General features: G+C 41.0%; 7 protein-coding genes across 9 annotated transcripts; 3 read left to right on the top strand and 4 right to left on the bottom strand.

The window, feature by feature from the left end:
* Window positions 1-23223: 23223 nt before the first annotated feature.
* On the bottom strand, window positions 23224-40699 carry txndc16 (thioredoxin domain containing 16). The gene is made up of 21 exons (XM_036128132.1): window positions 40609-40699; window positions 37692-37780; window positions 36871-37048; window positions 36252-36334; window positions 36064-36137; window positions 35443-35517; window positions 33110-33231; window positions 32874-32964; window positions 32604-32781; window positions 32150-32319; window positions 31967-32027; window positions 31112-31232; window positions 30871-31017; window positions 30730-30789; window positions 30089-30287; window positions 28933-29069; window positions 28566-28650; window positions 28192-28336; window positions 27072-27259; window positions 26736-26926; window positions 23224-23869 (listed from the first exon to the last, which is right to left on the bottom strand). The coding sequence occupies exons 3-21, from the start codon at window positions 37022-37024 to the stop codon at window positions 23667-23669; spliced, it is 2484 nt and encodes an 827-aa protein (XP_035984025.1). The 5' UTR covers window positions 37025-37048; window positions 37692-37780; window positions 40609-40699; the 3' UTR covers window positions 23224-23666.
* On the top strand, window positions 38286-39848 carry LOC105916161 (zinc finger and SCAN domain-containing protein 20). Of its 2 annotated transcripts, none has more exons than XM_021309512.2 (2): window positions 38286-38949; window positions 39130-39848. In XM_021309512.2, the coding sequence occupies exons 1-2, from the start codon at window positions 38529-38531 to the stop codon at window positions 39666-39668; spliced, it is 960 nt and encodes a 319-aa protein (XP_021165187.2). In that variant the 5' UTR covers window positions 38286-38528; the 3' UTR covers window positions 39669-39848. The 2 variants fall into 2 exon arrangements, with proteins under 2 accessions (XP_021165187.2, XP_012705968.2); XM_012850514.3 differs by having other exon boundaries at window positions 38293-38952.
* On the bottom strand, window positions 40585-41448 carry LOC110366724 (protein ANTAGONIST OF LIKE HETEROCHROMATIN PROTEIN 1-like). The gene has a single exon (XM_021309523.2). It carries the CDS (start codon window positions 41446-41448, stop codon window positions 40585-40587), a length of 864 nt encoding a protein of 287 aa, XP_021165198.2.
* A 1485-nt stretch (window positions 41449-42933) lies between these two features.
* Window positions 42934-59920, top strand: gpr137c (G protein-coupled receptor 137c). The gene is made up of 8 exons (XM_012850513.3): window positions 42934-43744; window positions 51572-51621; window positions 51788-51895; window positions 52021-52159; window positions 53345-53494; window positions 55316-55441; window positions 55542-55666; window positions 56822-59920. The coding sequence occupies exons 1-8, from the start codon at window positions 43370-43372 to the stop codon at window positions 57105-57107; spliced, it is 1359 nt and encodes a 452-aa protein (XP_012705967.2). The 5' UTR covers window positions 42934-43369; the 3' UTR covers window positions 57108-59920.
* Window positions 59921-61189: 1269 nt separating this feature from the next.
* acp2 (acid phosphatase 2, lysosomal) lies at window positions 61190-71681 on the bottom strand. Its single transcript, XM_036127819.1, has 13 exons — window positions 71503-71681; window positions 67817-67912; window positions 67108-67194; window positions 66964-67024; window positions 66783-66874; window positions 66595-66693; window positions 66413-66502; window positions 64375-64458; window positions 64229-64277; window positions 62147-62235; window positions 61949-62055; window positions 61624-61799; window positions 61190-61535 (listed from the first exon to the last, which is right to left on the bottom strand). Exons 1-13 carry the CDS (start codon window positions 71590-71592, stop codon window positions 61399-61401), a joined length of 1257 nt encoding a protein of 418 aa, XP_035983712.1. The 5' UTR covers window positions 71593-71681; the 3' UTR covers window positions 61190-61398.
* Window positions 71682-75923: 4242 nt separating this feature from the next.
* On the bottom strand, window positions 75924-87594 carry LOC105916163 (lysosomal acid phosphatase-like). Its single transcript, XM_036127818.1, has 13 exons — window positions 87462-87594; window positions 82258-82353; window positions 81633-81719; window positions 81489-81549; window positions 81308-81399; window positions 81122-81220; window positions 80871-80960; window positions 78539-78622; window positions 78398-78446; window positions 77224-77312; window positions 77027-77133; window positions 76697-76872; window positions 75924-76607 (listed from the first exon to the last, which is right to left on the bottom strand). Exons 1-13 carry the CDS (start codon window positions 87567-87569, stop codon window positions 76477-76479), a joined length of 1269 nt encoding a protein of 422 aa, XP_035983711.1. The 5' UTR covers window positions 87570-87594; the 3' UTR covers window positions 75924-76476.
* Window positions 87595-103445: 15851 nt separating this feature from the next.
* Window positions 103446-117974, top strand: LOC105916164 (insulin receptor substrate 2). 2 transcript variants are annotated; one of them, XM_036127864.1, is made up of 3 exons: window positions 103446-106295; window positions 106578-107074; window positions 114641-117974. In XM_036127864.1, exons 1-3 carry the CDS (start codon window positions 103612-103614, stop codon window positions 114643-114645), a joined length of 3186 nt encoding a protein of 1061 aa, XP_035983757.1. In that variant the 5' UTR covers window positions 103446-103611; the 3' UTR covers window positions 114646-117974. The 2 variants fall into 2 exon arrangements, with proteins under 2 accessions (XP_035983757.1, XP_012705972.2); XM_012850518.3 differs by having other exon boundaries at window positions 103447-106295; window positions 106575-107074.
* The last annotated feature ends 3922 nt before the right edge of the window (window positions 117975-121896 follow it).

Below are 121896 nucleotides of genomic sequence, written 5' to 3'. Positions count from 1 at the left end.
AAGAAGATTGTTGTCAGATGGGAAACAGAGCCATCGCTGGAAATCCCTGCTGCTCCTTCCGTGTTGTTGTCAGCCTCTTGGCAGCCCCGTTGATTGGATTTAGTAAAGGTTGAAGTCATTTCCAGTTCTTGTAAAGTGAGTTTTTTTTTTTGCCATGTTTGCTTCCAATTCGCGATGACGGCTATCACTGTGTGTATATAATACCGTAGATCATTTTCACCCTCTGTAGCCTCTCTGCATGCAAAGCAACAAATGTTTTCATTCAATAAATCTATTTGTTCGTGGCTTGAATTGTACAAAATATCTGTTACAGGACATGTGGAAACAGTTCCGGGAGGATTTATCAAGTCTCATTTTCCAGATGACGTTTACCTGGCAGTTCAACAGGGGCGCGCACACTTTTCAGAGCCGCCGTTGGCTGTAGAGCAGCATGCCGCGCTCGCAGCCACCCAGACGACACTGGTGTAAATTGTTTATGAGAAAATATCAGAGCCGCTGATCCGCTTGTTAGACCTTCCGTTTCTTGTTTTTAGAGGATCAAGCTATTTTTTTCCCCGCTTGCCTCACTCACTTTGCAAGATAAATACGACCTCTGATCAGATTCCTTCCTCCTCCACGCCATGCTCCCACTGGATAACGATACTCCCTCAATGTTAACATCCTACAGTCTGATTGGTTTTACACAAACATCTAGAGATATATAAAGCAAATAAACATGCATTTGAGTTAATGGTGCAATTTTTGGATTGCCTACAGCGGATACAAAAGGTGCAAACTAAGAGAAGCCATGTTAACCTGACGTTATATATTCAGAAAGCATTGCAGATGGTTTACAGAACAAACGTAAGTCTCCTAAATCTCCTTGGAAGGTTACAAATCTCTCAATTTCCTTTCCCCCGCACCAAAAAAGAATTAGTTTTTTTTTTTCAGTGTCTAAAAACCAGTTACCAGGACAAAGCACCGGCAGAGAAAACTCTTCACACACTGACGGATACAAACAACGCGGTTCCTCTGGATGCTTTAACTCGGATGGTGTCGTTTGTTTTTTGGCCTCAGACAGTTCCACACATCGAACAAAAGCAGCAAAAACAAAGCAACTAATCTAAAACGTCACCGTGTGCTCTGTGGATGGGTGATAAGAGTGTGGAGCAGCTGCATTTACGCCAGGTTACACCTCCTCTGTGTGGATTTCATCTTTGGCCAACCAGCGCTGGTGGCTTTTTGCAGATTAAACTTTTTATTTTTAATTAGAGTAAATCTATTAAATACACGTTAAAATGTTACAATTTAATGTTTAATTCAATGTTTGGTACATCATAAAAAAATATTGTCTTTTAATAAGCACAGTTTTTTACATTCGCTTTAATTGCATAGTAAATAGGGCAACTTTCACTCAAATGCAGACTTTAGTGCATTGAAATCTGATTGTAATTAATTGAATAAAATAGGCTAAATACAGTTTAATATCTTTTCTTAAAATGTGTGAGCAGTGTTAGAATTTTTGGTTATGCTATTTATTTTAATGCTTTTGATCTATCAATTTTGGCCCAATAGTCGAAACGTTTGGACGCCGCTGATCTAATGCAATAACCCTTGCACCTCAATTAATGACTGGCTGGTTACGTCTAACAAAGAGATGCTTTGATCTGAACCACTCCATTGGTTTAGGGTTACTGTCCTTCTGGAAGGTGAACCTCCACCCCAGCACCCAGGCCGATTTTGGCCTCATCTGACCAGAACGCCTGGTTTTAGACTTGACTTCCTTTCAGCAGTGCCTTTCTCCCTGCTAGTATTCAATGTAGACCAGAGAGTGTACAACAAATCGTTGTCTTTTACCTGGGCTACGGATCTCAACAAGGTTTTATTTAATTTTTTTAAAGTTGCAAATCTGCTGTTTAGTTGTAGTTTCCTAAAGACTTCCCCGCCTCGCCATCCCTCGGTATTTCATTCATATTTACAGGTATAGAGAGAAGAATGCATAATAACTAGCAAACATTTATTGCACTCCCAGTACTCTTTTTGAACCGTATATATTGCGTACAGCGATAATGCGATGATTATAAATATGTGATACATTGTGGGATCTCACCAGCTCCTCCAGAGTTACCCCTAAGCTGCTTCTCTTCCTTTTCCAGCCTCTCAGTTTTTATGTCGGGAACATCGGAGGTGATTCAGTTACACACTGACCCTATTTGCTAATTACAGGAATGTTATAGGCACCGTCGAACAACAAGGCTCTGGCTGATTTTGATTGAACACTCATCGGTTATGAACGTTCCTTAGCATGAAACTGTGCTGAAACAGACCTCATACCTTTATTTTCCAACCCTGCAGTCTGACTAGAAATGCTCACATCACCATGGAGCTGCCAATATCAACACACGGCCAAAACAATCATTTACACTTATCGCACATCTTCGACAGAAATGGAGGCACAGAAAAACGGTTTAAACCACAGATCCAAGCTTTCATCGAGGTGAGAGCGGTCGTGGATTTAACGCGGCTCGGGTTCTCTTATCAGAAGCAGCAGACCCGCTCTCATTTGAATTGAAGACCATAAACACAGTGGGACATTCCTGAAGAACAGAGACAGAGGAGGATGTTTACCTTGCTGTACATGTGGAGGCACAGAGGCGGGGCAAAAAAAAAGAGGAGGATGTTTTCCCAACAGCAGGTTCACATGGGGCAGGACAATTCTACGTGAAGCCGAGCGGGACCTGAACACATCCAAACATGCAGGCAGCAGAACATTACCGCTTCTTTCCTGCGTCGAAGCATGCTAGAGTGATGCCGTCCTGAAATGGGCCTTGTTTCTCTTAACAGAACTTGTGAGGGCACATTCTCTTTTTTTTTTTACAGCACTGTATAGTGTGCTATTTTATTTCTCTACATGTCACTGATTTTGATAAAGTATCTACAAGGATCAATGTCAGGTCCAACAAAATGCTCATCAGGACATAAGTAGTTTTAACATTTTAAGACCTCTGTGAATCTCCTAAATGTTGCCACATTGCTGGTAAATTGACCCGAAGCCTGTTTTCACTCTGAGACAACGACACACAAACCCTTCACTGCAAAAGGAGAACTAAAAATAAGTAGAATTGTCTTGAAATGGATGTATTTGTCCTTGATTTGAGCCGGTAAATAAGATTATCTGCCAATGGAATGAGTATTTTTACCCCTAAAATAAGATAATTACATATACACCGCTTGAAATAAGATGATGGAGATGAATTGTCCCTATTTTAAGTGCAAAAATCTTATTCCATTGGCAAATGATCTTATTTACTTGCTCAAATCGAGGAAAAATACACTCATTTCAAGAAGGTTTTTCTGATTTTTAGTTCTATTTTTGCAGCGTTGTTTTTAAAACGACTTCCAGCATACGCAGAAATCCTTCATTATTCCTTAAAACACACACCATTTGTTTGTAACTCATTCATCACCTTGTCTACTGGAGTTTAGTTTGGACTGGGGGGACATTAGCTTTTTAAAGACAACATGCCTGAAAAGATTAAAATGACTCAGGTTTCTGGCAGAGTATTCTTTTCAATGGAAATATCGGCAGCTCCATGCTACGTACCTGCAGATCAAACTTCATTAAGCTCAAAGTAACATAACTACAGGATGATGGCCCATTGCCCCCTAGTCTAAAGTATCTAATGCACATTTGTCCACAGAATCAGGTCTTCACAAGGCTGGGTGGGTTAGAACATGAAAACCATCGGAGAAGTTATTTGAAAATGGAAGAAGAACAAAGCAATCACTAAGAGCCCCTTTTCGTCTAGATCTTCATGCTCAGTGGGATGAACCGGATCAGCCAGATGCCCTGCTGGAGGCCAGACCAGTGGTAACAGACCGCAGGTCATAACAAATGGATATACTAATCAGTTTCCTGTTATAGAGACGCTGCTGGTGCCGGTCTGCCTTAGGGTTGTCAGTGAACGTCACACATGATGGAGGACTTGGGCGAAAGTGCTCAAAGAAGTCAAGTCAGATCAAAATCCAGCTCTTTGGTATCAACTGGGCCCAAAACATTCCATTCATGCAGCAAAAAAATGTTTTTAGCGTTACTAACATTTAAAAATAACTCATCATTGCTTATACAAAGTAAAAAGCTTGATTTAAATGTAAGTAATTATAACAGCAAATATATAATACCCTCCAAAGTGCCTTTTTTACAGTGCAGTGGCCGCCGCTATGACGACCACTAGCACACATGGATGAGCTATTTTTGCACCAACTTCCTTTTCTCTGATAATTCTAATGGAGACCATGGCACACATTTATCACTGTACTCTAATAACGCGATAAAAGAGAACCAAAACAGTTTCCTGAGTGCTGGGTAATCTCGAGCCGTCAGCTGAGCAGCAGGGACGTCTGCGAGGCCCGACCTCTGACCTCTGCCTGCTTCTCGCTGTGTTAGGACACCGTGTGCTCTCCGCTGCTTCATGATGCCTGCTTCTCAGTCTGCAGTTTTTCCCCCCGGTCCCCGAGGACCCGCAAGGAATGCTGACCTCTGCTCTTCCTCGTTCTGGTCGTCCTGCTCTCCTCTTTCCAATTAGTTTGCAATAATAACATGCTCTTTTTAATCCTCTGCTTTATTTGGATAGCTTTGTGTAAACCAGATCCTAATCTGCCGACCCTCCGGTTTTAATACCGAATCTTAGGGAGCAACATCCGTCGTGGGGAAAACAAACTCCTCAAGAATCACAGCACTTTTACCATTGGGGTTTTTGGGCGACTGTGCGGAATGGGTTTTCCACAGGAAGCTGAGATAAGAAGCAATAAAATCAGGATCGAGTTTCATCCAATCTCCTGACAGGCTGCAGCTCGGACTCTCGACGCTGAACGCAGCAACAGCTCAGCGGAGCTGGCAGTGGTGAAGGTCCATGTTTGAAATCTTAAGAGGCTCTACTTTACAGAAGCAAGGACCTACCAGACAGGACTAGTAGCATTTTGAACAATCAGCATTTAAATGAAGGAGCCATTTACAAAGAAGCATGAGCAGGAGTCATGAGATGAAAGAAGGGCTCGCATTAAAATTCCAATAAAAGTCATTCATGCGTTGCAAAAGCAAAGGTTTCACACACTTCACCTTTAGCTCATGGTAAGAGACGCTGATGGATGTCTGATAAATGCCTCTCTGCCTCAAGGCAAAATTACCTTCATACAAACCTTTCCAACACCAACTAATTTGTAGCAAATAACAAGGAGTAAAATATTTATTTTAAATGTAAAACAAAAGATCATTTTTACCGGCGCCACATTTGTGTCAAAAGTGAAAATGAAGGCGTAGCTTGTAACGTTGAATTTATGACTCGCAGCAGCAGATTTGTGCAGTTGTAAATTATTTATTTGTACTTGTGTAGAGGAAAAAATAAATTTTGAACAGGTGTAAAAAAAAATTGTACTTGTCATTTTTTTTTTATTCTACAAATACAAAACTTAGAATTTAACTCCCTCTACAACTTCAAATTCACGCTTACAATGCACAAATCGTATTGGAACAAAATTACCTTCATACAAACCTTTCTAACACCAACTAATTTGTAGCAAATAACAAGGAGTAAAATATTTATTTTAAATGTAAAAAAAAAAGATCATTTTTACCGGCGCCACGTTTGTGTCAAAAGTGAAAATGAAGGCGTGACGTTGAATTTATGACTCACAGCAGCAGATTTGTGCAGTTGTAAATTATTGATTTGTATTTGTGTAGAGGGAAAAAATAAATTTTGAACAGGTGTAAAAAAAAATTGTACTTGTAATTTTTTTTTTTTTATTCTACAAATCCAAAACTTAGAATTTAACTCCCTCTACAACTTCAAATTCACGCTTACAATGCACAAATCGTATTGGAACAAAATTACCTTCATACAAACCTTTCCAACACCAACTAATTTGTAGCAAATAACAAGGAGTAAAATATTTATTTTAAATATAAAAAAGTTATTGTGCAGAGCTTTGCAAAATTATACAGATTTAGCTAATTTTGTTGTTTTGATAAACCATAATAATAATAATAATAATAATAATTAGAGAAGCAGTCCAGAGGCCCCTGGTGTCTCTGGAGGAGCTGTAAAGATCCATTACTCAGGTAGGAGGATGTGTTTCTTAACCCTATTAAAACCAACTGGACGTCCTGATTGTAGTTTGCCACGTGACACACGCCCACGGAGTCAGCAAACATGTGAAAGAAGCTGCTCTGGTCAAATGAAACCACACTTAAACTTTCTGCAAAATAACATTTGAAGGGGAAAAGTAGCACTGACAGTATAAAATATGACTGGACAAAATAAATAAACAAATAAATCAACAGCTACATGGTTGAAATTTTAAGACAACTGTGTCCTCCAGCATAACGACCTCAACCCTTAAACTCGCTGAATATTGCTTAGGGTTTTGTCTGGAAACCAAGCAATTTAAATCAAAACTGGACATTTTGGTCGTATATCCAGCCAGGACTATCCCAGAAGCCTGTTGATGGATAATTAAAAAAATAAATGGCATAAGTAAGGCATAGGTCTAATTTTGACCCTACAAATGGCACTCATACCCATTCAGTGACCATATATGAGAGAACAATGGAGAGAACCTTTTAGTTTTCAGTTTGGTAAACTGAGATCTTTCTCTCAGGCCAGTGAGTGTTGGTCATGAACATAATCTGCAATTATCTCACCCTGCCAGATCTGATTTTGAATGAGTCTTTAGATCTTTTTCAAAGAAGCGTTTGAATAGCGTCCCACAACTGACCAGCAAGTGAACCCGCAGCTGTAGACCACTCAGCTGAGCTTCTGAGTATCAGCCAGAGGTCTGAGGTGAGGATGAAGAGACGTGGTGAGGGATCCGTTCGTGCTTCGTCGCCGCTTGACCAACAGCTCAGACGCTCGGCTCCTTCACTGTGTTTTTATTGCTAATCGCTTCATTACTTAAGTGGTGCAATAGCAGCCACTGTTATGGGAAAGTGGTAAAACTGGTCTACGGTCGTAAAGAGCGGAGGGATTGGATTTTTGTTCTTTTTATTTGATGAACAGTAGAATTTAATGCAGATGCTCTGAGGCTTTCTTCACAGGCTGGCAACATCTGGCCCGGCAGCCTCAGAGAGGTGAGGTAAGGCATCTGTTTGTCCAGAGTCAATGTGAGGTCAGTGTGGCTTGTTAAAAACACGCACACTGGTTCCCTCCAGACTATTTTCTGTCTTTTCCTTTTTTTTAAACATTAAATCGTCCAGTTATTCCTTCCTTATATTTGATCTGTACGCCTCTCAGCTCTATTTTGGCTTCATTGGAGTCCTCTGGTTGCTGATGATCTAGTCTTACAGGGGAACAATTAATTTATATAAATATGATTTAAGGGTGTGTTTTATCTGTATACCTGGAAAGCAGCAGATCGGTCATTGGATAGATTGAAGCAAGGCTGGGCAACACCTGACAGACCTCTGTTAAATCCATCATCCAGAAACAGATTACAGTATAACTGCAGACCGACCAGACTCTATATGTACAAAACTCGTTTAAGCCCAAAAGATTTTGCAGTTGTAATTATACAAGAAGGTAGTTCTAAAAAGTATTCACTCGGGGAGCTTCAAAGAATTGCACTTAACACTTTTCGGGGTTATAACGATTAAAAATCATGTATTCTTTTCCTTCTGTCTGAAATTATACACTTTTCTGTATTGGTCTATCCCACAAAACCCAATACATTACAGTGAAGTATTGCTCGTAATTGACAAAAGGGGAAAAAAGTTCAAGCTGTATGAATCCTCTGGCAGCACTGAAGTCTGAACCACAGGGTCCATATCTTAGTTCTGACAGCGATGTCTTTCTTGACGCATGATCATGGCGTTGGGAAGACAACTTCCTCTGCCTTAAACAGGAATCTTGCCTTTTAAGATGGATCGCCAAATCCCAAAAGAAGTCCAAAACACCAGTAATCCCGGATGGATTACGGAGTATTACCCACTCACATACACATAGGGTTGTTTGCCATCTGAGCGCGGTTTAAAATGCTCTCCGCTGGCTGAACAGCCCAAGAGTCACAGCAAAGAACATTGAAAAGTAAAAAAAACTTTACTGATATGTTCAAGCTACAACACTAATTAGAGCAGCTGAAATGCTTCGTCTTAAATTCCAGTTCCTGAGGGCTGGTGTCCTGCAACTTTCAGATGTGTGTCTTCTTCATAACACCTGAATCCAATATGAGCTCATTGGCAGAGCTCTGCAGAGCTTGACTGTCTGCCGGGGAGGTAGTTTAGCCGTTTCATTCAGGCGTGCTGGCCGAGGGACGCATTAAAGGGGGCTGGGCACATTATGAGACCACATAATCCAACAAACACAACACACAAATTACCTTAAAAGACGTAGCTGTGACCCTAATCCAGATCCGAAAAATTAATTAGGAGTGGACTACTAAACTCCTATAACGCCCCTTTACAGTTCTAGAGTAAATATCTGTTCCACTGTTCAGTACCCAGGAAAAACACAACCCGGCTCCAGTTTGGAGGTTGGAAAATGGGTCAGACCCTCCTACAGCAAAACTCTCCAAGAGAGCCTCCTCCTCCTCCATAGTTGGAATGCACTCCTGGGCTCCTTTACAACAAAGTAAGGCCACCACAGATGTTATTCAAGTCCTCTAAAGGCGAGTGAACTACGACAGCCCCACAAAGTCCAGGGTCTTTAGGATCGGAAAGACCTCTCCATTGCTACCACCAGATAACTTCTGACTGCATCACTCACTACATCACCCACTTGAGTAGAGTTCACTCTACTCAAGTGGGTGAGTAGAGTGAACTCCTACTCCCACCCTTCAAACCACCCTAAAACATCTCCTTCATCTCGGTCTGCACGTCCTGTCCTGAAACCAACCACAGCCTGGGATAGCGCCTATTTTCCATTTCTGAGTCACTTTAGGTTCTCCATAGACTCTCCGAATTCAACCCATCCTCCAACCACAGAAAGCACAGCCCTGGGACCTGCTGTCTCAGGCTCACAGATGCCTCCTTCAGCTGGACGGCTTCCATCACCGCTGATGCTCGTGAGCTGCTCCTTATCCCAAATTTTCCTTCGTCTCCTCCAGGACACGAAAGAAACTCTCCTGGGGGTGCGAGTTTAAGGGCCTCCCAAACATTATCCTCTGCCAGAGATTTTCAGGTCACCCGAACAACTAGTTTAGGTTTATGAGTTCTGTTCAGCATCCTCAACAAGAACAACATCCACGAGGGGGTTGAGATTTGGCACAGGTTGTGTAATAGGACCTATGTGAGCTGACATCTCTGGGGCAATGAGATCACTGTGTCCCTGAAAAATTGTCTGACCCAACAAACACGCAGTTGAAAAGGGGTTTTATTTTCCGAGCCAACAGGTGCTGAAAGGTGCCGCTGGAGTGTCATGACGTTGCTTTGTATCATGACAAACAAAAAGCCTCACAAAAGATTTTTATCCCCAGTGTTATTATCTACCAGCGGACACAAGGCATCGCTCTGTCTCAGACCAAACCTGACCACTATGGAGATTCAAAACCGATTTTTCTCGCATCCCACGAAACTTTGTATCCGCAAATGTAGTTCTGTTTATATGTTTAAGGTCATCGTCCTGCTGGAAGGTGAACATCTACCACAGTTTCAAGTCTTTTGCAGGTTTTCTTCACAGATTTTCCTGTATTTAGCTCCATCTGGCTTCCCTGTCCTCCTCAGCCTGATGCTGCCACCGCCGTTACTCATTGGAGAGGCATTCTGGGCTAACATCATTATACAAGATGAAACAAACACAAAGAGCCTAATAAACCTTCTAAAAATCATAGAACCGCTATCCCAAGACATTCTTAGAAACCAGTGGCGATAGAGGACTTGTCCGAAGCTGTACCATCGTCCATCATTGACTCCTGCTCCCACCCTTCTTTTGAAAACACTCCATTTCCTGACTTTTGGGTTTCTCCAAGCGCAAAATTGTCGGACAAACCTAATAAAAGCCTATCAGATGACCCGTTCTCACTTTCTCCGCCTCATGCAGACAAACAAACACGGTTTATCGATCAGAGCAACTTAGCTAAAATGACAACAAGCATTATTCCACGTTTTCAGCTTCATTAAAACACAGAATTGCCCGTCTCATCTGTGCTACTTGTATTTCATCATGCAGCCATGACAAAGTAAAATGAGTACTGAAAAAAATTGCTCTTAAAAAATAAGTTTCTGTCCTTTAGTTGAAATAGGAACAAACCTAGTTTTTTTTAAACTATGACCATGTCGGTGCAAGAACCATAGGATAGCTTTTAAAATACTGCTGGCTCCCCCTTTTGGCAGACAAGCCGCTGTTAAAATATCTCCAACTTAATAATAGCTCTTAGCATTGTTCCTAGAAATTTTAAGAATATAGATTATGACTTTTGCCAGAGTTAGACTGGCCTCACAAAATGTAAAAATGCATACAAATCGGCCCTGCTAAAATTATTGTAATCTCCAAACGATTACAAGAAAGTATTTAAATATGGTCCAAAATAAAAAAAAAAAAACGTTTTACATGTTCATAGTCAATGATAATTTACAGAAAGTAGCTATGTAAAGAACACCAAATGTGGAAAAAGTCAGGAATTTAAAACAGGGCCAGGCTTTGGAAGTAAAGCGGCCTGAGAAGAAATTCAAATTTAAACTCTTTTTTTTTAACAATTAAAGGTTTCATGTCATGCAAAAATCCACCTTTTTAACCCTTAAAACATTTAGTTGTGTACTTGGAGTCTCTAGGAGTGCCGAAAAATAGAATGTAGCTCCCCTAGGAGCTGCTTGTGTCATATTTTTCAAGCCGTTCAGTTTCCTCTGTTCTCTATTACGTTTTATGAAGAATAACATCACAGTATTTGCTGCAGAGCTGTTAATCAAGGTCATGGACTTCTGGCTAACCAATTACGTGAATCAGCCATTTTTATCATTTCTGCTGTGTTAATGTAGTCCAAGGCCAATCCGAATACATCTTTTTGGTAAGGCTCTTTAGCCATGGCTGAAGTGCGTCACGCAGCAGTCGCCATGATAAGTGCTGTCTGAATAGTGCAGTCAGTAAGGAAGGAGGTAGGAAAAGTAGCCTGTATGCTTCCTCTCACAGCCCCTTTTGCATAAAAACCTTGCGATGTTCCTAATAGCTGACAAGCTATAAGGAATCCCACAATCCTTTGCATGATGTAACGTATAAGCGCATCGCATCTCACGGAAATTAACGACAATGTCCAGAGGGAAGAGAGCGAGAACTTTGTAGTTCATTTTCAGAAGGCTGTTGGCCCGGATATGACTCGCATCGTCCGTGTCACGTTATGACGTCCGAAATCAGCACAGCAGTCCGAAGCTGTTTTTGATAGAGTTCTTACTGTTGAGCCCATGAAAGGTCAAGGAACAGCAGCTAGGAGCTATAATCATATGTATTCGGATGTAGCCCAAACTCAAGGATGCCGAAGATACAAATGGATAAGGGAAAATGTTCAGTTATTAGGTGTATTAACCCACAAAATTCATCACACCGTCCCCTAGCATACTACAAAACTGGCTGAATGGGGTGATGTTGCATTTAAAGAGACAGCACCGATGAACCTCAGAGCAGCAGCAAAAGATGGGTTATGGGGCAACAACAAGGAGGAACTCAGACCAAAGCATTGCAGGGCCACTTTATATAGATCACAACTGAATGATTTGAATGTGAAAAAGAAGGCATTAAAACACACGATATGTCCCCTGAAATATGTATTTCAAGTTATGGGGGAGATTTTATGTGACAGACCACCACAAAGTAGCAGTGAGGTGGAAGGAAATTAAAAAAAATATCTGAAACATTAGTGCTCTACTCCCATTCAACAGCTACCCTGAAAATAAAATTATGTAACAAGTTGCCTAATTAATAAATAGTGAACATTAATGAACCAACAGAATTACAATGTTTTAATTTGTGGTGACGTTGGACTCTAGACAGAATGAATAAAACAGGACAAGGACCCACAAAAACCAAAATCTCTAAACAGCAACAGAGAAAGCCGCATGACCCGACATGGCAATGGAACAAACTGGGAGAACGTTAAAATCTGGAAAACAAAAAGGTGGTATAGAGAAAAAAAACATACAAAAAGAAAAGACGTTGGATAAAGGAGTGGAGATAGTGCAAACTGGGGCTCTATGTTTGCTGCTCTATGATACAGAGGTGAGTTGTGTTTTTTTTTCTCTGGGTTTCCATCACCTCGCTTACTGATTGGCTACACGTCACATTCAACAGGCAACCAGCTCGTTTGTCCTCAGGGAACACCGCACACACACTAGGATTTTGGGCCTAGACAATCCAACATGTTCAATATCCCCAATTTCATTTCAGGTCGAAGCGGTCCCGACATGCTTCTGAGCGTATCAGATCACTCTTAACACACCAAACATGGCCGGAATATCTCTAAAGATTATTTTAAGAGCAATCCCGATAATCGGGGCGTCCATAAGATTGATCCTCTTTCATATAAACAAACAGTTTAGTTGGGATTATCGTGATCAGTGGAACTTCAGGAGTGACTTTTGTCATAAGTGGATTGTTGATTTGGGCAAACTAAAAAAAAAAAACAATATACAGATTTGAAAATCAACTCAAAACAAACCAGGATAAAATTCTCAACTCAAATCAAACAATACAAAAAATACTCATTCTTTAACAGAGAGGAAAAAACACTTTCTATTACTGTCACTACAGTCATGAGAAAGACGTACCAGCAACGTGCAACATTAACTTTTAGCGCTCTGGCTTTATCAGTCTCCTACATCATCGAGAGGGGAAATACAATCCGCTGTTCTTTACAACATTGACTCAGCTGAGGCTGGTTGACGTTTGTGTCTGCACGGTTCTCTTGTGGCCCTTTTCTATCGGTTTCTACTTGACTCTATATGCGGTTCGGGTTGTTTTCCCGTCACAGCTAGGGTAGATCGTCTTAGCAGGGTAACGTGAAATGTTTGTATGCAACAAAAACGCAGCCAAGAAGGTACTAAAAAATGGAGCTGGTACAATGGCACTGCTACTAATGGAAAAATTTTATAACTGGGTACATTGTACTTATGGATAAGGGCCATTAAAGTCCCACCACAGGCCTTTAATTTGTTTTGAGAATACAGAAGAGTTTATGATTACTACAAAAATAGTAGACAAACTAGGTGTTGTGGCTGCAAGGTAAGTCCAAATCTCTACTTTGGTTTTATTGGTCTGCTGTATTTATGCTTATTTCAAATACAACTTTACAAGCCTAGGTCTGCCATGTACTTTAAAAAGACTCTTGTCCTTCAACCCCTTCACGGAGGTCGTACTTGTTCTCTCTTTTTCTCATTGGACTGTCATAAACTCAAACATTGAATACTCTACGTGAGGCTTGGTGAGTGTGAGAAGCAGCTTTTAGTTTTTTTTTTTAAGTTTGACGTTTGGGATGCCCACTCCTGGGAAGACAGCCAGCTGATGCGAAAGTTTTAAACTTACAAGTTATCTTTGTCAAGGTACAATGATTTACCTCAGATTGTTTGGAAATATCCTAGTAATGCTTCCCAGATTGAATAGAAGCAACCAACAGTTGCTTTTCTAAGATCCTTTCTTCCTTGACTTTGTGTTAGTTAATACCTGTATGCTGGGTATGAGGGGTCAAACTACCTGATGATTTAATTATCAAGTGCATTTGATTGCCGGCAACTGGTTACTAAACCCAGTGGAACAACAAGGGTGCACTTAATTTTCAACATGACTGTATTCATGTTTGACCGTAAAGATGGTAAAGATATTGCATCGAGAGGAGAAGTGGGTTAGCAACTCATTATTTGAAAATCGCCTCTTCACTTTCCAGTCAGTGCATCATCACTGTTACCTTTTTGCAAACTACAGGGATAAAATAATATACCCTTATGAACATTTAGTCAATGAAGCCAAAAAAAAAGCATTTTTTTTCTTATTGAGCAAGAGATGATGTAACACAAGTTATCCTGTTTTTCTTTTATAGGATACGTCAGGTGAAAATACCCCAGCCAAAACCATGGGATGACTGGACTCCTCTCAACAATAACACCAGCCCCTTTGACAGGCTGTGAAGCAAAAATAGCATCTTGCGATTCCCATGGACCCCGAGGCCCTTAAATCTGGCAGGTGTTCATATATTTATTGCAGATCAGAAATGAATAACAGCATGAAAAGTACAAATTGTGGCCTGCAGACCTAAAAGCTTCTCATCAGCTCACTGCTGGATGAAAACAATATGAAAAACTGACAAAGTAGAAAAAAACAGATGTTTGCATAATCTAATGTCTCATCTGACATTTAATCACGCTAAGCTAACTTTTTTCCATCACTCAGGAACATCTAATCATTTGCTAATATTAGCCTAAAGCAACAAATATGAGCTAGAATTTTATTTATTTTTTTAAATAAAGAAGTTGACACACATCCTTCCTTAATATGTGGTAGAATGGCCTTTTATCTGGTTCCTACAAATGTCAGAAAAAATCACACTTTTCCAGACTCAACTTTCAACATGTCCTTTATGTTCATTTTAGTACATAAAACACTTAAGTTAACTGGGAAGTAGTGGCTGATATTTGTTAAGCTTTCTTCGGGTTTTAAATGTTGAACTGGGAAAACTGGAAGATAGGAAGGCCACGAGGGAGGAAGGAAGGACTCAAGGGAACAAGGAAGGGAGAAATGAAATGAAAGAAGATTCTAAGGGAGTTAAGAAGAAAGAAAACAAGGGTTGAAGGAAAAGATACAAGGAAGGAAGGAGGGTAGGTCACAAGAAAAGACATTAGGGAGAGAGGTGTGACACAAGGACAAAGAAAGAAAAAGAATGATTAAAGGTGGGAAAGAAAGGAACTGTACAGTGATAAGGTTTCATCCGAGCAGAGAGAAAACATTTCAATCTTCTACTTTCGTATTCTGCGATCAGCAAGACCTTTGGATGCTGATTGCATTTTTTTTTCTTCCAAACTGTCTAAGAATTTTCTTTCGAACTTCTTTACTTGCTTTGTATGATTCATACTTGCAAAGCAATGTCTAATCTAGTATTTTTATGCTCAATGAAAGCGTCTGTGCTCTGTTTAGGATTTTCCCCCCTCGTCGTATCCATCAGAAAAGTTCTGCATGGACACATTCCCGAAAACACTTTCTTTTCCACCATCATGGGAAAGAAAATAGGATTAGTTTAGCAGAGGGATGTTTAATGCATTTGTGTTTGTGAGAACCCAGATTAACCGGCCTCCCGTAGGAAGTTTTTTTTTTTTTCTTTTTCTGTATGATTAGGGTTGAGAGTCCAATACTCCCCAATGTTGGAGTCTATATTCCCACACACAGCCTATGAAGTATTCCCAATAGGATTTCTTATCTTATTAACCCCGCTCCAGGAAGGTTAGGATAATTTATTATGCCAAACACACGCATAAAACAGAGCCATCAAACGGACTAATATCATTAACTCTTGGCTGAAATAAGCAGACTTACTATATTGGATGTATGACATTTTGTCACAAAAGCACTCAAAAATAATTGCGTAATAAATCCTGGAGACGGAGAACGTTTTCAAACAAACGTGCAAAAACAGAAAAGTCGTTTCTCCAGCTGTTCAGCTTTCCACCGCAGCATCGCGTTTTTCCTGCTCGCATCTGCGTGCCATTATCCCTCCAAGCATATCTGATTGCATAAACCAGCTTTGTAATCAGGCCGGATTCCTCCTCCGAGTGCCTCGTCGTCTGCTCACTCGCTCCCGTGTTTGAGCTGAAGCCCCACGAAGTGAGTTGAGACACTTCCTGTGCTCAACGTTTAGGTATCTTTAAGTCTGTTTAAAGGTAAAGTTCGTGACCTTTACTCTGCATCATTTATCGGTGAACAACGGCGCAGCTGATAAAACCTAAAAAGTCTGACATCTTTCATGCATGTCCCCGGTAATAAACAGAATTTTCTGAAGAATGTGCAGAGAATTGAATCCAGATTTTCTCACCAAGCGGCACGGAGAATTCACTGCTCATAACGTGCCGCTCGCTTTAACCGGGACTCTTCCAGAGTGGCACCTCACTCCGGCAGCAGGAGGCCTCGCGTGGATCCTGAAAGATTGCTGCAGGCATCTGTTTTGTTTACGGTGCATCAGTATATAGGCTGACGACACGCCTTTCACGACGGCGCTCAAAATCGCATTTAAGATGACCGGAGTGAAAATAGTTACACATGCTGTTGTTATAACGCCGTAATTACAATATTTGATATTTTGAATACAAATTTAGATAAATGTCTCCGCGAAACAAATGTAGCCACATTTTCAACTCACAATAAACAGGACTGTGTGATGTAGACTGCACTAAAAAAATGCATTTGGGAGGGTGTTAAAAAATTGCCCATTACTACATACCTACTTGCTTTTATTCTGTTTTATTTTGCTATATTTTAATCATGTAAAGCACTTTGCATTGTCACTGTACTGAATTGTGCTATATAAATACATTTGCCTTGCCTTGCCTTGCCATTACAGCTATTTATATTCAAATCACTTGCTAAATGTGCTCAACAAACATTAACTTAAACAAGTAATACATCCTGGTTAGCCCATAAGCAGCGCAACTTCAGAATCAGAGAAGAATCAAGTTTAATTAGCAAGTTTCTTCACAAAGCTAAAAAGTGGACTTCGGTTCCACTTTGCTCTCTAGTACAATACACAAAAAAAGGTAAATATTAATACTTTTTCTTGTAAATACGAATATATACATTTCAACAAAAGACTGGATTGATGCAAATGAGCATGATATTGATCCGTATTCTCTTTGCTGGACCTTCTTCTGAGCAGTACCTATGCCTGAGGACCAGCTGAGGTCCAGAGACGGTAGAAATGATCCACAGCAGACAGTGTTGTTGATAATGGTGAGGAGAGGCAGTGTGGGGACTGTTCTCCAGATGTCTACCATCATCTCCGCTCTCTCGACAGGGTAAAGCTCCGGTTGCACCAGTGCACTAGAAGATCCACCTGGTGTCTAAATGCCGAGATGTAAAAAAAAAATAAAAAAAATAAAAAATCAGTGTTAAAGTGGATATGGTCGGCATCCCTAACTGTCCTCCCAATTCTCCAAACAACCATCTCACCATTTTCATTAACGGGCCATACAGTTATAGTGCAAGTCCTCTTTGTCGCCACATTTTAACTACACTACAGTGACGTGGCACTCAGAACGTTACTTGGAGGACGCCGTCTGGCACGCAACCCAAACTCTTCAATCCATCTACTGTTATTTTGTCTGAAAAACATATCATTTGGCCCTGAAAGTAGCCAATGCCACATATGCGGTGTTTTAAATGGGAATTTTAAAAAAATGTGCAGTCCATACTTTTAAGATTTTTAAGGCTTTCTGGCAACAAAACATGATTGGACATTTATCCACTTCCTGCTTCTAACTTCACTTATTTGATTTAATAATCATTTTAAGTTTCAAGTGAACCAAAAAACACAAAACAAAAAGAATCAATGGTAGCTTTAAATAAATTATATTTTAAATTGTGATCTCATATAGACGGTTAATTCAGTTAATCTCATCAGATTCATAAGCAAACGTAACAAGGGATGTTCTCCTGACAGTTACAACTGAACTTCCTTTTTTTAATAACTGTACACGGGTTGCGAAATGTGCTCCTCCGTTTCTGTTTCCCATCATGACTGAAAATGTCTGTTGTGGTCATTTCCTGACTGAACTGTTGAGCTGTCCAGAGTCCTGTTCTCAAACAGCTCCCTGAGAATGTCCAAACACGCCACCGCGTGCGTTTCATCTGCTTCTTAGCTCCTCTGCCAGGAATAAGGAAAGCAGGACGTTAGGATGCAGCGTCAGCGATGAATTCCCACTCCCAAGCTGGTGCTGGCACTCGCCTGGCAGCTGGATGAGACCAGTAAATCCTTTCTGCTCAGATCTCTGGGAAAAAAAACAAATCTTCCACATCAAATCTTGGGTTTTCAGAAGTGATTAACCAGGACGGCACCTGCTGATTTAATCTGTGGAAAAACCCAAACAGTTGCAGCAGGGGGAAATGTGCTCGGACTTTTTCAGGTGTTTGCCGCCTACTGACTGTGAATTTGATGCTGATAGACGTTGAAAAGCTCACAGAAGCCTGAACGCAGAAAACATTTACTGCCTTCTAAAAACGACTTCTCTTGCAATGAGTTTCCAACCCCTAGAAGCATGATGCACTATCAAAATAAGTTATTTCATGGAAAGATTTTTACAAATAAAAACAGCAATGTATTTTCTATTCTAAACCATGATAGCAGTCTACTTCAAGCCAGCTAAGGTCTGTTTCAAGTTGTGTTTTTTTTTATTTCAAATAAAAAAGCAGAATGTATTGACTTTGATAAAATTCCTCATCCTGAGTAAGCACAAGGCAAGAGTGGAGATGAGCAACTTTTAACAGAAGAAACCTCCACCAAACCATACTCTGGATAAATGTACAATTTTAGAAAATCTAAAAGCCACACGTAACCCAGGGAGTATTACAAAAAAATATATTGGAAAACAAGTCACTTATGTTTGGTGACAAAAAATGTAGGAGGGTAAAACAGGGGAAAATAATATTTTTTAGTATTTGACCTAATGTTTAATAGATTGGCTGATGGACCCAAACTAATAAAGTGCATGGACCACATTTTCTTCATCACTTTGGGTCAGGAAATGTCAGATTTTGGCAATGAAATGGAAGAAAGTGGCAGCAGAAAATGAACAGGAATGTAGGAAACATACCAGTAAAGTGTTCTGACACAGTTACTGGAAAGCCATGCTAACCAGGGAAAATATTGCACCTGTGGATTCCAGGTTCAAAGCTCCAACTTTGCTCCACTTTGTTCGGTTAAGAGCTTTTGCGCCTTGCACAGCATTGAAAATAATGGATTCCTATGCGGACGGGCCTTTAACGGTCTAAAGGTACAATCACGGCAAAAACAATCCAGCCAGATTATTTGAGTCCTGGTGCTGTGTATGTAATGTGGAAAGCCAAACAAAGGCGTCGCCGTCCATGGGTCCACCAGATTCTCCAGAGATGCACATGGTTCAGCGAGTTCCACCACCTGTAGCTGGGTTGCTGGATGACGGCCTCTTCCAGCGGTACTTCCGTCTGTCCAGCATCCAGTAGGACCAGCTGCTGCCCGTCGAGAACAGATCTCCCTCCGGGACACGAACTACAGGCGTCTTCGGTCAATAAATCCATCATTGTTTAAAAGAAATGCCGCCTAATTCTACTGTCTAAATATGTAACACATAAACATTTGTGTTTTAATAAATGGATGAGGAGGACCCTTTATGTGACGCAAACTGACAGAAAATTTCAGATTTTTGAACTCGAGCGAAATTTCACTTTGCTCTATTCGAAGTTTTGCTTCGCTCTGTCCACCCTTTTCATGCCGTTCGACCGTGAACACGCTTCTGAACATGCCTTTATAAAAGGATAACACGTGAATCAATCACTCAACCCGTCTCAGGCCTGTTCGGTGTGAACGCATTTTAAGATTCCTCCAGGCAGGGTCCCAAATTAACACTCGCCAGATGGCAAACGCGAGAAAATTTCAGAGGGCTAGCTGCCACATGGCAAGTAAATGATAACTGAAAAAAAAAACACAATAAATTGTATTTTTTCAGTTATCATTTGGGTGTATGTTTCTTTATGTTCCTCTGCTCTCAGCTCGTATGACAACAAACGCACATGTACGCAAACACTCCCGCCTGTGACGCCAGAGCGACAGCAACTACATCATCACGTCCGTTTGCTAACAACTAGCGTTTAGCTCCGGCCAATCACGCAGCGGGATTATGTGGAGATGTTTAGCAGGAGTCAGTCAGAATTCATATTTTGGCCGGTAAATAAATATGCTTGGCCGGTCGATTTTTACATCTACCAGCCAACTTGGCTGGTGATTCAGGAAGTTGATTTTGGACACTGCCTTCTGGCCTTTACACCCTTTAAGCAAACCTGCAGTGTCTTGCAGTAACTGATTCGGTTATCTTAATGGATAAAGATACGCATCTTTGGCAAATAACTGTAAATGTATTCAGTGCTGTCTGACTAAAATGCAAACATATATCAAGTAAAGAAATGTGATCCAAGCATAACATCTTGTGGTACTCCATACCTGATGCTGGTGAGCAAGACAGAGTTATTATTTTGGATAAAATGAATCTGTCAGGCATATACAGACCATCATAATGCTGTTCCTTTGTTTCACACGGCACGTTCAAATCTCTGTAAAATGCTGTCATTCTGATTTAATACACAGGGGTTGAGATTGCACAACATGGCAGACTCAGACCCTTTAAAGATTACTTTTAATTTTAACGTACACAGTAATTTAACAACTGGATTAAACAATCATGGTTCATCTGATCGGTCAGTATATTGTATGTTTGAGATGAAAATGTACTCATCATAAAAAGGGGGCCTTCTACAAGGTCAAGCATTTAAACTTCAACCAGCTAAAGGTTAGATGTATGTGTCAAGATATATTTGACTAGTTCATTTTTTTTTCTACTTAACCTTGAAGGTCAGCCCACACAGTAGGACTGCCAGCTGTCCTTCTGGGATACATGATGAATACTATCCTTGCAAGGGAGTTTTGTGCTTTAAAGTTTCAAGCAGCAGTTATTTGACAGAGGCAGGAAAAAGTAATGTCTGATAAGAAAAGTGGTGGTTGAACCTACTGGGGAGAAAAGGTGCAACATGTAAAGAAAACCAATAACAGGATATATAAAGGCCTTAACACTTCCACAAACGTGCTGTACTGTAAGTTTCTTTGTAGTTTTGGTAAACGCTACACTTAGTCTGGGATTGATTGGCGATCCAAGGCCCATATTTTGGGATTTCACAGATGAACCTGTGCCTCAGCTCTTCAGCAGCCTCTAACGGGACTTCTTGCAAATAAATGCCTGATCCAAAGCCCCTATGATTAGAAACGATTTGCAAGGCATTCCTGTTATTCATTATGGTGTTTACGTTTCATTCAAATTACTGTACAGAATTGTCAGAACCCAACCATGACTGAGTTTGTCACTGTAATCATGGTTGCTCCCATCAAAACTGGATAGATAATCTATAATCTCTCCTTGGGTGAAAACACTACTTTTCCTACCCATTTCCTGTGAGACACACACGTCAAACAATCATTCACACAGTTTGAACTATGGGAGGAAGCTGGAGTATTCTGAGAGAACCTACGTATGAACAGCAGGGATTTAAACCCAGGAACGTCTTGCTGCAAGGCAAGAGTGCTAACAACTGCTCCGCCGTGCAGCCTCGACCAGGCCTTGAATGTGGCTTTCCTCTGGAAAATAGTATTCTTTGCGTTATTGTGTTTGTCATCACAAAATGCATCCAGATGCTTTAGCTTTTTTCTCATACTCCTATCTCATGCTAACCTGACTCTAGCCATATGGATTTCGCTCCGCCTAGTGGAGCTAGGCGGAGCGAAATCCATATGGCTAGAGTCAGGTTAATCTCATGCAGCCTTAAATCTTGAAAAAAATAAAAATAATGTTTTGTACATTTTGAAGAAATGTATCTTGTATGTGGTTCTACATTCAGTTTGACTTTATTTTCACACATACATCACAGCGCAGTGGAAATGATCCTGTTCTTTCCTGCTCTACCTGACAGCAATTGGTTCTTGCTCTATTATCTTCTTCTTCCCAAGGGAGAAACCTTTGATATATTGAGATCCATTTATTCATTATATAGACTATTTATTTCCTTTTCACCACAAACCTCTTCCGGCAAGTCCTAGGAAAATAAATAAATTATTCGGTTAGTTAAAGAGGTTAAAGTACATGAATTAAAGAGGTGTGTGACTGTAGGTTCTGGATTTGACATTTCTTGCCCTTTTATCTCTCTGCCTCTTTCTTGCCATTTAGTCATTAAAGCAATTTCATTTGTTGAAACTTCACATCCTCTTCATAAATTGTATTTGCTCCTAATATTCCGTAGGAATTCTACATTTTAGTCAGAGAGGAGGCAAACAAACAAGAATATCATAAAACAAAGCTGCCATGGCAACGCTGTCAGAATGTAATCACGAGCAGCCAATCAGCTAATAGCAGCAGCTTATTCTCGGAGTATGCGGATATTTGACGTCACCACGTGTATTTTCCGGCTTTAGCAATCAGTTTTTAGCTATTAACAAATTTTACTCACATAAACGCAAAATTTAAAAAAAATAATCTAATAGTTAAATTCCCCGTGTATACGCCGTTTTATGTAATACCGTTAAACGGTGCCGCTCTCACCGTGGCTCAGTCACGCGCTCCGCTAGGGTTGAATTTTTTGATGCGTTCACTTGTACTTGGAAATTTGAAAGTTACACAAAGAAGCAAATAAAATGGATCTAACATTTTTTTTATGAAGACACTGCCCTGCTTTTTCACAGAAGATAATTTGCTATAACAGAAATCTCACAAAATAATTGTCATTTAGTTACATAAGTGGTAAGTATTTTGTGGTTAAATTACGTAACCAAACCCTTGACCCATCTCAGAGGAAGCTTCGATTCAGATAAAATAGGCGACATAGAAAGATCTATTAATCACAGAGTAATATTAAATGTGAATTTTGCTTTACATCGGTTCAAACTTGGCTGTGGCTGTTCAGTTCTGATATTTCTGTCAAGAAACCATCTACAGGGTTTCAAAAGTACAGCGCAGGAACTGGTGTCTGCTATCTGCAACAATTTTGTCTGCGTTTTTCTAGTGAGCATTTACGTAGATAATGTAAAAAAAAAATTTATATATATATATATATATATATATATATATATATATATATATATATATATATATATATATGGAGACCGGGGACAGTTGCAACACTTTTTGCATTTGACTATTACTTAGAGATGGTTTAGATTAGACAACACTTCAGTTGAAGTACAAGGAGCAGAGTTTATTAGCAGGCCAACATGTTTCAGCTTGTGGCCTTCTTCAGGGTCATGACAAATCACCACATCAGTTATCTTTAAAGATAACTTGATTTCACAGTTAAATGCGTTCATAGCGGGGGTGAATGAAGAGGGTCAACGAACTGGTAGATGAAAACTCTAGCAACACTTGAAAGATAAGGAGCAGACTTTATTAACAGAACAACGCATTTCGGCTGACCCTGAAGAACACTGGTAATAGAGCTGAAAGTGGTGACAGGAGAAATACCTTGAATGTTGCAAAAACAAAAAAAAATCAATACCACAACAAACTGTATTTATAAAGACAGCATCTATTTTTTATTATTAAAAACAATAATACATCAAATGTAACTCGGTGCTAAAGTGTCTTTCAGTCAGACAAATGGTTTGTTTGCTCAGCAGGTTTCACAAAAGCAGTTGAGGTAAACCATAGGGAATATATCTGACACCTAATAGTGACTCAAGTAAGTGGCAAATAAAGAGAAAAACATCAGCAAATCTGATGAAACCCTAATCGTCACTCAGACGCAAAACCACCGAAACCAGGAAATGAAACAGTTACAATAAACACCCCCTTAAGAATATGCCTACAAGTGCAATAAGGCAAACACAACGAAAAACTTGGTATTTAACTCAACAGCAGCTTTAACTACCAACTTATAAAACGTTAGAAATATATTTAAAGTAATAAAAGAAAAAAAAAAATCAGAAAAAAAACGTAGGTCATTCACATGTCAAAGTTCAGAGTGAAATTTAGTATTCATATCAAGATGATCATCTGGCCTCTTTTTAGTCACCAAATGTTCCTCAACATTAACTTCCTCTGCCTCCGCTTCCTCCCCGTCTGTGGGACTGGGCTCAGCTTCCTGCGTGTCCATGATCTTCAGGAAGTCATAGAACTCTGAAGCAGGAGGCCAGCTGTCGCCGCCCAGCACCCCTGTGGAGACGCAACGAAGCCGTGTGGAATGGGTGACAATAGTGGAATAAACTTTTGACTCTCAAAGGCCAAAATAGTGCAACATTGGTGAAATTATAACATGTATAATAGTAGTGCAACAGTAAGAGAGTAAAATTACATAAATAATTTAATAATCTCTTTTAAACCATGAGTTTTGGCTCTCAAATGTCAAAATAGTGCAACTTTCATGAACTTATATAACATGTATAATACTAGTCGGGAGAGAGAAGGCTGCGTTCAAGTGACATGCAGACATCAAAATGGTATCGGTGCCCTATTTGTTGGTACTCGCCGATACCGATACCACCATTTTAGAACTGGATCGGGTCCCCATCCCATACTGGTATCGGTGCAACACTAATTAGAACCAACCGTCACTCACTTAACTCCAGGAGAGACTAATGTCAAAACATGAGACATTTACTGCTGTTAACGAGTATTTTGCCCCAGCAATTCTGTGTGTGCTACCCTCGTGAAATAAGAACGTGTAATTTGAGCTCAGATCTTAACTTGGATGGAAGCTGTAAGGCTAAAAAAAAAATACACTTAAGAATAATGGCATGTTGAATTCACATGACCTTCACCGTCTACAGCGGGTTGCCATAATGACTCAAAAAAAGATTGAGCAGCTGCTTAAAACATGCTCGGTGGTTTATTTGCATTTCCATTTACGTGTTTTTGTACGCAGGCACCGCAATTGCTGACACATAATGAAAGTGATATTTTACTGGCACTAGTTCCGACACTACATTAAAAGTCATATATATATATATATATATATATATATATATATATATATTTTTTTTTTTTTTTTTTTTTTTTTTTTTCTTAAATGTAGATTTGATTTGATCATCGCTTCTTCACTGCCTAAAATACAGACTGCAGTTAATTATGTCCAGGGCTTCTGTGGGACTAAACAGCGGTTCTTAAAATAGTAAATTTGTTCATGAAATTAAGGAAAAAAAGTAGTAATTCATTTAATTAACAAAATATGCTAGTAGGGAAGGTGGCAGAAATAGACCTCTCCAATAGGCCCATTAAAGAAAAGACTGCCATCATTATATTACAGGTGCTTGCAAAATAATTTATACCCTTTGAACCTTTCCACATATAGTCATATAAATACATTATTTGCACTGTTTTGTGCATTATCATTATCACTACTTTTTATATCTCATATATATATATCTCATATATATATATATATATATATCTCATATATATATATATATATATATATATATATATATATATATATATATATGATATATATATATATATATATATATATATATATATATATATATATATATATATATATATATATATATATATATATATATATATATATATAGTTTGTAAATCTGGAGCGTGCAACAAAAATTATTTCCCTCTAGGATTATTAAGGTATTTCCGATTCTGATTATATTGGAACTTTATGTGAAAGACCAACATAAATTGGTATACAATTGTGAAGTAGAAAGACAATTCTACATGATTTTTCTTCTTTTTTTTAACAATTAAAAAACTGAAAAGCACATTTTGCAAAAGTATTCAGCCCCCCTGAGTTAATACTTTGTGGAACCATCTTTTGCGGCAATTCCAGCTGCAAGTCCTTTAGGGTATGTCTCTACCAGCTCTGCACATCTAGTGACTGACATTTTTGCACATTCTTCTTTGCAAAACAGCTCAAGCTCAGTCAGATCAGACGAAGAGCGTTTGTGAACTGCAGTTTTCAGATCTTGCCACAGATTCAGGACTGAGTTTAAGTCTGAACTTTGACTGGGCCGTTCTAACACATGAATATCTTTTGTTTTAAACCATTCCATTGTAGCCCTCCAGCATTACTTAGCATTATAATGACCCTAAATTAGGTTTAGGGTCGTTGTCCTGCTGGAAGGTGAACCTCTGTCTCAGTCTCTCAGTCTTCTTTTGCAGACTCTTCCAAGCTTGCCCTGTATTTGGCTCCATCCATCAACTCTGACCATCTTCCCTGTCCCTGCTGAAGAGATGCACCCCCAAAGCATGATGCTGCCACCACCATATTTGAAAGTCGGGATGCTGTGTTCAGGGTGATGGGCAGTGTTTTTGACCAAAAAGTTCAACTTTGGTCACGTCTGACCAAAGCACCTTCTTCCACATGTTTGCAGTGTCCCCAACATGATTTCTGGCAAACTGCAAATGATTAAACAGCGTGTAAGGATCCCAACCAAGTTGTTTAAGGACATATTCCCTTTGATCAGTGACACTATTTTAGACATGATTAATCTATCCTTAGTAAATGGATATGTACCACAGGTTTTTAAAGTAGCTCTTATTAAACCTTTACTTAAGAAACCTTCTCTTGATCAAGATGAGTTAGTAAACTACAGACCTATATCTAATCTTCTTTTCTTATCTAAAATTCTTGAGAAAGTAGTTGGATCCGTGAGATATTCAAAGCTTGGGAAATCTTTTTATAGCCTAAACCAGCTTTAAACTTCTCCACAACTTTATCCCTGACCAGTCTTGTGTGTTCCTTGGACTACATGATGCTGTTTGCTCCACAATACTCTTTTAACCCGCCTCTGAGGTTGTCACAGAGCAGCTGTATTTGTACTGAGATTTCAATACACAATACTCTTTTCAGACATTAGCAATCATCAGGTAACTTCTGAAGGCAATTAGTTGCACTCAGAGCAAAGAGGGCTGAATACTTTAGCACACCGCACTTTTCAGTTTATTTGTAAAAGTTCTGCTTCACAGATTCCAATCACATATATTTGTGGTTGTAATATGGCAGTATGTGGAAAAAGCTCACGGGGTGTGAATACTTTTGCGAGCCACCGCATCCTCCTCACGGTACCTGCAGGTGGCTCCATCCCATCCTCAACCCGCTGCAGCCAGTGCAGCACAGAGGAGGCCAGCACAGGAGTGTTGGCTGGGTACTGGTAGACTTCATCTCCAGTGGGTAAATGTGCGACCACCAACGCAGGAAGGGGGGGCATAGAGCCCAGGTATGACCCCAGAACCGACATACCGGCTGGAGTGCGGCCGCTGAAACAAGGACAGAGTAAATCTGTGTATTATTTTCTACTTTGATAGGAAATAATCACCATAAGTTTTATATATATATATATATATATATATATATATATATATATATATATATATATATATATATGTATATATATATTTGTACAGGTGGATCCAGCAGGCTAGGTATCGCTCCATCCTCACGCCTCCCTGCTCCACCACTGCTGCCATCTCGTCCACCAGCGCCTGGTTGTGCCTTTGCCCGATCTCGTCCTCTTCCTCGCCCACAAAGAGGAGGAGGAGCGCTTTACCCAGGGAGAGCAAAGACGGCAGGTTCTCCACAGTCAGCTCCGGCTGGGAAGAAAACGGGAATGAAATGTCAGTCAGGTGGAATCTGCAGCAAATGTCATACGCATCGTAGCGGGGGTGGGCGGAGATATTCTGAAGACAACCGTTGTAAAAAATCAGCACAAAGCCCAATTTTCTGCCAGGTCTCTGTTTTTTACATGCGAGTGATTTTGCAGATTCAGGCAGCTGTTATATCAAGCTGTTAGGACATAAAGCTGCTGGAGCGGCAAATAGAAAGCCTCAAACGGCAATTATTTCTCCGAAGGACGCAAAAGTAACGCTTGGAGAGAAATGGTGGAGCGTGGACCTGTTGAGGAGAAAACAGCAGCGGACAAAGAAAATCGATGTTAGGCACTTAATTGACAGAGTTGTAAAAAAAAAAAAAAAAAAAAAAAACACTTCTCCCCTCACAGATGTCTTTCAGACTACACTATAATCTTGAGCTAAAGAGCCTCCATTTTCCTCGCAGCTCTAGCGAACAAACGAGGCTAATCCGACGCTCACCCAAACCCTACCCAGTCACCCTAAATGGTGGTCCGCCACATTAGGACCACACTGCAAAAAATGGAACTAAAAATAAGTAAAATTTTCTTAAAATGAGTGTATCTGTCCTTGATTTGAGTGGGTAAATAAGATTATCTGCCAATGGAATAAGATTTTTGCACTTAAAATAGGAATAATCCATCTCCATCTTATTTCAAGTGCAGGATATCTAATTATCTTATTTTAGGGGTCAAAATACTCATTCCATTGGCAGATAATCTTATTTACCTGCTCAAATCAAGGACAAAAACACAAATTTTAAGAACATTTTACTCATTTTTAGGTCTGTTTTTGCAGTGCAGTCCCTACAAAGACTGTTATTTGGCCTTTGAAAGCTAAGCGGTTATACAGGAAAAGGTCCTGAAGAGAGGCAACACAGACAAGTACCCACATACCACTGGGGGGAGCAGGGCAGAGTAGATGTTGGCGAGCAGCTCCTTAGACGATGAGTCCACAGGCAGCAATGAAGGGCGCGCAGTGGGCTTCCTCCAAGAAGGAAACAGCAACACTGCAGGAGGGTCCGCAGCATACTCTGCAGCCCTAAGGCACAAACGAATGCAAAACTGACACTGGTATCAAGTCCTGAGTCACTTACTGGAACCCTTTTTGACACCATGAGCAAAAAATATTCTCCTTTTATAATTTGTTCATTTCATTTGCACCATTGCATGAAACCTTCATGAAAACCAACTCGTGACTCAAATAGCAACTAAAGAGAACCAATCAAGACGAAGCAGCTAAACACGGGGAGCGGGTTTAAAGTCGGTACCACTTCTCCACCAGTCCGTCTGTCAGCAGTCCAGTCAGAACCTCTCCTCTTAATGACTTTGCTGCTTCAGTGAACACGGACAGACCTGGGAGAGGCAGAGAGACACCAGAAGCAGCTTTTATTAGGATTCTGCTTAACTGAGCGAATAAAACGCTAAAGAATTAAAAACACCGATAATTCTTCATTAACTTCTAAAGAACAGGTCTGGTCTTACCACTGCACATGATCTAAATTGCATGGGTAAAAAAAAAATAAAAAAAGATTATGGCTGCTGGTTGCATTTTAAAACATTGTCATCTTTAAATAACAGCCACCGCTATGTTGCGATTGTTCTGTCACACCAAACCTTCTCGTTACAGGCTCCCACCTGGTTGGCTCGCTGTCCTTATCAATCCCAGGATTCTATCAGGCCTGTAAGTGGCTAGATCAGGGTGAGGCGCCTCTTGGAGGAAAGATGTCACTTCCTCTTCGGTGGACAGCAGCACAGGAGAGGCCATGCGGCTCCTGGTTTACACCAGAAAAAGTCAAACAAATACTCATGTATGTTTAAGGGTGAGGCTTACTATCAATTCCTATGGCTTTCGTTCTAAAAGGCAAAAAAAGTCTACTGCTTTTACTTGAACAGCTGCACAAAAGAAATTATCAGAAATTTGGTTCAGTCTAATTTTCAAAAGGTGAAGGAAGGAAGGAATGAAGGAGGGAGGGAAGGAAGGAAGGAAGGAAGGCCATTTCTCTACAGCTGTATAAAGACAGAATATATTATTTGTTGCTGCAAAGCCTTTCTTTCTCATACTTAATAGTCACATGACCATCTTGGGGTGAAAGCTCAGAGTTCTATACACATCCTGTGAGTGCCCCCAAGTGGTCAAGTAATTATTAGTAGGATTATCAAAAAAGAAAACTTGACTGCTTGGAGTTTGAGTCGCATTAAGGGTTCAACAAGCTGAAAAGAGTGAATCTTCATTTCTGCAGACAGAACGTATGCATAGCTTAGCATAGCTTTGTGTCGTATTTACATAGACTTTGAAGCAGAGATTCTCTTAAAACAAAATATTTCTAAATTTCCAAGAAATATGTGACAACCTGCCTTAGATGGAGATCAAATTAAAGATGCTCTGGTATTAGAAGCTAAGTAATGCTGGAGCTTTATTTACATATCACTGCATTTCTTGGTACCCCATTGAAATGTAAGGCAAATAAGCAATTGGGGTAGTTGTGTTATTAATACACAACCAGCGTTTTAATGAGCTCGATCACAATCTCATTAAATTTCACCATAATTACTATTTCACTGATAATGCCTCGGTCAATTTAGCATCTCTTGGTATACTTCAAGTTAGATTAAATGGACAGAATAGCAGATCGTGACTTGGCTCAATCCTGGATGAGTTAAATCAATAAATCTCCACTGGCTAACTTGAAAAATGTACAATACATTTCCTGATGGATTCATATGATCTACTCGGATCAGATTGTTTCAAAGGGAGAAAATAAAGTTTTCTAAAGGTTTTCTGTGTTCTTACAACATGATAAAGCGATGCAACGCCTCTCCTGTCAGCATTCCTCTGTAGTGTTGGGCCGACTGCTGAGGGCGGATTAGCAGAACGCTGGGGAAGGCCGCGATTGGCCGGAACGGGACCGCTGAGCCAGGCTGGGCAGCACAGAGGTCGGTCCACTCTCCACAGTCAACCACACACATACGAACGTCATCAACCTGGGAATCTTCAAAACAATATTATTGGAAAGAAATTCTACTTTTTACAGTGCCTTGAAAATTTATTTATAACCCATAAACTTTTTTCAGCGTAGCAGCCCCAAGATCCAGTGTTTTGTTTTTTTTGTTGGAGAATATCATGAGATAGGCCACCCAAAGTAGTGCATAATTGTGAAAAGAGTGGAAAATTCAAGTGTGGCATGCACTTGTCAGCGCTTTGTAAAAGACCTTTTAGCTCCAATTAGCACGGAAAGTCTTTTTGGAGTGGAAGATTCCCCTTTCATTATTTAAAAATAAGTAATAGGTGCTGTGCAGTTCTTTTGCAAGGCACGTATTGAGGAAACTTCATTAATAAAGGCATCTCATTCAAATCTTATTCTTGCCTTTAAATGCTTAAAGTATCACTTCTAAGCATGCATGGGAAAATAAAGCTCACTCATGGCTGATTACCTTCCAGTCTCTCTGCAACTTCAATGAAGGAGCTGAGGAAATCCATCGAAACAGCGTCCCCTGGTGGTCAAAATACCAGCGTCGTCAAAGTGCAGCGCAACAAACTGTCAAGTAGACGCAAACAGTGTGCACAAGTCTTACATTTGAGGTAGAACAGCGCCACCGTGAGGCTGCTTTGAGCAACTTCAGCGTGGAAGTTGTCAGAGGTCAGCTGGGTGACTGAGTCCATGTCCTGGAAGTGGGCTCGGTTTTTATGTACCGCCGCCGCGACTTCGTCGTCCAGCTCTCCTGGTGACACACACACACACATTCACACAGGTGCTCTCTTCTCTTCTCATGCTTCCGTCTCACGCTGGATTTCTCCAGGTAAAAATCTGCTAACCTAAATGTGAATCTTCCTCTTCATCCACATGATCCTCCTCCTCATCCTCCTCCTCCTGCTTTGTGAAGAGCTCCAACACATCGTCGAGGCTGTGTACGGTCAAATATTTCACCTCTATACTCTGCAAACCCACAGAATGTAATGTTAATTTGGGTCTTTTAGAGAAAAATGATGGACTGTGCATGAAGGGCGAAGGAAACCAGCCAATTTAAATGAGCTCTGCCAAGAAAAATATCTAACAATAGCTGCGTCAGAAGCTTACTGACGACAACAAACAGATTTGGGTTGAATTGTGACTTGCTAAAGGACATTTTCACAAATATTAGCAGTTATATGTATATAGCTGAGCTTGCATGTGCGTGCAAATAATAGAAAATGTGCAAAAAGGAACTTGGTTGGCAACTCCTGGTTAAACAACAATGAAATTGTTTGTTTTGTAATTATTCTAGCCAGGGAAAAGAACTGCACACTGCAAAAAGGGAACTAAAAGTAAGTAAAATTTTCTTAAAATATGTATATTTTTCCTTGATTTCAACAGCTAAATAACACTATTTGCCAATGAAATGAGAATTTCTACCCCTAAAATAAGGTAATTAGACATCCTGTACTTGAAATAAGATGATGGAGATGAATTGTTCTCATTTTAAGTGCAAAAATCGTATTCCATTGGCAAATAGTCTGATTTACCAGCTCAAACCAATGAAAAATACACTAATTTCAAGAGGATTTTACCTTCTTTTAGTTTCCTTTTTGCAGTGCATCAATAAATCCCTTAAAAACGTGTAATTATTACACCATTTTGCTGAAGATGAACCGATGTAAACCTCTGACTGCGACTGTAAGTGAGAATCCTACCTTCTCGGGGAGCCGGTAGGCAGCGTTGTACTTCTCAGGGGTTTTCACCGCTGGGCTCTGCCTGGTGAACACAACCACACACACCAGACGCAGGAAACAAGACCTTATTTGATTAATCCCCATGATATATGTGAAGGATTTTTTATTTATTTTTTTAAATCCATGCTCGTGGGTGTTGCACACCTGTGCACCAGCAGCAACATGGCAAGGCCTCGCAGCCTCCAGGCCAGGGCGGTGGCCGTGTCCAGGTCCAGGTGCTCGGTGGCAGGGTGGGAAAAGAGGAAGACCTGCGGCGTCAGCTGGTAGGGGGACTGTGGGGGCGGGACTGAGGAGGGGTCCACGTACACTTCGGACTGACAAGGAGAGACACATTAAAATGTAAAAACCCGGTGTAAAAATGCCTCCTTTCCTCCGTTTGTGTGTACACACATATATATACATATATATATACATACATATATATATATATATATATATATATATATATATACATATATATGTGTGTACACACATATATATATATATATATATATATATATATATATATATATATATATATATATATATATATATATATATATATATATATATATATATATATATATACATCAATCATCTAAATCTGGGTTGTGTTCACCACAAGTGGGGCCTCCAAAAGCTGCAAGAAGGTGTGCAGGTTCAGGGTGGACAGGGCCTTCCTCATTTGCGTCAACGGGCAGCGCTCAGAGGTCACCGGGGTCACCGGGGTCATGGAAGTGCTGTGGACTCTGCAGTGGAGGAACCACACCCTGGACAGCTGGGGCGATTCGTTTACTCTGAAAAAATAATTTTTGATGCTTATGCTTTAGCTTCAGATGGTGATTCCCATGACGCAAAAAAAAAAAAAAAAAAAAGGAAAAGGACGCACCTTAGCTGCTTTAATACCGGACCTCCCGTTATGAGGATGAACTGGTATTTGGATCCGTAGACGTACGCCGTCTCCATCAGCGCTCTATGCTCTGACAAACAGGTCAAAGGTACGCTGCGGTTTATTTCTATCTCGTTTTCGTCGTTTAGGAAAGCCCACCGGGCAGGAGCACGTGTTACAGAACAAAATCCCACCAAATCTGTCTGCTACAGTCGTGTCGCTGCTTTAATCCCCACCTTCTGTTCCCAGGCTGCGCACGTAACTGAGAACGATATCCTTCTTCCCTTTGGCTGCCTTCTCCATGGCCAGCAGGTCAGCGTCCGTATGGACGTACCTCACCTCATCGCCCAGGATGGCGCTGCAGGACAAAGAGACATGACAGACATGGCCCACAAATTCCCAAGTGTACGTGGATTCGTAAAGCCAGTTAGTTGCACCGATTTTATTTAGTAAAACTCGAAGGAAGACGGAGTATTACATATATGTATGTTTTGAATGCTCTGACTGGGACATGTTCAAAGCTGCATCAACATATGACAATAAGATCAACATTGATGAGTACGCCATGACTGTGTCAGCCTACATCAACAAATGCATTGAGGACGTCAGCACCACAAAGACCATCATCATCACCCGAGCAAACCAACGACCCTGGATGACCGAGGAGGTTCGCAACAGAACTCCAGCAGTGAAAGCTGTTCCCCATCGGGAAGAGGAGGTCCTCTGCCTTGACACAGCCGACGTGTGGAAGACTTTGAGAAGAGTCAACCCACGGAAGGCCCCAGGTCCAGACAACATATCTGGGCGGGTGCTCAAAGAGTGTGCAGGTCAGCTGGCTGGTGTCCTCACAGACATTTTCAACACCTCGCTGGACCAAGCCACAGTGCCAGCATGCTTCAAGTCTGCCTCCATCATTCCGGTGCCAAAGAAACCTCAAGTCACCTGTTTTAACAACTACCGGCCTGTTGCACTGACTCCCATCATGATGAAGAGCTTTGAAAGGCTGGTAAAGGAACACATCGTCTCCAGTCTCCCCTCAACACTCGACCCGTTCCAGTTTGCCTACCGACGGAACCGCTCCACTGAGGACGCCATCTCTTCTGCTCTACACCTGAGCCAGACACACATGGAGGAGAAGAACACACACGTGCGGATGCTGTTCCTGGACTTCAGTTCAGCGTTCAACACCATCATCCCACAACATCTGGTGGTAAAACTGGAACATCTGGGCTTCGGCACCCCTTCGCAACTGGCTGCTAGACTTCCTCACCAACAGACCTCAGTCAGTCCGGGTCGGACAGAACACCTCTGATGTCATCACCCTCAGCACGGGCTCCCCTCAGGGCTGCGTCCTGAGCCCCCTGGTGTTCACCCTGATGACACACGACTGCGTCCCCAGGTTCACCACCAATCACATCGTGAAGTTTGCTGACGACACAACGGTGGTGGGCCTGATCAGAGACGACAACGACCAGGACTACAGAGAGGAGGTGGGCTGGTGCAGAGACAACAGCCTGATCCTGAACGTGGAGAAGATGAAGGAGATCATCGTCGACTTCAGGAAGAACCGGCCCCACCACGCTCCACTGCTCATCATCATCATCAGCTGTGGAGGTGGTCAGCAGCACCAAGTTCCTGGGGGTGCACATCATGGACAACCTCAGCTAGTCTGTGAACACCACATCACTGGTCAAGAGGGCACAGAAGCGCTTGTACTTCCTGCGGAGCATGAGGAGAGCCCGCCTGCCCCCGCCCATCCTCACGACCTTTTACAGAAGCACCATAGAGAGCATTGTGACTAGCTGTCTCTCTGTGTGGTGTGGAGGCTGCAGTGCCACCGACTGGAAGAACGTGAGGAGAGTGGTGAGGACAGCAGAAGGGATCATCGGGGCTCCTCTTCCCTCCATCAAGGACATTTCATCTGAGCGCTGTGTGTCCCGAGCCCGTAACATCATCAGGGACCCCACACACCCCCACAATGGACTGTTCTCCCTGCTGCCCTCTGGGAAGAGGTTCCGCAGCATCCGCTGCAGGTCCACCAGGTTCTGCAGTAGCTTTTTACCCGTTGCCATAAGACTGCTGAACTGTTGACTCTGACCTGAACTCTGCACCACACTTGCATCATTATTTTGCACTACAAATATGCTGAACTCTCATTATCCATCTGCCATGCACCATTATTGCCTTTTTGCACAATTATTTTTTTATACATAAACAATGGCTGAACATTCTTCTGTATACTGTTTTTGCACACTCATTTTTTATATTCTCCTGCAGTGTTACATTCTGATCACTGCTGCACTTTATATTGTAATGCTGCCTATTCCACCTGCAATCCCTTACACTGTCGTATGCTGTATGCAACGGAATTTCTTTCTGCATGCACTCTGTGCATACAAAATGACAATAAAGTTGTCTAAGTCTAAGTTTAAGTCATATAAACCGAACTTTTTAATTATTCGTACTTTTATTTGTATACTTAAGGGGTATGAATACTTTTCTACTGTTGATTCTATGGGTGTCTCTCTCAAAGGACACATTTGTCCCCCACGGAATGGCGCTTACTCACAATAGGACCTCAGCCACGATGGAGTTGACGTCGAAGACGGTGTCCAGGCTGAAACTCGTGAACTCCCTGCCGCCCCTACCAACACAAAGATGCGCCACTCTATTAGACAGAGATTATACTTCTTTACATGAATGCAATGATAGGCAAGCTTGCTGTAGCAGCTTTGGAGAGCTTTTAACTAGTTTATTGCCATTTTGGACACATTAGTTTGCGGTTGTGTTCGATCATAATGAACTAGAGTGATTTTAATGACTTGAATTCATAGAAATCTTGGAAGTGTGACTGAGAGGAGACGAGGGAACGTGGTAAAAAGGGAAAATTTCAGTCATAATTTGGCAAATTGACTTTTACCGTCCAGCAATAAGCAGCACGATAATGTCTCCATCAAAATCTGGACTTTTGAATCAAAACAATTCTCCGTTGCTTCCACTCAAAACTTAGCTCCACAAAACGATTCTGCTCTCGGATTTAATGTGAGTTCCACTGAATCTGGATCTCGTTCTTCTCCTTCTGCTGAGCTCAGCAGTGCGGCCCGCACACTCTTTGCCTCTCAGATATCTTTCGTTTTCTTCAGCCATTTTCTGAGAAGCCGCTGCTAACAGTTTTTTCTACACAACCTACCTGAAAAGAAAAGCTGTGTGCTGTTGCTTCGCCTCCGTACAGTACGTCTGAATCGGCTCTTTCTGACAGCTGACCTAAAAACAAAAACGGGATTTAGGTTCGCCATGTCGGTCTCTCCTGGTTTTTGTGCTTTTTATGCCGACATTTACAACAGGTTGAGCACACATCAGGACGTAAACCACTGTCACCTTGCCGACTAGTACTCCATAATCCTGCAGAGCTTCGGCCGACTTCTCTAACTCCACCAGGAACAGAGAGATGGTGGGAGAGACTGGAGAGGACGGAGGAGAAAGGAGACTTAAGTTAACAAGTAGAATGAGTGTTTCCTTCTTATTCACGTCGTCATTACCTAGCTCTCTGTGTGTAAATAAAATAAAAAGTAAATATGTAGCAAACTGGAAAAAAATTTTTTTTATCTTTGGACATTTCATGTCCACATTACATGGTGTTCCAGAATCAAATGTCCTTTTTCAACCAATAGATTAAGAGTATAAATGCAAAAGTTCACTATTAATTCATGATAATTCATACGAAATGTTTTTTAGTGTTCAAGACTTAAATATAGAACCTTCAAAACCCCAGGAAGTATGGATGGACGCATGTACGGATAGCACATGAATGGATGGACGGATGAGAAAGATAATTTCCAAACTTTTCTTTTTCTCTAAATCAGATCTGATGAATATTTAACTCAAATTTTTTTATTTTTTCCTGCTATGTAGAACCCTGATGGAAAACAGCTGTATTCTATGTATTACAAGATATTTAAATAATATTTGGCCTAAAAAAAAACACCAGCATGTTTACCTTGTTGCTCAAAATAGAGGAACATCATCTTCCCAGACAGCAGCCTTTCGTAGAAGTCTGCAGCCGTGTATTCAATACGCTTCGACATATTGGCCTTTTCTGTGCACCCCGCTGACCTGATCCACAGCAGGACAAAGGCAACACAAGCCCACATCCTGAACACACTGTGTTGTCCTCCCTAAGAGAGAAAATTTAAAGAGTGGCCAACATATAAAAAGGATCACTGCGTCACAGGAAGAATAAATAGCAGAAATCACTAGACTACACAAGAAAGTACGTCAAGCACGGTAATGGCAGGATAATGTTTTGCGGCCACAACCAAAACACAGCAGTAAATCCGCAACAGGATGGCCGAAATAGAAAAGAAAAGAATCTGTCCGTTGTATTTAGCTCCATGCATCAGCCTAGTAGAAAAGAATCATCCCTCAAAGCATGATACTGCCACCACCATGTTTCACAGTGGGAATCTGTTTTAGGTTTATGTTGAGTGATAGTTTTTCACCACACAAAGCTTTTTGCATGCAGGTAAAAAAAAAAAAAAACATAAATTTTGATTGACTGTAAAAAAACAAACAAAAAAAAAAAAACACTTTGAACACTTTATTCCTCTTCAAAATTGTGCACAGATTTTTAGACTGATCGGATAAAATCCATGAACATGTGCTTGTACGGTGAGAAAATGTGAGACACTTTATTAAACGCCAATCAAAGTTTTACATATATCCAAGAAATGTTCAAAACATACAATGATACATTAGTAAATATACCCGAGCTTCACTTTATTAGACATAGGAAGAAAGGAAAGAACACCTGACGTTTACCTGAGAAGGGTGAGTTAGGGGAGGTCAGGGCTCACTTTGTGGCACACTTTAAAAGTCGCTGAGAAGTCTGAAGAGGCCATTCTATCTATCTTGAAAGAAAAAAAAAGCCATAAAGTAGTTCCACACATTAGAAACTCAGCCTGGACGGTCACGACCAGATATGCTGTTGTATCATTGTCTATTAGTATTAGCAGTCACTATGCTCGTCCGTGGCTACTTCGTGGTCATTGTAGACATTGTATGTTTCTGCTATAAGCAGTATAGAACATAACTAACTGGAAATAGTAATCTTGGAAAGCCTGCTTGGTTAATGCTGAAAAGAAACGTACTGAAAGCGAGATGCTGAATGCTCTGCAGAGAGAGCGCTGAGCTAACAGTAAACACAGCGTTTCCGTCGGTTCTTTCAAAATAAAAGTAGCACCTTAAATGTTTGTAGCTGAAAACCACCCAGTAGGAGTTTATATTTCGTTATTATGCATTATTATATACAAATAACATTATTTTAGTTGATTTTGTGTTTCGTATGTTACTTTATTTATTTATTCATTTTAAGAATAGAAATACCGTAGACTCTTATTTTGAACTTTTAAGACACTTTGGCAATATTTTACTTTATGATTTCAAAAATCATCTTCTTACAAATTGTTCTGACGCTTGGTTAACAGAAGAAACGTCCACTCGCTTTTGATAATAAATGTTGTAGTCGGTGATCCGGGGGGGGGGGACTAAGCGCGGAAATGGTCCGCTCCAAAACCAGGAAGCGTACTACAGCGTAGGGCATTCTGGGTAAACACAAACAAAACAAACGTGCGTGGCTAGCGGTAGTAGCGGGCAAACATGTCTCGCGGCCAAACGTGGAGTTACGAGGAGATAAAAGCCCTAATAGACGAGTGGTCAGACGACAATATAGCGGAGTTGCTCGTAACCACTCACAAAAACACCGAGGTCTTCAAGCTGATTAGTGGGAAAATGGGGGCGCTGGGGTTCACCCGCAACTTCGCGCAGTGCCGCAACAAGTTGAAAAAACTTCGCTACCAATACATAAAAATACGCGACATGATCGTGAAAAATGGCAGGTCGGGGGTGGAGAAGCACAGGTTCCCTTGGTACGATGAACTGGACGCCATTCTCGGCGCTCGACCCACGTGCAACCCACAACATATTGTGGAGTCCGAGGAAAAAGAAAGTCCCCCGTCGCCATTCTCCTCGGGGCCCAGCGACTCTGACTCCACTGAGGATGAGCAACAGTCTGAAAAAGGTGGTAAGTGGGGGTCTATATTATTACCTGACAATGTTTTAGGAGACAATGTTGACATGTGTCCTGTATTGTATAAGAAACATTTAAAGTTCAATAATGCCACTTAGTTTTCTTATCAAAAAATAAGGCATTCCACTGTATAACTATAGTGATTATATTTTATTAATTTTATTCCAACAGACAAAATTGCCCCTTGCATTAAAGTTGAAGAGACGCCCACCACAAGCTCACCGCTGGATGAAGACAGGGGCGAACCCGCGGTGGCCACACCTGGAGCTCAGATTAGAAAGGAAGGGACAAAGACTGACAGGTTTGAGAGAATGTTCGAAAGCTACCTGGAAGCGAAGAAGAAAATGGACGAGGACGAAAGCCAGAGGACGAAGCAGGAGTTCGCCGCTTTTGAAAACTTTTTAACGATGCAGCGGCAGGCCGAAGAAAGACATTTCCAGCTACTGCAGGAGCAGCAGAGGGTCAGCAGCCAGATGTTTTTACAGATGATGGGGAATATTCTTCGCGCCGCAGTGGCCCAACCAGCGTCACAGCCTGCCACGGGCCAGCAGTGGCCCCCGGTGTGTCCCACCAACTCAGCTCCCCACCGTTCCTCACAACCCACTCACCACACTGATCCTTCACCTTCGTTCACGGCCCACCAGGATAGCGCACAGGAGCCTTGCACACCTCAGCTCTCGACATCTCCTGTTCTAGACGACGTCGACTGACGCTTTGTGGATTTCCTAGTTCATAAAAGACTTGCGTCGTTTATAAACACAATATATTTTAGAATAGTTTTTATGAACGACCAATATGGTGCTTATTATTAAAAGGATATGTTCAGATGTGTACAAAAATGAAGCATTAATGTTCTTTGCTACAATAAATACATAAATCCAAAATATTAAGTGTCTGTTGTGAACGCTTGGTCAAATGCTAAGATTCTAATCCAAACTATGTTCTAACTTTACATTTGGGGATGTAATGGCACAAGATTCTGTGTTAAAATCAGGGCTTTGAACCGGTTCAAGGAACGAAAACGAAAACCGGGAACTTTTTGTATTTTACAGGGAACAGAAACGAAACCGGAAACGTTCTTATTTTTTATGTTTTGGAACAGGAACACTTATTTAAAAATAATAGTAACCGGTTGATACCGGTTTTATTTCGTTCCTCAAAGTTTTCGTTGCCTAATTAACTAAAAAAATCGTTTTCCTGCGCACGTTACCATGACGGCTGAGGTTCACTTCCTGTGTGACATCACATCACACATTCGCTGACTGAATGGAGAGAGAGAGCGGTGTCTCCACTAGAGCTACACATCTTAAATAAGAGGTAAATTACGATCCATCGTTAAGCAAAAACGCTCATTCCAAACACAATATCATTAGCTGGTTTAAGCTGGATGAGAAAGATGTGACATAATTCTATAGCATTAAACAGCGGACAGGAACGAAATTAACCAATCCGGGAACAGTATTTTTTTTGTTCTAACCGGTTCGGGAACGTCAATTTATTGGTGGAACTCATAACCGGAAACGTTATAATTCCGTTTCTGTTCGGAACGAACCGATTGGGAAAAAAAAAAAAATCGGTTCAAAGCCCTGGTTAAAATACAAAGCAAACCCCTCATTTATGAATGCGTTACTGTGCAAGGTATGCACATACAGCATCCCTGATTTTCCTCCCCCGATTGGCTTGATGGCCGATCTCTGGATCCGCAAAATCCTCCACCTCATCTCCGGCCTCTTCGTCTTCCCACTCCTCGTTAGCTGTTTCGCAATAGTTGTGCAGCACACAACAGGCGGCTATGATGTGGCTGACAAAGGAGATGTGGGCGTCACACCTGTGGAGTAGGCATCTCCAGCGGCCTTTTAGCCGTCCAAAGGCCTTCGCCACGGTCGTTCTGGCCTGGCTCAGTTGACGGTTGAAGTGCACCTGCGCTCCTGTCAAACCGCTCCCCTCCGGAAACGGCTTCAGCAGCCAAGGCAGCAGCGGGTAAGCGGCGTCACCGAGAAGGTGCAGCGGGACGTCCGCGTCGTTCAGCCTCTCCGTCCAGCGCGGGAACAGCGTGCCGCTCTCGCTCCTGCTGTACAGGGAAGAGTTGACCAAAACCCTGGCGGCGTGAACTTTACCCGGCCAGCCCACGTTTATGTCCCAGAATTTCATTCTGTGGTCCACCACGCCCTGCAGGATAACGGAGTGGAACTTTTTCCTGTTATAATAGTCGGTGGGGTCGTCAGCTGGTGCAATGATGCCTATGTGGGTCCCGTCAATTGCGCCTGCGACCTGGGGCAGCCTCCATCGATCCCTGAAGCCCTGGACAATTCCCATCAGCTCTGCCTCAGAGGGGGTCTTTATATACAGAGTTTTCATCGCCCTGTTAATAGCCAGAACTACCTGCTGTGTGACACTACAGGCGGTGGAGATGCCCACACCGAACAGCTGGGAGATGGAGCTGTACTCTAAGTTTGTCGCGAGCCTCCACAGACATATTGCCACGCGCATGTCAACGGGTACTGGGCGTCGATGTCTAGTGCGTCGCCGTGTCAGTCGAGGTCGCAGGATGTCACATAGACGCAGGAAGGAGGTTCTGGTCATCCTGAAGTTTTTTTGCCAATCCTTTTCCTCCCAGGAGGTGTTGGCCAGTTCCCACCAGGTTGATTGACGTGGTTGAGCCCACACGTTCCTATGTGGGGGGGATAAAAAAAAAATAAATAGTAATAGATAGGGGTGGAAATCACCAGCTTTGTCACGATATGATGTTATATTGTGTTTATTTGGATGGCGATACGTTATTCGCCGATATAAGAACGTTTTACGACTTCTTATGACGCGTTACCTGCCCCACCTAACACTATCATTAATGTTGATGTCAGCTCACAAAAAAAGAAAAACAAATATGATTTGATAATCTTATTTCTAGGCTCTTATAGTTATCAGGAAGTTAAATGACAAAAACAGCATTCTTCTCCATTTTAAAACACATAATAATAGCTCACCTGTTCGCCATAGTATCATGCCTAAACCTCAGAATAAAGGCGTATGATCGAGATTTTCATTTTGTATCGATGTAATTGGATCGTTAATCATTTAATCAATATAGTAATAGCCTATAGGTTTTGAACAGTACTAGTATTACCCCACCCATATAGCAGAATGACCGAAAATCAGGTGTAAAATATTCACTATTACTGAAGATTTTTTAAAAAAAACAATATTATTTTGACACTGACAAGTTGTGTGTTCCTATTTAATGTTTTATTAAATAGTGAATTTAAATTTAAGTTGAGTAATACCGCTAATGAAGTTCCTTATATGTCTTGTAAATACCTTGCTCGTCTGAGTATCGACATCAATGCAATGACGTCGCACGCGTCCCTACTCGCGCGCCGCCGCCTCGTCATACGCAGCCGTCTCACGAGCCTTGTGTATAATATAATATTCTCCGTGGTCCTCTGCCTCTCACGCTGAGCCCACTGTTGAATAATGTTCGTCTGCCACATATGCCATAGAAAGCATAGCAACAACACCGCTGAAATCTGTTGCCATTCCATTTTTCACATTTCGCGGCAGAGGAAGTCGCGCGGCCTCGTTGGCCAACCTGTTTCCTTCAGTGGTTTTTTGGTGGAGCGCCACCGCAGGCGGGGAGGGGAACATGTTTGGTCAAAAGCTTCGGTTTGTTTGGCTCGTGCTGAGTGAAAGCAAATAGCGTCCGCTGAAAATAGTAACACGTTGCAGTTCTGGTCCCCAATCGAATCGAGTCTACCAGACTATCAGGCGTAAATGTCTTATAAAGGGGCGTCGTGCACGTTCACAGCTGACATCATTACAAGCCAATGGGGTGGGTATGTTGTGGAGGCTGGTTGCAGGATTAGCCAATAGAATTGCAGAATGAAAACGGGGGCGTGGTCTGTGTTTTGCTCAATCAGGAAATGTTGCTCGGAAACTAGCTCGAGGCTGCGGCTCAACGCGCAGCTGTCTCTCGACGGAGTTAATGGACACCCTGAGCCAAAATGGCGACCGGAGAGAGCCAGTTTCCTCTCTCGTTCGTACCAAGGGGTTGGTCTAGAAACTGCATCACAGCTGATCGGGAGGTTTCCCCCCCCCCTCAAGTTGTTTTTTTGCAGAGAGCAGCTTTGCAGACAATCACAGAGGCACCTCTCTTGTTTTCTTTCGCTCCTTCTTGTTGTTGTTTTTGTACTTAGCGCCCTTTAAATGTCGAATCCTTTAGTTATTCACTAGCCTATTCCAATCCGAAGCCCCGTTCTCAGGTTAATGATGTCGCTTCTTTTTAAAAGAAACTGTTTTTATCTCATTTTTGCGCTCGAATATCGTCGCCCTTTTGCCATCCACGGTGAATGTAACCCCGATCCGACCCACTTTTAGCCCCCTTTTTTTTTTCGCATCTCGGGTCGCATGAGCGGAGATGTTTTCGCCAGGAGAGGAGGTCGATTCCGATTTGTTTACCTCGCTGACGGAGTCACCCGGAGATGCGATCTCCCCAACGCTGGAGCTCAGTTTGACCGCCGTCTACACCGTCCTCTACTCTTTCCTCTTTGTTTTCGTCTACCTGCAGCTCTGGCTCATCCTGCATTACGGCCACAAGCGCTTCAGCTACCAGAGCGTGTTTTTGTTCCTGTGCCTGCTGTGGGCAGCGCTGCGGACGACCCTCTTCTCTTTCTACTTTAAAAATGTGGTGCAGGCCAACCAGCTGCAGCCTCTGGCCTACTGGCTGCTCTACTGCTGCCCCGTCTGCCTGCAGTTCTTCACACTCTGTCTGCTCAACCTCTACTTCACACAGGTATGTGCGTTTCTGTGCACCACGATCTCATCAAAGCAGCTGAGCACGCAGTTTTCTGCCCATTGTGCATAGTCAGATTTCGCATTTCATGACCCGCTGTCCTGCGGGGGGGAAAAAAAACGGTTAAATTTGCTGTAACAATGGCTAATGCTTTAGTTGTGTGTGGCATTTGGACTTAATTTAAATTACAAAGACCCACATTAAATTGAAAAGAGCATTGCAGGAGGGCATTGAGCAGAGATGAAGCCAAGAGGCACGTTGTGACTCTGGAGGAGCTGTAGAGATCCACAGGTCATGCCGGAGGATCTGCTGACAGGGTGAATATATGAGTCGGACATTCCACAAATCTGGCCTTTTTAAGGAACAGTGCCAAGAAGAAGAAGATGTAACGCGAGCAATCCAGCAGACGCAGCAAAACACGTGGAAGACGGAGCTCTGGCCAAAATTGAGCTTTATGGCCTGTATGTGGTGGGAAACTAAAGCACACAACATCACCCCCGTGATGAAACATGGTGACGATCACCATGTTGGTTGATGGATGCAGAGCAATCCTGCAAGGAAACCCGATAGAGGTCCACACTTTTTAGACTATTATTTGTACGGTAGTTGGCAGCCATTTATCGTTTCCTACCAATGGTTATGGACTACTTTTGTGTTGGCCTACCGCATAAAATCCCCCACGAATAGACCGCAGCTTGTGGTTGTAACCAGTGTGCGAAATACCTGTCAATATTTGGTGGGGGTCCCCATCTCCCGATTGTTGCGCAATAACGATGTAAATTTTCTCAATATGCAGTAGGCCTATAACATTATAATGTCAAAGTCAAAGTTAGCTTTAATGTCAATTCTTCACATTCACCAGACATACAAGGACTAGAGAGGACGTTTCTCATTCACCAACAGTGAAACAGATAAAGTGCACAGGCACAACAGATAAGATCAGTCCCTAATACTAAAACTTAAACATTTTTAGTATTAATTGTTGTCAACGTTACGTTATTCTTCTGTTTGGTGCGCACATGCCTAATTTGCATCCGCGAATAGGATTGGCTGGCTCCACATGGCATAAAAAAGAACATATTTCCCCCTGGGATCATTAAAGTATGTCTGATTCTAATTCTGATATTTGTCAATAAATGTTTTGAATTTTAAATACTTGACATGTTGAGCTTAAAAAATTTTAGTGACCATTAGTGACAAAAAAATATTTCATTTTTAGATTTTTTTGATACAATTTAAGACCCCCTTTAAATTTAGCTTTTGAGGCTTTGAGGGGGTCTCATAGGTTAATCGGGGGGGGGGTCGAGCCCCCCCCGGACCCCCCCGTATTTCGCACTCTGGTTGTAACATTAAAAAAAAGTGAAAAAGGTCAAGAAGTGAAGGTTACAGCTAACCTTGGCGTCAACATTCCTCACCGATCGCCCCCGTTTCCCACCATTTTGGACCAGTCGTGCTGTTTTGCACCTGAGTTGTCAAGCTGGATCAGCTAACCTAACGCTGAACCCTTGGTGCAGTCAAATCCAGCCTTGTTCTTCTTAAAGGTCTCCCAGCAGGCACCATCAAATCTCTGCAGATAGACCAGAATGCAGTGGTTGGTACATCTGCACATCACTGATGCTTATGACCGCTAAGTAGACTCTACTCAAGCAAATGTTCAAGTATACAATGTGTAGTTGCTAAAATGTATGTAAAAAGGGGGGGGATGGGAACCCGGTGTGCAGCTCAACACCTGCACACTTCAAATGTCAAAGACTGATTTGTCTGAGGAGCACCTTCTTCTGGAGAAGCGTGGTCAAAATGCACGTTCAGGGTGAAAAGGAAGGGAAGCTTGCCTCACTGGCTGACTGGTGATTTGCAAATGCAACTCACGGTGTCACATGACTGCTGAACAAACACCGTCGCCCATCTGCTGACCTCGGGCCAATATTTGCATCCATACTAAAAATTAAAAAGTCAGTAGATTGAAGATAGAATTCAAATTTCTGCTTTGCATGAAAACAGTCTCTTTCTTTTCCTATCGTATAATGTCAGTCCAGCATGGCTGCTCATTGCTGTCATTATGTCTGTTAAAGCGTGTTTATCTCAGTGTCAGGGGAGCATGTGACCAGGCCAGCTCAGAGAAGAAACCCTTCCTGGTTCTGGTTTTATACGTCTGGCTACATCAGGTCTGACTAATGTGTCAGATTCCCATTTTGTTCCGCAGCTCAGACTGGAGGCTGTTGTTGAACTCTTAAACACGCTGTGGTTTTTATGACGGCGGCTGCTCAGATTCGCACAAGAAAGTCGAGTTTTCTGGCTGATTACCGATCTCCAGTTTTTGTAAAGCTTTGATCAGCTGATACCCATTTTGGGTCCATTCCAGTTAGAACATAAAATTATATTAGAACAAAATTCTAGTAATTACTGTAAACCGTGGTTTTAACATATTTTAAAATAAAGAAAAACTGAGTTGAGTTTGCAACTTTACCGATTAGTGATCAGGTTAAAAAATTGGGGGATTAAAAAATATTCTTAAATATCATCAGCATACATTTTGATTTTTAGAGCTAGCTACATAGCTACAAGTTGTAGCTATGTCCTTTAAACCTCTGTCACAGTCACACATCGGGGATTGCATTACCTGTAATTAGCTGTATAAGTAGCGTAACAATATAATCCTAGAAGACAAAAGAAATATTGATGAATGGAGACAAACAAAGTGTGTTTGTCTCACTTATTCTGTGAGGAAGTTTGTGCGTTATGAGGAAGCCGCAAGCTGGAGCAGAAGATCTTTGAGTGAGCATCATTAAATCTGACAGCAGAGTAAGAAAACGTGGCGCGTGTTTCATTCAAGCTTTGCAGAATTTAAACACTAACATGGTCTGCATTAACTCTGCTCTCAGATTGAATTAAACTCATGTTAAATTTAAGGCAGAAAGAGGGTTTTTTTAAAAAAAAATTTAGAGCAAACGGGGCAGGACTTTTCCTTCTTAAAATCAGGGGTTTGATGGACACCAATACTTTGTATTTACTTTCAAAGTAATTTGAAATAATACATTTGCCATACAGCAAAACTAAAAAAAAAAAAATACAAGGCTACTTTACCTTTTGGCCTTCTTGTTATCTGGTAAAAGTCCTGCTTTTTCGCAGCCTGAATGAACTACAAGCACGTCTCATGATGTAAACATGCCGTTTCCTTTTATAAAGCTTTTAACACTGTTTGGACTGCCCTGTTTTCAATTTAGGCACTTACTGGCACAGAAAAAAAAAAAACAACGAGCCTTTTTCGCTCAGCAACTTCAAATCTGAAATGTTGATGTTTGCTTTCATATGGTGCATTCACTGATTGGAAGAAGATTATTTTTTTATTTTTTTTACTTCCAACCAGCTGGTCACTGGTCAGGGCTAATGAGGCTTACAGTCAAAATGCAGTCAACACACAATTTCTGCTCATGTGTGACCTTCCATTTAAAGCATAGCCGGGTTGAGATTCTCAGAAAAGACAGAAATAGAGCAGTTCCTTCAAATTTTCTGCTGAAAGCTTCCTTTCCGGAAGCAAAAAATTCAGTAATATGCTTCTTTGCCGTGCAGCCGCTCTCGTTCAGATCGGTCGGTTTTCTGCAGTATCCTCCACTTAAATTTTCAGCCTTTTTTTTCCCATAAGAAAAAGAACCTATTGCTTCTTAGGATAAATTGAATACAGTGTGAGTGTAGCAAATATCTGTATTTTTGTCACCCCAAAATGGGTCAAAACCCCTTTAAGAACTAATAGTAATAGCATTTATTTTAATTTATTCTGGTAACTAAAAACTTCGAAAGATATTTGACTGGCATGGTTTATTACTGTATTAAAAAATATGGCTAGACGTTCTTCTTTTGGCTTTGTAGATGATGTTCTGATATGCCATAAAGTATTCCAATTTGCAAACTTTTAATAAGATTAAAATCAAATGGTACAACGTTTAAAAGCAGCAGCCACCACATACAGTGCTATACTATTCCGCAGGCTTGGATATCTTTGCTTAACGGCTGATGCAGACACTGTTTCTTCAGGGGACTTTGGCTCGTTAACTAACTGGTTAGGTGTGGAAAAGCTCATGATTTTTCTAAAAATACCACACACTATTTCTGCTCCGGTCTCCGCATCCCACTCACCTACGACGACATACAGAGGATTCCCTGCATCAACGCATTTTCGTAAAGTGGGTGGAAAATTGATGAGCTTTTGCAGAATTTAATGGGAAGACATCGATGATCCGTTAAAGGCTCCGCGTTGGAACGGGAAACGTATCTAAAGCATGCAGGATGCCACAAAGGACTACCTCTACCTAACATGAATGCACTTGTCAACATTTCTACATAAACAAACAATATATTTCCTTCTTTTTGAAAAAAGAAAACAGCTTAATAGATCTCGGCTATGACAGCATCATCATAAAGATAATCTAAGAAGTCCTACCATGTCCTAATTTAATTTTTATTAATTTGGTAATTAAAGGATTTACAGTTTATTGTTCTCAACTCAATTCTTTGCGCTCTGAATGCATTTGATCTCAAGATATAGTTTGCATTTTGCACCATAATATAACCATAAACGAATCTAGGCCTGGGCTGGTATGAGATTCATGCTGTATTATGACTTCGCGTTTTTTCTGTATTTCCACAAAAATCGAAAGCAAAATTATACAGCATGTTCTCATTTAAAAACACAAAAAGGATAATTATTCCTACTGTTATTAAAATAACTTTGAAAATTTCTAGAGAACTTAGTAATTTTCCAGTGCTTATAGGGCAGACTATGACACATTCTTGCTGTTCAGACCCTTGTAAAGGTACCAAAGAAAACCCCCGCTGATGTAAGGCTCCTTTCAACCAGTTGACTGTCAGAGTGCATCAACGTCTTTGATTTATTATCATTAAAATTATTAACAACAGCAGGAACAAAAGCGTTAGCAGTTTTGAAGCCAACTTTTTGAAAACCTTGATAATTGTAACTAGGGCTGAACAATTAATTGCATTTTCAATGTAATCGCGATTTTAAAAAAAAATGCAATTTCCAAATCGCAGTCTGCAATTTTTGGCTATTAACAATCAGTGAATTAGACACGTCCATTAGGTGTCCTTAAAATGTTTAAAGTGGATTTGCTCCACATGGAAGGGAAGACAGTTGCAGCAGTGAGATAATCTAATTATTTTACTTGTATTAGAGTTTATATAATCATAAGTTCTGGTCAATCAGTTTAATATAATGACTGGCTACACTTTATGTTCAAGGCTTGATGTCCAAATCAATTAAAAGCTGTTCTCTTGAATAATATTCTGATTAATAGAAACATTAAAAGTTCTTGTTTTAAATAGTCCTTCTTTACAAACATCTTTTTTTAGAGAACATTTTTCTTGCTTGTGGTTAATGCAGACAAAAGTCAAAATTGCAATTTTGGTTGAAATATATTGTAGGCAGAACGCAATTATTTCTGCTCCGAGTTTAGATGCTGCGGGTCTTTTAGAAACTAATCCGCACGGCGAGGAAACAGACTGATTTGTTGTTTGTATATGTTTGAAAAGACGTGATAAATTAAACTGGGGAAAAAATCGCATTAAATCGCAATATTAAATAAAAAAAATCACAATTAGATTATTTTGCTAAATCGTTCAGCCCTAATTGTAACCAGCACGTGGCTAAAATAACCAATGCTTCCAATAGTTTTTGTTAATTATGCTCCTCTTTGCTCAATGATGACAATAAGTCATCGTAAATTTGAGCTACCTGTAATCAGCTCATTAACGCTAACTGGTGATGAAGGATTTGAGCTAAATGTTGTGTTGATCAGACAAAGGCACTAAGGTTTACCCTCAAAGTCACTGAGGGCATTGAAGGGGGGTTGAAAGCTGACGAACACTGTGCCACAGCTGCCTAACACACGTGCATCTGTGGAAATACTGCTTTTCTGATGAGTCAGTTCCAAGTCTTGACCTGTGAGCTACTTCTCTTTGTTTTAGTCGACCTTTTACTAAAGGAGCAGATGGTCTAGTTCGTAATTGGTTGCATTTGCTGAGATAAGACCCAGACATTCTTTGCGCGCTAAAAGGATACATACGTAACGTGAAGTGCGTTCACACATATAACGCACAGAAAGTATACAACCCTTGCTGAATTGCCTTGTTGGTTGCTTGCTTCATCTCTTGGTTACAAATTACCCCACTGTGGCCTACTTTCAGCATGCTGCCTGATCATGTGAGTGGGTGTTGGTTTGTTTAAACTAAATGTTGCTGATGTATTTTAAGGATATTTAAGGATGTGATCAGCATAAAATGTGTTTCAGAAATCTCTCTCTCTTTTTTTTTTTTAAATCAACTAAAATGCTTGTACTCTCCAAAAAGATGATAAATGTCACCCGTGTGTGCTTTCCAAGCGCTGAATAAACAATTTAAGGGAACCTCTTTCAAAATCAAGTTGTTACAAAACAAGAGCAAACTGGATTGGACATTGGACTTATGAACAGTTTTGCGTCTGAACATTTGAGTCACTAGTAACCTGTCCTGTCAATTCCTTTATTTCAGAGTATTATAATTGAAGGACTGAATATTGCATATAATTTTTACGCTGATGACGGTCTACTTTTGAGACTTTACCAGCAAACTCTTTTGACGTGAAACCATGGTTTGCACGAGATGTTCTTCACACGATAGCTTCACGCATTTGCTGCAGATTTGTCTGGGTTGCAACCATGATGTGAATTTGCCATTACATAGCCCAAAGGTGTGATATTTATTTGTAATATGGCGATTATGCAGGTTTTTGGAGTGCAGTGAGCCCAGTGTCTTGTTGAAAAAAAAAACAAGTTGGACATGATTCGAGCCTTGTTACATAGTGCAGTGTCCTGCTGGAAGTAGGTGTCTCAACATGGCTTTTCATAAAGAGGTCATAAAGGGATGGACATGGTCGGCAACATAACTCAATAGTAGTGCTGTGGTCTTAAAACAATGCTCAATCGATACTAAAATAGCCCCCACACCATTGAGTATTTTTGACACGATTCAATAAACATGAAGGCAAAAAATTTAAAACCTGTGTGTGAGGTGAAACAGTTCAGATGAATCAGCTCATTTAGGTCTGAGGCTATGGATCTCATCTGCAAAAAAAGTGGAACTTCTTCCCAAACAAAGAAATTTGGGTGTCTCGTTTATTAGTACTAGTAGGATAGAGCAGAAGCACAACAGACCGATCTCCAATAATAAGGCTTTTGCTCTGGTCTGCCACATTGGAGGAGGAGCTAAACTAAGACGAACCTCTTGATTTACGGTGTGAATGCTTTATCTCTGGCCGTAAGATTAAGATTATGAACAAAGAATAAGATTCCTAAGTGATTCATAGAGTGGCTTGGCTTTAGTTTAATGCTACAGTCGTCCAGACGAAGCTGAGATTTGAGCCCATGCTTCTCCACATTAAGAGGAGTCGGCTATGGTGGTTATCTGATCTTATTAGGATGCCCCCTGAGCTCCTCAGGATGGATTTGAGGGTATGTGGAGCATATTTGTAAGCAACTGTTTTTTTTTCTTCTTCTCAACAGAGTTTGTAGTGAGAGCAGTAAAATCTCAGAAACAGAATATGGGATCCTCTTATTTTAAAAATTTCATTCGGGACCACTTATTTCTGAAATAATTCAGCCTTTTTACTGTATGCGAGTGTTTGCTTATTTCAGTGACCTCCAGGAATCTCCTCGAGCTTTGTTAACTCACACCCTCGTTCTAAAACCGCCCCCCCCCCCTGCTTTCTGTACTCGTCTAACATTCAGTGGGACTTGTGTACTCTGTGTAATTTTTTTTTCCACATTTTTCTTTCTCCAGGTGATGTTTAAAGCTAAAGCCAAGTATTCACCTGAGCTCACCAAATACAAGTAAGTCCTCTAATTGTTTAGGAATGAAAAAACAGGGCATTCTTGAATAATTTTGATAATTGATCACAATCATCACCCTTTATACTGCGTTCTTCTGTGGATATAGGGTCATTTGTACTTGCGGATATAGTCGTTTCTTATTTTTACCCAACTTTTCTCTCCTTAGGGTTCCTCTGCGTTTGTTCTTCCTGTGTCTCAGTATATTTTTCCTGGTGGTGAATCTAACGTGCGCGTTGCTAGTTCAAGGAGCTCTGATGCGCTCTGAACCACCAAGGTAGGCAAACATTTTTAGTCATTTCATATCCGAGCTTACACAACACAGGTTTTCTCTTGCATCTTGAGTAAAAAGAAATTCCCGCGCATACTCGAATGTGTCATTGTAAACTCTTTGTCGTACAGTGACGGGAGGATCAGACATGCCGTCCTGGCTCGGGTCCTGATCAACGACAGTCTCTTTGTCCTGTGTGCCATATCTCTTGCTGTGTGCATCTTCAAGATCGCCAAGATGTCTTCTGCCAACGTTTACCTCGAGTCTAAGGTAGATAGAAAGGCATGATTTTCTTTTGCTTTTTGTTTTTTAGGAAAATTCTTGTAAAACTGCATTTTTAGACATTGGATAAAGCGCTTTTTCAAAGTTATGTTCTGTTGGACAACATTTGACTCTTCTCTAAGTTAGCGGAACTTGGCAATATAACACTAAGAACAGGAGAATTAAAAAATTATTAAGGAACTGACCCTGGGACCAATCAGTTTTTCATTTGGAAGTGGGAATTTCCAAATGGGAAGTCAGAGAATTAACCAGAACGCCCCCAATAGTCAGAACTCTTAATTTAGAAACATGGAGATTTTTTTTGCCTACCCCAAGTTGAAAATCAAAATGGCTGCTGTATTTTAAAAGTCAGACATTTAAAGTCCCAATCTGGAAAATTAACTGGAATGCTATCAGAAGTCAGAACTCTGATTTGGAATGGCAAAAGTTTGTCTCCAACTTCATTATCTAAAATGGCTCTGTCGCGTTTGAATGGCATTGATAGTTACGGTAATACAGTAAGCAGTAGCATATTCACTTTGACTCTGACAACATGCTGCTGCATTGTTTGAATGTACAAAATGCAAAGAAATAAATCATTAGCTTGTACCGCTAACTTTGTTAGCCTGGTTGTTGAGCACAGCTACTAGCAAATCCCACAAGTTTTTTGACTTGTATCTGGAACAAATGGACATAATTGTAAGGTCTGAGATCCAACTTCCAAGACAAATGAAAAGTGCCAAATTTTGTTCACCATTTTAAATATAATTTACATATTTTGTGTGTTCTTTTTTCAACTGTTTTGGAGCCAGCCACAACGAGGCAGTTGATTTTATTCTGCTGCAGCTGTCATTTCTATCTACCTTTCAAGTCCAAATACTGTGGGTGAAAATTCATTGCCTGGTTCAAATGTCATATATACAGGAAGCAGCTTGTAAACCAAGCTAACAGCCTGACAGTCCTAATTCTCACTAAATCCGTGCTTACTATTAGCCGCTAGCCAGAGCGTCTTGACGTTTCTCATTGAAATGTATTGGAGAAAATGTATTAGCACTCACATGTATAAGCCCTCCCAAAACATGGTAATATGCTTAATTTGTGTTTCTGTCTTATAATCAGTCAGTAATGCTTGTTGGCCAAGATGAAGTGTTTTGGAGCTGTAGCTTGTCCTGACGCAACGTATCTCCCTGCCAGGGAACATCAGTGTGCCAAGCGACTGCCGTAGGGGCTGTGGTGATTCTCCTCTACACTTCCAGGGCCTGTTACAACCTAGTGGTGGTGACCCTGTCGCCACAGGACAGACCCAACCCCTTTAGTTATGGCTGGTACAGCGTCTCGGATCAGGTGATGCCACATCTGTGTTCAGTTTTCACAGTGCCTCGCAAAACTGTTCATACTGCTTGAACTTTTCCACATTTGGGTCACACGACAGCCAGACATTTTAAACGCGTTTCATTGGGATTTCAAGCGGCAAACCAAGACAAAGTAGTGCATAACTGGAAAATGTTATTGATGGACATCGTTGCAGGGGGGCTGAATACAAATGCACACCACACACATTTCTATTTGTAAAAACATTCGGAAACCATGCATTTCCTTCCTCCTCACTCTGATGCACTCACTACCTTGTGTTGATCTGTAATATGAAATTCCAGTAAAATACATTGAGGTTAGTGAGAAATATGGAACAGCAAATATTTTATGTAGCTGGGGTGTTTTGAGTGCAGATACGACCTATGTTTGGAGAATTAGTGAAGGAGTGCTTAGCAGCGTAAAGGGCTTTGTCTGGCTATAAATAACCATGTCTGTGTATCCTGACCTACATCAGAGAGGGTGCAGGCCTTGAGACAGACAACGCATTTTGAAGGATTTCCTTCTGCATACTTGTGGCTGTGTGTCGTACAATATAGACCTAAACTATCATTCAATAATCTGGCTTTAAACACGATGACTTTATTCTCTACAAATCAGCTGTCATCCCAACAAGGTAGCATGATTTTACTTATTTTCATGTCAATTGTTGAACATTGGTGTGTCTCTGATTGATGTTATGAGTCCTGTATTTGATTTAGGCAAATTTTCTGTGAGATGTTGGATGAGTTTTAGCAGTATGAGAAATATATATTCACGTGCCACTTATCATGTCTGTGTTGTACATTTTGAGTCAGTATATAAATATCAGACTGTATAAAAAAAGTATCCTGATCTATCCAAAAAAGCAGCCACAGTGAAGTGGTATAATGGCCAGCAGGGAGAGAGACTAGTAATTGCACAAACAAGTTCACTTTTTAAGAACTTGAAGAAATAAAAACAGTCTGGATTTTTTTTTCTAGAAAACTTCATAAAAAGATCATGTCTGTTTTTTTTTTTGTTTGTTTTTTTAATATTCAACTACCCTTAGGTAAAATGCAGCAATTAGGGCTTTTTGTGTGATGGACCAACACAAATTAGAAGTAATTGGTAAATGGAATAGAAAAGACACACGGTGCTCAAAGACTCTTGCAGATAAAAACGTTGTGTGGCGGGAATCTTAACACTGCACATGACCCTGAACACACCATGCCCACAGTGAAAAAAGCTGGTGCCAGCATTATGCTTTAGGGAGGCTTAAATTAGAAATGTAAGAAAACATTTGAAGTGCGTTGCTCATTTATATTTAGTCTTCCTGAGTTACTATTTTGCACGTCTTTTGGGGTATGTCTCTACCAGCTTTGCCCAAATATGGATTTAGGTCAGATTGGACGGAGAGCACCTGTGAATATCAACTTTCAACACTTGCCACAGATTCCCAACAGGATTTAGATGACTTTAACTGAGCCATTCTAACATATGAATATACTTTGATCTAAACCATTCGCTTCTCTTCTTTTCTATTCAGAATAAGGGGAACTGAGTATGAATTAATGCGTCTCTTTTCACATCACTATTTTAGTTGACAAATAGTGTCATACTACTTCCCAGTTATGAACTACTTTGTGTTAGTCTAAATCTCAGTAAAATACTTTGCAGCTTGTGGTTGTAGCTTGAAAAATATGACAGATGAATCCTTTTACAAGGCATTGTAATTCCACTCTCAGAACAATGTTTTTTTTTTTTTTTGTTTCTCTCTGTTTGCTCGGTTCAGTATTCATAGTGCAAAATGTGTGTGTGTTTGTGTTTTCAAAGGCCGACATACAGAAGATCAGCGGTGAAGCCTACATTGTGTTTGGGATTATTTTGTTCTTCTGGGAGCTGCTGCCCACCAGCTTAGTGGTGGTTTTCTTTAGAGTCCAAAGACCCCACCAAAACCTGGTAAACTGATCAACTCGGAGACAAGTCATGGTGTAGACCTTCCTCACAGCTTGAACCGATGTCCAAAGTGGACTAAATTCCTCTGCGGTGTGTCTTTCAGGCCCCGGGTGGCATGATCAACAGCCACAGTTTCAGCTCCAGAGCGTATTTCTTTGACAACCCCCGACGGTACGATAGTGATGATGACCTGTCCAGGAGCATCAATAGCAGATCTGATCGGGCGAGGTGAGCACACACACAATGTCCGTAATTACCAGAACAGAAAGAACCAAAACCAATAAAAGCTTAATATGTAAAAGTCAACATGCACCAAAAGACAGTTTCCTGTGGTTCAGTATGTCTGTTGGTGATATACACCATACAGACAAGAACAGCATTGTTATGGAGGAAGTATTTCATGTTTTCACATTTTGTCTACAAACACTAAATATTGAAAAGGGAAGTAATGTTAAAAACAAACTGACTTTTTAAAACTATAATAACTAATTTGATCTGTAGAGAGGATGATCAGGGCTGGCCTTTGTTTCAGGAACTGTAGCTAACATCTCTGCAGACCTCACGCACCCTGAACACAAACTGTTTGGACTTTTACCGTTGGGTTGGCGCTACAGAGTGCTAATTACATAATTTATGTGAATTGTGAGGACTAATTCGCCCAACAACCGAACATTTTTATTTATTCACTTGTAGCTTCAGCATCCTTGAGCTTGGACTACAAAGTCGCAAAGTGAAATAAAAATGTGGCTTCGCAAAATTGGTTAGATGGACATCCATGACCTTGTTTAGCAGCTCAGCATCAAATACTTTGACGTTATTGTGCAGAATACGTAACAGGGAATTGAGAAAACGAACAGATTGAAAAATATGACCCAAACAGAATATAGAGATATCTACGCAGCACCTTGAGAGACTGAATTCAGTTTTTCTGCGCTCCCAGAGACTCCAAGTACACAGAAAAATGATTTAAGGGCTAAAAAGGTGGATGCTGCATGATATGTTCCCTTTTAACAGTCAAAGTTCCTGCTGCCATGCATACCTGCACCAATCCAACTATGAGTTCCTCTTTTATAAAAACAATGTATAGATACATATTTTTAAAAAATCTATTTATATTTCTCTTTTTATATAGATTTACACTTTAAATCTCTTCTTTGGGGTCAAAGTGGAACTAAAGTCAAATTCCTTGTTTGTGCACACAAACCTGGCTATTAAAGCTTATTCTGATTCTGCCCTCTCACAATAGGACATCGTCAATACACTCTACACTGTGTTTAATTACATCGCATTACTGCGCAGTTTTGTTCTTTGGCCAACTTGTTTTTTTCAATAACCTCATGAATAATTGACTTTTGATAACCTTTTTATCACTCTCATTCCCAGTCTCCTATCCACCACGCCTCAGTTGGCAACATCCAGCTGGTACGGCTCCATCCAGCGCAACGGGAGTTTAGCACCAGGGGTGGCCTCCGCACAGCAGCCACCACCTTCCACGGCGCCGCTCCTGTTTGCCCAAGAAAACATTCAGAGTCATCATCATCACCATCACAATTACTACTCGACCCCACAGAACAACAACTACCAGCATCATCAACACAGTAACTATTATTCCACGCCGCAGAATTATTACTGCGGATCGCAGACGTATTTCTGCACCCCACAAAATTGAACAGGAACCATTGTAGACTTTGGACGAGACAGATTACAAATGATTTCCTTCTTTTGTCCCACTTTCCTTATCCTGCTGCATCAAACTTAGTATTTTTCAATTAAAAGTCCTGCCCACACAACTGCTTCAACAGCTGTGTAAAAATGTGGCGACATATTAAGCAGGAAAGTCGGAACAACAAGACCACCAGCTTTTTTGAGAACATCAGCACAGATGAGTAGCATTTACCAACCCCAAATGGATGGAAAGCATGAAAACTGAAAACATTTCTCTCAAAATCTTTGGTAAGGGTAAAATCGAGACTGGAATTATTAGTGACCAGGAAATCATTCCACTTTTAACTTTCAATGGTTTGGAAACATGAAAGCTGCGTAGCAGCCACTTGTTTGAGACTCATTTGCTATTCCTAAAGCTGTCAGTCAACAGTTCAGGCCAGAGCGACACTGTTCTCAAACAAAATGTTTTAGTCCTGTTTGAGCTTTTTTAACTCAAACCAATATGAAACTAAAATCAAAATCTCAAAATCAAGTATAATATTGTAATGTTGAACCCAATGTATTGCTTTTATTAAACTGTGATTGAGTTCTGTTGCTACACAGAAAAAATGGGGAAAGTTTTTGTTAGGAATTAGCTCATGCTAACTTGCTGATAGCTGCTGAAGCAGGGAGTTAGCATTGCTACCAGTTAGCCAAATTAAAAAAAATTGAAAACAAAAGAAATTACTGACCTTGTGTCACTAAAGTCAGTTCATTTCTTTTCTCAAACTGAGACTGAACTCTGGTGACACAAAGTAAAAATTGTTAAAAGCATTGTTAGGGATTAGACAAGTTCACAGCGAGAAAATTTGAAAAAATGTCATAAGCTATTAGCCAGTGCTAATTTGCAATTGACTGCTAAAGTCAGGAGTGTTAGCACGGTTAGCAGTTAGCCATTACAAAAAAAAACTATGAAAATCTAAAATGGACAAAAAGTTAACATTGTATCGCTGAAGCCAATTTATTATTCTCATCAAACTAGGATGAAGTTCTGATCTAATACAAGCGCTAATTTGCCGGTGTTAAAAGAAAAAAAAAGTTTAAAAAAGAGATTTGTAGAATTGTGTTGTTGCATGCATATTACTGTTATCAACTTGACCTGAATTATTTTACAACACAAAAACCAAAGTGTAAATAAAAAAAAGTAAGGAACTAGCCAGAGCCAGCTGGCTTGATAACGGCTGTTGAAGCTGGGATTATTAGCCCTGTTAAATTAGCGAAAAGGGAAAAAATATTAATTTAAAACTAAAACAATTGGTAATACTGTGTCATTGAAGTCAATGCAATCATTGTAATCAAATTTGAAGAGAATTCTGTTGCAACACACAAAGTGTTAAAAAAAATATGAAAAAATGAGCAAGCACATTACAGAGGCTAAATCAGACCCTCCGCAGAATTGCTCTGTGTGACATATAAGCTCTCCTGTTATCAATGTGTACTTCTTAAAGCCCATAGATCTGTGTAACATTTATATCTAGCTAGCTGCCAGGTGTGATTTGGTGTTTGCTCTCATAGCCTGGTTTCCTCTGTTGACTGACTAAACCATATCTTCAGTTTTCTTGGTCAATTATAACCAGGATTCCTTAATCATAATTACACAGTATATGAAGACTGGAGTTTGCAAATCATTTCAAGTTGGTGAATGTTTGGGTTTAAACATACAGCTTTGTCTGTTTTCAGAAAACATACCCGCATTCAGCTACAAAGTATGAGACGGAGGGATCCTTGAAGCTTATTTGTGACCAAAAGAACCTTTGTAATCAGATTTTTGTGAGCTGTGAGGCAGAAATTTGCACTTAGTGGAAGATCACCTTCAGAGAAAAAGGCTTTTGAGCCTGGAATGTAGGTTTTTCTTCTCATATCTTTATATTTTCATCTGTAATTGTATGTACTCTGTTTTATTTATCCTACGAGGAAGGAAATGTCAATGTGCCATCACATTTTGTCATATAAAAAAAGTTGCATTCCTTAAAGAAAATATTTTTGCACAAAAATTAGTCAAATAATGTATGCTTTGTCTGTTTCCATGCAAATCAGTTTTATATGCGTGTTGCGATATTTTTATTGTAAGTGGTGTGTGTGTGTATTTTCAACATTAGTCTACAAGGTTTAGTCAGCTTTTATACATCACTTTTATTTTAATCAGATTTTTTTTTTCTAACTGATTTTTGTAGTTTTATGCGTTTCCTGCTTCCTTCCTACGTTTTTGTTGTTTTTACTTCACAAGTTTTCTGAATCTTATGACAGCTTGTACTTTTTTTTTTGTTTTGTCGTGTTGTTTACGGCCCACTTCTTGAACCAAAATCACTTCATCTGTGTTTAATTGCCAAGAAAGGCTCACTGATATCACGCAAACTTAAGGTCTGATCTGCGAAAGTTTCCGTTGTTTATGCTGCTGTTTGTGCTTCGAGATCTCATCGCTCGCGTCGGCGAGTTATGTCGGACTCTTAAAATCCAGTGAAAGAGCTGAAGTTGTCGTCGTTGGATCCAGCTTTTCAACAACAGCGCAAAAATGCATGTTCCCGCGTCTGTGCGCAGAATCTGTCACAATTTCTCTATCAAATCTGGTATTATTTGTGTGAAAGTGTTTTTTTTTTTTTTTTTATCGTCTGCTATACAGGAAATGCAGTGATAATTTCCCTATCAATTGTTCTATGGAACTGATGGTTATATCCGTGGCCATAATGAATGTAACCTGTGCTACAGATCACTAATGATGTATGCAAGAAAAGCACTACCATGTTTTAAACCATGTTTTAATAAAGATCTACTGCACTGTTTAGACAATAGTAGTAAATATGAAATGTCAAACATAACTGGTAATCAAACCGCTGCATAATATATTGTTTCTGCTGGTGAGAGTTTGACCGGTTCTGACCTCTCCCACCAGTATACACAGCCTGTCATGAGGCAGATTTTATGGACTAATAAGATTAGGAGGCTAATTGCTACTGAAGAGGCCCATGGGTCGGCAAGAGCATGACCGGGCAGGGTTGCTGTCCTACCTGTATGACAGGGAGCTATTCTTGAGCTTGTCACACTGTTTAGCTAGAACAAATGTAAAGTTACTCACCCTAACATTGCATTAGACTGATTATCCTGTAAAACCTGCTAAACGTGGGGTAAATGGAGATGCAGCAGGGTAAGTGGACCTTGTTTACAAATGAAAAAGTTGGTAAAACGGAAGGCTATGATTTCAAAGGAAAACCATAAAAAGTCAGGTTTGCTGTGTGGTGGTAACAAGGCAACAACCATGTCTCAAAGCCAGGTCATACATTCAGTTGGAAATCTGTGGAAGGCTTGAAAATTGAGGCCCCATCCAATCCAACTGAGTGTGTAATGTTTTTAATCAGTAAAAGGGTAGAGCTGCTGGTCACACCCCAAAGGACCTTCCACTTCACTTTTTAACCTACTCTGGATGGACCCATCACTTAAATTTTGAATTAAACATATTGAAATCTCACAAAATGTGTTATAGGTGTATAAACACTCACAGGACATTAGCAAAAGTTGAAGCTTTTCCTTGATGTGAATCATAAATTACACTGAAAATAGCATCTTTTTTTTGGTTAGGAAATAGAAATGTCTCACATTATCAAAGTGCAATCCATACAGCATGAAGACAAATTCGGGACAAATAATTTGAGACATGGGAGTTTGAAATCATCCAAAAATGAAACGGGGAAACTCAACATAAGTAAACAATGAAGACATTAATCTGCATCCATATCTGAAAGACTCTGGTGAGTAAGGGTGTGATAAAAACAAGGTAATGCTTTCCCATTGTTAAAGTGCAAAATGTAATCTGTTAGGTATATAAATATGACACATGGTTCAAAAAGATCATTTTATTTTTCATTCCTACTCTTTTTAAACCCCCCACATATTTTTTTTTATAAACTCTGTCCGATTCTTGAAAAAAATATTTAGTTTACACCTGAAATATTCAGAGTTGAAAGCTAAGACCCAATGAAACATGGTACCATAAAATAAATGAAAAATACTTAAGGCATCTCCGTCATCAGGCCTTAGAATTAGCACACAAAGTGGACCAACACCAGCCATACTGTGCCCAAACCACAACACACATGTCCAAGAATAAACTGGCTTCACATTATTCCAATTTCAGTACAAGGCACTGTAATCTCTCCTGACAATACCTAAACTCTCAGCTTTCAAAGTTCATCATCATCAACAACACTGCTGTCCAGGGAAGTGAGGCTCATAGATCTCTGAAGCAGGAGATTGTGCCTCTGTCAGGATTCTTCCTGGTTGATGACATGATGGTATCCCCTGTTGCTGCTGGACTCTTTGTGCCGGCAAATGACACCGAGGATGATGGCGATAAGGACCACGAGCAGGCAGACTGACAAGGCCAGGATGAGGATGACTTCTTTAAAAAGAAAAAGACAAAGGAAGCAGTTGAGGATCCAATCGAACCGATCGCTGGTGTTGACAGCAGTGGTGTGTGAGAATCTCACTTCTGTCTCTCTCCTGTGACGATAGCTGGCACTCCTTGTCCCTGTCGTCTGCGATGGACGGCTTTGTGATCCTGACAAAGTCCTCTAGGGGGCAGTCAAGAGCGCACCCTGGCAACTGGAGTGGGTACGGGTTCACGCTCGAGTCGTTACGGAAAAACATCGACACCGACGTAGCGCTGAGTGCACACACAGATCCAAGAAAGTTTAAGATGGAATTAGTTCATTAATGGGCTCCCTGATGCTAGATACTCTCAAACCCATTTTTTATAGATATATTCTGTATAAATATACATATATATTTGATACATTCAGCTACAGTACCAACCCGTTCTCTTCTCTGTACAATTCAATTATGTGACAGGAGGCGTAAGGCGGCTGCTTTCCATTGAACACGTTCAAGCTGGCCTGAAGAGCAGCTACGGTTGTGTCATGCTGTGGGGAGACACATTTACAGCGACCATTAGACGGTGCTGAGTGTTTAAATTAAAGCAACTAAAACCGATGTAAACAATACACATCTCACCGCTGAGAGCATCATCAGTTTGAGCTGTTGTTTTGGGTCTGGGACCGCCATCTTGGTGAGATTCTTAACAATTTCCCCAAGCAGGAGACCTGAAGGAGGGACAGCAGCTCTCGTGTTTCAATTTAAGCCTTCCTGATAAGGCATGCATAAATGTTTTTACACCACATTTCACAACCAGGTTGACAGGACCCGTATGATCACATCGAAATAATACAGAATGTAGTTTTGAGATTATGATTACATTTGCTGCTGGTCATATAATTAGAGCCTCTTAATCTCCTTTACCAGCGCTATGAACCCTTAAGGTATCCCACAATCCTTTGCGTGACATGACATAAGCACAGGCCCCTCACAAAAATCAACAAAAACGCCTGGAGAGAGGAGAGTGTGCATTTGTAGTTCATTTTCGGAAGGCTGTAGGCCCGGATTTGACTTCACATCCTCCATGTGCGTTTCCGTCCTGTAATGACGTCAGAGTTAAAGGCTGTCCGAATTCAGCACAGCAGTCTGAAGCTCCTTTCCTCCCCACAATAGAGTCCTTACTGTTGACCCCTTGAAAGGTCTAGGAAAGAGAGCTAGGAGCTACTATTAAGGGTATTCGGATGGAGCCCGATTAAAAAAGGTTTTGGTCAAATATCCTGATTGGTCCAAATTATCGTGCTCGCTCAAACGTTAGCTGCTATCAGCAAGACCGTTGACGCTAGTTACCTTGGTATCACATCACAACCAGAGACGTTAAATAGTTCCGCTTTTTACTATAAAACAATTTTTATAGTGAAAAAACATTAAAGTATTAATAATTGATATAATATGCATTTGTTTCGCAAGTATAAGCGGGATAAAGCCATTCGAGGTGTCCATTATCAGAAATGAATGGACTTTGTGTCGGACAGTGCATGCCTTCGCATCGTCCATTCATTTCTGATAATGGACAGCTCGTCGGGCATTACCCCTTACTCATTACACAGACCAATATATTTCAAGTGTTTATTTCTTTTTGTTTTGATGATTATAACTGACAACTAATGAATTTTCTCTGGGGTTAAGGTCAGGTGAGTTTGCTGCCCATCAAGAACAGTGACACCAATGTCCTTAAACCAGGTACTGGTAGCTTTGGCACTGTGTGCAGGTACCACGTCCTGTTGGAAAATGAAATCTGCATATCTATAAAGCTACTCAGCAGCAGGGAGCATGAAGTGCTCTAAAACGTCTTGGTAGACATCTGCGTTGACCTTTGACCTCAAACACTAGCAGATAAAATGGCATCCCAAACCATCACAGACTGTGGAAACGTTACTCTGGACCTCAGGCAACGTGGCTTCTGTACCTCTCCTCTTTTCCTCCAGACTCTGGGACCTTGATTTCCAAAGGAAATGCCAAATCTACTTTAACCAGACTTAGATATCAGCCTGAGTGTAATAATGCATATAATATACAAGTTTAACATTTTGAATGTATTTACTGAAAAAATGTTTTCATGATGACATTCTAATTATATGACCAGCACCTGTATTTCGCCAAACCAACTTGGCTACTAAGGCAAAAATGAATTGCTCCCTTCCTTGTTAAATCATGACTCAACTGATTAACCGAAAATATTGGGTTCCAACTACACTCAAGTGTGATTACTGATGGAGCTGCGCAACCAGGACATCACTTAAACAGCCCCTTTCTGACATCTAGACGGCATCATAATCACTTCTTAGGTTCTTCAGCTAGATGAATGTTTAAAGCACACCGACAAGTCCCCCTCAGAATGGCAAAAAACCAAACAAACAAAAATTAAATAAAGACTTTGGTGAAGCCTAGTCAATGTGGGGACTTAAACATGATTGAGGTGATGTGGCGTGACCTTAAACATGCAAGAATCAAAATTATTCAGCCAAGAAGAGTGGGCCAAAATTATTATCAGTCATGGCAAAAAGTGGATGGCAGCTATTGTTCTCAAGAGTAACGCTTAGAGCAACGCAATTACTTTGTCACACAGAGCCAGGTTGGATTACCATTTTCCTTTGATTAAAAAAACAAAACAATTATAAGTTTAACAAAACGTGGAGTTCTAGGTTCCCTGTGTGTACGTACCTCCCTGCAGGCGACTCTTCTCTTGTTGTTTGTAGACCCCAAATATGACCTGCAAACATTCAACATTTAATGACCACCGCATTAATCCTCTCCCACACTTTAACAGAAATTGTGGAGAAAAGCCAAGGACCTTCTGTATCTCCTACCTGAAATCCAAAATCTTTGAGAAACCTGAGCTGGTCCATGACGTCGGGAGTGACCCAGTCGGGAGCTGACATGTTGTGACGGGACTGAGGACACACAAGCAGAGAGGAGGTCAAGCAGGTTCATGTTGAGCCACGTTCCTCGCATGTAGGCGTTATTCAGGCCCGATTTTCAGCTAGTTGCGACCACTTAATCCAGCCATGCTTACTTCTGTGGGGGCCGATCGATCACGTGCCCAGATAAAACATGTCCTAAATTCAAAATGAGGTACATTTAAGATGAATTTGTGAAAGTATCTTACTATTCTGCCAACAACTAAACTTTTCAGTCAGTAAATCATCTTGTAGAGTGTCTACAACACCTTAACATCATATATCCATCCCCATGCTCACCAGCTGACTGCTATTATTTTTTAACCTAAATAATATATGCTTTTCTGTAGTTTCTGCCTTAAATTTTCTCAAAAATTAACGGTGCACCTTATATATGATTACCATTGTGCTTACTAACCGATTTTATATGGTACGATGCGCTCAAAACTCTGTTAAAATGTGTAAGTAGGACTTTGGTTAGTAACGGAGCTGCTCCCCTCAATGGATATTCGGAGCATTACGGTACACTGTGTCACTACCTGATAGGACCCCTGAGCTGTCTACAAGACTGCCTGACTGTAATGTCAGCTCGAGTACATGCTGGCAACAATAAACCAATTAAGTTAATTCAATATAAAAAAGTGTTTAATGCGCTTTATAATCCGGTATGGCTTAAGGTCCAAAAAAATATGGTATATGTCAGTAGCTCAGTCTGGTTGCATACAAAGTTTTTATGATAGATTATCACGTCCTGCTGCCGCATTAGTTGGTATTTTGGCGTTTTATGCTTTCTTTTTGCTCAATTTGTTAATAAATATAGCCTTTCGTGTTTATTTACAATTTTAACAGAAGTACGTACTGAAAGGTCCAAGATCCAGTGGGGGGGGGAAAAAATGCAAAAAAAAAAATAGGATTTCAAGAAGGAAGAGACTGGAATGTCGCTGGGAATACAGTATGAACGTTGGTGTTCACTGAAGCAGACACTAAACCTGCCGGGGCTCAGATGTGACCACAGAGTTGACTGACCTGAATAAATGTTCTCACATGAGGCTCTTTAAGTTGCTGTAGATGGGTGTATTTAATTAATAATGGTTGGTCTCCAATCTAAAGAGGATCAGGCTTGGTCCAGCATTATTGTTCTTCCAAAAGTTAAAATGATTGAACACTGACAAACCTCAGAATGGAAGACGTCCGCGTTGTAAAGACCCGCCCTACTCTCTCTCTGATTGGCTAATGTCCCAGCTCTGCCAGGTTTCAATGGTTGAGAGCCGCTTCTGTTTAAAACCTTGAATAAAAAGGTCTAAGCGGAACCAAGAGGATCCATTTTTTGCGGCAATTTTCCAAGTGAAGGAAATCCGTTGCACTGGTTAACGGACAACTTTAACCAATGCACTACAGGGGAAGATTTACCATAAGACTTCTACTTAAGGACAATTGTTTCGCTATTCTTTGTTGGAAATCTGCAGATGACAGATTTGTATTTTGTACTGCTGTTCAGCATGAGCATGACTAGTCATTTAGCACAAGCTAACGCTACTGATAGGCTAGCGTTACCCCGGCAGACGTCACAAATTTCCAAAAAAAATCCCAGACGACCTGTCCACGGCAAAAGCTGTCCCTGGACATTCCCTCGACTTTAAGGTTTGATAAATGATTAAAAGGTGTACGGCTGTACTGTTGTGCATCTGCTGGCAGCCATTTTCGTGTGTAAAGTCTGAATGTAAACACCGAGTCCGGAGGCGCAGCCAGCTACCGCTTATATGCATGAAATAAAAACGGCACATTTTAAATTAGCTTAAAATAGTCGAAACAGGGGAGGTGAAAGAATTGTACAAAACTTTTAATGAACATGTTTGGTATAGCCCATAAACCTGTCCTAAATGTTTAAAGGAAGCAGAATAGGTCACCTTTAAATGTTGGTTTTACTTGTATATGCTGGGATTTTTACCTCGCAGAAGAGTGTGTCGTACACACTCCACACGGTTTCCACACTGGCTTTCTTCAGTCCTGTTTTATTTATTACCAGCTCTATCAAGTCCTAAAGAAGAAGAAGAAGAAAGGGGTGTAAACAACATCAAATTAAGTGTCCCTAACATGTTTTATTTAAATGGAGGAGGAGAAAAGATGTACCTGGTATGCTGTTGTAACATTAAGAAATTCTGCCGTGTGCTCAGTCTCATTCATCAGCTGTTTGTAGCGAGGACAGTCTCCCAAAGGAAACGAGAGCAGCTTAGAGAGAGAAACAATAAGTACACAGAATCAGACCTCTGCAGTTTTTCTTTTGCACATCTGATAAAACCCATTTTACCTATACCAACCCTTTCTTCGCTCTGCGGCACCGTGTGCACCGGTATGGGCTGCCACTTTAAACCGGGTCTAAACATCTGCCGACCTTTAGGGGGGTAGAGACCTACACAAAAGCACGGGACGATAAAGGTTAAGGCACAGGATCAGTTGGAGCACAGGACATGGAAATAACCAGGATCCTCATGTTCACACCTGCCAGGTTGGCCTCGGCGCTCATCAGGGTGCGATCATAATCTGTACTACGCACTAATACCTGGCGAAGAAGAACAAAGATGCTTTCAGGTGCCCGTTAATCCTCAAACGATCCGGAAGAAAAGGGGCGGTTTTATCTCTCACCTCGTGACGGTGGTAGGATTCATTTAGGAAGTTCTTGTACCGCGTCCTCAGAAACTGGCCCAGCTCGTAATGCTGTCTCATCCCCTCCTTAAGACGCAAATAGCAGAGAAAACTGTGAAAATCCAGGTTGGTTTTAAAGCTTTTACAACCATCAGAACGGTCATCCAAACTCTCGGCTGATTAATTGCAACAATAGAAATGTAATTCCATGTTGTAAATGTCACATGTAGGAAAAGAAGAAGTCACTGCCTGTTCTGTTTCTGGCAAAGAACAAGATAAAATGAATGATATGATGTCTGGGACGAAACATACACAGATTATAAAAGACAACACTTCAAAATTAGGCAATAGAATCACTGTTAACAGCATTGTTTAGGGAATATAAAACGTTGCTGAACGTTTCGTTAGCAAATCTTTCAATGTGTATAAATGAAACTGTTGAAAGTTAGTGGAAACAGGAGTGAAAATGAAAATCTTCGACTCATACTAGTCGAGAAATAGAGAGAACATAATCAGCGTCGTGCACTGACCGCTGACTGGCTGAGATTAAAAAGGCCACCACCAGCCAAGAGGGGACCCCACACTGAGGAAGTACTTGCATAAATCACATGACCTCCACATGTAACTTGACTTAAAGCCAACAGTTATCGTTATGGGCCGGTCCTAATCTGGAGAGAGGAGGCCTAAAGAGTGAAACTAATCTGTTTACCTGTGACAGTTGCCCAAAGCCCTGGGGCCAGGCATCTTCTTTGTAGGGATCAGTAGGAAAGGCTTTCACTGGCGATCTGTCACCATGTCGAAACAACTGGGGGGGAGGAGAGAAGAGACATGTAACCAGAAAGGACGCTCCGGTTCACTTTGGATGTAGCAAGAACAACAGTGGGTTATTCTCTTTAGCACATCATTAGTAAAAATATAATTTAAAAAGGTGAACAGCAAGGAATTTAATTGAAAAAGTGAAACTCATAGAGCCATCATAGGATATATTTAAATGGGTTATTTCTCTATTATTATGGCTTCAAGCTAATGAAAGTTCTGTTTCTCAGAAAATTAGCACATGTGTATTACTTAACACCAATAAAAAGGGGATTTTAAAAAACAGAAATGTTATGACAAGGTCCACACCTGACTGCTGACTTTACAGTTTTCCAACAGCTAGTCAATGACCCAACCAACAAGGAAGTCTTTGCTAAAGAAGCTGACTGTTCAGAACCTAGAGAGTCGCTCGAGGTCACATAACCTATCCAAGGTTAGGGCAATATGAGCTCAGTAACAACAAAACTAAACAGATATGACACCCATGTGACCAGACATATTTTTGGTTCTGATGTAGGATTTAACCTTGAGGGTTGAACGTGGCCTTGTCTCCATGACTTCTCAGTCTACTGGTCCAAAGCGGTCCACTATCAGATTCCAAAACACAGAGGGAGACTGTTTAATTTGGCGACAGTGCAGTGTTGCCAGTGGCCCCACTCTCTCCATCCCCGCTGACATCTGCGGATGCTTTCTGAACTGTTGGCCGGTTGATAACATCAAGGACAATGGCCTCTGGAGAGTGTTCACGGAAATATAAACACTTTCACCCAAACAGACACACATAACTGATGCTCACAACAACATATGAACTTCATGCGACTAGTCTCCAATGTTTACTCTCTGCTTATTTGTGTCTTGTCATATTTGTGCATCTCGTGCCAGAGGTTACCGGTATCCTGTATTAGGATAAAAAGTTTGAAATATGTGTTTTTCCCCCCTCATTCCTATTGTGGCCCCTATCTTTCCACAGAGTCAAGGGCAGCGCCCTGTGGGCACCGTGTAAGGCGGTGTCCTTGGCAGCATGGCCTCAGTAAATTGTCTCCCCCTGAAATGTTTGTGATGTATGTGATGGCGGTTGTACTGAAACAGGTATTTCCCTCTGGGATTATTCAAGTATTTTTGATTCTGATTCTTCACGGGTGCTAAACCTGAAAGTTACAGGTATAGCGCCCCAAGTGGCTAAACGTCACACGGTGCTGCTTTAAATCAACGTTTTTGACGATGTTCTGCTTTAATACGATGCATATCCAGCATGTAGCTCATCTTGCTGGGGAACTAAAAAAAAAAAAAACGAAATTCAATTTAAAAAAAAAAAAAAAAAAAAAAGTAGTAACTGAACCAAAAATTGAAAGTGAAACAAAACAAAACACAAAACCCAGACTCAATAAAATCTACTTCAGCTGAAACCTTTGTTCCACTTTTATCTGTGTCAGTAGTGGTGGGGGCTGAGACTGAGGGCGTTTCCAAACATCTGTAAAAACCGTGTGTCAGTTAAAAGCCAGCGGGTCCAGCCGCTTTAGAAACAGATTCTTTAAAACCAGTTTGCACAGGTCAAACCACCCACCACCACAGTAAAGCGTTCATCACAACCTAAAGGTTTATTTGTTGCCACTATGGGGTTACACAGGCTAAAAAGTCCAGTAAATTAGGTCGCTTTTTTTCTACTTCGTAAAACCACGTTAGCTGACTCTTTAAAATCGTTTAGTTTTATTTCTCACATCTCAAGCCACAAAAGGGAAGCGTTGCTTGCCTGTTCTTCTCATAATGGAACATGCAAAAACCAATGTTACCATAACAGCCACAAGAAAAAACACTATTTGTAGGGTGGATTATCTCCTGTTCTAAATCCTAATCTAGTTTGCTTGTGGTTTCAATTACAGCTCTCTAATAGGAAACTATGTGACTATAAGAATGACTACAGCCTTACGACCGTGATAAGCAAACTTAGTAACACCTGTAGAAGATGTATATGGGAAAAACAAACAAGATTTATTTGAATCATATTTTATAACTGTTTTCTTCCACAGTTTCTCTGTATATCTTCCCATCAACTCTTGTAGACTTATCTGTCCCTGCTGAAGGAAAGTGTCCTCACTGCAGGACTTTGCTACAACTATGTTCCCCTCCAGGGATGGTTTGTTCTGGGTGATGTGCAGAACAAAAAAGTCCATTTGGGTCTCAACCCTTCTTTCAAGGATTCGTCTGATTGGCTTGTGGCAAACGGGACTTACTTAGACTCTTGCAACATGTTTCTTTTAGTAATTCTTCAATGAAAGCAGGATATAAGGAGTGACTGACTAATAGTTGCCCTGCTGACGAAGCATATACCCTAAGCTGTAGATCTCTGCAGCTCCTCCAGAGGTAGTAGTGGGAATCTTGGCTGCTTTAAATGTTGTTTTATAACCTAACGTTGCTTTAAACCTCTCCACAACATAATCCCTGTAATCCTTTGTGTTCAATAATAACAGTTTTCCTTATACTATCATTAAAAGACCACCCTGTGAGCGCTTTGCACTAAATAACGGACTTCTGACTCCTGGTCAGAATCCCTTTTTGTTATGTCAGTAAGGAAATTAGCATAAGAGGGTCATACCCAGGAATCGGTATTAGCCAAGAAAAGCCTCATCAGTAGCCTCGTGAGACCATCCTGATCTCGCGAGCTTTCAAGGTTTCACTCGCAGAAACCTTGTTTGAATCTATCTGGCGGAGTCAGGTTACCTCATCAGTGCATCTCTTGACAAAATGAGAACAAACAGGTTTAGGAGTCCAAGCTGTTGCTTGGGGCTAACTGACCCAGAGTCAATAATTGGTCATCAAGATGTTTTAACATCAGCAAAAATCCCACCTTTGCACTTTAACACAACATGATTAATTTTTCAAGGCATTTCAGGTCTTCCGCCCCAGTCAGAATCCTTATCTGTTATGTTGGGGGAAACATGCCAAAAGTTGATTTGAATAGATTTCAATGATACAAACCACAAATTATCTTCTGTCATCTTGTATGCTGCATTGTTCGTGCCACATGAGAAAAGCTGATTAAAAAGATAGAAGTGAAGCGTGATATCTAAAATAAACAGGAAGTGGGTTTAACTTCAAGTCACGCTGACCATGAGTAGAGAAGACGAGAGCGCCAGGTTGGAGCTGTTGTCCTTTGAGCTCATTAACTTCTGCATTCTTGACTCCACTGTCTTAGCCGAGCAGGCTCTTCAAGTTGCTTTATAAAACCCTGTTCAAAGGTGTCTTAAACACTCTTAAACTTTACCACTGCCAAAAAAATCTATCAAAAACTTTAGACTGCTTTAACGCGTAGTGCAAGTTTAGGGGAGCCTAACGCAAGCACTAAAACATAAATATACGCCCTTATCAAAAATAACGTCGTCTAAATTAGCTTGTTTTCAAGCCGAATTAATAAGAGTCTATCAAATATGTCACAGCAGTCTAAAGGTTGCAGAAATAACACACCATGTTATCATAAGAGCAAAGGGAAGCAATATTTCACATATTTTGAAGGCATTCTGCAGCGGTCCGTCGTAAGGGACCATCCTCCGCAGCGTCGGAGCAAACCTTATCAGCACTCACCACCGTAGCATAAACCAGCTGTCTTTCAGCCGCGACTCGTCCGCATACAGAGGCCAGAGCGACCAGGAGGAGGCCCGCCGTGGACACCATGTTCCCTCCGATGCTCGTTCGGCTCTTCTGCCGGAGGAGGACAGCAGACCTTCTTCTTTTTCTTTTTCTTCTTCTGGGGTTTGATGGCGGTTGGCAGACCAACTGTTGTAGTGCATTACCGCCATCATCTGGACTGGAGTGTGGGCGGAAGACCAACAAAACATCTTCCAATCAGAAATACAACCACATTACTACTTTACTAGATTCTTCCCAATATTTTTTTCTTCAAAAATGACATCACTTGATCGTTTATTTTATTTACATCTTTTCCAAAAAATATTTTGAATTGTAAAGTTTTATTTTACTCTTTCAACTTTCTCCTCTCTGAATCATTAGCACTGCACTCCATGATCACATGCTGTACTGATCCAGGCATATTGCAATAATGACATAATCCTGTTCCATGTTTTCCAATGTTTTTAAGTGTTTTGTTAAGGCCTGTATAGCCAATTTAAACACGAAACAAGATTGACTCTATTTTTCTGCTTTCCCTCCATTTTCCTTCCGTTACATTTTTGAATATCATACAAGTATCTACCGGTATCATCTATTCCCCGATTTTCCTGCCATTTTTTTTTTACATAATTATTAATAATCATTTTAGTTTCATTTTTACTTATTGGAATCAGTAGCTCTACATTTTTTTAGATCCATCCATCCATCCATCCATCAATCCATCCATCCATCCATTTTCCAACACGTCTATCCCTTGTGGGGTCAAATTCAACTATTACTTTCTTAATATTAAGTTTGTACAAAATATGATCAATCCGTCTAATGATATCTTTCTTTGTTGAGTTATTTCATTTAATGCTTAACCAAGCATATCATGTACTTTTGATCAAACTGTTCCTCAACCCAATTTAAACTCATGAGTATTGCAACTAATTCTACTATGTAATAAGTTATCTGTAGTTCTTTTCTTCACTTATGTTATGATATGGAATATATACTGCTGCCCTGTTTCTGGGTCTTTTGATCCATCTGTAAATAATATAATTTTATCCGAAAATGTTTTATTAAAATACTGTTGTACGATGCACCATTCTGGAATTTTTTCTATTTGGACAGCAGATCTGATTGTTGCACATGATCCTGCTCCAACAGAGAGGAAAGCTCACCGTTACTCCAAAAAACGGAAGTTACAGTATAAAATAGAACACGTCAGATATGTGGAAAACACATCAGACATCCACCAATTCACGGATATGAAGGGAGTTCACATGGAAAAATCCAATACGATTTTTCATCACGCCTAAAGTCAAGAATAGATATAAGGATACAAACATGGGGTGTTGGTGGAATTGTGGATCAATGAACGCCGACCATTCTCACATATTCTGGATCTGTCCTAAAATTGTTCAATTTTGGAAAATGTACATGAAACTGTGAAGAAGATTCAGGGATATGATATTCCTATGAGTAGTGTAGTACTATATCTTTGCAATTTTAACAATATCAAAGTAAGGGTAAAAGACAGGTATCTGGTTAAGATATTGTTAATAGCTGGCAAAAAAGCTATTACGAGGAAATGGTGAAAGGCAGACCCCCCTTGTCAAGAACAATGGACTGGAATAATAGAAGAAATCTACATTATGGAAAAACTGACACATCGTCTAAGACTTCAACAAACTCAGATGGAAGAAAGGTGGAGGAAATGGACAACATTCAAGACAAAAGACAGCAACAAAGATAGAACTAAACAAACTAGACGGGACAAAGGTCAAATAGAAGAATAGCTCCCAAGCGAAAGTTTTATGTTATGTTAAGTTGAATGTGAAATGTTCATGTACACTGTATATGTAAACAAAAGTGAAAAATACTAATAAAAAGTTAAATGATAAAAAATAAATAAAACACGTCACGGCATGGTGGCAACAAAAATAGAGTATGGGGAATAAAGTGATATACTGTGACCAAGAGACAACTCAGCTATGTGAGGGATTTCGATCAACATCGCAAGACCTTGAACGGTGAAAGAAAATCTCACTTTCATAATAACTATTTTATTTCAAAAGAACACAGCACGGAAGTCACTGCATATTCGGGTTCTGCTTCCAGTTTGAAGCTTGTATTGGACTCAAATCATCAAGGGCCGCTGTCCCGCAACTTTCAGACGTGTCCCTTGCCCTACACACCTGAATCCAATGGCTGAAGTGCCTCAGTTATGGCAAACGTTTTGTTTGTCGTAAATATCGTAATTAAATGTTAAATGGGCTTGCCATACTTACATACATACATATATTTAAAGAGTTTGACAAGTGTGTTTGTACAGGTGGGCAGCACAGAATTTTGTAACGCATTAAAAAATACTCAAATGCATGAAAGGGATATATTGTTTTCACTCTTCATTATTACATAAAAGTCTGTCTCAAGTGGTTTGCATTAACAATTTTTCTTGCGATGTTTTTTGTTAAGCTCCGTCTCTCCTTTTTCATGAACTTCTGAGCAGCTGCCGTGTCTCTGCTAAAGAAAAGCTTCCCCACAGCATGTTGCTGCCACTCCCGTGTTTCACAATTGGAACAGGATGGCGAGCAGCTTTGGGTACATTTTAGACGGGGAGGCTATTACACACTAAACTTTTAAAACTTATTTCTGAAAGTTTTGAAGAAGATAAATGATTTTCCTTCACTTTTACAATTATGTCGATCCCCGGGGACTTTGTGTTGGTCTATCTTCCAAAATCTTATTGAAATACAGCTGGGGTCTTATCATGACCAAATATAAAACAAATTAGCGGGGTATGAATACTTTTGCAAGGCCCTGTTACCATCAATGACTGGGGATCATAAATAACAGATACAGTATATCTCCTTTAAAAGAAAGTCATTAATATGATTAAGTGGATCAAAACCATTCCTTTGTATTTCTGGCTGTATTAGTGTCATCACCCTGTCATAAGTTCAGTATCTCCCTGTATTTAGGTCCATATATTGTCCCATCTACTCTGACCAGCTTCGCTTTCTGCACAACATGATACCACCACCAAATGTCACTGTGGAAATGATGCACTAAGGCACTAAGGGGGATTTGCACCATCAGTTTTCTGCCAGAAATAGCATTTTGCAAGTAAGGCCTGGATACCTTAGCGAGGTATCTCAGAGCACTAACTTGTGTTGTTTTTGATATGTTTTTAATACATGTGCAGAACTTATCATTAAAAAGGTTAACCCAGCCACGAGCCTTAGAGCACTTGTTCTATTTTATTCTAAATGGATGTTTAGTTTCATAAAATGGACATGGAAACCTGGGCCTGATATATGAAGTCAATGGTAGAATATGCAAACCTGAGCCTTGAAAAACGAAATAATTTTAAGTGGATAACGTACAGGAAGCCAGAACATGTTTTTTTTTTTCTTCTTTCATGCCACTAGAGGTCAGTATTGCTGTGAACAGTTGGAACCTTTTTGGCGTGTAGAGCTATGACAAAATTGATCAAAACACGTGTCAAAAATTTGTTTTTATTGTTAAAGTCAAAGAATCAAAATTTTACAACAAACCTTCCCATATGTTGCAACTAAACTACATAAAATCACTGAAATACTCTTGAAATATTGGAGGAATTCTGCAAAAATATTGTATAAAACATACAAAACGGCCTAAAAACTCATTTCATATTTAAAAAAGAGAATATTGCCTTCCATCTAAACAACATGAAAATATAGCTGAAAACAGAAAGATAAAAATATGTCCACATAAAGACATCCACTCATGTCCAAATTTAGGTAATTCGGATTGATTAAATGGACTAATACTTCTGAGAGTCTGATTAACTGACTAGAATCAACAAGCTTTGCTGAAAGTATAACTCCATATCTTCAGTTTATAAACGAAAATTGATCTGAAGCTTTCCCATACACGTTAACACGTAGAAGCATATTTAAAGTAGAGGTTTTTGGTCCAAACATGCAGCCAGAGCTACAATGAAATGTTTTGAAGCAAGGTAATATGTCAAAGCCCAGTCATAGATTCAGGAGGAAATCTGTGGAAGACTTGAAAAGTCAGGCTCAGATGGTCTCCATCCAATCTAACTGAGTCTGTGCTATTTCACCATGTAATACGTGCAAAGTATTTAATCAGTAGTCACACCGCAAAGGACCCGCAGCGGAAATTGCATGAAAAAGAGATTCACTCAGGCGCGCCACTTTTCCTTCCACTTCCCTTTTTAACCTACTCTGGATTGACCTATCGCGTACATTTCCAACGAAACATATTAAAATCTGACAAAATATAAACGTGTTCCAGGTGTATAAACACAGGACATAACCAACAGTTGAAGCTTTTCCTTGATGTGAATCATAAATTACACACAAAATAGCACCTTTTTTTTGGGTTGGAAAATAGAAATGTCTCACATTATCAAAGTGCAATCCATACAGCATGAAGGCAAATTTAGGACAAATAATTTGAGACATGGGGGTTTGGAATCATCCAAAAATGTGACGGGAAGCTCAACATAAGTAAACAATGAAGACATTAATCTGCATCCATATCTGAAAGACCCTGGTGAGTAAGGGTGTGATAAAAACAAGGTAACGCTTTGCCATTTTTAAGGTACCAAACATAATCTATTATGAATATATATGACATAGTTCAAAAGGTGAAACATATTTAAGGCATCTCCGTCATCAGGCCTTAGAATTAGCACACAAAGTGGACCAACACCAGCCATACTGTGCCCAAACCACAACACACATGTCCAAGAATAAACTGGTTTCACATTATTCCAATTTCAGTACAAGGCACCGTAATCTGTCCTGACAATACCTAAACTCTCAGCTTTCAAAGTTCATCATCATCATCATCATCATCATCATTGCTGCCCAGGGATATGAGGCTCGTAGATCTCTGAAGCAGGAGATTGCGCCTCTGTCAGGATTCCTCTCAGTCTTCTTGGTTGATCTCATGATGGCCGATGGACTTTTTGTGCCGGCAAACAGAGAACCTACAGAGCAGGCAGATGACGACGAAGGCCAGGAGCAGGCAGAACGACAAGGCCAGGATAACGATGACTTCTTTAAAAAGAAAAAGACAAAAGGAAGGAGTTGAGGATCCAATCGAACCGATCGCTGGTGTTGACAGCAGTGGTGTGTGGGAATCTCACTTGTGTCGAGCCTCGGGGACGATAGCTGGCACTCCTTGTCCCTGTCGTCTGAGATGAACGGCTTTGTGATCCTGACAAAGTCCTCTAGGGGGCAGTCAAGAGCGCACCCTGGCAACTGGAGTGGGTACGGGTTCACGCTCGTGTCGTTACGGAAAAACATCGACACCGACGTAGCGCTGAGTGCACACACAGATCCAAGAAAGTTTAAAATGGAATTAGTACATTAATGGGCTCTCTGATGCTAGATACTCTCAAACCTATTAATTTTTTTTATAGATATATTACTGTATAAATATACATTTGATACTTTACTTCAGCTAAAATACCAACCCGTTCTCTTCTCTGTACAATTCAATTATGTGACAGGAGGCGTAAGGCGGCTGCTTTCCATTGAACACGTTCAAGCTGGCCTGAAGAGCAGCTACGGTTGTGTCATGCTGTGGGGAGACACATTTACAGCGACCATTAGACGGTGATGAGTGTTTAAAACAAGCAACTAAAACCGATGTAAACAATACACATCTCACCGCTGAGAGCATCATCAGTTTGAGCTGTTGGTTTGGGTCTGGGACCGCCATCTTGGTGAGATTCTTAACAATTTCCCCAAGCAGGAGACCTGAAGGAGGGACAGCAGCTGTCGTGTTTGTCAAACTCATTTCCATATTCGGCCACTTTTGGCATCATGAAGTCATTAAAAGGGCCGGTTACACTTGTATAGATGACACCTGATTTCATAATTTAATTCCAGTTCCTATAGAAAAGTCACAGTAACATAAAATTAGGACCTTAAAGCCCATTTGAACAGTTTGAATGAAATTATAAACTCATCATTCTGCATCACTTTTTCTCTTTTTGGACACTTCTGGGTTGTTTTAATGTATTGTGGAAAAACTGACATCTAGTGGCAGGATGCTGTTACTACACAGTTTCAGCCACTTTATCCACTTTAAAGGGATATATACCTTACCTTATCACATGATATGCCTTTTTTGGCTCTTGACGGCCGGATAAATTGCCTTGACGGGCCAGATTCGGCCCGCGGGCCTTGAGTTTGACACATATGCAATAAGGGATGAGTAAATGTTTTCACATGAAATTTCACAACCAGGTTGACAGAACCCGTCTGATCACATCAAATAATACAAAATGCAGTTTTCAGATGATGATTACATTTAGTCAAACCAAGCTGGCCATCAAGGGAAAAGGTAATTGCTCCCCTTAAATCATGACTTAACTGTAATGCTTCTGCTTTCCTGCCTGTTCTGACAAGTGTTTGTTTGGATCTGAAATGACTGTGACGTCACGCTCTGCCTGCTCCAGTCAGAGTTTTCAGCAGCAACACCTGCAGCGGCTCCAGTTACTGGAGTCGCTGCACCTGTAGACCTGCCCATATAATCCTGTCTCTCACGGACTGTTGCTGCCAGATTGTTGAAAGCCATCACGTGAGTAGACCAGCCAGCGGTCTTTGTTAGCCTGCCTGTTCCTGACCCAGCTTTGTTCTGTGGGTTCTGCCTGTTTGCCTCACCCCTGTTGGTCTCTCCAGTTGGCCTTTGACTCTGGACACCGGAAACCTGAAGTGTCCTGTGACCGAGCCTGGCCGCCTTACCCTGTAGATACCTCTGCCTGCCTCTGATTATTGTGCGTGACCCAAGCCTGGACTTCAGATTCCACCTTTTGCCCCAGGTCTCTGTGTGCACATACCTCCCTGCAGGCGACTCTTTTGTTGTTGTTGGTGGACCCCAAACAGGAACTGCGAACGTTCAACATTTAATGACAGCCGCGTCAATCCTCGTGCCAATCAGAAATAGCGATGCAAAGCCGAGGATCTACCGTGTCGCCTACCTGCAGTCCAAAGTCATTGAGGAAAGTGAGCCGGTCCATGACGTCGGCAGTGACCCAGTCGGGAGCTGACATGTTGTGACAGGACTGAAGACACACAGCAAACAGAGAGGAGGTCAAGCAGGTTCACGTTAAGCAGCGTTCTTCGTGTGTCGGCGTTATTTAGGCCTGACTTTCACCTATAGACGGTCTTCTTGACCACTTAACCCAGCCATGCTAAAAGTTTAATCCACTTCTTTTACAGGTAAACTGCATAAACGGGGCCTAAGGGTGCTATTTTAATGTTACTGTGCAACTTTTTTTAAAAAACATTTTTTATGAGCGCTTGTGTAGTTCTGCAATAATTGTCTTAAAACCGTCTTACGCTCAGATTCCACATCCTCCGTTCACGTATGTGCACGTCCGACCTACGGAGCAACTACGTGGTTGTTTTAATTAATGAGAACGGTTCCGCATTCTCCGCGACCGCTCGGGACGTCACTGTCAATTGTCAAAATATGGAACGACTCCAGTTTTCTGCTCTGTTCCGGTCCGTTGGGCTCCGGCCGGGTCAAGCTCCACGATTGCAGTCGTGGCGAACAGTAAGAACAACGTCAACGACTTGCGGTTTCTCAAATTTAAAAAGGTGTAAATAGAGATCGTTTACAACAAATGAAATTATTTTTCTTTAAATATTCACAATAAAATTAACTGTTTTATTTACATCGGTAAATCGCACATGCTCTCCTCGGGCTGAAAAAAACTTTGGGGCGGACCTTAGTTACTGGTTTGAACGTTAGCCCATAGCAGCAATGATGCTGCTAACAACCTTTAACCACTCACACTGCAAAAACGGAACTAAAAATAAGTCAGATTTTCTTGAATTTAGTGTATTTGTCCTTGATTTGAGCAGGTAAATAAGAATATCTGCCAATGGAATGAGTATTTTGACCTGTAAAATAAGATAATTAGATATATTGCACTTGAAGTAAGATAATGGAGATGAGTTGTTCCTATTTTAAGTGCAAGAATCTTATTCCATTGGCAAATCATCTTATTTGCATGCTCAAATCCAGGACAAATACATTCATTTTAAGAAAATTCAACTTATTTTTAGTTTCATTTTTGCAGTGCAGAAACTGCACCCATTCTGTCCTCCGCTGCCTCGGAAGCGCCAGTTTCAGGCATCACCGAGTCAACGCCTTGAGCCAGTTGCTCAAACTGGTAGGTTGAGCCCCGCTGGGCTCCCTCAGCCTCTGTTGATGAGGTGGGTAAAAGATTCTCCACTTCAAAAGACCGATCCGTGGCAAAACCACCAGCATCGCCCTTGTTGCTCCATGTTTTTAAACATGTCGCTTTCCCTTGTCCTAACCATAGTCCGCTTAACCCCCACGCCCACCCCCACACTTAGCCGTGTCTCTTGGAACCGCCCACTTTGGTGGAGTTTTTTAAAATGTGTCTGGAGGGCGGAGTTATGCCTTTACAGCGGGATGAGGTTTAGTTTAATTATATCTATGGGGGCACATTGATTACATGCGCAGGTAAAACATGTCCCAAATTCGAAAGGAGGTAAATTTAAGATGAATATTTTAGTAAAACATCTTACTGTTCAGCTCATAGTTTTTTAAGGCCTGCCCCGAGTTAAGTTATTGTCTAAATTTAAATAAAGTCAGTACATCATCTTTTTTTGTAATTTCTCAGAGGAGATTTAAAATCCATATGCAGATCGTCTAGAACTCGTTGAAACCATAACATGATATATCTATCCCATCGCATATTATTCAATCTAAATGAGGCCGGTTATATGCTTGTCTGTAGTTTCTGCCTCCATTATATTTTATCCCTCTTAAATTTAGCCATGTTTGCATATTCTCCTTTTTTTTAAAACAGCAGTTCTTGAATTCTTGTGTTTCTGCTGTCAATAAAAAAGAAAAAAAAACAAAATGAAGCTCGACTAGAAATCAACTTATAGCCCATGAGTGAAACACCATGTTTGGCAAAATACTAGCAGAGTACATCCCCATCCCATGATGGTGGCAGCATCATGCTGTGGGAAAGCTTTTCTTCAGCACCGACGAGGAAACTGGTCAGAGTACATGCAGGACAACCCAAGAGAAAAAGATATGCTAAGCGCCTTGGCCCCATTTAAACATCCCATCTCTGTTTTTAACTGCGTAGTATATTTCTAAATAAAGGCTGTCACATCCTTTTCTGTATTTTTTTGGCTCAATTATGTATCATAACAACAACGCTTGAAAAAAAAAAAAGCTTCTCTAATATGGATGTTACTGACAATAAATTAAAGTGAAGCTTTATTTTAAATGTATGTTTCAGTTGTGTTTGCTGGGATTTTTACCTCGCAGAAGAGTGTGTCGAACACACTCCACACTGTTTTCACGCTGACATTCTTCAGCGCTGTTTTACTTTTTAACAGCTCCATGAAGTCCTAAAGGAAGAAGAAGAAGACAAAAGGGCTCCCTAACATGTTTTATTTAAATCTGACACATTTTCAGCAATTCTTTTCCACGCACATTAATACATTGTTAAATAATAATAGGACTAGTTTTGCTTAAAAGAAAACAGAATGCAGGGGGAGAAAAGATGTACCTGGTATGCTGTTGTAACATTAAGAAATTCTGCCGTGTGCTCAGTCTCATTCATCAGCTGTTTGTAGCGAGGACAGTCTCCCAAAGGAAACGAGAGCAGCTTAGAGAGAGAAACAATAAGTACACAGAATCAGACCTCTGCAGTTTTTTTTGCACATCTAATAAAAACCATTTTACATATACCAACCCTTTCTTCACTCTGCGGCACCGTGTGCACCGGTATGGGCTGCCACTTTAAACCGGGTCTAAACATCTGCCGACCTTTAGGGGGGTACAGACCTACACAAAGGCAGGAGACGGTAAAGGTTAAGGCAGAGGATCAGTTGGAGCACAGGACACGGGAATAACCAGGATCCTCATGTTCACACCTGCCAGGTTGGCCTCGGCGCTCATCAGGGTGCGATCATAATCTGTACTACGCACTAAAACCTGGCGAAGAAGAACAAAGATGCTTTCAGGTGCCCGTTAATCCTCAAACGATCCGGAAGAAAAGGGGCGGTTTTATCTCTCACCTCGTGTCGGTGGTAGGATTCATTTAGGAAGTTCTTGTACCGCGTCCTCAGAAACTGGCCCAGCTCGTAATGCTGTCTCATCCCCTCCTTAAGACGAAAATAGCAGAGAAAACTGTGAAAATCCAGGATGGTTTTCAGGCTTTTAAAACCATAAGAACTGTCATCCAAACTCTCAGCTGATTAATTGCAACAATAGAAATGTAATGCCATGTTCTGCAATAAATGTCCCATGTAGGTCACTGCCTATTCTGTTTCTGGCAAAGAACAAGATAAAATTAATAATATGATGTTTGGGATGAAATATGCACAGATTATAAAAGACAACACTTTAAATTTGTGAGATAGATCTGTTTTTTAATAATTTGTTAGATAGGATGTAGTATTTACTTCCGTCTGCTTTCCTACAGTTAAGCATAGAGGACGAGGTGTAATGCTGCAGGTCTCTTTAAAACTAACCTAAAAATAATAAAGGCACATTTTGGTGCCCTTAAGCCAAGAAGGAAGGAAGTACTTGCATAAATCACATGACCTCCACATGTAACTTGACTTAAAGCCAACAGTTATTGTTATGGGCCGGTCCTAATCTGGAGAGAGGAGGCCTAAAGAGTGAAACTAATCTGTTTACCTGTGTCAGCTGCCCAAAGCCCTGGGGCCAGGCATCTTCTTTGTAGGGATCAGTAGGATAGGCTTTCACTGGCGATCTGTCACCATGTCGAAACAACTGGGGGGGAGGAGAGCAGAGACATGTAACCAGAAAGGACGCTCCAGTTCATTTTGGGTGAAAATCCCCCTGCTGTAGCAAGAAAAACTGTGAGGTATTCTCTTCTGCACATCTGCATCTCAATTAATTAAAAACATAACAGAAGAGTGAATTAGATTTAAACCGTGAAACTCATAGAGCCATCATAGAATATATTTAAATAGGTTATTTCTGTTCATTTTGATTATTATGGCTTCAAGAACATTTCCATTCTATGTATGTATTACTTAAATCCAATAAAAAAGGATTTCTAAAACAGAAATGTTATAACACACTTACAACGCCATCAAAAAAACACTTTAGAGTGCTGTTCATGGAAGGTTTAGTGGAAGGAAAAAGTATGAAAGGAAAAGGTGCAACAGCACGGCCCTCACTGCAGTTCTCGTTCTAAAGAGCAGACACCGCTCCACGGAAACTATGCCTGCGTTCAACAACTGGTAGCAGGAAAAGACAACTTGAGCTACACAGTTTGTCGTGTTACGTTTAGGTTTTTTTCTACGTGCAAGTGACATTCTGTAGTAAATGTATTTTCTGCGTTTACTTTCAACCAAACACATGCCTCTAAAAATGAACACGACGGAGCGGATATTTGCAAACGTCTGGATGTGCATGACCAACCAACGCGAAAAAACAAGACCCCCACCGACGGGCCGCACATTTGGGTTTCTCTCATGAGATGCCGTGCATGACGGCGAAAACGGCAGCCATAAACCGGCTGAAACGCCTCGGCACAGGCTGAGGCTGCCAGGCCATGCTGCACTGAAACAGTAGTTGAAGCAAAAATGCAAAAGGAACCTCCTAACATGTATTGAAAGCACATGCTGCAGAGCACATGGATATACTTTTCAGTAGGGTAGCATGTTGGTGTCACGGAATAATGTAATTTCCAAGAAAATTTATTTTGAGTTTGCCCCAACTGTAAGCCATAATCATTTAAAAGTAACCAAAATAAAGACTTGAAATATAATGAATTTATATACGATGTACTAAAAATAAATTTACTTTTTGACTATGTTCTGATTAAATAAGACGCATGTAGCTCATCCTGGTGGGGGACAAAAAAAAAGAGGATATAATGAAAAAATATATACAGTTAGTTGGACCAAAAACCTCAAGTGGAACAAAACTAAACCCAGACTCATTAAAATCTACTTCAGCTGAAACCCTTGTTCGTCTTTTAGTGGTGTCGGCTGAGACTGAGGGCGTTTCCAAGCGTCTGTAAAAACCTTGTCAGTCAAAAGCCAGCGGGTCCAGCCGCTTTAGAAAAAGGTTCTTTAAAGTACTTTAGCTGCAAAACCAGTAAAGCTTTCATTACAACCTAAAGGTTTATTTGTTGCCACTATGGGGTTACACGGGCTAAAGAGCCCAGTAAATTTGTTTTTTTTCCCCCCTATTTCGTAACACCGCATTAGCTGACTCTTTAAATTATTTAGTTTCAGTTCTCACTTCTTTAGCCACAAGTTGAAGCATGACATGTTCTTCCTATACAGGTGCTGGTCATATAATTAGAATATCATGAAAAAATTTTTTTTTTCCAATAATTCCATTCAAAAAGTGAAGTTTATATATTATTTTCATTCATTACACACATACTTGTTCCCGAGTGGCTGGACACTAGGGATGCTGCAGCTGAAACCAGGTCTTATATACGTCTGCCTGGTGGTTCTGGAAGCTCTGACTCCAGCTGCAGCTCCGCTCTTTGTGAATCTCCCCACATTTCTGAATGGCTGTGAACAGCCAGCCTCTCTATGACCTGCTGTGTCTTGTCCTCCTTGTCCAAGGTGTCAACGGTCGTCGTTTGGACAATTGTCTATAAGTCAGCAGTCTTCCCCATGATTGTGTCGCCTACAGAAATTAGACTGAGAGACCATTTAAAGAACTTTCAGGTATATTAAGTTAATTAGCTGTTTACAGTGTGGCTCCAGGTGTCTTCAATATTGGACCTTTTCACAATATTCTCATTTTCTGAGATAATGAATTTTGGCTTTTCATTAGTTGTCAGTTATAATTATCAAAATGAAAAGAAATAAACACTTGAAATACATCAGTCTCTGTGTAATGAATGAATATAATATACAAGTTTCACTTTTTGAATGAAATTACTGAAAAACAATCTATATCTATGATATTCTAATTATATGATTCTAATTATATGACCAGCACTTGTATAAGGGAACATGAAAAACCAATGTAACCATAACAGCCACAACAAGAAAAATCAACCTTGCAAACACTATTTGCACTGTGGATTATCTCCTTTTCTAAATCCTAATCCAGTTTGTGTCATGATTTGTCTTCGCGCACACAGAGCTTGTTCTTTGCAGTTTATTGAAAGTACTGAGTTATGGATGAGATGACCAGAGTTAGTTTAGCGGACAGGAGATGATGGGTGCAGGAGCAGGCTGACTGGAAAACTCTGAGCTGGATCTCGTGACAAGAACTTGGAGGTGCAATGACAACTTTCGGGCCAGAGATGCAGTGAGAGAAAGTTCTTGGAGATGCAAAGCTATAGTCGAACCAGAGGTGCAGTGAGAGAATTCCTTAAGATGCACGACTGGTGGAGCACAGGGTAGCAGGCAACCCAGCGACAGAGGAGAGACAAAACTTGGAGCACAGAGGTAGCAGGCAATCCAGCAGCTGACAGAGGCTTTACTTGAAGCACAGAGGTAGCAGGAGATCCAGCAGCTAGCAGAGGCTATACTTGGAGCACAGTGGTAGCAGGAGATCCAGCAGCTGGCAGAGGCTTTACTTGAAGCACAGAGGTAGCAGGAGATCCAGCAGCTAGCAGAGGCTATACTTGGAGCACAGTGGTAGCAGGAGATCCAGCAGCTGGCAGAGGCTTTACTTGAAGCACAGAGGTAGCAGGAAATCCAGCAGCTAGCAGAGGCTATACTTGGAGCACAGTGGTAGCAGGAGATCAAGCAGCTGGCAGAGGCTTTACTTGAAGCACAGAGGTAGCAGGAAATCCAGCAGCTAGCAGAGGCTATACTTGGAGCACAGTGGTAGCAGGAGATCCAGCAGCTGGCAGAGGCTTTACTTGAAGCACAGAGGTAGCAGGAACTCCAGCAGCTAGCAGAGGCTATACTTGGAGCACAGTGGTAGCAGGAGATCCAGCAACAAAACAGGAAGCAAACTAGACTGACAGACGTGGAGTGAGTGAAGACTGAAGAGACAAGGACTAGACAGGCGTGGTGTTGGTAGAGACTGAAGACGAGCCGGCGACGAGGAGCAAACTAAATGGAGCTTATGTAGGGAGGCTGGCAGGTGAAGTTAATTCAGACTAATTAGTGCCTAACAGGTGTGACTGATTGCTGAGGGAGTGGAGGGTGAGCTGAGTGAGAGGAGGAGGTACTGGAAAATAACCGGAAAAACAGCCAGACCAAAACTGAACCATGACAGTTTGCTTGTGGTTTCAATTACAGCTCTCTGATAGGAAACTATGTGACTATAAGAATGACTACAGCCTTATGACTGGGATAAGCAAACTTAGTAACACCTGTAGAAGATGTATATGGGAAAAAGAAACAAGTTTTTTTTAATCATATTTTATAACTGTTTTCTTCCACAGTTTCTCTGTATATCTTCCCATCAACTCCTGTAGACTTATATGTCCCTGCTGAAGGAAAGTGTCCTCACTGCAGGACTTTGCTGCCACTATGTTCCCCTCCAGGGATGGTTTGTCCTGGGTGATGTGCAGAACAAAAAGGTCCATTTGGGTCTCAACCCTTCTTTCAAGGATTCGTCTGATTGGTTTGTGGCAAACGGGACTTACTTAGACTCTTGCAACATGTTTCTTTTTGTAATCCTTCATTGAAAGCAGGATATAAGGAGTGACTGACTAGTTGCCCTGCCGATGAAGCCTATACCCTAAGCTGTAGATCTCTGCAGCTCCTCCAGAGGTAGTAGTGGGCATCTTGGCTGCTTTAAATGTTGTTTTATAACCTAACGATGCTTTAAACCTCTCCACAACATAATCCCTGTAATCCTTTGTATTCAAAGATGTTCAATAATAACAGTTTTACTTATATTAACATTAAAAGACCCCCCTGTAGGCTCTTTGCACTAAATAGCGGACTTCTGACTCCTGGTCAGAATCCCCTTTTTTTATGTCAGTAAGGAAATTAGCATAGGAGGGTCAGACCCAGGAATCGGTATCAGCCAAGAAAAGCCTCATCAGTGCATCTCTTGACAAAATGAGAACAAACAGGTTTAGGAGTCCAAGCTGTTGCTTGGGGCTAACTGACCCGGAGCCAATAATTACTCATCAAGATGTTTTAACCTCAGCAAAAATCCCACCTTTGCACTTTTTTTGCACCATTGCACTTCAACACAACATAACGTGATTCATTTTTCAAGGCATTTCAGGTCTTCCGCCCCAGTCAGAATCCTACTCTGTTATATTGGGGGAAACAAGCCAAAGTTGATTAGAATAGATTTCAATAGTTAAAACTAAAATTATCAAATTTTATCTTGTATGCTTCGTTGTTTTTGCCAGAAGAAAAAGCTGATGACAAAAGTGAAGGATGGCCATCCTTCACTTTTGTGATTGGCATCCAAAATGCCAAAAAATAAACACGAGGTGGCTTTAACGCTGACCATGAGTAGAGAAGATGAGAGCGCCAGGTTGGAGCTGTTGTCCCCTGAGCTCATTAACTTCTGTATTACTGACTCCACTGTCTTAGCTGAGCAGGCTCTTCAAGTTGCTTTATAACACCCTGTTCAAAGGTGTCTTAAACACTCTTAAACTTTACCACTGCCAAAAAAATCAATCAAAAACTTTAGACCGCTTTAACGTGTAGTGCAAGTTTACGGGAGCCTAATGCAAGCACTAAAACATAAATATACGGCCTTATTAAAAATAACGTCCTCTAAAATAGAATGTTTTCAAGCCGAATTAATAAGAGTCCATTAAATATGTCCCAGCAGTCTAAAAGTTGCATAAATAACACATCATGTTATCATAAGAGCAAAGGGAAGCAATATTTCACATATTTCGAAGGCAATTCTGCAGCGGTCCGTCGTAAGGGACCATCCTCCGCAGCGTCGGAGCAAACCTTATCAGCACTCACCACCGTAGCATAAACCAGCTGTCTTTCAGCCGCGACTCGTCCGCATACAGAGGCCAGAGCGACCAGGAGGAGCCCCGCCGTGGACACCATGTTCCCTCCGATGCTCATTCAGCTCTGCGGTTCCCCTTGCAGATGAAGCGTTGCTGACAGGAAACATCTGGCGAGAAGTGGAGAGGTTGAACGACGTGAGCGGCTGAAGAAGTTGCCTTAGCGTAGAAAAGCAGAAGCAGCCAAGCTCAAAATAATTACCGTCGCTGGGCTTTTGGAAAAGAATCCGTGCCATGGTTTTTACCAATGATTTAACCAGAGGTCAACAGAGTTTTAAGGGTTTATTGAAGAAGTGAAGCCAGTTGTCAGGAACCAGGGAATGGGAGCTGGAGTCGGGACAGCAGAGATCCGCCAGGAAGGGATGAGAGAAGTCTATTCCAGGAAGCAGGGGCAGACTTAGCCATTTTGGGGCCCTGGGCAAACTTTTGTGAAGGGCCCCCCCTATAAGTCTGCCCTGAGTGGGAAAGATTCTGCAGGGCTTCGTGCTGCAACATTTTCCAGTGGTTCCTCCTCTGGACTAAACAGCGAAAGAATCAGAGACAAGCGCCTACAGCATTCAATATGAATACGAAACGTTTGATGTTCCTGATCAGGGCCGGCCCAAGCTTCCATGGGGCCCTAAGCAAAATTTGGTTTTGGGGCCCACTATATCAGTCATTATATAGGGCCAACCCCGAGAAGCAATTCAATCAAAGATAAAGCTACACAAATACAAACATGTTTGTATTGTTTGTTACTTTTAAAAAATAAACTTCTCTTGTTTTTAACTAGCTAATTTGCAATTAACAGCTTAGCTACACAAATGTCTTTTATAAGCATTAGCCTACCAAGCAAGCCAGGATTGAAACATACCTTTATCTCGACATTTTTACTCTGCTTCCTCATACACACACACACACATATATATATATATATATATATATATATATATATATATATATATATATATATATATATATATATATATAGATATAGATATATATATAGATATAGATATATGTATATAGATATAGATATATAGATATATATGCCTACTTACACATGTACTGACGTATATTCACTTGGTGATAGCAGCAGAAGTCTTCCGGATCATGTTTTGATCTGAAGGACCTTTTAATGTTTGTTTTTTTAGCTACTTTAGGAATAAATGCTTTGTTTTTGTTTTTTACTGAACTAAGCACCATGGAGCTAAATTGAACAAACGTTATGGCCCCTGTCTATTTCTAAAAGACGGCTCTGAGGACTTGATCATGTTCACATCATGATGAAAATCAATCTGGAAGCTCCCAGAGAGGGTTCCTGCTGGTTTCTCTCAGAGCCAGACTGAGAAACATGGAGGCTGCTAATCCTAAATGTGTAAATAATTACACATTTAGGATTGCGTACTGTTTGAGTTGAGGCATCCCTCTTCACTTTTAGATTCTTCTGCTGGTGAAGTCCATGTATTCCTATTATAATTACAAGCTTTGTACTACTAATCAACTATTTTCAATATACGTGGCTTAAAACCTAACCTTTTACTCTGTGGTTTATTAACATGAAGTTGTGTCCTTATGCCCAGATAAGCGAACACATAGTTGGTTGGAAATCTTCCCTAACAAATCTATGCTCTCAAACTCAAGGAGGTGTCCTGAAACATTTTGATGCGCCTCTGCTTCAGTCCAAGTGTCCCGGTGGGACATTTGAAGCCATCTGATGCGAGTACCGAGTAACAAGAGGCGTGTCTGATGAAGTGTAGATTCAACGCTCGTGTCGGTTTTCTGAAAACCATGTCTCTGACGGTAAACCATGTGACTGCTTCATTTTTCCGTGTCGGTTTTTAAAATAAAAGTGTGATGAAACGTGTGACTTTGTGGATTGCTGAAGGTAGTCTGGTCAGCGCGTTAGTAGGGATGGAGATTGAATCACATGACAACAGGCTTTTCCGGCAGCAGCGGCTGAAATACAACCAGCAAAAAGAGAAAGCAAAGAAAAAAACTCCCCTATCTTAGGAGGGGCTGTTTGAATTCAATTCAATTTTATTTATATAGCGCCAATTCACAACGTGTCCTCTCAAGGCACTTTACAAAGTAAAATTCAGTCAATCATACAGATTGGTCAGAAAGTTTCCTATCTAAGAAAACAGCAGGTTGCATCAAAGTCTTGACAAGCAGCATTCACTCCTCCTGAAAGAGCATAGAGCCTCAGGGACAGTTGTCTGCATTGTTGATGGCTTTGCAGCAATCCCTCGTACTGAGCATGCATGAAGCGACAGTGGGGAGAAAAACTCCCCTTTAATGGGAAGGAAAAACCTCCAGCAGAACCAGGCTTAGTGTGAACGGTCATCTGCCTCGACCGACTGGAGGTTAGAGAAGACAGAGCAGAGACACAAAAGCACACACTGATCCAGGAATCCTGTGTTAGAAAGGGTAATAGCGGATGATCTGCCCCCCTAGATGGTGTCACAGGTAACAGAACATCAGACCGGGTGTACCTACTATTTTAAATTATGCTAATAATTACAGAGGAAACAAAAAATGGTAAAAGTTGAAATAACAACAAACAATACAAATTGGAGAACAGTAGGAGAACTCAGCAGAGTGAGAAAAATAGACCCTGATGTCCTCCAGCCTATAGCAGCATTACTACAGAGGTAGCTCAGGGTAACCTAAGCCACTCTAACTATAAGCTTTGTCAAAAAGGAATATTTTAAGCCTAGTCTTAAAAGTAGACAGGGTGTCTGCCTCACAACCAAAACTGGGAGTTGGCTCCACAGGAGAGGAGCCTGATAGCTAAAGGATCTGTTTGTAAATTAAAGCCATGCTAATTAATTTTCAAGTAGTGCTCCCCCTACAAGACCTTTTGAAGATATCACTACCGTAAATACACCCTCCCCTCCGCCATAATTATTAGCGTAATTTAAAATGTTGGATATACATGTTTGTGTTTTATCCATTATAGAAGTAATGTTCATTTGGGAACAATAGTGTGACAAAAATAATACTGCGTCAGCCCCCACAAGCATGCACACCCAAGACACAATAACACCAATTATATTTATTGACAATTTTGTCCATGTCATGAAAAGAAAACACAACCACCAGTAACAGCCAACATATTAGCTGGATTACTTTAGGTGCAAATCATTTTAAGAACTAAAAGCAGAGTTAGATAAAACTCAACAGACGTGCGGTTACTGGAGATGGGTTGGACGAAAACTTTGAGACAACATTGTAGCCATTGCTATGTTCTGTTGTTTTTGTGAAGTGATTATTTAAGTGACTAGGCTATCATGAAATAATTGCAGCAGCAGATGTCACTAGAGCTCACTGAATGGAGCATTGTGTAATGAACCTTTGGGTTCATTCAGTGCAAGTTCATTTGTATAGCACATTTCAGTACAAGGACAACGCAAAACACTTTACTTGATTAAAACATTGGTAAATTAAAACAGAATAAAAGCAAGTGAAAGAAAAACAGTTGGAATGAAATGTAGGCAAATTGAAACAGGGTAAAATGAAAACATGGCAAAATAGAAACTAAAAGCAAATTTTAAAAACAGTTGGAATACAAACTTAAACTAATTATGTTTCAGTAAAACTGGGCAATCCTAAACAATCTTGATTTAAAGGAACTCAGGCTTTCAGCACTTTTACACTTTTTTGGTTCTAGGTATGTTCTAGTAGGCTGGAGCCAGAAGACCTGAGTGGTCAGGAGGGTTGATACACTGATAACAAGTCTGTCATGTATTTAGGTGCTAAGCCATTCAGGGATTTATAGACTAACAGGAGTATTTTTAAGTATATTATCATTTTAAATGCATTGCAAAATTATTCACATGGATGAAGGGGATTTAATATCTTAAATTTTCATTCCAACATAAAAATATGTTTCGAGTGGTTTGCATTAACAATTTTTCTTCCGATGTTTGTATTTAGCTCCGTCTCTCCTTTCCCATGAACTCTGAGTAGCTGCTGTATCCCTGCTGAAGAAAAGCTTCCCCACAGCATGTTGCTGCCACTCCCGTGTTTCACAGTTGGAACATGATGGCGAGCAGCTTTGGGTACATTTTAGACAGGGAGGCCATTACGTGGCTGTTGTGGGAGTTTTGGGTGGAATATTAAACAATAGTAACTGAGTTCCCATCTTTACTAAATGACGAGACAGTGGTATAACGTTCCAGCAATTTTATTGAGAAACAGAGCAGAGATTCACATAGATGGAAAGTAATCGCACCCCACGGTTCCGCTGCAGTCTCTGTCTGCCCTGTCTCTGTCTGCCTCGCTTTTCGGGCTTCCCCTAATACTGCACCGTGGCCTTCCCATGAGACAAAACAAAGACAGTCTATCGTAAACAATCAGTATCCCTCAGCAGCTGCAGCATTTGGCCTTGCAATCAGAAAACAGTGGATCTTATACACAGACATCAGGTCTCCAGGCCTCCTCTGTCCGAGTGGTGTGAGGCCATAGTGACTTCAGAATAATAATTTTTATAACATTCCTCTCTTTTTTTTTTATGATGGCGTCGTCAGCATCAAGACAAAACAAGATGACCCATCACTTGAAAATGTGAACAAAGCACAGAGGAACCATTTCTGTAAACTCGTAAAGTGGGACCCAAAGGGTTCCCGTGTTGGAACCGGGTAGTGCTAGAACTTTCAATACAGATCAACATGAATGCTTCATAGAGCTTTAACACACAAGATCAAAGATTTAGCTTTTGTCCACAATTTAGGATTCATCTAATTAGGTAAGGCCTGTTTTAGGTACCTATGCGCACATTATTTTAAAATTACATTAGACTATGGTAAGCTAAACCCTGTTCATTAACCAAGGTCGAATCCGTCTACTCTTCACCCACCCTGAATACCCTCCAACTCCTTTCTCCACTCACCCCTACGATGGACAATAATCCACCACTCCAAACTTACAACACCAGGAGCAAAGGCAGGAGAGGTTCAGTGCGGGCAGGGGAAACGCCAGAAAAAGCTACCCCCCCTAGGGGGCAGTAAAAACTGGCAAGCCCCCTCCCAGGGAGATCTGCTCTCGGCCAATCTGAGCCTGAAAACCCTGTATTGAATCTAAGTGTTATCATTACCAGCTAATATTAAAGGATCTTTAGAGCCAATCCGATCCTGGTTCTTCCTATATCAAATCAAAAGGTGCATAAACCATAGATCCTTGTGTGTCTGAAGCAAACAGTTTCCATTTTTTTACCATAAAACCATATTGATCAACATGATGTAACATTAAAGTGTAGATCTCATAACACAAAAAAAATCAAACATGTGAGTCAGTGGAACAGAGCAGTTAAACAAACAGCAACACAATATGAGAAGAGTCTGAAACGTCAAGAACGCAAAGTTAAGAAAGCCTTCAGGCCATTCAGGCACAAGGCAGAAAATAATCTAATCGCGCTTAGGGTCTCTTCAGGCAACTCCTCCCGTTGAAGAATAAAGAATCAGAGTTCTCTGGCTTCTTCATCCCCAGTCCTCTTCTGGTTCCTCCACGCAGGCTGGACGATTGAGCTGGATGGTAATAAGTGTTCAGTTCTGGATGGGCACTGAGCATTTTATTTTGCATTTCTCTCTAATAAAACACTTTGTGAAGATGGTCTGCAGACACGAGTCCTTGTTCCCACTAGAGAACAGAAACAAGGTGTAATTAGTGTTCTTATCAAAACCCCTTTCATGTGTCATTTATTAAAACATTCTCCAAGCACTTTCACATTCAAGATATTTCTGTGCACAATTATTTAGCTCTCAGAATTCTGCAATTTAATTATTAATTAAATTGCAGAATTAATTAATAGTAATCTTTAAGTTCAAATGTATCTGCAGTAAATTCATAATAATTCTTAACAGAATGCTTTCAATGTGTGTCTTAACTGTTGTTGTCTGACAGTTGAAGTTCTCTGCAACATAATTTCATCAATATATTCGTTTCATGACATTTCCCATTTATTCTGAAAACCCAACTGAGAAAAAGAAAGACTTTCCATGTGAAAGCCTTTTCCCTCTCTCCCTTTTTTTTTTTTTTTTTTTTTTTTTTTTTAAGTGAGGTGCTGTTCTGCACAGAAAAGACAAAATATTTATACCATGCTGTTACTGTTCAAGGATGCCAAGGTTCTACAACACAAAACAAAGCAGAGAGCAGGAGAGAACAGGAGTTTTTTGAAAACGCTCTAACATTGTAGAACAACTAAAGCTACTTAAGCAAATCAGAATTAGTTCCCAAATTAATCCTAAAATAAAGTAAACCATACATGTGATTATTTATTTTCTTAAACTGAGGATTAAGGACTTTTATTAAGAAGTTCTTGGATGAACGCGTCTCTGCGTTCCTATTTGTCTAGGCCTCCGCAATCTGATCTATGATCTATGTATTCTGAGTGCCTGGTCAGGAAAGGTTAAGGTTCTCTGAAGCTTTCTGTTTTCAGCAACCCTGAAAACCCCAAACCCTTTACAGTCAGTGTAAGGTGTCAGATGACATGTGGGACCACCTCGTCGTCCCTCTGGTTCCACCAGCTGTGTCAAGTCCACAGCAGCTCGTCCTGGGTGCCATGCCCCAGGGGTCTCCACACCCCCCTGTGTGGAACGTCTCTCATTGTAAGGATCTCACCTTATGTCCCATTCAAAACAGGAGTTCCAATGTGGGGTGTCTTTGCTGCTTTAATGTTCCTCAGAGAAAACCTTCATTCATTGATATCACCTTCAAGCTGTTACCCTTTTATCATCACAGCCCCCCAACCATCCTGACCAGATCCAAAATGTCCCCATAATCTAAACTAATTAAAAAAATCTTACTTATTTTCTGTATGTAAGACGATAACCATTAAATTATCCTGATCTAAAAGCTGTCAGGTTAACGGGTTGTTAAAAAGACTTTTGAGTTATTTGTGTTCTAGTTGAAAGATATTAAATCTCCATAAATATTGTAACCATTGTACCCTGATGCTTTAATCCTAAATTTACCCATGTTAGTTAGTAGGATGTGTCATTATGCTAATTGTATTGCAACATTACCCATTTTAGCCAGTAACCTTTTCTTTGCGTTTTATTGATGCCTGCCAGAGTAGCAGAAATCAGCCTACTCTAAGATGTTCATTAAATGAAATGCTATTTAAAAGTCCAGATTACTCTATCTATATAGTGAAAACCAATTAATTCATTTATTTATTTAACTGTTGATATAATACCCACTTAATTTATTAAGTTGCTCCATGATTCCATCAAGGTGCTTCTTTAAAAATTTTCACCTTTACATAATCTTAATGTGTTTCGTAATGTGTGTTTTGTTTTAATTGTGTACAACAAAATCTGAAGTGAAATGCATGAAGTCGTGTCTGCAGAACTCATCTGTGTTTGTTGTCGAAGGTTGTCCGATGCTTCAGTCATAGTCCTTCATTGTCCATTTTCAGTCCAATGTCTAAATTCAGCAGCCCAACGTTCTCCTTCTCATCAAGAGTCCGTCCTCCAGTCCTCACGCCTGCAAACAGAATGAATTCTGCCAGCATTTTTTGCCAAAGAAAACGCTCCATAGGTTGAAAAGAAATTACAGCAAAACAGTCACAAACATTTTAACTACAGTGTTCCCTCTAACATGACAAACATAAAAGAAACAAAAGGATAAAAAATAAATCAAACTTTGTCTCTGACAAAATAAAACTCAAAACTGGATCAGGCTGAAGTCAATGACATCACCTTTAGTCCTTGTCCCAAGGATCAGCCCCCAAGGCACTGTGGCATTGTTTCTGCATTCTCTCGCATCTGAGAATGTCTAAAATGAGACTAAATCTCTATGTTAGCACAATCCTATCATATTGACCAGGTTTCTTTGCAAAGAAAAAGAAGCAGAAAGATACAGCTGTTAATAGCAGAAAGCAACAAACATCTTTAAGACACCACCTTTCCTGCTGGAAGATCTGGCATAACTTGGTTAAAACTAAGTATAATTTAGTATCCAAATCTGATTATAACTCCTTACCGCACTGCTAGCATTGTCTCCTCAGAGCCTTCTGTTGGCAGAAAAGGTGGCGTCTCCTTTAATCTGAAAGCAATAACTCAGAGAAAAACAAGAGTGTTAATAGCATGCAGTTAAAACCCTGGTCCCCTTAGTGTCCCTTTAACGTGATGTTTTTCCCTTTTTTTCTGATCCTGGGAAGGTTTCTATTCTTTACCTTTCCTTTGAAACTCTGTTCAAAACACCTCCAAAAGAAAGAAAACAAAAAAACGAAAGAAATGAACCAAAAAAACTAAAACAAAATTGTTTTCCAAGGAGCACAATTATGTCTTTTCCAATATGACATAGGTTTTTGACTTATTACAAACCTTTTTGATATCCTTCTGGTCCTTTGACCATGTGTATTTGCTGTTAGTAATACTTTTATTCATATATACCTTTTCAATCTTAATTGGTCAATGGTGAAACTTTGAAACAATGATTTTTCCCTTTTAGTTTTTGAGCTTCTAGTGTTTCTCTATAAATGATAAGAGTTTTCCCCATAATTCAGCACATTGAGAAGGCTACCCAAAACAAACCAAGATTAGAATTAGAAATTAACCCTTCAGAAGCTGGCTTTATTTTATTTTTCCCCTCTGACATAGTTTCCGTGATCCCAGGCCAGAACACACAGACCCAGCCTCGCCATAAACATTCAGATGTTTAAATTATGGTCAGATTTGTTTATCATATCTATTGTCCTTCTCAGGTTATACTGTCCCTCTGAGGATCGCCTCAGCTCAGCATAACTAATAACATCAGATGATTTCGTAACTGATGACGCGTGTAACGTGGTCTTCTGATATTTTGACACTTCTCAAAATTTCTCATTAGTTGCATTCAAATTCCAAGTAAAAAATAAATAAAATAAATGAATAGAAAAACCTTAGAAAAGCAACCATATTTAGTTCCATACAGTTTGTTCAAAGCACAGTTTTCCCTCATCTATTTAAATCAAAAATCTTGTATATCTAAACTTCTTTCAACTGGACTGGTTTGTGATGAATCATTATTATTATAATAATTATAAGTAATGAGATCTCAGTAATTTTAAATTACTTTAGGGCTAAAAAATCAAGTTATAGGATCTCAGCCTAAATTTGTAAAACAGTAAACTTAACAAGCTTATGTAACGCTTATTTCCAATTTCTAACAAAGCTGAAATATTTCCGTTCAAGCCATGTTAATCTCTCCGTGTATCAATTTAATTTGGTCCTGATATTTAATGTTAAAAAACAAACTTTGTTATTTAAATCTCTCTTTTACTGTACCTCTATTGTTAACATAGTCCATGCTTAAAATGTCATTTGAATTACGGAGCTGCAGTTCTCCCAAAACAAATGAACATTCTGAAACCATGAACATTACTTTTACCCCCGAATTAATTCACACAGACGAACATTTAGTTACATAGATACATACATACGTACGGTTACATACAAACGATGACATTCAGACAGACAAACACGTGCAGGCCTGCTTTTTCACCATCTTAAATAGTTCTATGTTTTTCATAATTTTTAAACGTCAACGCCGAAAGATGTTTTCAACGCGTTAAGTTCCCGCTTAGTTTAAAAGGTGGAGAGCGTGCGCTGGTTACGACCCCCCGATGCTTCGTCCACACGCGGTTTTACGCTTCAGTCCCGCAAGGATACAACTCTGTGTCTTGCAGACACTTGGACGCTTACCCATTTTTGAAAGTTATACGTCGCTATTAGCAGTTTAGACCAATTTTATCCACAACGGAAGTGCCTAATCGGTCCCCGCGTAAACGCTTCCCCGGTGCAACGCCTTTTTAGTTTCGTTTCCGTTTCCTTGTTTTTATCGCTTTTCTTTTTTTCTCTTAATTTTATTTTTATTATTTAGTAGCAGTACTGCAATAAAATAAAAATAATAGTAATAATAATAACCCCTATGTGAGAAATCTGCATGTTTAATCAAATCATTTCAAATCATTTATGCATGTCATGCGTCTGGGCCCCTACGTTTTTCAGCATGAAATCGAACGTCTCACCCTGGGGCTAGGCTTGACCCTGAAAAACCTCTGCCTTTCCCCCATTACACTGACTCTTCTGCTTCCAGACTTTTTTTTTTTGTTTGTTTTTATTTATTTTATCCTTTTTTTGTTTTTTATTATTATTTTTTACGTCCTTAGCACGATCGACCAACTAAATGAAAGGCCTCACATCCGATGGTCGCCTTTTTGGTATAATGGTCGGGGTCCCCACTTATCAAAGCTGCAAACGTCTTCGCAACAGTCAAGGACTTAAGCATCCCTGCCGCTTTCATCCACAACAGAAGTGGACAGCCTCTTGCACAAACCCAAGACAAGAGGACTTTAATGGACCAGCTGGAAACTGCTCAGCCGGTCACCTGTTCTCCAGGTGAAAATCACTCTGCCACTCCTCCCCCCTTGTGGGAAAGTCCGTATTTCAGCTGAAAACGTATTCTAATTAAATTTTGAATTTTAGTTTAATGTTTAAACCTTAGTCACCGTTCGGTATTGCGAACCCTGTTTTATTTGCCTTAAGGATTAAATATAATTCATTATTTCTACCGGCTTTTACTTTTACTACCTTTTAGGTTTACAGTTTTAAATTTAAAAATTTCTTGAGGTATACTTTAAAATGGGGTTTAAAATTTAAAAGCTTGCAAGCATTTTTGACCAATTGCGTTTGTTTTTAAAAGAGCTGGAAAATAATCCCCTTACCGTCTCATGAAAGAAAGGTTCGGATCTTCGCGCCGACGCCCAGAGACGCTCCGAGACCAGGAGCTCCTCCACATCCCTTGAAAATCCATTCGGGGTACCAGAGGCCGGATAACCTCTCCGGGCCGGCCAAAGCAGCTCCTGTCCCCGGACTCCCTCGCTCGTCGGTCGGAGATCTTGTTCGTTTACGCCAAATTGTTGTGGGAGTTTTGGGTGGAATATTAAACAATAGTAACTGAGTTCCCATCTTTACTAAATGACGAGACAGTGGTATAACGTTCCAGCAATTTTATTGAGAAACAGAGCAGAGATTCACATAGATGGAAAGTAATCGCACCCCACGGTTCCGCTGCAGTCTCTGTCTGCCCTGTCTCTGTCTGCCTCGCTTTTCGGGCTTCCCCTAATACTGCACCGTGGCCTTCCCATGAGACAAAACAAAGACAGTCTATCGTAAACAATCAGTATCCCTCAGCAGCTGCAGCATTTGGCCTTGCAATCAGAAAACAGTGGATCTTATACACAGACATCAGGTCTCCAGGCCTCCTCTGTCCGAGTGGTGTGAGGCCATAGTGACTTCAGAATAATAATTTTTATAACAGTGGCAAACTTTTAGACTTTTATTTCTCAAGGTTTTGATGAAGATGAATCATTTTCCTCCACCTTTACTATGATGTACTACTTTGTGTAAGCCTAGCTCGCAAAATTTTACTAAAAGTGCAGTTGTTGTCTTAACATGAGCAAATATAAAAACAGTTTCAGTAGCATGAATACTTTTGCAAGGCCCTGTAACCATCAGTGACTGGGGATCAGGAATAACATGCATACTCCTCTAAAAGAAAGTCATTAATATAAGTAGATTGAGGCCATTTCTTTGTATTTCTGGCTGTATTAGAGTCATTGTCCAACTGGAGCAAAAGCCGCCACAACCCTGTCATAAGTCCAGTATCGGCATGTATTTAGATCCATATATCGTCCCATCAGCTCGGACCAGCTTCGTTATCTCCACAGCAAGATATACCACCACCAAATTTCACTGTGGAGACGATGCACTAAACGATCTGTTTTCTGACATTTTACAAGTAGGGCATGGATAGCTTCGCAATGTATCTCAGAGCACTAATTTCTGTTTTTCCAATTCATGTACAGAACTTAAACATTAAAAGGGTTATGGGCTTTGAGCCATGAGTTATGAACATTATAGCTATTCTTCTATTTTATTCTAAATGGGTGCTTAGTTTCACCAAATGGACATGGAAACATGTGACTGAGTCTGATACATACAGTAAACGCTACAATTTGCAAATTTGAGCCTTGAAAAACTAAAGATTGTAAACTGGAAATCGAACATTTTTTATGCCACTAGAGGTCAGTATTGCTGAGAGCAGAAGTCTGAATAAGAATACCTGACGGGTGACACTTGCTTCGGGAGGTCAGGGTTAGGCAACCTTTTTACCCTAGAACTATAAAACCCTAACTGACCCTTGGACCTTTGAAATTCCATAAATTTTAGACAAAAGAATGATTGGTGACACTTTACTTGAAGGGGTGTGCATAAGACTGTCATAAACATGCCATCACACCCGTCATGATCATGAAGGAGTCTTTATGAATGAAGTGTCATTCGGTAAATTGTGACACTTTTAATTCAAAGTTGAGGTTGTTTAAAATGCCTTTGTTATGACAACTTGACATTGACAGAGCCAAACATTTCATTTGTCAGTATAATACCACTTACTGACATCTGTGCAACTAGTCCTACTTGTTGAACTTTACTGAGGTAAGGGGAAATATTAATGACGCTGTAAAAATGGTCTCCCGGCAGCCAAAGTTAAGACCAATCACAAATGAAAGTGTAATGTAGTGTCTAAATAACTTTTTAAAGGGTTGTAATTAGACCTGTTATGACATATTTATGATGGGCTATGATTTCTTGGTTAATGTCAAGTTGTCATTACAAAGACATTTTTTGGTTCTGTTAATGTCAAGGACCTGTCCTGGGTGTCCCCCGCCTCTCGCCCATTGAACGCCTGGAGGAAGGCACCAGCACCCCTCATGACCCCATGAGGCATAAGCGAGTCAGAAAATGGATAGTGGGATGTTAATGTCACGTTGTGCTAACAAAGACATTTTAAACAATGGCAACTTTGGATTGAAAGTGTCATAATTTGCCGTAATAATTTAATGACAACATTCATAAACATTCATAAAGACTCGTTCTTATGTCATGTTTATGACAGTGTAACGTCAGTCTTATGCACACCCCTTCAAGTAAAGTCTTACTAAAAATCTCAAACCTTTCCATATGTTGTAACTGAATTTTACATAAAATGACTGAAAACTCTTTAAATAATGTTCGAGAAATGGACAGATATTATATACACACACAAAATTGCCCAAACACCCATTTCATATTCCCTTTAGAAAAAAGGATATAGCCTTCCATGTAAACAACGTGGAAAATATTGTTGAAGAGAGAGATGAAAAGATGTCCACATAAAGACGTCTATTGGTGTCCAAGTGTAATTAAAAGGCAGTTCTGACTGATCAAATGGACTAACCATTCTGAAACTCTGAATAACTGACTAGATTCAGCAAGCTTTGCTTAAACTATACCTACGTATCATCAGTTTATAAGTGACAATTTATCTGATGCTTTCAAATGATGTCAACAAGTGGAAGCAGGTTTAAAGTAAAGGATATTGGTCCAAACATTGAGCCATGTGGTACTCCACATCTCATCTGTGAATGATGATGTATCGTTCACATAAACAAACTGGAATCTGTCAGACAGATGCAATCTAAACCAGCTTGATGCCTCCAACACGTACAGGCTTCAGCAGATTATTGTGATCCTGATTTTACTGTAGATGTAACTGAGATGTTGGAATCAGCTGTAAAATACGATCATAAACGTTCCTGGACTGACAGGAAATCAACAATCTTCTGGAATATGCATCCATTCCAGACATGGCTTACAAAAACATTCACCGTGGCTCTGTTTTGGTTCCAGGTTTCTGTTTGTCTCTGGTTGCTAGATATCACTGATAATCTCTTTGGTTTTTTTGTCTGTGATTTTGTCACTCCATCCTGTTGGGGATGTTTATGGTTTTGCTTTTACAAAACACACGTTTGCAGCAAACGTTAAGCCCTTCTAAAGTCACTCCTTTGCAAAACAAACACAAAAAAGGTCAGGAGGTCCGATTTGAATCAATGGCATCGAAACTGAGAACAATAGTGATTAGGATTAGCCTTAATCTGGTGAATCTATGTGGTTGTTGCTTATTAAGAATCCAGAGACCCCCACATATGTCCCTGTGACACCTTGGAGGTGTAATCTGCTTGTTGGGGGATTATTTAGAGAAACAAACAATCCCTGCGTGGATGCGATTCAATGATCCTGGGGATCATGGACAGAATTACCGGCATAATTACCAGCATGATCTGAAAAGCAGATGTCTGCAAGCAGCCATTTTTCACAGCTTTCCCCCGTTTGTCTTTGTGAGCCACGTCGTAAACAAAATGCTTTTCATTCTTCCCGAACCTCGAATCAGAAAACTTGTGTGCAGCGCGTAAAACGTTGCACGGAGCGCATCCTCCATCCGATGGCAGCATTGCCTCAGATCACGACTGCCGCTGGCGCAATGGCTCTGACGCATTTGCTTTAGAGTGAGTGAGACGGCTGTTTTTCATTTGGAGGGATCGTTTTGTACAGACGCAGCAAAGTGCGCGCAAACGCGTAACAGAATAAAAATAAAAAAAATAAAAAAAAGCAGATGATAAACTGAACCAGCGTTTTTAGTCATGGGAACAGGAATGCTGGGTGACTGAAACGGGAAACACAATGTTCCGGTTGGATAGGAATACCCACAGGTTTAAAAATAGGCCACAACAGTCCGTTATATAACAAGTGGGACGTCAGGTTTGTTTACAGTCTCGCGGCCTTTACAAATGAATGGGGTGAAATGCGTTATGCAGCATTGTGTTGCATACTTAACCCCCCCCCCCCCCCCCCCCCAAAAAAAAACACCTCTTAAAACCACATTTAACATAAAATACTAAGAGTTTGACAGTTGATCTGGGAGATCGGCCGATGATTCGCAGATATGCCAAAACAAGCCTCTGGAATGTGTTTTCCTGTTTTTGCGTCTCGCTTTCTTTTTCACCGTGGGATTTTACGGGAATTATTTACTCCGCCGTGCGACGCTTCTGTTTCTGTTTCTATCTACGTGCCAGAGAGCGAAGTGCTGGGAAAGCGGGGGCAGGGGCCTGTCTGTTTTGAATGGCCGAGACAGCCAATAGGCGGCGGAGCTTCGCGGTGATGGACGAACGCGCTTTGTAGACTTTGCGGAGTAGAAGCCGCGCGAGCTTCCGGGGTCACGCGTCAGCGCCGCCGCCATATTGTGATTGGCGCTGCGGCTGTATGACATTAGAAAACGCAAAAATACCTATGTATTAGATACAAAATAAATAGATAAAGTAAAATAAAAAACTGTCAATGCTCGTTCCCTTGGTCACCTGTTGATCCTGACTAATAATAATAATAATAATAATAATAATAATAATAATAATAATAATAATAATAATAATAATAATAATAATAATAATAATAATAACATCAATAATAATAATAATAATAATAATAATAATAATAATAATAATAACATCAATAATAATAAGAATAATAATAATAATAATAATAATACATTTCAATTGGAAAGCCAGATTAAACAACACAATCGTTATTTTATGGCGGATATAAACCCCACCCACCATGAAGTAATTATTTTGTTAACAAAATCAAATAGCTGAACACAGTTATTTTTATTTTTAATTATTTATTTTCTTCTAAAACTGAATTAGAGTGAGTGGTCTGGCATATTTTCAGAGGTAAACAAGGCCTGTTTAGTTGAATATCACGCACCATGCACTTTGCTCTGTAATACTTTGGCCAAAGATATCGTTCATTTTTCCTCTGTAGTTCTAAAATCACTACCTTTCTATGCAAAACCGGTTCATTGAAATTATATGTAAACTGTTCTTATAAGGGCTTGTTTTACAAGGCGATGTCTTTTTCCAAACCTCGGCCTCTAAGGGGGAACTTGCCACTCAGCATATGGTGGAGGCGCGCACTCCACCGGGGTTTCTATCTATTTAACCCGATCTATGGCGCTGCTCTCGCAGGACGCCCCGCCCCGCCCCCTATGACTGTGTTTTATTCTGTTTTTAGAGCAGCAGCGTCACATGTTGTTTTTCTCCTGCATCAGAGCAGTCACTGGTCTACGCGCACTGCTCTGTTGTTGTTGTTGTTTTATTTTTTTTTACCGCAGCGGGCACACTCGTCCGCGGAGAACTAAATTAAACGGGTTGGACGTCTTCTTTCTACTCCGAGTGTTTTTGTGCTCCTTATCCTGGAGAGATGGCGAGTCCTCCAGCGACGGGGGGACACCTGTTAGCGAATGGGACGAGTGACGTGAAGAAGTACGGCTACCTGAGGAAGCAGAAACACGGGCACAGGCGCTTTTTCGTGCTCCGGGAGCCCACGGAGCGCAGCCCCGCACGCCTGGAGTATTATGAGAGCGAGAAGAAATGGAGAAACAAGTCCGCCGCCAAGCGCGTCATAACTTTGGACTCCTGTCTGTGCGTAAACAAGCGCGCCGACGCCAAACACAAGCACCTCATCGCCCTCTACACCAAGGACGAATACTTTGCTGTGGCTGCAGACAACGAGCAGGACCAGGAGAGCTGGTACGACGTTCTGACTGATCTAATAGCAGAGAGCAAAGTGTTTGACAGCCCTGCTTCCACATCCTCCTTAGTGGGCTTTGAGGAGACCACCTACGGACAGCTTGCCCCTGCAACAGCTGCCTATAAGGAGGTGTGGCAGGTCAACTTGAAATCCAGGGGCTTGGGTCAGATTAAAAACCTCACCGGGGTGTACCGGCTGTGTTTATCGAGCCGGAACATCAGCTTCGTCAAGCTGAACTCCGAAACGGCAGCCGTCAATCTCCAACTCATGAACATCAGGAGATGTGGCCACTCGGACAGCTTCTTCTTCATAGAGGTGGGTAGGTCGGCGGTCACAGGGCCAGGGGAGTTCTGGATGCAGGCAGAGGACTCGGTCGTTGCACAGAACATCCACGAGACCATCCTGGAGGCGATGAAGGCCATGAAGGAGCTCTCAGAGTTTAGACCGAGGAGCAAAAGCCAGTCGGCTAGCACCAACCCCATCTCTGTGCCCACCCGGCGCAACCTCAACAACCTCCCTCCGAGTCAGACGGGCTTGGTGAGAAGATCCAGGACAGACAGCATGGCCGCCACGTCCCCAGGGAGGAAGTTCACGTCCTGTCGGATAAGGACGGCCAGCGAGGGAGATGGGAGCGTTACCCGGCCCGTGTCCATGTCCATACCAGTCAGTGGGAGTCCCACCAGTCCCAATTCTGGGAATCACCTCATGAGGTCTCACACCGTCAGCAACGGGCGGACCTGCAGAATGCTGGAGTCTGCGTCCAATCTCCATCACAGTCGTTCAATGCCAGTATCTAACTCTCCGCCTGCCGCCTCCAGCCCCATCAGTGTGTCTCCCAGAGGAGGAGCGAGAGTCTCGACCCCAGACAAAGCCAGGCACCCCTTCAGCTGCAGTGCCTCCATATCTGGCTCCATCAGTGACACTGGCTTCCTTCTCTGTGACGATTACAGCTGTAGCCCAGGTGAGCCCAAGTTTCTCACTCTGACGCGCAGTGGCACTCCCGACTCCCTGTCCAGCACCCCTCCATCCCGTGACCTGAGCGACCCCTGTGGCTACATGCTGATGGAGAGTGCCAACGGCAGCAAGTCCACCTGTGGCCTCGAGGGTCAGCTCTTTGACAAGGCATACAGGAAGCGAACGCACTCCCTCACCACCCCACGGCAACAGAAAGTGGTGACCCCGTTGTCCTCGGCTTCCTTGGACGAGTACACCCTCATGAGGATGGCCCACGGACAAAACTCCCACTCTGCTTCACCCAAAGTGTGCTATCCCGAGGATTACGGGGACATAGAAATCGGTTCGTCCAGAAGCTCCAGTAGCAACCTTGGCGATGATGGCTACCTGCCCATGACGCCAGGCGTAGCCCCTCAGTCTGGCAAGACGGATAACTACGTGCCCATGAGCCCCATGTGCGTCTCCGCACCAAAGCAGATAGTCAACCCCAGGGTGCACCCTCAGGTAACCCCCAACGGCGGCTACAAGGCGAACTCCCCCTGCAGCAGCTCTCTGGAAGACAGTGGCTACATGAGAATGTGGTGCGGCTCCAAATCCTCTATGGACAGCCCTGACAGAAGCGGCGAATACATGAACATGTCACCTGGAAACCCGCCCCCTCTGCAGACCCCTCCTGATTACTACCTAAGCCCGCTCGCTGGGGAACCAGCAACAATCAGGCCAGCTTACCAGACGGGCTCCCTCGCCCAGCCTCCAAAGCTCCAGTCATCCAAGGATGAAGACGGCGGCCAGTATGTGTTGATGAGCCCACAGAGTTCACGGCAGAGGTCCGGGGAGTCCAACTATTATTCAGTAATGCAGTCATGTGCAGTTCAAACATCACCGCTGAGCCCCTCAGTGCCCTCCCCTGTCAGGCATCATCGAGCAGAGAATCTGTCTTACAGAGGGAGGCTGGGGAGACCCAACAGGCTGTCTCTAGACACCCTGAGGACCCTGCCCAGCATGAACGAGCATCCCCTTCCCTTAGAGCCCCGCAGCCCCGGTGAGTACATCAACATCGACTTCAGCGGAAACAGATCCTCCCCGCCGTCCACCGTATCCACGGAGAGCCAGTCTTCATCTCTGGGGTCCAGCGGCGGGGGCCCGGGGAGGTCATCTCTGTCCGACTACATGAACCTGGAGCTGGGCTCACACTCGCCCAAGGGGGGCGACACTGCTGCCGAGCGACTGGACACTCTGCCGGAGCATTCCTCGTGCCCCTGCACCGAGGAGGATGTAGTCTACCGCGTGGAAGGCGAGAAAAGCTCCCGAAGCTTCGAGGACGAGGCGAAAAACGACTACACCGAGATGACATTCGAGATGACTAGCTCTCCCCCACAGCTTGTTCCTCAGAACTCAAGGTATGTGTCTGTGTGATGAAATGTGCAGCTATTCTGGCATTGTTTATGGTTATGTTAAACTAGTGATGGATGGATATAAACTGGACCCAGACTTTAAACTCATATATTTAGTTTTCTGGTGGGGGAAGATTCAGCCCTGGAGAACGATGCAATATGGGTTAAAATGTTTAAAATTGCATAAAGAAATTTAGTAGAGTCATCACCTTTCTGTTCTGAATACATTAGGAATTTACCAACATGTCTGTGGATTTTAATGTCATTTTGAACACTGTGTTCCAGCAGCCAGAGCTGCAGGGAGCGGAGGCTATCGCTCGAGGACCAAGACGTTCCCGAAAGGATCGGGGTCTTCCTGCTTGGAGCAGCGACTTCCTCGCCCGTGGACCCGGACCGCTCTGCCAAGGTCATCCGGGCCAATCCGCAGGGGCGCCGGCGCCACAGTTCGGAAACCTTCTCCTCCACGGCCACCGTGACGCCGGTCTTTCCCTCGTTCGCGCGCGCCGACGCCGTCAAGAGGCCCAGCTCGGTGGAGAACATCTCGTCGCGCAGCAGCGAGGGTTCCGACGACGAGTACGGCAGTCCCGTGAACCGCCACGGCTCGGCCGGCTTCTCCAACGGGCTGAACTACATCGCCTTGAACCTGCTGGACAACAGGGACGTGGAGAAGTGCGGGGACCTGGTTGGCTTTAAACCCACACGCAGCTGCAAAGGGGGCATCAATGGATTACACAGCACACCTTATGTCTGTTTGGGTTTCAAGGAGACTGCAACCACTGCCAAAGGTGAGTGTACATTGAAGGACGCTAGTCTCTCTGAACCTTTGTTTGTGTCGTATGAGTAAGGCAAGGCAAGGCAAGGCAAATTTATTTATATAGCACAATTCAGTACAAAGACAATGCAAAGTGCTTTGGTACAAATGGAGGCGCCTGCAAGGGGACGTTTTGTACTGACCAGGGGTCAATTGGTACCCATCATAGTAGCATTAGATGGATGATAATGAGTTTGTCTGGGTATGAGTCAGGTTTGGTCTTCCATAGGAGTCTGGGATCAGAACCGCAATCAGTTCAATTAGGGAGTAATATCGGCTCTTCAAAGAATGATATAAAAATGTAATTATGCGAAAAATGAGTAATTGTTAAGACTGTTCATGAAAACACACAACTACAAAGAAAATATATATGCATGTAATTAAGTTTTGGGTACAGAATGGGAGTGGGGTGTCATTTGTTTAACGCCAGTTCAAGTGTGTTTCTATTACCAGCAAATGTTGCCCTAAAAATCCACTGCTTTTCAATTGGTGCTCACATAGTGAAGGGGAAAAAAGGGCACCTCCTTCGACATCAAAACAACTCAGAGGATTTCAAAGCACACATAGGCTAATAGGTCTGAACAATTAGCCCTTGTGCTTCTAAAATTTGCCTTTTTAAAACTAGCGAAATGTGTGTACTTAAAACAAAAAGGCCATTTTTTAGACCTTCTTTGAAATTCTTCCTGCTGCTTTTAGGAGCTCCGGGAACCGTGCGCTCCCATCCATTTCCCTGATGCGCGTGAACGCAACACAGGGCTGTGGTGAAACGTGACCAGGCTAAGAGCTTGGAAGTAAACAAGCACCGTGACAGAGCGGCGCTGCTGCTGCTGCCGCCGATTCGCCGGAGCAGATGTTAGAAACGCGCAAGCCGACTGCACATGCCCAGGAGAGCCCTGATGTAAACAGAAGTTTTTTTCTGTTTTGCTCTCAAATAAACGGAAACAGCAGTTTGGGGATTATTTCCGAACCTCCTGGAAAAGGCTTTTAAGCAGTTATTACGTCAGTAGCGTTGCCATTTTGCTATTAAATGGGTTTAATAGGTTTGACATCAGCAATGAAATGTAACCAGACTGAAAGCTGGAAAGTCATTTCCGGCTTTTTTATTTTATTTTATTTTATTCCACTTGGACAAGCATTAGGATGTGTTGCCTATCAATGTGACCTCAACCATTCCCACTGTCCTGCAATCAATACTCTGTCCCAGAATATCCCCGTCAGCCAGCTAGATCTGCTGGCAGGCGACGGTAAACAGGTCCGACCCCTGCATCCCAGGGGACCTCGAGAGTGCCTGTGAGCACGTAGAGGCCTCGGAGGGCCGAGTTTGGGGGAGGGGGATCGGTTTGTGGGACCCTGACATGCAAGTGGGTGGGTGCTTGGTCGTCAGAGTAATTGAAGGTCACGGTTTTCTTTCTTGATGAAGCTGCTTTCAAAAGTTGCTGTGAAAGTGTTTTTTTCTTTTCTTTTTTTGTCAGGGCTGTTGCCGTTAGAATAGAGGCTTTTATTGCTCCACAAAATCCCTGCGTATGGAGAGGGAGAGAGAGAGAGAGAGCGAGGGGTTACGCTTCATTTTTAGCACACAGAGTTCTTCGTATTTGCGCAGTCAGTGACGTTGGTAAACAAGGTGGAATTCAGCAAACTCAGCCTGGAAGATGGAAACTTTGCTCTTTTCCCCCGAAGAGCCTCTATTTTCCACTCTCTCCAGGTTGGGGAGTTGGTTTAGGCCGGAATGTGTTTTTTTTTTTTTTTTTTTTCGGCGGCGTGGAGCAGCTGCCCCTCCCCCGCTTGTTGTTGCGGACCGCCAGTCAGCCTTAACGACAAAATCCTGTGCATAAGCAATTGGAAATTTTAAGAAACGATCTGTCGCATTTGGTTTAGCATCTGTGGGATAATTGTCGTGTACCAATGTCGGTTGTATCAAGTTGGCGCATTCCTTGCTAAATGCACGTAAAATAATTAGCGATGATATTTTTGTATTTGAAAAAAGGCAAATGCTGATTAAATGATGTATACAAAATATTTTTTTGCTTATGGTGTTTACATGACAGCAAAAGTCTAATGGGCCGATATGAATCGAAAGAAACTTATGCAACCAAGTAATGTTTGAAAGCATTAATTTTGTTTTGTTTCGGAAAAGTCTCCAATTAAAAATTTCAATTCTTAAAAATCCGAATTTCGATAAAAATAATTTCTGGTATCTAGCTTTTGGACCAGATGATACGTTTTTGTTCAACATTTCTGCGCAAATACCACCAAATACTTCATGCCGTCACACCACGGCATCCATACTGTGGGTGAGGGGGTAAAGCATAGCAGTCGCGCACAGCAACACGTGGGGGAGGGGTCAGCGCTGCGACTGCCACTCTGCTCTATACAGCCTTTTTTGAAACCAATCAGCAGTCAGGAGTCAAAGCTGCTTTGGTGGAAATTTAATGTCGGCCCACATGTGTCGCAGCTTGTGCGTCCTAGAGGGTGAAAATATTTTTAACGCCGCCAATAAAGCGGGAGAGGGAGGAGGAACAGATAGTACATGCGTGTGGACTGTGGCACGTACGCATGCAGAGCAGCTCCACTGCTGCAGCCATGCCTCCTCTAGACCTGTAGTCGGCTGTTGTTTTTCCAGCGGTCGGCTGCTTGTGGTGGAGGAAGCCAGTGGATGCGTGCATAATGGGGCAGGACGGCACGTGCACTTTGCTACCCTTCTGCTTCATTAGGCCGTTCGCTTACCAGAAGACAGGCAGGCGGAGAGTAGGGGGGGAGGGAAATGGAGCGTGGTCTTATATACAGAGAAGTTGGAGGATGTTATTTTTTTTTTTTCTTTAACTACAACAACAAACTGCTCGGGCCCGCTTTGAGGCTCCGATGGCAAGTTGGTTGCTTGTCCGCTGTGAGCTCTGTTTCACTGCCGAGGGGCGAAAGAGGGAAAAACATTAGTGGGGCGAGGTGGTTTGATGCGTCCGGATATCTCGCTTGGCTTTCTGACCCGAAGCGCTGCAGCTTTTTAGTCCAGCTAAACACCTCTGCTGATTGGTTAACCTTCTCAGTGAAATCCAGTTTGGCTGGAATGGCTTACCAGGGCAACTACCCCGAGCAAATTAGCCCTAACTGAGTGAACCGGACAGCACAGATGGCTGTGCAGCCGTGGGTTCCTACGCTTCGGACGTGTTTTCTTTTCAAATCTCCCACTTAACGGGGCAGCTCAGATGCCTGGCATTGGGGTCAGGAGTTTGTTTACCTCCTCTGTTTTGTCAGCCACTCAGCCCACATGACCCCGGTCGCCGTGTTTACCTCTGCTCTCCAACCCCCGGCCCCCGGCTAGCCACGGCTCAGCCAGGTGGATGTTCTGTACCGGGCCCAGATTAGCGAAGTCAGCCGTCTACGTTTCCACCTCCGCGTCCGAACCCAATGCCCCCATCTGACGCCGGCAAGGGTGTCAGCTGCGGATCGTGGCTGCTGCAGCCAGGTTTGTAAATTTAGATTTTAGCAGGACAGTGGGGGATAGATGTGTGATAAAGGAGGTGGTGAAGGGTGAACACGAGGGAAGGAGTCTCCTGAGTGCCAGTGGCAGATGGCCACTTTCCAGAGGGTTAGCGTGAGAGAGCATCGGGGTTGCAATAAAACGGGGAGAGGGGTCAAACAGCTGCCACCCTAGACCACCGTCACTCACCACACCAATTTTCACGCCTCTTGCACATATCAGCGTTCAAACGCGTATAGACGGCGCTACACGCAGTGCCCGTCTCCCAACGACGGCCCACCATCTGCCGCCTCCGCGGGCCGCAGAGAGCGGCGCCCGATCAGCATCAAGTGTGTGTGTTAGGAATTTGCAAACCGGATTAGAGACATTCACATCCATCTCCTCAAATCCCGCTCACCCACCCCCACCCCCCACCCCGAGCCGAGCCTCAAAGTCATCCGCTCAGTTGCGCCGCGACTGATGTCATCGCAGAGAGGATGCTGCAGCGGAGTAGGACAAATAGTTTTCCGCGTATTCCTCCTACACGCATGTCACTCTGTGATATAGACGCATGTGAAAAACCTTGTATTTATCTCTACATTTGGGAATGAATAAGTTTATTTAGCATATTTGGACTTTGGTATTTTTTATCTTATTGATTTTATTATAATTTATTCAATATTATTTACTTGGCTGTCTTGTTTTTGGAATTTTCCAATTTCTTATTTAGTCTTTTATTTGTGTATTATTTATTTTAATTATCATTGCCTAATTAACTATGTAATAATTTATAATTTTTTCCCATTTTTATCTCTATTTACTTATCCACCGATTCCCCTACCTTTTGCTGCTCCTTTTTTGTCCCCCACTCCCCCAGCCTCACCCCTCTTCTGCTCCCCTTGATTGATCTGTCTAGCCAATCAGCTCTCAGCTTGAGCAAACTTGTTCCACAGTTTAGAAGACATCTGCACTACACCTCCAGCATGAATTTTTTTTTTACCCTATCAGATCTATTCATTCAAACAGGAAGTGGTGTCGTACACTGTGTACAATTTGGTTGCAGGGGGGGAACAAGACCTTGTAAAAAACTATTTTAAGACAGAACGAAAAATTTTGGGGGTTTTGTAACCCTCAATCAAATCTACCAGGAGCCTTCCGGTGTATTTTGTATTTTGTCACGTGCATATATTGGCACAAATTTCAGCCTACTCTTGCCTTTTTTTCATATGCGCTTTGCGGACTGACTCGTAGAAGTGACACTCGAATGTACACATCAGCCAGATTATCTTGGCCCCCCCTGCTGTATCCCTGCCGTCCGACTCCAACCTAAACAAACCCACCGACTGTTAAATAGTTTATCCCTTATTAGAGCCGCGCCGGCACTGTTGGCACAACAAAAGGCGACTCGTGCCGCCAAGGGTGGAAATCCAGAAATGCCATGTTACATGATCCATGCAGAACAAACATACGCACGTAGCCCCAAAGGATCCTGTGTCAGAGTTTCCAGGCAGCGAGTGAGTGTGTGTGTGTGTGTGTGGCCCAGGGAGGAGGCGAGGTGATGGGGTGGGGGTGGGAGGTGGGCGCTAAACTAGGCCGGGATGTTCCAGACAGAAGCACTAACTGCGTGGCCAGCGTTCCCCACATTTAGCCGGCCGCGGCTCCAGAGTAGATTACAGCCGCTGTAGGCAGGATTAGATGGTCGGGGTGGAGGTGGTGGTAGTTGGGGGGTTGATCAGCAAGAGCCGTCGTCGGTTAGCAGCTGGGGAATACGTAACCCAAGGTGGAAGCATGTGCTCGCTGAGTTTCGTCATCAGAAAAACGCATCACTTCAAAAAATGCATAAAATGCACAATTTTACTGTATATTACCTAATAATAAACAATATTTTAAAATGAAAATATGGACCAAAAACATGCTATATATATATATGTGTGTATGTATTTATGTTGTATATATATATATATATATATATATATATATATATATATATATATATATATATATATATATATATATATATATATATATATGTGTGTATATATATATGTGTGTATATATATGTATATATATATGTGTGTATATATATATATATATGTGTGTATATATATGTATATATATATATATGTATGTGTTATTACTATATATATATATTATATATATATATACTATATACTATATATGTGTGTCTGTTATATATATATCTATATATATAATATATATCATTATATATATATTATATATATTATATTATATTATATATATATCATGTAGTATATATGTCATATATATATATGTATATATATTATATGTATATATATATATGTTGTATATATATAGTTATATATATATATATAATATATATATATATATGTATGTATGTATGTATATATATATATGTATGTATGTATGTATGTATGTATGTATATGTGTGTGTGTCGACCAACGGCCTCCACCTCACACTTGACAGCTGCGCGTGTTTGAGCCCGTCTGACTGGCTTTGTCGGGACACTTCCCTTTTTCTTTTCTTTTTTTTTCTTTTTTTTTTTTTATCACCATCTCAAAGTTTCAAAAGACCGGACACCCGCTCTCTCCCAAATAGCAGCGGCTTTTCATTTTACTCTCCGCTCAGGCTCCAGTCGCACGTGACCCAACCCCGCATGAACATCTGTTAAACGCCATCGGAGTTTCTCTGCCTATACTTCATAGCACAGATGCTGCTTGTTGCCTGGCCTCCTGCACTACACGTGTATCCATAGCAACAAGGGCAGCAGAATGACAAGAGAACGCACCATCCCACCCTAGCCCACCGCTCTACATCCTAGATTATGTAATTATACAAGCGTTGCAGAACAGACTTCTCCTCCGACACACACGGATATATAAACATAACTGTCCTTCAGGAGCCTTGCAGGGGAAACAGCTGGTGTGTTAGCTTTAAACCCCCCCCCCCCCTTTCCCTTAAATGCACATTTAAAACTCTTCCTGTCAGGAGGAATAAATATCCCCGTCAATATGAATTTGCCCAGACAGATGCACAAATGTGCAATAAACAAGCAGTGCAGAACTTCCTGTTCTGGATATTTAAGCAAAATCTGATGTTTTTCCTTTTTTTTTTTTTTTTTTTTTCTATTTTGCGGCATGAAAAACAATCCTCTGACTCCGTGAATGGGTTCACGCTGTACAGTACGACAGCAACATCGTGTTCCCTCGTTGCTCTCGCGTCTGCTGTCTCCGAGGTCTGCTTAATTGGCGCCAGTGTTGTTTGTGCGAGCGCAGCCTGAGAACAAAATGGGGTTGAAACGGTCTAAAAACAAAAACAGCGACGATACATGGTTTAGAGTTTAGATTTATTGTAAAAACGCTAGCCGTAACATTCATTTATTGTTTATCTTTAACTCGGATGTAAGCAAAAAATATAGTTTATTTTTAAAAATGTATATATTTTATTCATTCATTAAATTTATAAGTAACAAATATTATTACATATGAGTTTCAAGAATAGAGCATACAATAAAACAGTTATATCCATGTGATACGGAAGCAACGTCAGACAAAGCCGCACAATTGAGATTGGAGTTTAAAAAGAAGGAATGCCTATGAGGAAAATATTTTGTGGTTTTGAAACATTGGTACCTTATTTGTAATGCCTAATTACAGGACTTCTTAGATTCTATGACTTATAATTTCTGACGCCTGTTATTTTCTATGCTGGGACTGTCCATGCTTTTCCTTTATTTTGTGAAAAACTAAATTCCTCAATTTTTTATTTTTTTTTTGGAAGCAAGGGATTGTAGGATTCATTCAGCCAGCTGACCAGCAAAGTGCAGTAATATGTGGGGGAGGGGTAACACTATGTTAAGGAAACAACTTCAGTCTTTATTGCCCTTTCTCAGGAATCTCATTGGAAATAATTTAGACCATTGGAATGATATCCTCCTTGATATAGTTACTGGTATTGTTTTTTTTTTTTTTTTTGGCACAACAGTCTTTTCTGTTATACTTGCACATCCTATGTGGTAGAAATGTCTTTTTGAAAACGTACAACGTTTTTCACTAACTTCTTTCTCTTTTTGTCATCCCTTCCAGACTGAAGAACGTTGTCCTCAGGTTTGGCGTCTTGACCTGCTGCTCGAAACAAAAACAAGCAAACAAACAAAAAAAAAAAGACTTTGCCCTTCCGCTGGGCTCCGTGACCCGAAAAGACTGTGTGGACCCATCAGCATCAGAAGCCGCCAGCTTGCACACACGCTAGGAAAAAAAAAAAAAAAAAAAGCAGGTCACCATCTTTACAATGCAGTGCATCGCTGAAGGCACTACAGGTGTGTGAGATAGACGTTATGCCGGATGTGTGTTGGTACGTTCCCTGCACTTTGAGAGGCCATTTCTCCTGTGACCTAAATTTTGGCACAAGCACAGAAGCGAAGATAGTCAGATAATTGCAAAGCTCTGATGGTAACTAGATACCATTTATTTACTTTAGGGTAGTTTTTGTCAGTGTGGCAGCGCTTGTTTCTCTGCCAGAGTACGAGCAACAAGTGTGTCAGTGAACCATAAAAGCTGCTACATGCTGTAGGGACGGAATACCAAGGTACACTGAGTAAATTGAAATATATCTATATATAAATATATATATACACAATATACATTAGACATTTTATTTATTTTTGGATGATGAATGTCTGATAAGACCTACCCAATGCCTTAATGTATATACTGTCCTTGTTTTCTATGAAATAATAGATGAATATTCTATCTCTAATATTCTATTAGGGTATATTTATTTAGACCTACATCTCTATATTGTTATCTTGTGGAAAGCAAAATACATAGTTTACCATTAAAATAAATTATTTCTGAAATGTACAGAACCAGTTTGGCTGCTTGAGATCTGATTTATTCTATTAATATTGAAATATTTTCTTAATGAATAATTTCTTATTCATTTGAACCCATTTTTTTTTTGTCCTATAAAAGATTTTGGACTTGTGAAAATATATTTCTAAATGTCCGTAAATGTTATGCATGTCTTTGTAACTCAGCTCTGACCCTAAAAACACACCAGGCACTGTACCTCCCACAGTTCCTCAGTCACTTGAGCCTGAAAACCTCACACACTCCTACCTTCAAACCAAAGGCTTGTTGTTCTGATCGGCACAGGCCACCCTGCTGTGATATCATTTGACTGTACAACTGTAAAGTTGAGATGATAAGAGGGGTAGCGCTAATACAAACTGAACATTGTAAAAGATTGGGGGCACGGTCTTGGATCAAGATAAAGGCGAAAACATAACTTAATAGTAATACAGTTGCATCTGGCACCATTATGGAGGAGAAGAATCTAACAAAATATTATGTGGCCATTGAAAACAAAGCTGTTGATTGATTAGTAATAAAAGTGAAAGGACATAGAGTACTTCCATGTAATTATTACATTAACAATACCCAGCTAATGAGTGTTGGTCATTTTGCTTTGGTTGTTTTGTACCTGAAAATGGCGGCTATGAAACAATTGAAAGAGAGATGTCAACCACAAGAAGTTTCATACCAATAATTCTTCAGTTTGTACCCACATCAGAGAAGTTCATTAGATACTTTTACTACTGATGATTTAAAGTAATACATTTTAATTTGCTAGTCATCTAAAGTAATGAAATGTGGTTATGTTACTTGAATAACTCATATGTACCACCAGTAGGTCATTGATAGTTTTATGGTTTAGGCTAATCACTTCATAGTTCATCTTGTTTCATAAGAGGCACCGGAACCGCAATCAATGGAAAGATGGTGTGCTAGAAAATCGATATAAATCACTGAAATACTTAAAAACCAATAGACATATACTATAAATGGAAGGAGTTACAGATGAAATGACGATGTGTAGGTACGAATTGGCAAAGGTGTGAATTAGCCTTTACCCTTTGCTAAAATACCAATTGTTAGCTAACAGCTGGTAAACTCTGGACTGTAATGAAATGAACTTAACATTTTCTCTCTTTTAAGCTATAAGGTAGAAAAATCAATGTTTTTTTTTTGCTGGTACAAAATAGAAAGGAATTTGCAACACATGGGTACGAAATGGGGGAAATATTGGCGTATTAACTTGGAGCCTTTGCTAACATCAATTGTTAGCTAAAAACTCAACAAAACCCTTCACTGTAATGAAATGAGCTTCATAATATTTCCTTGCTAATAAGCTATTAGTTTAAAAATATATCTAAAGAGAAACGTTTCACATGGATGAATGCTAACATGTAGCATATAGCAAACTGCCTCAGTACACTGCTGTAAACCTGTCACAACTTTGCTAACAATAGCTAACGTTAGCTGCTATAAGCTACTAGGTTATACTAGTAAATGTGAAAACTGTGTCTTTCATTGATGAGTGCCGTATTACACTGATGAGTTTTCATTCAGTCACATAAACGCACATTATTTGACTTGTTTTAAATTAAAAAAGAAACAATGGCAGAATTTCAATTTCAATTTCAAATAAAAAATCCTCCAAAATGGCCGCCCGGGTAGGACTATTAAAAAAACAGTTTTTGTTGCCATTTTTTATGACTGCTGTCTTTGGCTGTCATCTGTGCCGATCCCAACTGGCTCCAAACCCCTTTGGTGTACAGTAGATTGTAAAACTTTTACATGTCTGAATGTATCGCTGATTTTGCGGGACCACCGCAGATTTTAAAGGGTTTTGAAAGTGTTAAATAATATTGGAGTTGTACCAAGCTAACTTATGGTATATATTTATCTTTAGAGTTTTTAATCTGTGTATATATATATTGTGTAAATAGAAAAGAGTTTACCTGAAAATAGTGTATACACAGAGTTCTTAGATTTGACCTAGGTTGCATTGCTTTTCCTGTGTAAAGAATATTGCTACAGATTTTTAAAAGGAGAGGGGGTTGCTTTGGGGCTGTACATTGTATTTTATGCTTTTCTCCCTCGCAGTCTCTGATTATATGACACAAAACAAAATCTTGGTTTATTTTATTATAGAGATCTATTTGCCTTGTTGACACACTTTACCTAATGGCATATGCAATAGTTAAATGAATCAAAAATAGTTTACAACTCTGGAACCAAATGTAACATTGCATTAATCTTTTTTTTTTTCATTAAACAGGAGCTGTTTTGCTCTTTGTATATTTTGTCTTTCTGCCAAGAGTTTTTCATTGCTGGGAATTTTGTTCTTGACATGTCTGAAAGCGATTTTTCCCATTTCTGTCTGAACAGATTGTTCTTTACTTGGATTGACTCAGTCTGAATGTGTTGTCTTCCATTGTACATAGTTGGATATCTTGTTTATTGTGACGCTCACAAGATGAATATGATTTATAAATTCTGGTAGTCAAGTATTGCTTTTGTCTGTATTAATTATGGATAGCAACCAACATAAATAAAATAAATTATTTAAAGAGTTACGGCTGTGTCTTAATTTTTCAAAATGTGTATCAACTTGCAGTATCTATTCTGCAGAATTTACTCCAAATCCCATCAAGCCTTTCTCATTCTGTCTTATCCACTGTCATCTAATGGGGTTGGCACTCAGTCAAATCACTTCCTATACAAAGAGGATATCCTGTCTCTGTCTTTTAAAGATGTTTTCTTTTATGGTGGCGCAGTCAGGAAGCTTATAGTGAGCCAATAACTTCCTGCCAAGCCAAAGTTTTCTGAGCAATTACATAGTCCAAGTATGGAGGTCAGGAAAAGTTAAGTTTTATGAAGTAACAAGCACATTAACAAAAGTACCTACCCTTTTGCAGATTTATTCAGGGTGTTGTTTTTTGTTTTTTTGGTTGTCGCCACTAAGAAGTTCAGATCATCAAACGTTTTAATATCAGACGTAGACAAACTGAGTAAAGGGGGAAAAAAAAATAATTGCCCCATAAACCAGACAATTCTTGATTCACACTTTTTGGCAACAAGACTATATTGTGATTGTCATAACTGGCAATGAGTCTTTTCCATCGCTGTGAAGGAATCTTGGCCCACTATTCTTTGCAGAATTGTTTAGATTCAGGCACATTGGAGGATTTTGGATCATGAATGTTTTTTTTTTTTTCAAGTTCATACCACAATTCCTCTGTACAATGACCCAAATTCACTTGAGCTTAAGGTCTCAAACTGTGAGACAGACATTCTCCTTTAGGTTTTCCTGGTAGAGAGTTGATTTTATGAACCCACACATTACGGCAAGTCGGGCATTTTTCAAGCAGCAAAGCCTTAGAGCAATCATCTACTAAATATTTTTGACTGTTGGTATGATGTCCTTTTTCTGAACTCGTCTTGAAACTATTGTTGAACTTTTTGTCCGGTTCATTCTTATTGTTGAGTCATGAACTCAGACCTTATCTGAGGCGAGTGATCCCAGCAAAGCTTTAGATGATCTGGATTTTTTCGTAGCTGGTAGACGATTCACTGTCCTCTGCTGATCCACACGGTATACTGTATTTGTGGATAATGGCTCACACTGTGGTTGTCCGTCGATAGACATCCCACACCGATAGATATCAGTGACTTTGTTTCACGTCTTCTCTTGAATTTCTTAAGATCAAGGCATAATGTGCTGGTTTTAGAGACCATTTAGCCTACTTCCTGTTGTCAAACGGGTCCAATAAAGGGATTTTTCTACCGGTCTCACAGTAATTAGGCATGGGTGTGGCTTGCAACACTGAACCAGTTTGCTTAATCAGTTATTTCACCACTAACAAGGGGAGTAATTACTTCTTTTTTTGTTTTTGGTTTGGTTTGGAAAACACTTTTTTTAACTTAATAGATGAAATGTTTATTTGAAAATGGGATTTTGTGTTAAATAAAAATTTGCTTTATGATCTAAAAGGTGTGTGTGACAAAAACAAAAAAAAGCAAAAACTAAGTAATCCACGATGGAGCAAGTGGTCTTTCTACAGCACTGTACCTTGTGTAAAGAACATGAACACACACAAAGGCATTCAGCGGGGGGGCTACCTCCAGCTGTATTAATTAGCAGCGTGACACAGTTATAGGGGCTCTGCTCTGCTGCCAGGCAGGAACCAGCCTTACATAAAAACCCAGCAACATGTCGTCAGTCGGGACACCGTGTTCCTCACCCTTCTCTGCAGAGATCACATACTGCAGTGGGAAAAGCAAGCAAAAAACTTAAAGTAGACTTCTTCCCACCTTTGCATCAACCGTTTAAATAGAGTTTACAGGATGCTGTGTGTGAATTTTCCCTGAATAACCATCACATGGCCTGGAAGCTCCACCCTCCCGACCAGACTGTGAGATCCCATCTGGAGGGGAGCTTTCGGAGACCAGCTTGATTTCCTCTTTTGACCTGGCGGGGCAGGTGTCGCCTCCTAAATTAGATCACATCAGTGTAGTTAAAAACCCACCCGATAACTCAATAATTGGCTGAAAGAGGATTTTGTTATTTCGTTACCATGAGAGATGCGTGCGCAGGTATTCCAACAGGTCTACAGCAGTAAGGTCCAGTCACGTGACATTGTCCTTATTTACGGCACGGACTTGATTTTCCTCTCGCCGTCTAAATCGGAGCGGCATATGTAGTGTGAAGAGCAGAATACAAGCATGTGAGTGGGGGGGTCAGCTCTTTTGGCAGCCTCACCCACCCTGTGCTCCACTGGGCCACCCTGCCAGCTTGTTTGTTTGCCGTGCTGAGGCTCTTCAGGGGATTGGGAGTTACTGGCCCCATTACTTCTCCCTGAATCAGCCTAAGGAGGGTGTCAGCCAGGGCTCAACGAGCTCCACGGCGCAGCGGCATGCAGGGCGGAGCTGTGACCCACTTACAGTAGCCAGCCTTGCCTCCTCTCAGAGGAGACAACCAAGCACGCTGCACAGATTATCCCCCCTTGAAAATATAACATACTGACATATATTGTTAAAAAAGCTGGGGACACTTGCTGCGTGCTTCACCTCTAACTAAGACTTCTGAGAGAACTTGAACACTGGCTTTTATTGATTGTGAACATTTGGGTGTTTAATGAGACGCCTGAGTTTTGGAAACAGACATCAGTCAGTGCTGCTGTTGTGTATCAGAACTGGAAACTGTCCATATTAATGAGATTATTGCAGGACTTTGGAAGTACATCTTATTAAAGGTGTTTTTATTGTCGAGAAGACTTTATTCCATGAATATTGTTCATGAATGTGTGTGAAAAGGGACCCCATTAAATATTAATTCCATTTAAAGAGATTAGATTTAACAATGTTTATGTTTATTTTAGACAACAACGAAAAAATAGCTTTGTTTTACTTATTTAAAAAAAAAGTAAAAAAAAAAATCTGTTTCCCAGCAGCAGACAAAGTTATGACAACCTAACCCCTAACTAGCCACTGTTACCCACTTTAGCTTAAAATGGCGTAAGTGAGAGTGTGATTGTAGATACCTAACCATGTTTTAGGGATTTCTTGCATATTCAGCACCATTCAACTCACCCCAAACCAATTCAACATGATCGAGATCTGAGCTTTAATTCATCCCAGAACTTTCCATTTCTTAACTCTCTGCCAGTGATTAGTGGATTATCTTGTATGCTCCTGGTTACTGTTGTGTTTCAGGGTCCAGTTTGGCTTCAGCTTTTATTTTATTTAATTTTTGACAGATGGTAGCACATTTTTCTCGAGCACTCTCTGATTCTTACTAGAATCATGAAGGAATCTATGGTGGTGAGCTAGTCTGGTCCTGCTGCAGCAAAGCATCCCCAAACCATGATATTTCCACCTCCATGCTTCACAGTTTCTATGATTACTTTTCCTGGGAGGTTGCATTTTGGTTAATGCCAATCATGCCTTCTGTTTTGTTTCCAAATTAATCAAAATCTAGACTCCTCTATCCAAAGGACACAATTCCAGAATTCCTGGTCGATGTCTACGTTCTCTCTGGCAAACCTTTAGTCTAGCCTTCATGTTGTTCTTATACTGCGAGGGTTTCCTCTTGTAGACCTGCCCTCACAGTCTCTGTCTGACTGTAGAACCATGCACTTTCACATCAACAGCACCAACAGTCTGCTCTAGTTCCTTTTTACTAATTTCACACATCGGATGGCCAACCCTGGTCATGCTGGCAGTTCTGGCAGATCTTCAGTAGAACATCATCTTATTGTTAGTGGTGACCAAAATGTTACTTGCCTTATGACCCTATTTGTACATATGTATATTTTGCAACAGTTCCTAAATGTTCTGAACTTTTCTGGTGCGATGTTGAACAATACAGGCTTCACAGTGGCATATAATTTACAACAACAGTGAGGTACTGTATATCATTTTTTTTTACTCCTTTATTAATGTTTTCACGCCTTGCAATCTGACTTTCTTTCACATGTTACAGTAAAATGACT

Source organism: Fundulus heteroclitus, chromosome 24 (assembly GCF_011125445.2).
Source record: "Fundulus heteroclitus isolate FHET01 chromosome 24, MU-UCD_Fhet_4.1, whole genome shotgun sequence".
In the NCBI taxonomy this organism is placed as follows: Eukaryota; Metazoa; Chordata; class Actinopteri; order Cyprinodontiformes; family Fundulidae; genus Fundulus; species Fundulus heteroclitus.
Note: the sequence above shows the minus strand (reverse complement) of the source record. Positions and strands in the feature narration are given on the sequence as shown.

What these genes read in the sequence shown, in the direction of transcription:
- txndc16 (XM_036128132.1), bottom strand. Translation starts at nt 37,024, where the DNA reads ATGTGGGCTTGTGTTGCCTTTGTCCTGCTGTGGATCAGGTCAGCGGGG. An exon ending in CCTCTATTTTGAGCAACAAG is followed by an intron (nt 36,335 to 36,870) that starts GTAAACATGCTG and finishes CGTCCTCTCCAG; the next exon opens with TCTCTCCCACCATCTCTCTG. An exon ending in CACACAGCTTTTCTTTTCAG is followed by an intron (nt 35,518 to 36,063) that starts GTAGGTTGTGTA and finishes TTGTGTTGGTAG; the next exon opens with GGGCGGCAGGGAGTTCACGA.
- LOC105916161 (XM_012850514.3), top strand. Translation starts at nt 38,529, where the DNA reads ATGTCTCGCGGCCAAACGTGGAGTTACGAGGAGATAAAAGCCCTAATA. An exon ending in GCAACAGTCTGAAAAAGGTG is followed by an intron (nt 38,953 to 39,129) that starts GTAAGTGGGGGT and finishes TTATTCCAACAG; the next exon opens with ACAAAATTGCCCCTTGCATT.
- LOC110366724 (XM_021309523.2), bottom strand. Translation starts at nt 41,448, where the DNA reads ATGCGCGTGGCAATATGTCTGTGGAGGCTCGCGACAAACTTAGAGTAC.
- gpr137c (XM_012850513.3), top strand. Translation starts at nt 43,370, where the DNA reads ATGTTTTCGCCAGGAGAGGAGGTCGATTCCGATTTGTTTACCTCGCTG. An exon ending in CCTGAGCTCACCAAATACAA is followed by an intron (nt 51,622 to 51,787) that starts GTAAGTCCTCTA and finishes TTCTCTCCTTAG; the next exon opens with GGTTCCTCTGCGTTTGTTCT. An exon ending in GGTACAGCGTCTCGGATCAG is followed by an intron (nt 53,495 to 55,315) that starts GTGATGCCACAT and finishes GTGTTTTCAAAG; the next exon opens with GCCGACATACAGAAGATCAG.
- acp2 (XM_036127819.1), bottom strand. Translation starts at nt 71,592, where the DNA reads ATGGTGTCCACGGCGGGCCTCCTCCTGGTCGCTCTGGCCTCTGTATGC. An exon ending in CGCCGAGGCCAACCTGGCAG is followed by an intron (nt 66,875 to 66,963) that starts GTGTGAACATGA and finishes GCTTTTGTGTAG; the next exon opens with GTCTCTACCCCCCTAAAGGT. An exon ending in ACGACACACTCTTCTGCGAG is followed by an intron (nt 64,459 to 66,412) that starts GTAAAAATCCCA and finishes GTGTGTCCTCAG; the next exon opens with TCCCGTCACAACATGTCAGC.
- LOC105916163 (XM_036127818.1), bottom strand. Translation starts at nt 87,569, where the DNA reads ATGAGCATCGGAGGGAACATGGTGTCCACGGCGGGGCTCCTCCTGGTC. An exon ending in TGCCGCAGAGTGAAGAAAGG is followed by an intron (nt 81,221 to 81,307) that starts GTTGGTATATGT and finishes TCTCTCTCTAAG; the next exon opens with CTGCTCTCGTTTCCTTTGGG. An exon ending in GTCCCCGAGGCTCGACACAA is followed by an intron (nt 76,608 to 76,696) that starts GTGAGATTCCCA and finishes TTCTTTTTAAAG; the next exon opens with AAGTCATCGTTATCCTGGCC.
- LOC105916164 (XM_012850518.3), top strand. Translation starts at nt 103,612, where the DNA reads ATGGCGAGTCCTCCAGCGACGGGGGGACACCTGTTAGCGAATGGGACG. An exon ending in CTTGTTCCTCAGAACTCAAG is followed by an intron (nt 106,296 to 106,574) that starts GTATGTGTCTGT and finishes ACTGTGTTCCAG; the next exon opens with CAGCCAGAGCTGCAGGGAGC.